Genomic DNA, 128793 nt, shown 5'->3' on the forward strand with positions numbered 1-128793 from the left:
TCTCTCCCTCTCTCCCTTTCCCCAGACTGGCTCTGCTCAACCATGTGAACCACATGGGGGTGGAAGTTGGGAAATTTAGGTAGGAGGGACTGTGATCAGGTTTCTAAGCAAGGGCTCTGGGGCTGAGCCTCAGAGAGCATCACGACCTCAGGGCTCTGTGGAGGAGAGTATCCCTGGCTTCCTCTCAGTTAAGATCTGAGTCAATAAGGCCCCCAAACCCTGGTCTGCTCATCCTTCCAGGCCTTGGTCATCTCCATTTTGTGGTGCTATGAGGCCAGCATGGGGCCGTCAACACACATTCACTACAGGTAATATTCGTTGATTTGAACTCAGTTTGATAAATCCCCAAAAACAGGACTGCCCTGAAATACTCCTTTGCCTCAGGGCCCGTCTGGGGTCTTTTTTGAGGTTCCACTTAATCGTTTTACACTTGGATCTGCTTTGAACTGGTTCACCATTTTGGTTTCTTTTCGGTCAGGGAGAGGCTGGAAGGGAACTTTGGTCTAATTTCCTGATTCAGTGAAAAACTAATACTGGCTTCAGTTCAGAGTCCAGCCAGACACTTCAGTCTTCCTTCCTTTCTTTCCTTTTTTTTTTTTTTTTTTTTTTTTCCTTTTTAGAGCTACACCTGTGGCATATGAAGGTTCCCAGGCTAGGGGTTGAATCAGAGCTGCAGCTGCCGGCCTACACCACAGCCACAGCAACTTGGGATCAGAGCCACATGTAGAACCTACACTGCAGCTTGCGGCAACGCCAGGATCCTTAACCCAGTGATCGAAGCCAGGGATCAAATCAACATCCTCACAGATACCAGTGGGTTTCTTAACCTGCTGATTCACAACGGGGACACCCCCTTCAGTTTGTTTTTGGTTTCAGTTTCCACCTAGGGGACAGCCTCCTGGCATTTACTTTTCAACCAACAAGCTGGTCTCAGAGAAAGTTGAACATGATGCCATTCTAGCCTGCAGGGGTCGACAGGGACAGTAGAAGGCCTGATGCAGTGAAAAAAGCCATCACTGACTGAGCAGGACAGGACGTGTGGTAAGAAGGACCAGTAACAGCTCCACCCCGGTTTAGAGAATGAAACTGAGGCTTAGGAGCTTCATGAACTTGTCCTTTCAGACTTAGTCTGACTCTAAAGCATCTGCTCCTAACCTCTGGGGTTATGTTTCTCTCTCTCTCTCTTTGTTTTTCCTTTTTAGAGCCGCCGGAATACGGACGTTCCCAGGCTAGGGGTTGAATTGGAGCTCTGGCTGCTGGCCTATGCCACAGTCACAGCAACGTGGGATCCTTAAACTACTTTTTTTTTTTTTTGTCTTTTTGCTATTTCTTGGGCTGCTCCCACGGCATATGGAGGTTCCCAGGCTAGGGGTCGAATTGGAGCTGTAGCCACTGGCCTATGCCAGAGCCACAGCAATGCGGGATCCGAGCCGAGTCTGCAACCTACACCACAGCTCACGGCAACGCTGGATCGTTAACCCACTGAGCAAGGGCAGGGACCGAACCCGCAACCTCATGGTTCTTCGTTGGATTCGTTAACCACTGCGCCACGACGGGAACTCCTTTTTTTTTTTTTTTTTTTGGTCTTTTGTCTTTTTTGTTGTTGTTGTTGTTGTTGCTATTTCTTGGGCCGCTCCCGCGGCAGGGAACTCCTTAAACTACTTTTTAAACTTCGAACCCACAACCTCAAGGTTGTTAGTTGAATTCGTTTCCGCTGTGCCACAATGGGAACTCCAGGGGGTTAGGTTTCTTTAACAGAGTGTCCCTGCAAGAATATTTGAGCACCTGGTTATGGACTGGGGGGGGGGGGGAAGAAGCTGCAGGTTTCACTGTATTTTCACACACATGTTGTTTGTTCAAACATTCTGACAAGTGCTATGCCTCGAGGATGTGGGAGATAAACCTAATGTCTGGCCATCTCAGGACTCGGCATTCAACTTAAACCTGGGAAGTGGGCGTGGGGGGGTGAGGGTGGGGTGGGGTAGTAGCTGGGTCATGTTTGAGGGAAATTCAGAAGAGGGAACAAACAAATAACTTTTCAGAGGGGGTGACATTTGCCTCAGGCATTCAAGGGTAGCAAACCCAGAGCCAGCGCCTACCTCCTACCTGGCTCAAGGTATCACAGCCCTTGCCCTCGGGGGCTTCAAACCCTAGTATGGTTTTTCCAGTTTGAGGACGACCTACATCAAAATGTCCCAGGGCTTGCTTTCTTTTTTTTTTTCCTTGTCTTTTTGAGGGCGGCCCCCATCGCATATGGAGGTTCCGGGGCTAGTGGTCTAATTGCAACTGTGGCTGCCGGCCCACACCACATCCACAGCAACACCAGATCTCAACTGCGTCTGCAATCTGCATCGCAGCTCACGGCAATGCCGGATCCTTAACGTGCTGAGCAAGGCCAGGGATCGAACCCTCAACCTCATGGTTCCTGGTTTTCCTGGTCAGATTCATTTCCGCTGCTCCACAACGGCAACTCCTCCCAGGGCTTGTTAAAATGTGAATTCCTCTCTTCCCCATAGGAGGAGACTCAGAGAATTGGGTAAAGCAGGGTTGGATGTAGCACCAGGTGATCCTGATGCACATTCAAGTTTGCCACGTGAATACGGAAAGAAATTACGCCAGGAAAGGAGAACCTCATGGACCATGGCTTGGGAATCCTTCGAAACATTCAGCCACTGGAGGATGCAGTTCCAGACTGTAGGCTTTCGGAAGAAGAGGGGGATCCCCGCCGCGCTTATAACCGGGGGCCTGGAACACTGTAAGGCCTCATATATATTTGCTCGTACGCTGGCTCCCAAGACAGAAGTGACAGGAGAGTCAAAGGGAAAAAACAAGTAAGAAGAGAGAGAGAAAAAAAAAAAAGGTGTTTCTAAGGGGATGACAACTTTCCGAAAAGGGAAAAGGGAGCTCCGCCTAACGGAGTTGAGGAGGCGACCGCTGCGGTCAAGGGCGATGAGTCCTGGGGGCTGCTGCAGGGGGAGGGCGGGAGGCGCCTTCTCGCTTCCCCAGGCCGGCCGAAGGCTGAGGTCACCTGGCAAAGTGCCAGCAGCAGCTGCAAGGACTCGCCAGCGCTTCGGCGGGAGGCGGTGTCAGGCGCTGGTCCCCAGGGGACTTTCCCTCCCGCCCCCTCGGGAGGCGTGGCTCGGAGTCCTGCCGGCCACCCGCCTGAGACTTGGCAATTTTAGGAGCCCTCCAAGGCCACGCCCTCCAGCCTAGGTCCAGCCCCCTAAAGCTGTCGGTCTGCCTCCCCCGCCTAAAGCCAAGCACTCGAGCCCCGGCAGCCCCCTTTCCTCCGAAGAGTCCGGAGAGGCTGGGCTTTTGGCCCCGCCCCAACCGAAGCCCCTCCCCGGGCCCCGCCCCACGACTTGAAGAGGCTTGGGCTGCCGCCGCCTCAGAGTCGCGCGCGGGGCGTGGGGCGGTGCGGAGGAGCCGATCCTAAGGCAAGGTTGACGCCGGGACTGTCCAGGGAGGCGCAGCGTGGCGGGAGCCCGAGCCAGAGCAGCCCCAGAGCTGAAGCAGCCGTCGTCGCCGTCCGCGGAGCCCAGCCGAACCGGCCATGGCGTTGTCGATGCCGCTGAACGGATTGAAGGAGGAGGACAAAGAGCCCATCATCGAGCTCTTCGTCAAGGTGAGCGCTCGCCGCCGTCCCGCCCCGCCGAGTGCTCGGCGCCCGCCTGGCCGCGGGGGGCGGCGTCCCCTGCCGCTCCTCAGCCCCGGCGCCCCCGCAGCGCCCCCGCGCGGCGCCCCTCACCGGGAGGGAGGGAATCTCTGCCCCCGCGCCCCCGGCCCATTGTCTTGGGCCCACCCGCCCCTTCCCGCCACGGAGGCTGTCGAGGGAGCCGGGGTGGGACGGGGACCCCAGAAAGCCAGCGCTGCCGGCCGCCGGCAGCGCCTCCAGCGGCGCGGGCCCCGGCGGACGCAGCACCGTCGTCCCGCGTCCGGGTGGGACAAGCTGCCCCCCTCGGCCCCTGGGACCCTGGCGGGGTTGGGCCCTGTCACCACCACCCTCCCTCCGCCACCGCCCGGGCCCGACCCCACCCTACCCCTGAGCTCTCCAAGTTCACCCCCGGCCAGGGGGGCGAAGCCTGGAGCCCGTGGTGAGCTGATGAACTGAACTTTGAACGCTTTCTAGAAGAGCGTTTCACTCTCGGCTGGTAGGAAACCGTAACTTTAATTTTCGGTTCCATCTGAAAAATTTTTTTCTAAAAAGAGCAGGCAGTCCTGCGCCTACGGAAAAGACCGAGATTCCCAACTGAGGTTTTCCTGCCTTAGGTATTTTACCACCATCTGGTTTTCTTGTTTCTCAAGCGCGAAGTGTTTTGTATGATGCAATATTTTGGCTGCTCCCCTCGGTGTTGTTGCCTCGGGAAAGATCGTGTGTGCCCTTTTGTTTTGAAAGAAAAACTGGTGAGGGAAAGAATTCCGAACTTGCTTGGACTTTAAAGGGTTGATTTTTTTTTCCCCCTTTGTCTCTTCAGTTTTTATATCCTGGAACTACCATATTTGCTGATAATTACCACCCTTAGCCCTTTCCTATTTTTCTTCAACATTTTTCATTTTACCAAAGGAGAGAGAAGTTATGAACATCTGGATCCAACTGGCTCCCTCAAAACTTCTTTAAAATCCTCGAGATTTTTCTGTCTTGGTCCCTTACTTAAGCAGACTCATGCAGAACTAGGCTCTGAATTGGAGAGTTAAGAGAAATCCAGAACAATTTTTTTTCCTTGAATTTTTAAAGGAAAAAAACAAAACATTGAAGGGTGTGTTTGAGACATGGAAAGAAGAAATGGGCTGCAAGTGATGAAAACAGTTTGTTGTAGGATTTTTTTTTTTTTTTCTTTTCAGCTATCAGTTTTAGAAACACTTTAGTTCAGGGAACTGAAACAGCAGACAGGTTTAGAACCCCCAGAATATCTTTGAAGAGTCTCAGTTACTTGGAGTGGCAGAGTCCTTTGACATGCAGAGAATGTAGGAAGGAACCTGAAATAAGAGAAAGGAATAGGAGTGGGAGGCAGCTAGGAGAAGGATGAAGGGTGGGTCAGGGATTAATGTTCAAAAATTTTCACTGAGCCAGTAGTAGGAAGAAGTTTCCATAAATTCAAAACCAGTGTATCTACTAAAACCCTAAAAAACATGATACTTAAAGATGAAACTTTAGAAATATCATTAAATTTGTGGTCATATAAGGGTACTGTCAGTAATGGCTTCTTTTCAGCATTGTGCTGGAGGTCTGGCCAATATAATAAGACAAGAAAAAAAAAATGAAGTATGTGAATTAGAGAGGAAGAGGTCAGTGCTTAATGCCCTGCTTGCTATTAGTTTAACTTTTCCCTTGTGGAACAGTTGGTTAAGGATCTCACATTGTCACTGCAGTGGCTCTGGTCTCTGCTGTGGTGCAGGATCAGTCCCTGACTCAGGAACTTCCGCATGCTGGGGGCATGGCCACAAAAAAAAAAAAAAAAAAAAATTTACTTTTCAATTAGAAGGAGATGGGTGTGGTGCATTGTTTCGAAAAATTGAGTTACTTGCATACCCATTCTCAGTTTTCCATGTGCTGCAGATACTGCTCTAAAAAGAAAAAAGAAAAAACATAAATACATTGCCCTAAGCAATAATACCTTGAGACTATGGATTATATATCTTATCTGCATAAGTATTAAAATAAGAAATGTTTGTGAGCCACTTAAAAGTGTCCTGTTTATCACTTGTAAGCATTTGTCACTGGGCTTGGTGGCAGAGAACCCGGGTCACAGTTCTGTACTCACTGGCTGGCTTAACCTGGGCAAGTGGTTTTCCCTCTCTGAGACTTGTTTTCCTCATTTATAAAATGTTTTCTGCTGCCCTTTGGTTCAGCATAAGCAAAACTTTGTACTGATACAAATCCGGATAGCTGTTTCAGAGGGGTAAAGGGGCCAGGTAAATTGTGGTAAAGAGTATTATTGATTTCCAGAATCTGTGTGGGGAATGCAAATGGGGAAAAATACCCTTGTAAATATAATTATTTTGAAAGCAATGAAGGGGCAAAGACTGCGGTTGTCCAGTGTGGTGTCTTAAACAGTGTTAATTATTCTGCCAAGAGGTATCTGATCTGTAGCAGAAAACTATTATCTACACTTAAAGGGAGTGTGTGTAAGGTGCTGCCTGTTAAGACAGCATTAAATTTCAGAGAGATGAGCTTAGACCTTCCCAGCTAGTGTGATTCGACTCACAGCTACATTTCTTTTCTTGTGAGTATTGTTTTTGGAGTTGTCTGCCCATGAGCCTAGTAACTGCTCATCACCTGTGTAGCAGTAGATCTCCATTTTTGTTTTCGTACCTATGGGGATAGGGCACCCTCCCAATGGTAAAAGAAGCTTACAGAGGTAGTCATACTCAAGAGTGAGGATGCCCTCTTCCCCCACCCTGAGGGGCCTGGTAGATGTACATTTTGATAGACCAGCCCCACTTGGGGACCACTGATTAATAGGGTGAAGTTTAAAACTGCTAGCAGGGTCATAAGGTCTCTTATCTGCTGCCTGAGTTTCTAATCCAATTTGTTCATTTACTAATTGTGCCACACAATAAATCTCTCTGTACCTCATCTGCATAGATGGGATATTAATAGACCAGTCTCATGGGATTAAATTAGTTAATATATGTGGTGTGTGATAAGTTAGAACAGTATCTAGTACACGTAAGTAAATAAAGGCTAGTTGTGTGTTATTTTGCATGTACATATTTGTATGCACATCTCCCCTACCAGATAAACAGTAAGTTCCTTTTGGTAAGATCTATATATTGTTCTGAGTGTCTGGAATATAAGAAAGTACCAAAAGTTGAAATGAGATTGTTTCCCTTCTGAGCATTCTGGTGTCAATGTATGTGTCTGTCATGCTTCGAAATGGAGAATTACTTGCTAGATCCTGATGGTCTGAGTCTCAAGCCTTGGTCCTTCTTTTATTCAACTGCGCCTAGCCTCCAGCCTCCAAAATACCATGTGGTTTTATCTTTCCCCCCACCTCCATTATTTGGTGCTTCTAGTCTTTGCATGAATCTGCCGTATTTTCCACCAATATTTTTTCTTGGTTATGTTCAGAATTTGCAAACCAAGATTTCCGTATTGGTTAAAAGTAAGTGTTGAACAACAAAATGAGAGAAGTTGAAAAAGACTGGATTTTGGATTTTTCTTTTGCTTGTATATGTCTGACTATTATTGATGGTGCTGCCATTCCACCCACACTAGAATCTTTGGTATACTTAGTATTTCTGATCTTGGTTTAGAAGGAGTAACTTTTCAGAGTTTAGTTTTATTGGCTGGAATTTCAACATATTGATGTGCCATTTTGAATTGGGGCACTCGCTGTTGGTAGTTGTCACTAAACTGCTGGAATTCTGGTGCCAAGTGGCTCAACACATAAGAGTAACTGTTTCTTTGAGATATTTGGCGGGGGTTCTGATGTTTGTGGATACTGGAGCCAGACTGCTTGGCTTGATTCTGGCTTCTAGTAGTGTGTCAGGCAAATTTCTTAAATTCTCAGTACCTTAGTTTCTTAGTCTCTAATATCAAGAAAATGATAAAAACAATTTTATAGGGTTGCTGGGGGATTAACTGGTGATCTATGTTTATTAATTAGTGTAGCGTAAGCTTCTGTAATAAATAATCTGCCCCAGAGAGTGGTTCAAACAAGATGGAAGTTTAGGAGTTCCCGTTGTGGTGCAGTGGTTAACGAATCTGACTAGGAGCCATGAGGTTGCAGGTTTGATCCCTGGCCTCACTCAGTGGGTTAAAGATCCGGGGTTGCTGTGAGCTGTGGCGTAGGTCGCAGACTTGGCTCGGATCCCGCATTGTTGTGGCTGTGGCATAGGCCGGCGGCTACAGCTCTGATTAGACCCCTAGCCTGAACCTCCACATGCTGCGGGAGCTGCCCTAGAAAAAGCAAAAAAAAAAAAAGATGGAAGTTTATTTTCTTTCTCACCAAGCAATCCAGGGAGGGTGTTCTAAATATTGGTGGCTTTCCTCCTTAGAGTCATTTAGGGACTAAGGCTCTTTCCAGCTTGTTTTTACACCATCCTCCATAACATTGTCCCCCTCTAAGTTGGCAAAGCTGGTAGCTAAGAAATCCTGGTTGCAGCTGTGGTAGCTGAAGAGTATGAGGGAGGCTCATTGCTCTTAAGGGCCCCAGCCTGGAAGTTTTATCTGTCACTTCCTTTCATAGTCTGCTGGGGAGAACTTAATCATGTGACTTCATCTAATTGGCAGGAATGCTGGGAGATGCGATCTGGCTATATACTACCCTATGTAAAGCCTTAGGAGTAGTGCTTGGCACATAGTAGAGGTTTTTTTTTTTTTTTTTTTCTTTTTTTCATTTTAGGGTTGCACCTGCGGCATATGGAAGTTCCCAGGCTAGGGGTTGAATTGGATCTACAGCTGCCAGCCACAGCCACAGCAACAGCAACATGGGATCTGAGCTGTGTCTGTGATCTACATCACAACTCTCAGAAACACCGGATCCTCAACCCACTGGAGCGAGGCCAGGGGTTGAACCTGCATCTGCATGGATACTAGTTGTATTCATTTCTGCTGTGCTGCAACTGAAACTCCTGACATCTATTTTTGTTGTTGATGATAGTATATTATTCTTAAATGTGGACTTCATTAACAGAAATGATAATAATTCTGTAAATCCTTGAAATTACATTAAAAATTCTGTATGAGCCTTTTTTTTTTGTGATTCTTAAGAAACCATTGTAATAAAATAGTAAATGGTGGTATTCTGATTGTCAAGCATAATTCACATAAGCAAGGTTTAGAAGAAGGGTTTGGGCTAGATGATCATAAAGTCACTTGCATCTAATTATCTATGACTTAAAGCATGCATCGGGATGAACTCAGTGTCTAATACTGAGTTTAGGTACTATGGGAGATAAAAATTATTCAACATTTTCTGTCTTTAGGTTTATAAGTTTTATTGGAAAGACAGTAAGGAAACAACAATACAGAATGGTACATGCTTGAGGAGTCAAGTGTGGTTCACATTAAGTTGGGTCAGGAGGTATGGGGAAAGATGGAAGTAAGTTTTAACTTGACCTTGAAAAGATGGGTGGACTAAGATTGGAATAGCCTTCAAATGGGAATGTTAAGTTTTGGCATCAATTGTAAACTCATGCACAAAACAGTAGATTGTTACTTTTGAAAGAAGAAGGGACCAGGAATCATTCAAACTCATAGTGCCAAGGAGGCAAGTTGTTTAAAAGATGAGAATGAGACTTTTAAAACCTAACTTTGTTTTCCTTATTTTTTGAATTGTTGTCTATCCAAGAGCTTCCCATTGGCATTTGGAAAGGTGCGTATGGATTATACAGAATGGGAAAACTCTCAGCTCTTTGGTCATTATAAAGTGGGAGTTCTTGGAGTTCCCTTGTGGTGGGGCGGGTTAAGGATCCAGAATTGTTACTGCAACGGCTCAGATTGTGGCATGGGTTTGATCCCTTGCCTGGAAACTTCTGCATGCTGTGGGTGCAGCCAAAAAAAAAAAAAAAAAAAGTGGGAGTTCTTTATTTTATTTTATTTTTTTGGTTGAGCTTCTGGCCTGCAGGAGTTCCAGGGTCATGGATCGAAAATGGACCACAGCAGTGACAACACCAGATCCCTAACTGCTAGGCCACCAGAGAACTCCTTTTTTTTTTGTCTTTTCTAGGGCTGCACCCGTGGCATATGGAGGCTCCCAGGCTAGGGGTCGAATTGGAGCTGTAGCCGCTGGTCTATGCCAGAGCCACAGCAATGCCAGATCCGAGCAGTGTCTGCAGTCTACACCACAGCTCACAGCAACACCAGATCCTTAACCCACTGAGCAGGGACAGGGATCGAACCTGCAACCTCATGGTTCCTAGTTGGATTCATTAACCACTGTGCCATGACAGGAACTCCTATGTTGTTTTGAGGGCAGGAGTCAGCCTTCTTTTTAAAAATTTTTATTTTAATTATTTTTTTTCTTCTTTGGACTCCCTGAGGCATATGGAGATCATATCTGAGCTGAACTTGTGATCTATGCCAAAACTGTGGCAACCCCAGATCCTTAACCCACTGTGCTGGGTTGGGGATCAAACTTGCATCCCCACACTCTAGAGATGCCACAGCAGGAACTCCTTTTTAAAAATTGTTTTTATTTTTTATTTTTTAAATTATTTTTATTTTTTTGCTCTTTAGGAATACATCTGTGGCATATGGAAGTTTCCAGGCTAGGGGTTGAATTGGAGCTGCAGCTGCTGGTCTACGCCACAGCCACAGCAACTCGGGATCCAAGCCACGTCTGTGACCTACACCACAGCTCATGGCAATGCCATATCCTTAACCTTAACCCACTGAGCGAGGCCAGGAATTGAACCTGCCTCCTCATGGATCCTAGTCAGGTTTGTTAACTGCTGAGCCACGAAGGGAACTCTTTTTTTTTTAAACACATAGGAAATAAACTTTCTATAGGAAATGATGCTGAGAACTTTGTTCTAATAATTGAGCAAAAACTAACTCAACATTGAGACAGTTACATTGGATGTAATTGGTTTGATGTTTCCAGAGGGGAAATTTCAGGAATTAGAAATGAATGTAAAAATGTGAAGTTAATGGAAAGTCTGTTCTTGATGTGTTTCGTCTGAGCTGATCCTGAATACCTAACAGTGCTACTCTTGGCAAAGGCCAACGTGATAATTTTGGTTAAATGTAAAATTCTGGGAGAAAGAGACCCCAAATGGGAAAGAGACAGGAGGCGGTTTCTGAGACAAGGGAACTGAACACATGAAAAGCCTAACAGTACGGACAATAATAGGAAAGAGGCAATGCGGTGGACCTGGCTATCATTAAAAGTCACAATTGGCTTGGAAGGATGCTTACAGAGATGCCTAGAGGCCAGTAAAAGGATGGTGAGCAAGACTTTCCCACATCCTGTTTCATTGGCTCTGTGGAGTTCTAATGTCTCAGTGTTCTAATGTCTCCTGAATAGGGAATTAGTGAGTCCATAAAAGGGAAATTTGTTAGCCAGGATGGGAAGTGTGATTAAGGCATGGATTAAAACTTTGATCAAGTAGGGGAGTGAGTTAGGATGGGTTTGCCCATTGTAGAGGTTCTTATAGAGAATAGAAAGGGAGTTTCTGAAGGAAAATAACATTAAGGTCATGATTATAAAATGTCCAAGTATGATTTAACAGAACTCTAAATTTAATTCAGGGCATCAGTTTGTGAATTCTCTTGGAAGTTTTAATCCTTTTGTCTTTTTGGAGACTTGACTTTTATCCCTCAGTGCTCAGTACCAAGGAATGGTATAAGGAATATCAAATAGCCTTATTTGGTTTCTTTTGTTTTCCTTTATTTAAAGTATAAATCCGGGAAGCTCTATTAGTCTAACTTTATGAAAGTAACAACTTAATGCAGCTAAATAAGACTGTATTTGAAAGTTGTGCCAAAGATGGACTAGGAATGTTTTATATTTTAACATCAATATTTTGAAGAAGTATAAAATGCTCAACATCACTAATTATTAGAGAAATGCAAATCAGAACTACGATGAGGTACCACCTCACACCAGTCAGAACAGCTGTTATTAATACATCTACAAATGAAAAATGCTGCAGAGTGTGTGGAGAAAAGGCAATCCTCCTACACTGTTGGTGGGAATGTAAATGGTACAACTGCTATGGAAAATAGCATGGAGGCACCTCAGAAAACTAAATAAAGAAGTACCATATGATTTAGCAGTCCAACTCCTGGGCATATATCTGGAGAAAACTTTCATTTAAAAAGATACATGCACCCCTATGTTCATTGCAGCACTGTTCACAGTAGCCAGGACGTGGAAACAACCTAAAGCCCGTTGACAGATGAATGGATTAAGAAGATGTGGTACATATACACAATAGAATACTACTCAGCCATAAAAAAGAACAAAATAATGCCATTTGCAGCAACATGGATGGAACTAGATATTCTCAAACTAAGTGAAGTAAGTTAGACAAATACCATATGATGTCACTTATATGTGGAATCTAATATATGGCACAAGTGAACTTATGCACAGAAAAGAAACTCATGAACATGGAGGACAGACTTGTGCTTGCTAAGATGGAGGAGTAGGGAATGGGATGGACTGGGAGTTTGGGGTTAGTAGATGCAAACTGCATGTGCAAACTGCATATTGCATTTGGGGTGGATAAGCAGTGAGGTCCTGCTATATATATAGCACAGGGAACTATATCTGATCACTTGTGATGGAACATGATGGAAGATAATATGAGAAAAAGAATGTATATATGTGTATAACTGGATCACTTTGCTGTACAGCAGAAATTGACAGAACATTGTAAATCAACTATAATAAAAAATTAAAAAATATTTTGAAGAAGTAGCAATATTAGAACTAGGGCCAGGTATTGATCTCAGAGCATATATTTTGCTTTAAAGATTTTTTGCTTTGCCTAAAACTGAAATAGTGTGGTGACTCTAAGAAATAAGTTTTTTTTTCCTTATTTAATATATAAAACTATTATTCCAACTTGTGAAATAATTCATTTTTATGAAAAGGATTAAATTTTCATTATGGAGTTCCCCTCGTGGCGCAGTGGTTAACGAATCCGACTAGGAACCATGAGGTTGCGGGTTCGGTCCCTGCCCTTGCTTAGTGGGTTAACGATCTGGCGTTGTCATGAACTGTGGTGTAGGTTGCAGACGCGGCTCGGATCCCGCATTGCTGTGGCTCTGGCAAAGGCCCGTGGCTACAGCTCCGATTCAACCCCTAGCCTGGGAACCTCCATATGCCTCAAGAGCGGCCCAAGAAATGGCAAAAAGACAAAAAAAAAAAAAAAAAAAAATTTCATTATGATAGCATTGTAAAAATGTCAATCATCTATAATAATTTAAGTGTTGAATTTTACCACCCCAAAGCATAGCTGTTTATTTGTACCTGTGAGAGAAGATAAAAGGTGAATCTGAACAAACATTGGAGAATACAAAAACAATTAGGTAAAAGATGAGGTAATTAGGAACTTTTAAGAATATGTGAGTTCTATGCATGTTTTCCTCAGTTAACAACCAGTTAGTTGCTTTATTATGGAGGTGGGGACCAGCTGGTAGATTGCTGGAGGGAAACTTCATTAAAAGCTGAAGACAGCCAAATTAGGCTGTTGTGCTAAGCAGGAAAATGGAAGAGTGGTAGCTATGACACTGGACCACGTAGACTAATTGAGAGAAGAAGAAGGTGGTTAGACATAAGAAATGAAATTTTGACCTTGAATGTATTATGCCCAAGACTTAACTGAAAAATTTGCAGATATAAATGTCTGAAGAGTGTGAAATTTTATGTTTGATCTTAGAGGTTACAAAATATTTTAGTTAACACAGGAATTGAAAATTTTAGTTTAAAAATGTTGAAGGCTGGAAGTTCCCATTGTAGCTCAGCGGTAATGAACCTGATCCATGAGGGTGTGGGTTCAACCCCTGGCCTCATTCAGTGGGGTAAGGATCCGCCGTTGCCGTGAGCTGTGGTGTAGGTCGCAGACGTGGCTCGGATCTGGCGCTGCTGTGGCTATGACATAGGCAGGCAGCTGTAGCTCTGATTAGACCCCTAGCCTGGGAACCTCCATATTCCACAGGTGTGGCCCTAAAAAGACAGACAAAAAAAAGAAACAAAGAAAAAAGAAATGAGTGAAATGTTTATGTTCTAACAGATGAAAGGTGGTTAGTGTTACCTCATCTGCCATATATGGTATATTATCAATTTGAAGAAACTTATGTCCTCTCCCTCAATAATTAGTTGTGAGTTATATTCTATCATTTTGTTTAAAATAAAACTGATACATCTTAACATGAATCTTAAACGGATCCTACTTTCTCTAGTTGTTTATTGAATTAAATTAATTATGAATCCCTTGATCTAGCATTCATAGTCTCTCAGATCATGATCACAACTTAAATTTTTATTTTATTTATTAATTAAATGAATTGGCTGCACCTGCAGCATGTAGCCGTTCCCTGGCCAGGTATTGAACCTGTGCTACAGAAATAATCCCAGCCACTGCAGTGACCATGCCAGATCCTTAACCTGCTGTGCTACAAGGGAACTCCCTGTCTTGTATTTTTAATCTTATCCACTACATAAGCTGCAAATATACCTCATGTTCTACTAGATTGGTCCTCAATATACCATGTACTTCTGTGCCTTCACGGAAGAATTTTGCTTTTGTTTCTTTCATTTGAAATATCTTTGGTTTTCCAAGCCTCTCCCCCAGTTCCAGTTTCTGCTTGACAGAATAATATTTGTGCTTTTTTCATTCAATCTAACAAATATTGAGGCACTATTCTAGGAACTTGGATACATCGAAGAACATGGTGGCATTCGAATTCAGTTGGGGCAGGCAAACGATAAACATATGTCTAGTCGTGATAAGTGTTATGAAGATAAATGAAGAGAATGATAGGAAGTGCTATTTTCTTTTCCTTTTTCTTTTTGGTTGCTCCTGTGCCTGCGGAAGTTTTTCAGCCAGGGATTGAACTGATGCCACGGCAGCAACCCAAGCCACAGTAGCGACAATGCTGGATCCTTAACTCTGTGAGCCATCAGGGAACTCCAGAGGTGCTATTTTCAATTTAACATCACATTCTGTTAAATCTGTAGCCTTGCAGAAAGTGGCATATAGGGAGGCCAGGGCAGAAGTAGGGAGACTAAATAGTAGGCTGTTCATTCATGTAAGAAATGATGGTGGCTTGGACTAAGGTGAGAAGTAGTCTAATTCTGGATATATTTCTAAGGTGGAGATTGTAAAATTTCCTGATGGGTTGGCTGTGGAATGTGAGAGAAAGAAAAATCAAAGATGATTCTGAGATTTTTGTTCTGAACAACTAGAATGATCCATTAACTGAGATCCATTAACTAGTCCTTGTAAGGGCTAGCTCCGATGGTGAGATCAGGAATTTAGTTCTTGACATGTTAAATTGGAATATTTTAAGACCCACATGCAACCTATTGTTTAGTGAGAGAGGCTTATGTTAAAGAAATACACAAATACAGTATATAATTACATTAAGGACAAGAACAGGGTGTCTTGAGAAAGAATGACAGGAAGCCCATTAGATGGAAGCTTAATAGGATATTTTTCTGAGAAAATGACTAGTAATTAGAAGAATGAGAGGAAGAGCATTCCAGGCTGGAGGAATTGGCACATATAAAGGCTAGAAGTCTTTAACAAATCTAGAGTGTGTGGCTGGAACCGAGGGAACAAGAATGAGGTGTAGAGTGAGGAGTAGACAGGCCGCATCATGGAGGTTTTTGTCATGTGAGTTTTATCCTTAGTAAAAGGCAGTTTTCAAAGGGAGTGCCAGGAGTTGATTCGCATTTTAGGATGAGTTGTGAAGAGTGGAAACAAGGAACGCCACTTGTAGGGTGTTGTGATGGGATGATGGTGGTGGCTTGGATTAGGATGACGGTGGAGAGAAGAGAATGGGTTTAAGATAAATTTTGGAAGTGGAGTCCACAGGAAGATATGGAGAGAGTTCGGTGTGAGAGAGAAGTGTGAGAAATGATTTGGGTATCTTATTAGAATCATTTGTTGATAGAGTTATCTTTTATGGAGATGGAGGAAGAGCAGACAGTGTTTAGTTTTTGACTTGTTAAGTTTGGGATGACTGAGCTATCAAGTGGAGAAGTCTAGTAGAAAGTTGGATGTACAGAGCTGATACTTAGAAGTCTAGGTGGGGTAGGAAAATTGGAGATGTGTGTGTGTGTGTACATTGTTTATGTAGTATTTGAAGTATGTGAGATCATTCTGTGGATGAGTGAAGGGTAGGAAAAATGCTCAGGACCAAGTTCTGAGGAACTCACAACACTAAGAGGTTGAGTAGAAAAGGAGAACAAGGAGGAGTTGCCGTTGAGCAGTAGCGGGAAGAGGAAAACTATGGGAGTGAGGTACTGAGGAAGCTCGGAGAAGTTTTTAAGGGGAGAGGGACCAGTTGTGTCAAGTTAGATGCGTGTTTACTTTATCAGGCTAGAAGTCATTGGTCACCCTCACGGTAACAGCTTTGGTGGAGTGGCGGTGGGGAAGCCGTAATAGAGTAAGTGGAAGAGCGAATAGGAAGTAAGAGAGTAGAGTCAATGTGTAGAGCCAACTGTGACAGGAAGCTTGGCTACGCAGAAGAGACAGGTTGGTAGCTAGAAGGGGTTACGTGTCAAGAGAAGGCTTAAAAAAATTACCAGCTATCAGAGCTAAAATATAGGAAGGAATTCTTATACCATAATCTTAGAGGGGAAAATATTTCCCATAGAATCATCATAATTCGTAACACAACATTGTAAATCAACTACAATAAAATTAAAAAAAACCCCAAAGAATCATCATAATTTGCCGACTGGAAGACCTTTTTTACTGCAAGGAAAATCTAGTTTATATATGTTTAGAATAGATGCTTAATCTCACTGACTTATTTTTCCGTTGTATTTTCCAAATGCAAGAGAGAGAAATATAAGAGTATTTCATCCTTAATTAAACTAATATTTATGGGTGCTTTCTGTGTGCCAGGCATTGTATTAACTGTATTACATGCATTGACTCATTTGATTTTTCTTCAAGAAAATATTTGCTGAAGGAATATAGAGAACCTTATTTTTTTCCTTCCCTTGAACAGGGTTGATGCCAGAGGAGACTTGCGGGGTGGGGGGCAGGGACGGGGAGGAAAAATAAAAGATCATATGATTGGGGAAAAGCAGACGCCTATTAAACTTGCAGAAATCTTTGTATGGAGAAGCCAGAGAAATAGGCTGAGAGTGTGATGCAAATCACTGGTCTCAGTTCATATTTGTGGTTTAGATTTTTTAATGCCTCAAAATTATTATTATTATTATTTTGTCTTTTTGCCTTTTCTAGGGCTGCTCCTGAAGCATATGGAGGTTCCCAGGCTAGGGGTCAAATCAGAGCTGTAGCCGCTGGCCTACCACAGCCACAGCAACGCCGGATCCTTTAACCCACTGAGTAAGGCCAAGGATCGAACCCGCAACCTCATGGTTCCTAGTCGGATTTGTTAACCACTGCGCCACGATGGGAACTCTTCAAAATTATTTTTACTTTAGATTGAAATGAACAGATTTGCTTTTTTTATTTCTTTGCAAAATAAAAAGAGTTGAAGGGAGAGTCCACAACTGTGTTCTGGCCCCAAGTATGTGGTTTGACAGCTGCTGGGATGAAGAGTTGCAGTCATGATCCCGAGGACTCAGCAGGGACCCCTGTGCTAGATTATAGTACTGGCTCACTGTTGCTGGTAAAGGTTCTTTCTATCCTTCGTAATATTTGAGATTTGAGATCCCAAACTCAGAGCCAGAGGATGATTATTGACTTGCGGTATCATTTGTAGTCTTTATGTAGGCACTGAAAGAGTCTATTTCAGAGTTGAAGAGCATTAGGATTAATATTTCAAGTAGGCAGTTGAGGTGTCATTTGGAAGACTGTTATCTTTGTGTTATGTTGTTTTGTAGTGTAGTGTTTAAAAGCATAGGCTCTGGAGCCATGTAGACTGTTTTTTGTTTTTTGGCCACAGTGTGTATGTGGTATCACAGCTCCAAAGCAGGAATTGAACCTGGGCCGAAGCTGTAAAAGCACCGAATCTAACCGCTAGACCACCAGGAAACTCCCCATGTAGCCTGTTTTAATCCTAGTTCTACCTTTCTACCTTAGTATCTCCACTGCACTAATAGTATCAACCTTTTCGGGTTCTTGTGAAGATTTTTAAAAGAGTTAATATAAGAAAAGCACTTAGTGTCTGATGCAATAATCTTAATTGCTTATTATTCCATGAGCCTTTGGGGAGTCTGAGTTAAGACTGCATTGACCCATGGTTAGTTTATATGTTCCATATATATAATTTCAACCTTTAGGATGTTACTAAGAGAAGCATTGCCAGGCTGCCATTTCAAATAGGTGGGGAAACTTTCCATTCTTTATCAGAAGGGCAGGTTTATTACCAAAAACGTCCAAGATTAGACCTGAATTTATTCCTGAATTAACTTCAGTGACTCATGATCTTGTTGACACTTATTAGGTAACTAAAGGACAGTCAGATTGGACTCTGCCATCTTAGAACATCTGCCTCAGCAGCTCTTTCTGGACTTGTAGCTAAAGCTGCAAGAGTTATTAATCAGAGAGTCCGTTATTCATAAGGGTGCTTTTCTTGTTTTTTCTTTTTCTTTTTCCTCTTCTTTTCCTCCTTCCCTCCATCTCTTTTTCTTCTTCCTTCCTTCCTTTCTTTTTCTTTCTTTTCTTTCTTCTCTCTCTCCCTCCCTCCGGCTTTCTTTTCTTTCAGACCACAAAAGCAGTAAAAGGGGATGATCTGAAACACATAGGGTCTAGTGGTTCTTCAGAAGTACTTTTGAATTATGGATCTTGGCATATATATGTATTTCACTTAGTTCCCTTTGCTACTATATGTCACTTGATTTTTATGGTAAACTTTGGCATGGTTGTAATTAATAGATGTTGGGAGGATCATAAAGTGACTTTAAACTCCTTCATTTTATAGTGTTATAAGAGTCTCAGAACTACTTATTCATATGCAAAATAGAGTACACTGATAAATGAAAATGAATGGTAAGTTTTTGTCAGAATAATAGTCGTAAGGTAATAGGTAGCATTGAGTGCTTACTATGGTTCAGGCACAGTGTGCCAAGCCCTTTACATATGTGAGGTAATTTAATTCTCATATAAACTCTGAAATAGGTATTATCAATACTGTTTTACACATGCGTTTAGGTCATTTCTTGTAGGTAAGTAGTAATACTGGGATTTGTACCAAAGTCTTCAGAGACTCTTAACCACCAAGAGTGGTTTGTTTTGTTTTTGTTTTGTTTATATTCTTTTTCTCTACTTGAAACTTAAATTTTTACTAGCAGAATTTGTTTTCACTCTTTGCTGTTTTCAGTCACAGTAAAAAAGAAAAAAGAAAACATTCAGAGAATGTTTAAGGATTTTTCTAAAACACTAACAACCAGTGATCCTAGCTGGTTGTTATATGAATTTGGTGCTTCCAGCTCTCTTGGTAAATGTGAAAGGAAACTAAATTTTCCATTACCTCACCTCTTTGCATTTTGGGGGGCCTGGTTAATTAGTATTTTTAAAAGTACTTTGAGGGTTTATTTATAAACTTGCTAAGGAACTTGAACATCACATATTTAGGGTTGTTTTCCACTTTAGAAGTGTCAGAGCAGTCCCAAGTTTAACAAAAATCACATACTAAATTGTTAATGTTTTTCTCTGTTCCTTTTTTTTTTTTTAAACCTCTCCCTTCAGAGGAGTCTACACTAATCTTTGCATTGTTGATAGAAAAAAAAAAAAAAAGGCAAGGAAGTTTCTTTTTGTGGAGAGAGGAAATGGCTGTTAGTTCAGGACTTTATCCATATTAGGTATAAACTAAATATAGCTGTGTAATCCAGGAGTGAAGTCACATCTATAAAGTTTCTTAAGCAGAGCTAATGAGATCAACCAGTGCTTTTGGATCTGGGGTCTTCTTTCTTTTTTTAACTTATGGCTCACTTAAAAAGTTACTAAACTGATTAGGCCCATGGTCTGCCTTCTATTGTCCCTTAAAAATGGTCTTAATAAGGAATCTTTTTTTTAAACAAACACAAATTAAAAAAAAATTCGCCTTTGTGTAAAAAGAATAGTTTCTTATTTCTCTTTTTGAGGGGAGGTAATAAACATGTTAGTTTCCTTAGTTTCTTGACCCCATTGTTATTTTCCTATTACTGTTTTTTTTTTTTTTTAAGTTAATTTTACCCTGAAGTATTTTTCACACATGTCTTTACTGTGAGGCTAGACTCTTATTGTCTTATGTAAGAAATATGTTTTAGTTAGCATTTTCTTGGTTTATTTGATATTTAACCATTATGTCAAATCTCAGTGTGGACAAATGGTAATAGGAGTCCTCTGATTGGTTGGTTATTGTAGATATTTTAGGAGAACAGAATGAAGGAATAAATCTCCTGTTTCTGGCCAAAGCAGAGGTTGTTCTCAAATGAGGATTTAAAAAAAAAACAAAACCCAAGGAGTTCTTACTCACAATAAACATTTTCAGCTCTTGTGCTCCTTCTCAGAGCTCTTTGCAAGCATGCCAGAACATGTAGACACTTAGCAATGTACTATGCTGCTGAAGAGAAGAATGATACACCTTTATGGCATATCTTTATTAGAAATATTTTAAAATACAACTAACTCTGTAAAAAAATTTATCTTTTTTCAAAATGATTTTTACTTTTTTCCATTATAGCTGGTTTACAGTGTTCTGTAAACCAGTTTTTTACTGTACAGCAAAGTGACCTAGTCACACATATTCTTCTTTCTCACATTGTCATGCTTCACCATAGGTGCCTAGATGTAGTTCCCAGTGCTAAAGAGCAGGATTTTAAAATTTATCTTAACATATTTCAGGGTTTTGGTTCATGAAACAAGTGCCCTCCAAAGTTCAGTTCAATATCTTCTGAATCCTTTAACTTTATTGCTCCCTCAGCAGAGCTAATCCTTCCTACTATCTGGGTGGAGCACTCTGCATATTCTGCTACTCTTCTGAACCATTTCTCATCATATCTTTGTTCCAGGCTAGAATGTGAATTCCAAGAGATTAAGGATCAGGGACTATTTTCTTCATCTTTTATATCTCACTTGTAACTCATTAATTCAGTAACTATTAATGTTTTGGGGCAAATTGGTATGTATAGTCTGGGGATAGAAGCATGTAAGAGGGTCAAGTCCATTTCTGGTGTTGTATTCTGTATTACCTCACAGCAAAAAACCAGAAATAAAAAATAGCATTCAATTATTGAACTGGAGACTTGTAATTTGGGTTTTATGACTAAGCTGCTCACTAGATAGATAGTCATTGATCTAAACTTAATAATAGATTGGCTTGGAGGTCTAGAATCTTCAAATTATATAACTGGAAGATCGGGTTTAAGTTGTTCTCATCTGTAAAGCAGGCGTGTTTCTTAGAAGTGATGTCCACGCTAGTTGCAATTCATGTTGTGCACTCACAGTAGCCTTAGTCTTGGGTGTTTAGGCCCATACAGAAAGTTGAGACCTGAGATTTCAAAGCTGGACAAATAAATTTTCATAATTAAGAATTCCTGGCATTCCCATTGTGGCACAGTGGTTAACGAATCCGACTAGGAACCATGAAGTTGCGTGTTTGATCCCTGGCCTTGCTCAGTGGGTTAAGGATCCGGCGTTGCTATGAGCTGTGGTATAGGTCACAGACGCGGCTCGGATCCCACGTTGCTGTGGCTGTGGTGTAGGCCGGCGGCTACAGCTCTGATTAGACCCCTAGCCTGGGAAACTCCATATGCCGCGGGAGTGGCCCTAGAAATGGCAAAAAGAAAAAAAAAAAAGAATTCCTGCTGTGGCATGGTAGGTTAAGCATCTGGTGTTGTCATTGCTGAGGCGTGGGTTTGATCCCTGACCTGGGAACTTCCATAGGCTGTGAATGTGGCCAAATTTTTTTTTTCTATAATTAGAAGCAGTTTATTAGAAAACAAATATAAATAGAGCCAATAAAGTTCTCAGTGATAATGAGGGCAGTTTGCTGGAGAAATGAAAAATATTTCAAGAGTAAATTCTTTGACTGGAAAGAATATGTTGTATTTTCCAGATGAACTACCCGAAAGATAAAGGGGAGATTTCGTTGTGTCTAAAATAAAACAGGGAGTTTCCATTGTGGCTTAGTGGAAACGAATCTGACTAGCAATCATGAGGACTCAGGTTCGATCCCTGGCCTTGCTCAGTGTGTTAAGTAGCCTAAGTAGCCGGCATCTCTATGAGCTGTGGTATAGGTCACAGATGCAGCTCAGATCTGGCATTGCTGTGGCTCTGGTGTAGGCTGGCAGCTACAGCTCTGATTTGACCCCTAGACTGGGAACCTCTATGTAACGCAGGTGCGGCCCCAAAAAGACAAAAAAAAAAAAAAAAAAAAATCAAGAAATATTGGGCTTTTCTAGAATGTTCTCTAGCCTCCACAGGAGCGATTGAATATATTTCGTGTGTGTGTGTGTGTGTGTGTGTGTGTGTAAAATGAAAGTTGAATAAAAATTATATGTTTAAAAAATAAAATAAAACAGATACAGAACTGTTCTAAGTTATAATTGTATTGAAGGTAACTGTGCATCAAAATGGTAAGTAAATGATTTCAATAATAAACTTTCGGAGTTCCCCTAGTGGCTCAGGAGAAACAAATCCGATGAGGAACCATGAGGTTGCAGGTTCGATCCCTGGCCTCACTCGGTGGGTTAAGGATCCGGCGTTGCTGTGAGCTGTGGTGTAGGTTGCAGACATGGCTCGAATCTGGCATTGCTGTGGCTCTGGTATAGGCCGGCAGCAGCAGCTCTAATTAGACCCTTAGCTTGGGAACCTCCATATGCTGGGGTTGTGGCCCTCAAAAGACAAAAACAATACAAACAAAAAAACCTTGCTATTTTGTACTATTCAGATATTTGAAATTTATATTTGGCCAGATAAGAATTCTGAATGTTAATTTTTCACAGCTGCAATAGTTGTTGAGTATATAATTTTAAAAGAAACTTATTTTATAATATATTTTAATGAAAAATTTTAAAAGAGATAATTCAAAATAAAATACCAGAAAAATATTCATTCATTCATATTTGTTCTGTGTTAATATTTGATATTAAAATATTCTGTAGCATTTTTATGACTAGTGTTTTACATTGTTTGTTGTCATTATTAATCCTCTGTTCTTAGTCATTTAGAAGTCCAAAATTTAGCAATTAAACAATACTACAGTGTAGTGAGTGCATGAAAAGTTGCTCAACATCACTAATTTTAGAGAAATGCAAATCAAAACCACAAGGAGGTATCAATCACCTCATGCTGGTCATAATGGTGATCATCAAAAAGTCTGCTAATAATAACTCTGGAGGGGGTGTAGAGAAAAAGGGACCCTCCTACACTGTTGGCGGGAGTGTAAATTGGTGGCAGCCACTGTGGAAAACAGTATGGAGGGTCCTTAAAAAATTGAAATTAGAGCTACCATATGATCCAGCAATCCCATTCCTGGGCATATATCTGAAAAAGATGAAAACTAATTCGCAAAGACATGCACCCCAATGTTCATATCAGCACTGTTTATAATAGCCAAGACATGGAAACAAACCAAGTGCCCATCAACAGACAATTGGTTTACGAAGATAGGATGGATATATACATACAGTGGACTGTTATTACTCAGCCACAAAGAATGAAGTTTTGCCATTTGCAGCAACATGAATGGACCTAGAGATTATCATACTAAGTGAAGTAAGTTAGGCAGAGAAAGTCAAATACTATATCACTTTATGAGGAATCTAAAAAATAGTACAAATGAATATATATATGAAACAGAAACAGATTCCCAGAATAGAAGACAAATTTATAGTTACCAAAGGTGAAAAAGAGAAAAGTATAAATTAGGAGTGTGAGATTAGCAGTTACAAACTACTGTACTTAAAATAGATAAGAAGGATTTACTTTATATCACAGGGAACTATATTCAGTATCTTGTAGTAACCTGTAATGTAAAATAATCTGAACAGAGATATGTAACTGAGTCACCTTGTTGTATACCTGAAACCAACACGATATTGTAAATCAGTTATACTTCAGTTAAAAAATACTGCAAAAAATAAATAGCTTAAGATAAAACCCCCAGTGCTGTAATGTATATCTTTATAGCCAGTTTTCTGTGCATAACCATATCACGTAATTGTTTCGAAAGTCCCTCACATATTTCATTTATGTTCTGAATTCTTCATTTTGCTTTTGTTTACCTAAAATGTAATCTCTTAAAAAAAAAAAAAACTTTCTAGAGAATTTAGATTCTTTACAAAGGGAGAAAGTTTTGACTCTACTCCCAAACTCTTGATGGAATTTCTAGTTAAAATAGCTTGGTCTGGGAACTTGATAAAAATAGCTTTCACCCACTAAAGTTAGGTAGTTGCCATAAGCATAGATTCAGGAGGTCGGGAGGAAGAGTATTGTTTTTGAACACTTAATTGTTTCCTTTCTCTCCTAGGACTCTTTCTGAATTTAGTTTATACCTCAGCCTGTATATTTTTAAATTGCCCTTTGGGGAAGTGGGCTGCTGAATTTTTGACTTGCATAAGAATTTCACTCATCCCTCTAACATATTTGTCTTCAGCTGATAAGCAAGGGAACACTCTGGCAGTTAGTGAATTTATCTTTGGTTAGAAGGTGTTAAAAAAAGAATGAGGCTTAGTGTGAAAAAGTTTGAGATACTTTTTTTTTTTTTTTTTGACCATGTTGGCAACACATAGAAGTTCCTGGGCAAGGGGATCGAACCCATGCCACAGCAGCGACCCAAGCTGCTACAGTGACAGTGCTGGAACCTTAGCTTGCTGAGCCACAAGAAAACTCCCTGAGAAACACTTTTCTGTATGTGACCAAAAGTGAGAATAACTGGAGTTCCTGCTGTGGCACAATAGGATTGGCAGTGTCTTGGGAGTGCTGGGATGTAAGTTCTATCTTCCACCCAGCACGATGGGTTGAGGATCCCACATTGCAGCAGCAGCTGTGCGTGGTTTAGGTCACAACTGTGGATCTGATTCCTGGCCTGGGAACTCCATATGCCAAAAAAAAAAAAGCGAAAAAGAAAAGCAAAAACTTAATTGTAAAGGGCACCTGTGTGTTGTTGTTTTTTGTCTTTTTGTCCTTTTAGGGCTGCACCTTCGGCGTATGGAGGTTCCCAGGCTAGGAGTTGAATGGGAGCTGTAGCCACCGGCCTACATCAGAGCCACAGCAATGCAGGATCCGAGCAGCGTTTGTGTCCTACACCACAGTTCACGGCACCGCTGGATCTTTAACCCACTGAGGCTAGGGATCTAACCCGTGTCCTCATGGATACTAGTTGGGTTTGTTAACCACTGAGCCACGACGGGAACTCCTTTTTTAAAAATAATATAATCATGCATCAATATTAATAAATATTAGTGTTCTCTGTTCTTAAAAATAACTCATCTAAATGTTAAACATTCAAATTATACAGTTTTATCTGAGAATGTCTTTTTTTTTTAAGGGCTGCTCCCAAGGCATATGGAAGTTCCCAGGCTAGATGTCTAATCAGAACTACAACTGCTGGCCTACACTGCAGCTGCAGCAATGCAGGATCCAAGCCTCATTTGCGACCTACACCACAGTTCACAGCAACACCATATCCTTAACCCACTGAGTGAGGCCAGGGCTTGAACCTTCATCCTCATGGATGCTAGTCAGATTTGTTTTTGCTGAGCCACAACAGGAATTCCTGAAAATGTCTTGATTTCACTTTTAAAGATATTTTTGCTAGATATAAGATTTTGATGTGATTTTTATTGTTTTTGCTATTGCTTTTATTTCAGTAATTTAAAAGTGTTGTTCCATGTTTGCTGGCCTCCATTATTTCTGAGAATTCAACTGTCATTTAAATCATCATGCCTTTGTATGCTGTGTGTTGTTTTAGGATTTTCTTTTTTCTTTGCTTTTGATATACCCAGGTGTGACTTTCTTTGTATTACTCCTACTTGATGTTAATGAAACTTAATGAATCTGTAAATTTGTCTTAATTTGGGAAAAGTTCAGCTGTTATTTCTTGAAAATCTGTCATTCTCTCCTTCTAAGACTCTAAATATAATAGATCTTTTAATATTTTTACAGGTCTTGGAGGCTCTGTTGATTTTTTTTTTTTTCACTTTTTTTTCCTACCAATTGTAATTTCTTGTGTTTGTCTTCACATTCATAGACTCTTTATTCCACTGTTAAGCCCATTTTGTGGTTTAAAGAAATTTCAGATATTGCATTGTTTAGTTCTGGAATTTACTTTTTGTACTTCTTGTGTCTCTTTCTCTACTGAGGTTTCCTATCTTTATCATGAGCATATTTTCCTTAATATCCTTGAACATGTTATAATAACTACTTTAAAAATCCTTGCCTACAAATTGCAGCATCTGGGTCAGTTTAGTGTCTCCTTGATTGCTTTTCTCGAGAATGGGTCATGTTTTTCTCTTTTGTTTTGTTTTGTTTTTGGCTGCCTGAGTGGAATATAGAGTTCCTGGGCCAGGGATCAGATCTGAGCCACAGTTGTGGCCTGTGCCACATCTGCAGCAATGCCGGATCCCTTAATTCACTGTGCCGGGTTGGGGCTCGAATCTTGCGTCCTAGCACTGCCGAGATGCCGCTGATCCTGTTGTGCCACAGCAGGAACTCCACGTTTTCCTGTATTTCATTTTATTTTGTTTTTCTTTTGAGTTTTTATATTGGAGTTTATTCTGCATTTAACTTTTTTTTTTTTTTTTTTGGTCTTTTTGCCTTTTTCTAGGGCCACTCCTGTGGCATCTGGAGGTTCCCAGTTTAGGGGTCTGATCGGAGCTACAACTGCTGGCCTACACCAGGGCCACAGCAATGCTGGATCCAAGCTGTGTCTGTGATTTACACCACAGCTCCTGGCAATGCCAGATCTTTAACCCGCTGAACAAGGCCAGGGATCGAACTTGCAACCTCGTGGTTCCTAGGCGGATTTGTTAACCACTGAGCCACGACGGGAACTTCCTTCATTTAACTTTTAAAACACTACTGTAGCTGAATATTAAATCAAAACAATAGCAAGTAGTGAGCATATTATGATTATAATCCTTTACTCAATCACTATTGCTGCAAATAAAATGCCAGCAGTGTTATTCACTGGCCCCCTTAAGAGGTCTGACACTGAACATCACCCGAAGATGATGTTCATTATCCTCTTAGGCTTCTCTGTTGTGATGGCCGTCTTTCCTGATTTGGCTCAAAGTCCACTAGTTCTACCTTGTCCATTTCATCAGTCTCTTCTACTTCCTTCCTCTCAGGTAGGAGTATTTCCAGCAAAGAGTTTATCAGGGGAGAGAAAGCCATTCTCAGGAAAGTTCACCTTAAATTCAGTGGTGAGGCGGCCCGTGATAAATTGGCATGCCTTCATTTAGCACACACTTGGTATCTGCATGCTTGACAGTCTGACCTGGATGAGGAGTGATGACCGTGGTTAGGTTGTCAAGAGTAGATACTGGCTTTTGGAAGCCACACAGTGCCTCAAACAGCTGTATACACAGGAAAAGGTCTTCTCCTTGTTGAGTGAAAACAACATGGTCCTTCTAATCTAAAATGATGATAGTATGTCCTGGCTCCAGTCCTGGTTCTTGGTCTCCCTCACCATGGGATGTTATCTTCTGACCATCTTTCATACCTTTTGTCAGTTTGAACTTCTGGAATTTTATTCTCTCCTGAATGATCTTCCTTCCATTGTAGGAAGGGACTATCTGTCTCCCCATGGTCCTGGCACTCCATGCATGCAGATTGAATTTTCTGAACTATTCCAGGTCCTACTTGCTGAAATCTTATTTGCATTCCAGTAATTCTTTTTTTTTTTTTTTTTTTTTTTCTTTTTAAGGCCACACTCGGGGCCTATGGAGGTTCTCAGGCTAGGGGTCATATCGGAGCTGTAGTTGCTGGCCTACATCACAGCCACAGCAATGCCAGATCTAAGCCGTGTCTGTGGCCTATACCACAGCTCACAGCAAACAGGATCCTTAACCCAGTGAGTGAGTCCAGGGATTGAACCTGCATCCTCATGGATACTAGTCAGATTCGTTAACCACTGAGCCACAACAGGAACTCCAATTCCAGTAATTCTTATTTGCATTTGGCAATTAGGGCCACACCTACAGCATATGGAAGTTCCCAGGCTAGGGGTTGGATCAGAGCCCCAGCTGCCGGCCTACACACACTACAGCCAAGGCAGTGCCAGATCCAAACGCATCTGTGACCTACACTACAGCTCATGGCTGAATCCTTAACCCACTGAACGAGGCCAGGGATCAAACCCTAATCCTCGTGGATACTAGTTGGGTTCTTAACCCGCTGAGCCACAACAGGAATTCCTTCCTGTTTTTATAGGGAATAATTTGAATTGTATTCTGGATATTGTGAATGATAAATTGTAGAAACTTTTAGATTTTGTTATGCTCTTATGAAATTGAATTTGTTTCTTTTTTTAAAACTTTAGTTGATTTACAGTGTTCTGTTAGCTTCAGGTATACAGCTGCAGCACAGTGATTCAGTTACACACACACATTCTTTTTCAGATTCTGTTCCCTTATAGGTTATTACAAAATAATGACTTCAGTTCCCTGTGCTTGTTAATCCCAACTTCCTAATTCCCCACCCCCCATGCTGTTTGTTGTTGTTGTTGTTTTCTTAGGCAGGTAGTTTATTCAGCTGAACCTCAGTGAAAAATCATCTCTCCTATGGTGGGTGGCAGCTCAAATTTCAGTTCAGTTCTTTTAGCTGGCCTATCCGTGCATGTGTATGTCAGGGCTATGAATTGGTCATTGGAATTTTAGCTGCCCTGCACATAGTTGAAAGATTAAAAATGGGGGAAATTTGTTCAGTGTATTTCCCTTCCAGGTGTCAGCTCCCACCATCATCTGTCTGCTTTTGTTCATTCTTCAATGTAGTCAAGTGATTGTTTTTGTCTAGATGTTATCGTTGTTATGGAGTCAGAGGGTTGATCTTATGGAAACTGCTTGGCCACACTAAAAGCTTTAAATTGCTTCAAAAAATTAACTTTTATAATTTAAGAATTATAAAATTATTTTTATAGAATTTAGCTTTAGCTTTGTAGAAAAATTGCAAAAATAGTACAGAGTTCTCAATTTTAAATGAAAATATTTCAAAAATATAGTAATGCTTCCTTGACTTCTTAAAATGCTGAATTTAACTGTCAGTTAATGTCGTATTCTGAGTACAAATTTAGTAATGCAGTTATAGCCTCAGGAACTGTTGAGTGTTGAGGTATGTAAGACTATTTTTGCCTTTCTGCTAAATGGCCTCAGTCGTTATTACGCTTTTTGAATCTCCAGTGTGTGTGCATGCATGAATGCCTGTGTGTTGTTGTGTGTGTGTGTTCTATTTCTTCCTTTGTCAACTTAGCTCTACTGATGCATTTCCTTTAATTTTCTATTGCAATGTGTGGCTTGGTAAGCCAGATAAACAAACTTGTTAAAGTTTGTTTGAAATAAGAGTAAATAATTTCTGAGAGAATGTTGAGTTGATGAGTCAGGTTCATGACCTTTAGTAGATGGTCTTAGTGACATATATTAGTGTTGGTTGTTCAGAGGGTTTTTCTCTCGTCAAGTGCTGTCCATTATGATAGCCACTAGCTATATGAGGCCACTGAGGGCTTGTTTGAATTGAGATGTACTCGAAGTATAAAATATACAGCATATTCAAAGATATAAAGAATCTAACAAATGACTTTTTAAAATTACAGTTGATTTACAGTGTTGTGCCAATTTCTATTAAAGTGATTCAGTCATACATAGATGTATGTGTGTGTGTGTGTATACATGTACTTTTTTTTTTTAATGGCCACACCCATTGCATATGGAAGTTCTCAAGGCCAGGGATTGAATCTGAGTGGGAGATGTGACCTGTGCTGCAGCTGTGGCAACACTGGAGCCTTTAACTAACTGTGCTGGACCAGGGATCAAACCTGCATCCTGCCTGCTGCCGCCAATCCCATTTCACCACAGTGGGAGCTCCAGGTAGTAGCTTTTGAGTGACTACTTTGTATTCAGAATTTCCTTGGAATTACTCATATTACTTGAAAAAAATCCTGTTTTTTTGTGTGGGTTTTTATTTTATTTTTTTGCTTTTTAGGGCCACACCTGCAGCATATGGAAATTCCCCAGCTAGGGGTCAAATCAGAGCTACAGCTGCCAGCCTACACCATAGCCACAGCAACACAGGATCTGAACCTCATCTGGGACCTACACCACAGCTCATGGCAACACTGGATCCTTAACCCACTGATCAAGGCCAGGGATCGAACCTGTGTCGTGGGTACTAGTCGGATTCGTTTCTGCTGTACCACAGCAGGAACTCCTATTGTATTTAAATAGTTTAATATTTTGGCAGTGATTAGGGACAAGAATAGGATTATCATGTATAAACATTTGGAACCTTTTCTTTAAAATTTTCTTATATCTAAAAAAACAGAACTGTATGGAGGTGTATAAAATTAATACCCCTATTTCTCCCTTCCCCCAAGTCTGTCCTGAGGTGTAAACAATGATATTTTGGTTTGTAGCCTTCTATACCTGAGGAATATTTTCAAGTTGAGATTACAGGTTTGTGGTTATCTCTTGAAGACATTTTTTTCTTTCTCTCTAGCAAAATATAGGCAGGCACCCCTTCACCTCCATCTTTTTTTATTTTTATTTTTGTCTTTTTAGGGCTGCACCTGCAGCATTTGGAGGTTCCCAGGCTAGGGGTTGAACTGGAGCTATAGCTGCTGGCCTACACCATAGCCACGGCAATGCTGGATGCCTGCCCCACAGCTCATGGCAATGCCAGATCCTTAACCCACTGAGTGAGGCCAGAGATCCAACCCTAGTCCTCATGGATACTAGTTGGGTTCATTAACTGCTGAGCCACGATGGGAACTCCTCTCACCTCCATCTTGAGGCTTTTCTCTACTCAGTCGCTCAAACTGAAAATCTAGGAGCTACTTAATTTCTTTCTTTCTCTGACTTCCCACATCCAAACCATCCACAAGTCTTTTTTTTTTTTTTTTTTTTTTTTTTTTTGCTTTTTAGGGCCATACCTGCAGCATATGGAGGTTCCCCAGGCTAGGGGTCGAATCAGAGCTGTAGCTGCCAGCCTACGCCACAGCCACAGCAACACCAGATCTGAGCTGTGTCTGCGACCTACACCACAGCTCACAGCAGTGCTGGATTCTTATCCTATTGAGTGAGGCCAGGGATTGAACCTGTGTCCTCTTGGATCCTAGTCAGATTCGTTTCTGCTGTGCCATAACGGGAACTTCATTCACAAGTCTTCAGGATTGTATCCTCCCCATTTCAATTTAATTTATGCATTTCTTCCCATCTTCATTGCCTCTACCTAATCCAAGCCACGTTCTACTGGGACTACTGCAGTAGGTCTCCCAGCTTCCATTCTTCATCAGTTCTATGCCCCCAGCCTGTTTTCCATATGGTAGCAAATGTTATTTATTGTCTTAAAATTGAAATTGGAGGAGTTCCTATTTGGGCTCAGTGGGTTAAGACCCCACTGAGGATGTGGGTTTGATCCCTGGCCTTGCTCAGTGGGTTAAGGATCTGGTGTTGCTGCAGCTTTTCACAGATGGGGCTTGGATTCAGTGTTGCTGTGGCTATGGTGTAGGCCTGCAGCTACAGCTCCAACTCAACCCCTAGCCCAAGAACTTCCATATGCCACAGGTGCGGCCATAAAAAAAGAAAAAAGATTGAAATTGAATTTTACCTTCATATACCCCAACCCACCAAACCCCTTCAGTGGTATCCCGTTACCCCATTTATCTGGCATCTCCTCCCCTGTCAGTGTATGTGCACAGGCACACAAGCTCTGTGAAGTCTGGAATACATTCTCTCTTTGGCACATATGTTGTTACTAACAGTTACCACATGCTTTGCAATATTTTGAAAGATTTTCATGTATTAACTCATTTAACCTCATAATAACTCTATGAAGTAGGTATTATTCCTATTTTCTATATAAGGAAACTGAGTTCCAGAAATGTTAAGTGCCCAATATCATGCAGGTGGTTAAGTAGAAGAACCCATATATCAAAGCAGGCTCTCTGCTTTCAGAGTTCTTGCTATTAATCTTTGTGTTAAATGATTTTTTCTCTACACAGTAAGTACTTGGTAAACATTAATTAAGCAAATGAAAAATCCTTCCCTCTGTAAGAATAAGCTTCTTAATTTGGTCAAGAAAGTCTTTCATGATCTGACCCCTGCCAGGACCACTTTCTCTGGTACTGACAGTAATCTAGTCACAGTGGCTTATTGCAAGATTGGCTTCTCATTCTTTAGGTCTTGGAGATATTTTATGACTATCTTATCTAAAGTAGGTGCTCCTTGTCCTCTCTCTTAGTACTTTGCTTCCCTTTAGGCACTTAGTGCAGTTTATAATTTTTAACTTGATATATTTATTATCTGTTTCTTCCTCAAAAATCAAAATTTCATGAGGTCTTATTTGTCTCATTCACAGTTTTGTTTCTCCAGTGCCAACTTTCAGCACTCGGGAGATAGTAGGTCCTCAGTAAATATGTATTGAATGTTGAGTAAATAAATATTTTTAGATTCTAGGCAAGGACCTGTATATATATGGTGGTCTGTGAATGAGGGAAAAGAGCCCATAGCTTGAACTAGTGGCAACTGCTACACAGACTACTGAAATCCTAGAGCAAAGTCTAAATAGCAGCCTATGAAAATAGAATTAATTGTAAACAAACCAGAGCCCTGGTTGTTATATCTCCATTAACTTATATCAAAAGTTTTCTTTTTTCATTCCTTACCACACCTTGGTATTTTCATTCTTCCTGCTAGGCTTAATTGGAGACAAATGGAGATAATTGGCTTGGATTCTTATGATTGTGAATAATAAAAAACTTCACAAATTGTTTTGAACCACTAAGGCAACATATCTAAGGAAACAAGTCTAGTAGGGGGACTGGCTTCCTTGTAATTCTCCTGGCTCTGTCCTCTTTTGGTGTTGGTTGCAGCCTTAGGCTACTGTCAAGTTGGCCACAGCAGCCACAGGTTTCACATTGAAGAGTTTCCTCTTCTGGTGTCTTTGTCTTAAGAGTGAGAAACTTTTCTCAGGTGACTGTCTTGCTGATTAGAACTGGGTCACGTGATTACACTAAGTCACTAGCAAGAGGACTGGAACTATCATGGCTTAGACTCAGTCAGAATTTACCCCTACACTCAGAATAATCATCTTCTGTGTCACTTAGAGGAGGAGGAATGGATTTCTGATCAAAAATACAAATTCTATCAGCAAAACAAGTGAGAGAATGGATCTTGGGCAAACAACTATCAGATTTTGCTATAGTGGCTTTTGTAGTTTGTTAACTCTAGCTCAAGGTGATTTGGAGACCTAATTAAACTTTTTGAGAAAACTTTTTAATCAGACAGGTTTGACTTAATAGTTTTTTTTCTCTACACTGATAACCTTTCCATGTTAACTCAGAAGCTTTCATTGTTAGCAGTAGTAGAAAGCAAATAAATAGTAAGGCATCTGCAAATGAAGTTCTATAGAAAGATTTTTTAAAAAGTATGGCTTCTCAGTGAGTTTATAGTCTAGTTCAAGAGCTACAATGCATACATGGGAATATTTAATAATATAGAGTCATGATTTAAGAAGGCACAAGGCGAGTCATGATTAATTTTTTTAAAATGACATAGAGTTGCTATTCCTTGAGAGTTTGTGAGAGATGAAGAATCTTGGGCCTCACCCCAGATGTGCCAAGTAAGAATCTGCATTTTAACAAGATCCTCTGGTGATACGTGCAAGGTTTGAAAAGCCAGAATAGAAGTTGAGAGGACAGGTAACTGGTTTGGGCTAGAGTGATCTAGAAAGTTCTCTTGGAGGTGAGGTTTGAGCTTGACCTGAGATGCAGCAGGGCATTTCAGATGGAGAGTGATTTTAGTCATGAAAGTATCCAGATTTATGTTGCCTATTGTACAGGATGAATGGAGGAAATGATGGAACAGTAGTTTGGATCCTCAGGAATATTGGTGGGGAAATCATCCCAGGAGAGGAGGAGAGAGAACTTTTGCAAGACCTCATTTTGAAAGTCTACTGTACATGTTTGAAATTAAAAAATTTAAACTATTAGCTACATTATATAGTTGAATCATTTGATCACTCACTGAAAGAAACAGAAACAGCCTTTGAAACTACTGGAATTAAATTAATTGCTCCCATTTGACAGGTTTAACTGTGGAGAGTTGTAGGAGAGCTATTTGACTGAACCTCGACATTTAGCTAAAACAATTGGCTAAATTGTGCATCTTAGCTATTTATTTCTTCCAGCAGCATTCACGTAACTTTGAATCTTAATGACTTTAATAATAACTATAGATTTTAGTAGGTTATTTTAGATAGGTAGGCATGATAAACTTTGGCTATACTTTGTTTCCCCTTTTTTTAAAATTTAAAAATAAAGCGAAGAGATCTGTCTTTGTATAGTTTTAAATGATTTCTCAGTTCACAGTGATTGGGGCTAAAGCAGGAGAACATCAAGTCTCCCGTTATAAGGTGAATCACCAACTCAGAGAAGCCATGGCAAACCCATAAAATTGAAACTCATAAAATCATGATTTATTGAGAGATGTTTATGACAGCTTTGAGAAAATGGTAAACAAGCATTATTTCAGTTGTGATAAAGTTGGGTATATTTTTAGTTTCATTGCGCCCTATACTAAAATTTTCACTTTGTGTGTTCTCAAATTCTTATATTACTCATATTAAACTTCGTAGACTGTGAGTGGTACAAAGGCAGGTACCATATCTTCTCTTGTTCATCATTGGATCTTCACTGTTTAGTGAAGGCCCTCACTTGATGGATGAATGACTAAAAAATAAAAATTTTAATTAGAAATTTTTAATCTGCATAAATGATACAATAAAAGTGATTGAATATAATTAGAAACTGTTTAGAATGGAAAACTAGAGTAAATAACTCGAAAAACTTTATTTGCAAATAACTTCACAAGTATAGACACTTATAAGAATAAGAACAATACAAAGATACCCCTTACCCCAGGTTTGTCTGTTAACATTTTACCCCCTTTACTTTGTTATTTGCTCTTCCTCTGTAAGTTGCATACATTATAGCCCTTTACCACTAAATACTTAAGTGTGCATCCCCTAAGAGTAAGGATATGTCATGTATAACATTATGGTTATCCTCTTCTGTAAGTCATTCTCTACCACATCCCTCAACTTCAGCTTTCCAGAATAGAAAACTGAGACCCAAATAGGTAAGTGACTTAGCCATGGTTATATAGCCTCTCAGTAGAAACTCCAGCCTATTTCGCAAGTCAGGCATTGGTTCTCATCCTTAAATCACAGCAGAGTCTTTTTTTTTTTTTTTTTTTTTTTTTTCTTCTGACAAGTCAAATCATTTAGGAGTATAATATACTAATTACAATTTGTAATTGTTCTTCTAAATCAGGTATAACCATCCTACAATATGTAGGACTTGATCTGTAAAGGACTGTGGGTCACCATAATTGTCCTTGACATTGTATTTGGTGTTAAGATAAGCTTTTAGGAGTTTCTGCTGTGCAACAGGCTCGGCAGGCAGTGTCTTAGGAGCCTGGGACGCAGCTTCAATACCTGGCCCAGCACAGTGGGTTAAGGATCCAGCGTTGCTGGAGCTGTGGCTTCAGTTGTGACCGCAGCTTGGATCTGATCCCTGGCCTGGGAACGCCATATGCTTCGCGGTAGCCAAAAAAGGAAAAAAGATAAGCTTTTAGAAACATTAATATTGTACTGTTTTGCACGAAAAGGCACTTGCCTCTGCTTCTTAGTTTGTGTGGAATAAGAATGTTTTTGAATTTGAATGTCTAGGTTTTAAAGGGTTTTAGGCTAGTTTGGTTTAAGTAACTTGGGTTTTGCTGAGTTTGAGGCAAGATAGTGTGGCATTCCTTTGAAGTGGGAGGAGGCTGCTATTTGTCAAATCTGACCCTAACAAATGGTGACTAGGTCGCTGGCATACAAAGAGCAGAGTCCAAAAGGCATCATGAGGAATTCAAAGTTTAACCATGAGTAAACTTCTTTCCAGTCTTTAATTTTTTATTTTTTGGCATGTTTTTCCTCCCTGTCAGTGTTTCCCAAAATAGGATCTGCCACCAAATGCATGAGACCTAGAATTTCTGTTTGATGTGCTTATAAGAAATTGCAGATTCCTGCACCCTACCACACACATACTAAATCAGTATCTGTAGGTGAGAACTGGTAATCTGTGTTTTAAAACACTGCCTTATGGATTTTTATGTATCCTAAGATTTTGAGAATCCTGCTCTTATGTAGATACATTTAATTTTTGGAGCTTTTCCACACTCATTCTATAACTTGTATTTCACTTAATTTTTTTATATGTTTAGGTTTGAAAAGTTTTTTTTATTTTAAAATTTCCTTTTTAGGGCCATACCTGAGGCATATGGAAGTTCCCAGGCTAGGGGATGAATCAGAGTTGTAGCTGCCGGCCTACGCCACAGCCACAGCAACTTGGGATACAAGCAGCATCTGCGACCTATGCTGCAGCTTGTGGCACTGCCAGATCCTTAACCCCTGAGTGAGGCCAGGGATTGAACCCACATCCTCAAGGATACTAGTCTTAACATACTGAGCCACAGTGGGAACTCCTGAAAGGTTTTTGATTGCTTGCCTTTTTTTGTTGTTGTTGTTGTTGTTAAATGGAAGATTCATGTGTATGGTACAAATATCAAAAAGTATGAAAGGGTATTCAGTGAACAGTTCCCTCCTCATCCCCCTGTTTTAGAGCATTGTGCAATTCTGAGCCCTTTAGTATATTAATTAATTCAGTTTTCTTCCAAACAATCAAGTGAGGTAGGTCATGTTATTGTCCTCATTTTGTAGAAGACATAAACAGGCCCAGAAAGGTTAAATCACTTTTTCAAAGTCACACAGCTAGTAAGTGCTGGAGTAGTCTGGGAGTCTGGTGCTTAATCACCATCCTCTGCTGAGTGAGAGGATATTAGCTAGATTAACACATGTGAAGAGTTTGTTTTGGGAGAGTTTAGAGTTCATCTTCAATATGGTAAATGTTTCATATGAACTCTAACAGCTTACCCTGCAGTTTCATGTTAGCTGGATGTCAAATCCTCATGTAATTTCAAATTAATCAGTTCTCTAAATTGAACAGGCTCTCATTTAGAGAGTAGACTTCCTGAATTGGTGATACTGAACAAGGGAATGGTAGCAACTGAGGTCTTTTCAATGTCCTTTGGCTGTTTTATTTATAGGGACAGAACTTGGGATGGGGTAATTCTTCCACTGTATATCCTTTGACTTTATTTGTAGAATTATTTCTGTGATATGGTTTTGGCCAGGAAACAATGACATATTCTTTGCATGGCCAGGATTTTTGACATCTTCTTAAACAAAAGACATTTTTTGGGAGTTATCTTGTGGTACTGTGGGTTTAGATCTGGCATGGTCAGTGCTGTGGCACGAGTTCAGTCCCTGGCCTGGGAACTTCCACATGCTGCAGGCATGCCTGGAAAAAAAAAAAAAAAAAGAAAAGAAAAGAAAAGATATCTTTGCTTCACTCCATTTAGTGGACCATTTAAACTTTACATAGACCATATTTCTTAAAGCGTTAGGGCATATATATGTCATTTGGAAGAACTTAGTTTGGAAGTTACTTAGATTCTTTCCTCACTCCTATTTTCTGAAGTAATTAAGTAATCTAGGGATTTTAATAACTGAGTGCAGGAACTGAAGAATTGTTGTTAGGCCTTAAATTCTGTCCATGAAGTATCTTTAAAGCCAGGTAACAGTTATTAAACTCTTACCATGTGCCAGGAACTGTGTGCACCCTAACTGATTTGATCCTCATAATATCATGGTGGTAGGAAGTTAAGTTTCAGAGATGTTAAGTAATTTACTGAAGATCACACAGCTAATAAGTAGTGAAGTCAGGATTCAAATCCAGGTATGTCTGATTCTCAATCTTGTTATTTCCTTATTTCTTCTGTACTCTGCAGACCCCATAGAAGGATAACAGCTTATAAACCTTTAGGGCTCTAAACTTTAGTTCCAGCATGTGTTTAGTAAAAACTCTGAGGAAGTAGATAATAGAAGCCCGGTGACTTTGCCCATTTAGTGTGTGTTTTTTGGTGACTTTTAAGTTAATCTAAATCAGAGGAAGCTATTTTGTGAATTTAGACAGCTAATGCAGATAGAATCCCTGCTAAAGGTAAGTGAGGTCTTAAACTTTTGAAGTCCATTCTTTTGGCTGTACATGTTCTCATACATTCCCTAGAAAACGGGTCAAGGAAAGTAAGTTAATGGTCAGGAGCCTATCCTTACCTTCAGATCCCAGCTTCTCTTTCTCTAGCCCTAGTCATAATAACCCCTCACCCCCTGTGCCGTAAACACAAGAAAATAGAGGGGAACCAAGTTAAAACTCTCTTTCTAGAGTGTTTTAAAATCTGACTATTCCTAAAACTGATTAAACTGGGTTTTCTAAGTGAGCAGTTCCTTAACCTTGAATTAGTAAAACATTAAAATGTTTATGACATCTACCACTGACCCTTCTTCTGTAACATAGGAGTTAATCCAGCAGTTTCTCATTAAATACTGGTATTAGGCAATTCAAGAATTACAACAGAGGTCCTGGGATGAGGGTGAGGGGTGGGGAGGCAGGGAGAGGAATAGTGAGTGTGTGAGAAGAAACCTAGATAGCATATTAAACAAAACCAGCCCTTTTATAAGAACAAAACCTTAATCAGTGCTGAGATTTATTGTTTATCTGGAATTGGCAGTTATTTCTGTGTTAGTGGTATTGTTCACATTTTTGCTTTGATTATTTAGGTTTTCTAATTTTTTTGGCTTTCTAATTTTAAGAAAATATTATAGATATGTTTTTGTAATGTATAATCATAATTTAAAAACTATTTATCCCAAATCAAAATTTTGTCTATTATGTATCTATTTATAGTTGTAATCTATGTGTATATATTTTTGAAATGGCTTTATTGAGGTATAATTTATATATTCACTTCACTCATTTAAAGTGTACAATTCAATGGGATTTTTGGTATATACACAGTTATGCAGTCATCACCACAGTCTAATTTTAGAACATTTTTATCACTCCCGGAAGAAACTCTGTACCCTTTAGCAGACATTCCCAACACTTCTTCCCTTCCTCCCACCGCCCCCCCCCCCCGCCCCAGCCCTGGGTAACTGCTAATCTCCTTTCTGTCTCTGTGGTTTTGCCCCCCCCACCTTTTTTTTCTTTTTCTGCCATACCTATGGCATTAGGTCAGGGATCTAATCCGAGCCAGAGCTGAGACCTACACCACAGCTGCGGCAATACTGGATCCTTAACCCACTGTGCCACAACAGGAACTCTGTACTTGCCTATTTTGGATATTTCATGTAAATGGAGTTGTAGAATATGTGTTCTTTTATGACTGGCTCCTTCTACCTAGCATAATTTTTCAAAGTTCATCCAAGTTACAGATGGCATATGTCAGTACTTCATTGCTTTTTATTGTCAAATAATATTCCGTTATATGTATATACCACCTTTTATATATTTTTATTTTGCTTTTTAAATTTAATACTTCTACATTAAATACTTCTGAGAAACTTCCACTTCTGGGAGGATGGAACGGATGGTGTCTGAGTTTTTTTGATTTTTGCTTCATGCATCCCAGACTTGGAGTTCTAGAAGCCAGCAAGGAGTTCCTGTTGTGGTGCAATGGAAACAGAATCCAACTAGTATTCATGAGGATGCAGGTTCTATCCCTGCCCTTGCTCAGTGGGTCAGGGATCTGTTGTTGCTGTGTGCTGTGGTATAGGTTGTAGATGCGGCTCACATCCTGCATTGCTGTGGCTGTGGCGTAGGTCCACAGCTGTAGCTCCAATTGGACCCATTGCCTGGGAATTTCCATATGCTGTGGGTGTGGCCCTAAAACACACACACAAAAAGGAGCCAGCAACGTGGAAATACCAACAGTTGCAGACAACTCCCCCGCCCCCATCAACAACAAAAAACAACCAAAACCCGAAAACGACCAACCAAGACTGATCTCTAGCCAAAAAGCCAGGAAAGGGGCAGCCTAGGCAAGAGTAAAGCTTTCAGACAATAGCTGCTCTACTCCAAACACCACAGGAAAAATCTATGGTGCTACCTCCACCCATGCCAGCAAAGGCCAAATGGGTTAGCTCTGGCTTCTACCCTCTGGTGGTGTGTAGTATCATATTACAGATCCTTTACCGGCGGGCTGTGGAGCCCATCTTCTGAGCTTTTTATTTCATTTATTATATTTTTTAGTTCTTAAATTTCTGGCTCTTTATATCTTGAATTTCTTTGCTGAGGCTATTTTTTTTCCCACTTGTTTTAAGCTGTTCATATTTGCTCATTGAAGTGTTTTTATCCTGACTGCTTAAAAATCTTTGTCAGATAATTTTAACATTTCTTTCATCTTGACATTGACTTCTTCTGATTGCTTTTTTTCATTCAGTTTGATATGGTTCTTAGTATGACAAGTGTTTTCAGTTGAAACCTTAACATTTTCTTATTATTTTATGAAACTCTGGATCTTGTTTAAACCTTGTTTAAACTTCTCTGACACTCAAATTACTTCTCTGACACTGCTCTGGAGGGGAGTCAGACAGGAAAGGGGGAGTGGGAGGGGAGAAGCCAGGTGCAGGTAGAAGTCCAAGTGGAGATAGAAGCCAGGCCCTATTGGCCTTCATTGACACCCAAGGTGAGGAGGCTTCTAATTATTTTGGGGTAGGGGTGAGAGTTCTAGCTCCCCGTGTGAGCTCTACTGACACCCCAGTCAAGGTCTTTTTGGCTGGTTGATGGTGAAAGACTTGACTGCTCTATGCTAGGCCTCCGATGGCTCCCCAGTAAGGAGGGCTTCTCCTTACTGTCTGGAAGGGTTGAAAGGACTGGCTGTCTCTTTGGTCTTCTCTGATACCATCCTGGTGGGAGCATCACAGCCTCCAGAGCATTCATTACATTAGTTTGGGATAAAATCTTGTAAAAAAGTTACATAGTGTGATCACATGGTTAAAAGGACAAAGTGGCGTGTACATAGAAAATAAAAATCTAGAAGAATAAGTGAAATGTTCGAAGGTAGGGGCACTCTGACTTTCTGTAGTGTTTCCATTTTTATTTTAAAAATAATAGAAGGGAAATTCCCTTGGGGCACAGCAGGTTGAGGATCTGGTGTTTCCGCTGCATTGGCTAGGGTCATTGCTGTAGAGTGGGTTCAGTCCCTGGCCTGGGAATTTTTACATGTTGTGAGCATAGCCAAAAAAAAAAAAAAAAAAAAAGAAGAAGAAGAAAGAAAGAAAAAAGAAAAGGTAAAAGACCTGTACTTGGAAAACTATAAACTACTGATGAAAGAAATTGAAGATGATACAAACAAAAATATTACTGTTCTTAGACTGAAAGAATTAATATTGTTAAACTGACCACACTACCCAAGGCAATCTACAGGTTTAATACAGTCGCTATCAAAATTCCACAGAACTATAACAAATAATTAAAAAATTTGTGTGGAGGAGTTCCTGTAGTGGCTCAGTGGTTAACGAATCTGACTAGGAACCATGAGGTTACAGGTTTGATCCCTGGCCTTGCTCAGTGGGTTAGGGTTCCGGCGTTGCCATGAGCTGTGGTGTAGGTTGCAGATGTGGCTTGGATCCCGTGTTGCTGTGGCTCTGGCGTAGGTTGGTGGCTACAGTTTGGATTCGACCCCTAGCCTGGGAACCTCCATGTGTCGCAGGAGTGGTCCAAGAAATGGCAAAAAAAAAAAAAAAAAAAAAAGTGTGGAAGCACAGAAGACCCAAATAGCCAAAACAATCTTAAAAAAGAGCAGAGTGGGAAAAATCATGCTCCCTGACTTCAGACTATGTCACAAGTAGTAATTTAGTACAAAAAGTAATTAAAACAGTATGGTACTGGCACAAAAACAGACACATAGATCAATGTAAGAGAATAGAGAGCACAAAAATAAACCCACACACTTCAAGTCAATTAATCTATGACAAAGGAGACAAAAATAAATAATGGAGAACAGTCAGTGTCTTCAATAAGAGGTGCTGGGAAAACTGGATAGCTATAGGTAAAAGAATGAAATTAGAATGTTTTCTTAATACCATATACAAAAATAAACTAAAATGGGTTAAAGACCTAAGTGTTAGATTGAGTACTGTAAATAGAGGAAAGCATAGGCAGGACACTCTTTGATATAAATCGCAGCAATATTTGTTTGGATCCATCTACTAAGCAAAGGAAATAAAAGCAAAAATAAACAAATGGGAACTTATGAAACCTAAAAGCCTTTGTACAGCAAAGCAAACCAGTGACAAAATGAAAAAACCTGCTGAATGGAAGAAGATATTTGCAGATGATATAACTAATAAGGGGTTAATATCCAAAGTATAAAAACAGCTCATACAACTGAACTCAAAAAGCAAAGTTGAAGGGGTGGACTTGAATCTTTAACATGTCTGGACCAGCTTCTTTGGGGGTACCTGGTATTATCTGTCAGTGGCTTGCTTGCGGTGCATATTTTGGGGACCTTTTGTATAAAGGTGTGAAGAGAGGTGTTGGCTACAAGGCATGGAACATGTTTTAAGGAAAGGTAGATGTTTTGTTATCCTGAAGATTTCAAAGGCACTTATGAGCAGCAGTCATGCACCTTACCAACTGACAGGCAGCTGGATGGATGCTCATGAGATGGATACTCAAGGAATGGATAGAAGAGTAAACAACTTTGAATTTTAATAATTATTTTTATTTAAAAGCAAAAAAAAACTACTTAAAAAAATGGTCAGAAGAACAGAATAGACATGTTTTTGAAGAGGAAATGCAGATGACCAACAGACACATGAAAAGATACTCAAGATCACTAATTACCAGAGAAATGTTAATGAAAACTGCAATGAGAAATCACCTCACACCAGTCAGAATGGCAATCATTAGAAAGGACACAAATAGCAAATGTTGATGAGAATGTGGAGGAAAGGGAGCCCTTGGACACTGTTGGTAGGAATGTACATTGATACATTCTCTGTGGAAAACAGTATGAAGTTTTCACTAAAAACTAAAAGTAGAACTACCATATGACCTAGCAGTTCCACTGAAAAGAAAGAAAAGGACTAATTCAAAAAGATTCATGCCCCCCAATGGTAACAGCAGCAGTATTTTCAATTGCCAAGGTATGGAAGCAGCCCGAGTATCCATCAACAGATGAATGGATAAAGAAGACATGATGTGTATATATAAATACACACACACTATATATATAAATACACACACACACACACGTGCATGCGCACAGTGGAATACTACTCACCCATAAAAATGAATGGAATATTCCCATTTGCACCAACATGGATGGCTTGGAGGGCATTATGCTAAGTGAAATAAGTCAGAGGAAGACAAATCTGTATGATATCGTTTGTATGTGGAGTCTAAACAACAGACTAGTGAATAAAACAAGAAGCACACTCACAGAGTGGGGGAGGGGCAATATAGGAATAAGGATAAAAAAAGGGTTGTTTGGGATTATATGAAATCGTGTGTTAAACTTTTGAAAATTATAAGGCACATAGAATTTAAAGGATATATATTTTTAGGAAAATTCTATCTCATCATTGAGCTCCGGGAAGTCAGTTTCTCCAGTCATTAAGGAGGATTACAAATAATTTATTATAAATATATCTTTTGTTTTTTTGTTCCCTGTAGGAATGTATAAATAAGATATGGGATTTTTATAATGAATATATATTTTTTTAATGTGGCGGAGGTTGTGATTATTTTACTTTGGAGACAGGCACAAGTTTCTGTTTTTTTGTTGCCCTATAAAGAATACTGTCTCACTGGGATTCTCTTGTGGTGCAGCAGGTTAAGGATCTGGCATTGTCACTGCAGCAGCTTGGGTTGATGCTGTGGCACAGGTTTGATCCCTGGCCTGGGAACTTCTACATGCCATGGGCATGCTCCCCTCCCAAAAAAAGAATATTGTCTGATAGAATAAGAAATGACTTACATTTCATAAAACACATGATAGGCTTTGTCTTTGCTTCGAAACAAGGATGTATGTATGTACTCCCTAAGGATTGATTAGATCTGTGCTATCCAGTATGGTAGCCATTAACCACATGTGGCTATTTAAATGTATACTAATTAAAAGTAAATAAAATAAAAAATTCAGTTCAGTTGAACTAGCCACATTTTAAGTACCCATTAGGTTTACATCACAAATGACTATCAGATTGGATGGTGGTAATACAGATAATTTCTGTCATTGCAGAATGTTCTCTTGGACAGCACTATACTAGGCTGGCCATTTTTAAGAAGAGAAAGAGGCAAATGAAAGAGCAAAATAATAAAGACCTGAATTTCCTCCCTTCCTTCCACAATGTAACTTTTTCCTATCTTCTAGTCATCTTGATTAATTAGAAAAAGGCCTATCGTTTTGAGTATCATCACTTTGACCGTGTTTTTTTAATGTTTCTTTCTGTTTCCCAGGCTGGCAGTGATGGTGAGAGCATAGGAAACTGCCCCTTTTCTCAGAGGCTCTTCATGATTCTTTGGCTCAAAGGAGTTGTGTTTAGTGTAACAACTGTTGACCTGAAAAGGTAAGATTTGTTTGCATTTGGGGATCAACTTGAGTATATACTTTACTGTTTTCAGTTTGATCCTCTCCCCTTCCCTCACCTGGCTTTCGTATATTCTCTGAAGAAATGTATTGAAGTTCAGCTGATTATGGACACATTTAACTTGTGTAAGTATTGTGGATAATTCACAATGTCAGTATATTACATGTGGCCACTCAGTCTTTTAGGAACTTATTGTATGTTTACCTTATATTTCAAGACCAGCACAAGGAGCTGTTTTAGTGTGAATGAAGTGAAATCTGTGGTGTTCTAGGATAAACATGGAGCTGTGAAGAACCTCCTAAGCAGATGGCTTCTCAAATGTGCTAGTAAGGGAGTTCCCATCATGGCTCAGTGGTTAATGAATCCGACTAGGAACCATGAGATTGCGGGTTTGATCCCTGGCCTTGCTCAGTGGTTAAGGATCCAGCTTTGCCGTGAGCTGTGGTGTAGGTTGTAGACGAGGCTTGGATCCTGCGTTGCTGTGGCTCTGGCATAGGCTGGTGGCTACAACTCCTATTCGACCCTTAACCTGGGAACCTCCATATGCCATGGGAGCGGCCCAAGAAATGGCAAAAAGACCACCAAAAAAAAAAAAAAAAAGTGCTAGTAAGCACCGGGCTTATGTAATCTGGATCTTTAAAGCCAAGAATGAGATTTTAGGAGGCTGACTACTACTGTGTCTATTTCACTTAACCTTCTTTTCAGGGAATAAGAGAAGCTTTCTATAATACAATTCTAACCATATTTAATTAAATATAATTATAGAATAAGAGCAGTTATCTATGGCCCTCTAATTGTTCTTGCCCATTGAAGGGTTGTTTCTAACTTTTTCTACTTAGACCAGAGTGGAGAGGGCTGAGAAGAGACTTGATAAGCAATAATCATTTTTTGTTCAGGAATTTCTGTTCTCCCTTAGCAAACATGAACATTTGTACTTAAAGAAAAAAAAAAAAAAGATTTAAACAAAGGCTTGAGAACATTTATACCAATAGAAAATCTAGGATTTGGCAGTGGAAAGGTTTTTCTCTTGACACAAATGCCACAACATGATTTGCTGCTTATTTTTTAAGCATATTAGCCTTGAACAATGTCCAAGAAAAAAATATTGACAGGCTATCTATCACTTTATACGTAGGAGTATTCATGTATGTTATCTCTCTGGCATCACAAAGTGAGAATTGTCTGACAGCTGTAATCCCATTCCCATTTCTAGGTTAGCATTCTCTGGGACCCCTGTCAGTTCCTTAAAATTTGTTTTTTACTTCATGGATTTGAGATTTTGTAGACTTAAAATTTATTTATTGAAAATAAGCCATAAAGTCTTCCAGGAACCCTTGTATATGTAGCGGTTAAGCCTTTGGGGGTTGTAAGAATTAAAACTATAGTCTGTTTTGAAGACATACCTAGCTCATAATTGGACAGAGCTATTGTAAGAATGAAATAATTCATGTCGTTATCCTTCTATTACTGTTTTTTTCCTACCCACGTTCACAAAGGGAGTTTCCCAATATAGCTGCTAAAAATAGACCATACTGCTAGGCACACACCCTTACTGTGTCTTAAAATACATAGATTTCTCCTATTCCATTTTTGGCTTGGAGCAAGTGAGTTGACTGCCATGCTTCGGAAAAGCCTTCTTTGAATAGCTCAATATAGTACTTGATTGTAGTACAAACCAGTAATAGCACCATAAATGATGGGAATCTGGTTCAGAAAAGGAAGTGAACTAATAACGGCTGTTTCTAAGTCATCTGTCTGTTTTACTTTTCATTTACAAACTTTTAAAGGCATCATTCCTGGGGGTTGATTGGTATTTGAGGATTTGTATGTGTTTAAGAGTAATATACACTAACTGTAAAAAGTAACACATAGGAAGTAGGATGAAAGATTCAGAGCCTCCTAAATAGAAAATATTACACTCAAAGAAGATGTGTATTTATTTTCTAAAGTTTTATAGAAAAACCAGTGGAGAACACTTGATATTGGAGCCTGTATTCTTTAGCTTTCTTTAAAAAATTTAGGTCTACTGTGTCTGAAAAAAATGCTTTTCTTTTTTTTAAAAAATATATATTTGTTTTTATTAAAGTATAGTTGATTTACAGTGTTGGGCCAATTCCTCCTGTGTAGCAAAGTTAAAAATGCTTCCTAAGATCAATTAAAAGTGTACAAGTAATGCATGTTAATGAGTTCCCTCAATTCCCAACCCTTGGTTATCAGCTTCCCCTTCACAGAGATAACAGCATTTAAGTTTGTTGTTTAGCATCCTTCCAGATTTTTCTATACGTTTACACACTTCTATATAGTCTTAAGTAAGATTTCAAAGAGAAGGTACCCCAAGAGAGTGAATATTGGCTCAAAAAAAGTGTAAAGTTGTCACAGAGGAATAAAACATCCTGTAGTAAAAAGTACCTTTCATTATATGTGTATGTGTATGTATATATATATAAAAATTCCCCCCATTTTATGGCCACACCCGTGGTATATGGAAGATATGGAAGTTCCCCAGGCCAGGGATTGAATCTGAGCCACAGTTGCAACCTACACCACAGCTGCAACAATGCCAGATCCTTTAATCCATAACACCAAGCCAGGGATGCAACCCACACCTGCAGTGACTTAAGTTGCTGCAGTCGGGGTCTTAACCCATTGTGCCACAGTAGGAACTCCTCATAATATATTCTTAACTTTAAAACTTTAAATATGACTTTTTTTTTTAGAAAGCTATAGGGGAGAAAATGCCTACAGTGCTTATTTTCCTGCTTTTCCTGATAATTGCTTAATTCCTTGGTGAAAAGTACTGATTCTAGAACAAACTGACAGAGAGCAATAGAGCTCAACAGAGAGCTTTTAGAAGCCTACTCACTCTGCTTTGAAAAAATTACTGTTACATGACATTTCCTCCATAAGAACAAGCCAGTTTCTAGTTCTGGCACTGTGTGACACACTCGCTTTGAATCTCAATTGGTGTTAATGACTGTGCTGGTGGTATTCATGTGCCCCTGTGAGGCTTGGAACACCTCCCATTGCTAGCCTGCCAGTGCTGCTTTAATGCTTTCGTGGGAGTAATTTCTAAACCTAATTTCTGTTTATGCTACAGTTGTATTATAGAACTTTTATATTGAAAAAAAGTTCCCAAGCTTTAAGAGGAATTTAGGTTTGTATCAACTGCCATTTGAACAAAAGCTTTAGGTAGATATAACTGAAAACATTTTAATATTATCCCCTGTCATCAAAAGAGGAATAGCCATGGCATAGTAGAAAGTGTTAGGGGTTCTGTGTGGAGAGAGCCCTGTCCCTGATTTTCCTGGTATCTTGGACCAGCTGCCTCATCTTCTTAGAGGTCAGTTATCTCATTTTTAAATTCAGGAAGAAAGAAGGGAAAAATAAACTGACATTTCTTTAGTGTCTGCTATGTGCTAAACACTGTTCAGGGTACTTTTTACTACCATTTTCAAACCTGTTATTGAATAGAATTCATTATTTCATTACACTGGTGTTGTAGGGTCTTTCTGGCTGGCAGGTTTGTGGCAGTAGTCAAGATCTTTTTTTGAAGACTTCCACTGTCTTCCTTATGCTCAGAAGTTCCTAAATCAGAGATTGGCAGCATTAGAGCACAGATAAGCCTGAGGGTAGGCTGGAGGAAGAGAAAGAAGAAAGCCTGAGAACAATAATGACAGAGAGAGAGGCAGGCAGGCAGACAGACAGACAGACACACACACTGATACACTAACTTGTATATAGCTTGAGTGTGGCCATATTTTGTCACACAGTTGTTAGGATAAACTTTTCTGGTTTTGAGAAATGAGAGTAGAAATTACCAAGAAATTAGCTTTTTAAGGTAAAAACAGTGATATCTGCTATACTACCAGTGAATAAAATCTCTCTTCTGTGGTATTCTCTGAGAAAATAAATCAATTGGAGATGACCACTTTATTTATTTACTTACTTATTTATTTTTGCTTTTTAGGGCCATACCTGCGGCATATGGAAGTTCCCAGACTAGGGCTCTAATCAGAGCTGCAGCTGCCAGCCTATACCACAGCCACAGCAACACTGGATCCAAGCCACATCTGCCACCTACACCACAGCTCACAGTAACACCGGATCCTTAACCCACTGAGCAAGGCCAGGGATGGAACAACATCTTCATGGATACTAGTCAGGTTCATTACTGCTGAGCCACAATGGGAACTCTGGAGATGACCACTTTTAAAAGTCTGGGCAATGTTTGCTTTCCTTTCCCATTCCCACCTTAAACATTGACACTCTCTCATTCTTTGTAGTGTCACCAATGATTTCCTTCTGTTTCAGAATACAACATAACCATTCGTAACGTATTGTGTGAGTCAGACCAGGTATAAGTTGCCATAATAATGACATAAAGCTTTGGAAGATTGATAGTTTAAATGTTAAAAATTTGGTAATAGTTTAAAATGTTACAATGGGACTATAAAACTGATGGTTCTGTATATTGTAAAAGGAGTTATAAACTCTGAACAAAATCTGATGATTTCCAAATAGATTCTTCAGATAATTTTCTTTCATTATCATGTCTCTGTGGTTCCACCCTTCTGAAAATAGTCTTCAGCAAGTTGAAAGATCAGTTTGAGTTTCAGGTACATCTTCAGTAAACAGAAGCATGAATAACACAGAATAAATGGAGTGGAACAGGCCAGCTTTTTAGAGAAATCATTCATTTCCTGCTGCCGATCAGTCAGGAAAGTACAGACTGTTCTTCCCCTTTATCAAGTTGACTTGGGCTACATGAAGCCCTGTTAAAACAGTCCTACAGTTCAAGAGTGTGTCTCATGAATGCATTCTAAATCAAATGTACATCGTGTGTGTGTGTGTGTGTGTGTGTGTGTGTGTGTGTGTGTGTGAGAGAGAGAGAGAGAGTGAGAGAGAGACAGAATTTCACTGCCACATGTCTCTATGTTCTTTTTCAAGATAATTTCAAACATGAAAAAGCCTCTTGAGGCCATATTTTCATGGGTGCTATTTTCTTTTAAAACAATTGCTCCAGAAGTTGACGTTAGAGTAGACAGATTAGCAGCATACCACATTTAATCAAAATAAATAAAATCCTTTAATTAGTTGAACTGGGACACACAGTCAGATTAATAACTAGGATCTTGGTGTCTGGTTTGTTGTCAACAATTCAGTCATTCAATTAGTGACTTAGTCACAATATAGCAGATCTAATGAAGAATAATTAATAGGAGTAAAGTGATCTGAAACAAAAGATTTGTTAACTTTTTTTTTCTCATTTGCCATATAGTGTTCAGCATTCTCTTAATTTGTATGAATTTTATGTCTTGAAAATCAGCACCTTTATTTTTTTATTTTTTTATTTTTTTATTTTTTTTATTTTTTTGTCTTTTGTTGTTGTTGTTGTTGTTATTGTTGCTATTTCTTGGGCCGCTCCCACGGCATATGGAGGTTCCCAGGCTAGGGGTTTAATCGGAGCTGTAGCCACCGGCCTATGCCAGAGCCACAGCAACTCGGGATCCGAGCCGTGTCTGCAACCTACACCACAGCTCACGGCAATGCCGGATCGTTAACCCACTGAGCAAGGGCAGGTATCGAACCCGCAACCTCATGGTTCCTAGTCGGATTCGTTAACCACTGCGCCACGACGGGAACTCCAAAAATCAGCACCTTTAAAAGAGAACTCAATTAACAGATAAGTCTACATACTTAGTATTTTTTTTTTTCTCTTTAGTGAGTTAACTAGTTACAGTAGGTTATTTTTAAGAACCAGCTCCAGTGTCCTTTGGCTGTGCTGTGCTCATTTTATACCAAGCAGCTGGAACTGAGCCATCAGCCTCAGGGCCTCCGATTGTTTGGGCTGAATTAAATTTTAATTGAAGTTAAGCCACTTAAGTTGCTTAACGTATTAACTCCTATAAGATGCCTCCTTTTCATTCCCTTTTTTCCCCTTTCTTTGTTCTTATTTTAGCTTTTTATATATTTCCTTTTCTTCATCTAGAAATAAAATAGGAAATAATTTTTCATCTAAGTAGAAGACTATTATATAAAAAAGACTACTCTGATAAGTAATGGTGAAAGTGAAAAAAAAAACCAAAAACCAAACATTGAAGAATATTCATGCTCTTATCTCAAGGCATCAATTCTATGCATTTTGCTTTTCCTGGGTATCACTTAAGAGAGATATTTGAATGAGTTTAAATGAATTATTGGCTGGTTATTGAAGGCTTTTTATGAAATAAACCAAAAATGCTCTGAAAATTTTAGCTATTTCCTGTTGGTTTAGTTTCATTTATCTCACACTGCAGTTCCTGAAATGTTAAGTTTCTGTTAAGCGTCTATAAAAATGAGCCTTTGTGGGTCAGACAAAACACCTGAGGCCTTAGAGTGCCAGGTGAGGACTTGAAGGATCTTAGATTCTCTCTGGTTGCTGACTTGATAATAGCTTCTGAGTGACTCATTTCAGTGCTTACAACTTGTCTGTTTATTTGAAGTTTACTAATCTGTTTAGAAGCATTAAAATTTCTTCTCAAATCTGTTATCACTTAGAGTAAGCACCTAACATGATTGTCCTTCAACAGTTAATCCTGGAAAATAGTCTCATCACCTTAACAACTACAACAACAACAACAAATCTGTATAGCCTTTTAGCAAAAACAAGATGGACTATTCCTCAATCATTAATATTAAGGAAAACTGGTAATCATATGCCTGGTTTCACTTATATGCCTCTATATTAATCAGGTTTCTTATTACTAGTTAATGCTAGATAATCAATTTTGAACCATCAGACTCGAGTTAAAAACTGTCAATTTCATCACTTGTATAAAGTTTAGTTCACTTTCACACTATTTGATATGATCTTTACAGGCAAAGCAGGTCTTATAAATCCATAGTAGAGATGAGAAAATCTAGACCCAAAGAGGTTGTGATTTACTTAGTCATGTAGCTGGTGAATGGCAGAACTATTCAGTTTGGGACTTTTTATTCAGTCTTTGGTTCTTTATTCTCTGTCATGAAGTTCCCTTGTGGCACAATGGGTTAAGAATCTGGCTACTGCAGTGGCCTGGGTTGCTGCTGTGATATGGGTTTGAGCCCTAGCCCAGGAATTTCCACATACTGAAATTGTGGGGAAAAAAAAATTTATTATTCATAATTCATAATTTATTATAGAAGTAATAGCTGTTATTTATTTTGCTGCCCTCCCCTATGGAGTATTACTTATATCTTTTTTTTTTTTTTTTTTAAAGTGCCATACCTACTGCATATGGAAGTTCCCAAGCTAGAGGTCGAATTGGAGCTGCAGCTGCCAGCCTACACCATAGCCACAGCAACGCTGGATCTGCCACCTACACTGCAGCTTGTGGCAACACTGGATCCTTAACCCACTGAGTGAGGCCAGGGATCAAACCTGCATCCTCATGGATCCTATTCAGATTCTTAACTTGCCAAACTACAATGGGAACTCCCTCCCTATGGGTTATTTTAAAGCATTGATCTCTTTCTTCTCCTTTACCTAACTCCACCCTGTTCATAAAAAAAATTATTATACTTAGGCATTAATGGACTATTTAGTAGTTATAAAAATGTTGGTGGATATGTTTTTTATAACTTTGGAATGAGAAGTGTTTTCCAGGTGACCACAATTGTGTATGACAAGATTAAGGGACATTCTTATCACTGGCATTGATGGGAGATATGTGTGTTCACTTTCCCTTATATTTTATACAATTTTTTTAGCCCTGCTTACTGTGAAGAGATACTGTTTTTCTTCCTTTGTGCTACCTTTTAAAATGTTAGGGTTTGAAAATAAATATGTAAGCCCTAAACTATTAGGGTTTCTAGACTCTTGATTATGTACAAGGTCTTCTTGAGTTGAGGAAGAAATAAATTATAAGTGGGAACAAATGTGAGTCAGAGTGAGAATGTGAGTGGGTGACTTGAAGACATGCTAGACCATTTAGTGATCAAAGAGCAAGTAGGATGATGAGTAAGAAGGAATAATGAAGATAAACCAATGAAATGAAAAATAGAATAGGATTAATTCTAATTTGGAGTTGAGTACTTATAAAAGAACCTTACAAGCGTACCTCACTATTTAAATAAATGTAGGTCTGGAGTTCCTGTTGTGGATCAACAGGTTAGGGACTGATGTTGTCTCTGCAAGGATGTAGGTTTGATCCCTGGCCTCAGTTAGTGGGTTAAGGATCTGGTGTTGCTACAAGCTATGGTCACAGATGAGGCTTGGATCTGGTCTTGCTGTGGTTGTGATATAGGCTGTAGCTGCAGCTCTGATTTGACCCCTGGCCTGGGAATGGGAACTTCCATGCCACAAGTGCAGCTGTAAAAAAAAAAAAAAAGGCGGGGGGAGGGAGTCTGGAAGACTCAACTTTGGTATATTTTTGTGTGTGTGTGTGTCTTTTAGGGCTGCACCTAAGGCATATGGAGGTTCCCAAGCTAGGGGTTGAATCAGAGCTGCAGCTACCAGCCTACACCACAGCTCAAGGCAGCGCTGGATCCTTAACCCACTGAGCAAGGCCAGGGATTGAACCTGTGTCCTCATGGATACTATTTGGGTTCGTTAACCACTGAGCCACAACAGAAACTCCAAGTTTGATGTATTATGCTCAACTTGTCTGACCAAAGAATGCTCAGTAAAAGAATCAGAGTTGGAAATCAAGTCGTATTTTGACTTTTAAAAGTTCCCTTTTGGAGCTTAGGTTAGATTAAGCCGATAGTCTTATTTTTCTTTGGTTTGGGAAGGAGGCTCTAGAACTTGGGTAGAGGGAGGCTCCAAGAGTTAGATAATTTGGACTGATTGGATAATCAGTAAGTCTTTGTATATTTGATTGGAATGTAGTAATAGATGAGGCATTCTCCAACCTAAACTGAGAAAGGGAGGGAAGGGGAGAAGGTAGCGTAGGTAGTGTGGTGGTGGTGGCGGCAGAGAGAGTGAAGGAAAAGGAGAAAGAGAATTGATAGAATAAGACCAGGGGAAATTGATAAGCTGGGCTGAGTATAGATTTTAGGGTACACTCTATTTAAAAAATACCATTTAATGATAAAGTATTTCTCCATGGTACACTTAAAGTTATCCTTTATTTTATTCAAATTGCGGTAAGGAGGAAGGAAGGAAGGGCTGTAATGGGGGGGGATGTTCTTTGAAACAATATGTTATCATACTTTTTTAAGTTTAAGTTCATCTTTTTAATTATTAAAGTTTTCAAACATATACAAAAAGGAATAAATTTCCCCATAACTTCAATTCTGTTATCAAGATTTTTGTCCCTGGAGTTCCTGTTGTGGCTCAGCAGTAAATGAACCCGACTAGGATTGTTGAGGATGTGGGTTCGACCCCTGGCCTCACTCAGTGGGTTAAGGATCCGGCGTTGGTTTGAGCTGTGGTGTAGGTCTCAGACATGGCTTGGATCCCAAGTGGCTGTAGTGTAGTTTGGCAGCTGTAGCTCTGATTAGACCCTTAGCCTAGGAACTTCCATATGCTGTGGGTGTGGCCCTAAAAGACAAAAAGACCAAAAAAATAAAAATTAAAAAAAGCAAAAAAAAAAAAAAAAAAAAGATTTTTGTCCCCATTTGCTTTGTCTCTTTTTTTCCTTTTCTTTTTCTGAAATGTTTTAATGCAAATCCCAGGAATCCTGTCATTTCACCTGTACTTACTTCTGTGTACATTCCCAAACAATAATGACATTTTCTTACTTAACCTCAATGAATAATGAGGTTAATAATTAAATTATTAATCTATTTTCCCCATTTATCTCCAAAATACCTTATCTTTGGCTGGTTTGTTCAAATTAAGATTCAAACATAATCTGCTCTATTCGGTATGTCTTTTAAATTTTTCTTAATCTACAACAATCCCTTCCAACCCACATTTGTGCCTTTTTGTCCCCATGCCACTGACTGATAGAAATGAATAAGTTGAACTGTGTATTGTCCAAAATGTTGGATTTGGCTGATTGCTTCCTTGTGGTATCATTTAATTTTGTCTTGTAACTTCTCATGTTTCCTGTAAATGAAATTTTGGTCCTAGGATCCACTTAAACTTACTGAGGACCTCAGAGAGCTTTTTATTATTAATTTTACTATATTATAAATTAAAACTGAGAAATTTAAAATATTTACTAACTCATTTATATAGAATAATTATGAACTTATGTATCACAAAATTTTCTAAAAATTGAAAATAACTGTATTTTCCAAAAAAAATTGGAAGAGTGGCATTGTTTTACATTTTAACACATCTCTAATGTCTGCCTTAATAGAAGACACTCTCTCCCATCTGCTTCTGTATACATTACCCTGTGACATCACTCACCAAGTAGCCTATAGAAAACATTATCCAGAATGAGAGAATGAGTGAAAAAGGTAAATGCTGTCTTAGTCTTATGTGAATGGTTTTGACCTTATGGGCCAGCTAATAAAAAAGTTCCCTAGATCACCCTTTGAGAGACAACTGCCCTTGGAGGCTTGATTTTAGAGTCAGGTTCAATTTTTTGGTAAGAATGCTTCAGAGGTGGTGATGTAGGCTTCATATTTTATCATTAGGGTGCACACCATATCTGGTCATGTTATTGATTCTAGGATTCATTGGTGGACTTAGGTGAACCTACGTTTTCCTTTTTAATACGGTCACATACCAGTTTGACCATCTTTATTAGTGTTCTGTGTAGCTTCAGTTTTTCCTAATTAATAGGAAAATATCTTCATTATTTAATTTTTAATTTCTCTGATGATTGTACTTTTGGACATTTTCCCATGTGCTCACTCACCTATTGCTCATCAGTTTGTTTTGACTTATAGCTATTTGATTTTTTGATGACTTTTTAAAGGAATTTGGACAAAATCCTTATCTAGTAAGTATTTGAAATCTTTGTTATACTGTCGTATTTTGTTCATTTTATGTTGCCCTTTACCTTCGCTTATACTTTCTTTTATATATTGAAACTGAGGTAATTTTGATATTAGCCAAATCTGGTGATCTTTTTCATTAAGTCTAGACTTAGAGGAAAATGGAAAAGAGGAGCATCTGAATTTGGAATCATATGGAAAAGGACTCAGAGGCTCTTCCCCCTTTTTAGAAAAACACTTTTTTTTTTGGTTGCACCACAGCAACCAGAGCCATAGCAGTGACAATGCCAGGTCCTTAACTCGCTGAGCCACCAGGGAATCCCTTTATTTTTGTTTTTACTTTTTTAAATGAAGGCCTAGCAAAATAGAGAAATTTTAGTTTGCCCATCTTTACACAATGAGTTGGTGCCAGAGTTGAGACTAGAGATTGACTTTGCCATGTTTTCTTCCCCTCATTCTACCACTGTTTCTGATAAGTACCTCAATTAAATTTGGAATGAGAATGAAGGACTTAAAATCAAAGACTTAATTTTTGTATTATAAATTATGTGCTTTGCGGAGGTTTGCTTCTTATTAGAGTACTATTGTGGTTGTTATACTTAGTGGAAAAATACTGTTTCTTATTTATTTTTATATACTTGAAAACTTAGAACCACTTTGAAAATGTAGAGTATTGTTGCTTTCTCAGAGTAAAAAATGACCTGTTTTTGACCACTGTTTTGCCTAACAGGAAGCCTGCTGACCTGCAGAACTTGGCTCCAGGGACCCACCCACCATTTATAACTTTCAACAATGAGGTCAAAACGGATGTAAATAAGATTGAAGAATTTCTTGAAGAAGTCTTGTGCCCTCCGAAGTGAGTATCAAAGTAAATATGTGTGGAAATACTGCTCTCTCTTTAAAGCTTTGTCTTATCTAGTCCTTGGAGACATTAGTCCTGATTTTACTTAAGTTATAGTTTCATAGCGTTAAGTTGGAATGACTAGAACTTCTCTTCAGTGATTGTAATGCTACACAAATGTCAGAATTGGCCTCTGGCTAAGCTACTAAGCCACACTGAGAAAGGTAGGAATCTGATTAAGCTATGGAGTACCTGGTATAAGTAGGTTTGGGACATGTGAGATAGGTCAGGAAAGACTGGTTATTTCAAGTCCCAAAATGAGAGAGAAGTTTAGGGAGAAGAAGAGATGGGGAAAGAAAGACAGGTTCAGACTGAACCCAGCTAGGATGTCCAAGCAAGTGTGTGTGGTACAGAAGGCTGGGAGATTTCCTATTAGGCCATTTTATTTTATTTTATTTTATTTCATTTTATTTTATTTTTTTGTCTTTTTAGGGCTGCACCCACAGCACATGGAGGTTCCCAGGCTAGGCACCAAATTGGAGCTACAGCTGCCAGCCTACACCACAGCTACAGTAACCCCTATCAGGCCATTTTATTTTATTTTTTTGCTTTTTACAGCCGCACCCGCATCATATGGAGCTTCCCAGGCTAGGGGTCCAATTAGAGCTGCAGCTGCCAGCCTACAGCACATCTCATGGCAATACCAGATTCTTAACCCACTGAGTGAGGCCAGGGATTGAACCCACAACCTCATCATTTCTAGTCAGATTTGTTTCTGCTGTGCCACAACGGGAACTCCTATTAGGCCATTTTAAAGGTAACTTTCTGAAGCTACTACCGTCCAAAGAAATTAACTTTTTAGATGGTGATACTGGGATTCTGTGGGTTTTTTTGTTTTTTGTTTTGTCTTTTTGCCATCTCTAGGGCCGCTCCCTCTGCATATGGAGGTTCCCAGGCCAGGGGTCCAATCCGAGCTGTAGCCATCGGCCTACACCAGAGCCACAGCAATGCCAGATCCAAGCTGCGTCTGCAACCTACACCACAGCCTACAGCAACGCCGGATCCCCAACCCACTGAGCAAGGCCAGGAACCGAACCCGCAACCTCATGGTTCCCAGTCGGATCCGTCAACCACTGAGCCATGACGGGAACTCCTCTTTCCTTCTTTATTTTGTTTTATTTTATTTTATTTTTTATTTTATTTTATTTTATTTTTTTTTGTCTTTTTGCTATTTCTTTGGGCCGCTCCTGCGGCATATGGAGGTTCCCAGGCTAGGGGTCGAACCGCTGCGCCACGACGGGAACTCCTTATTTTATTTTTTGGCTGCACCTGTGGCATGCAGAAGTTCCTGGGCCAGGGACTGAACCCATGCCACAGCAGTGACCTGAGCCATAGCATCGACAGCGCTAGATCCTTAACCTGCTAAGCCACCAGGGACTTCAAGATTTCGTTTTCTAAAAGTTTATTCTGTCTTTCTTCCTGTCTTTATAAGAGTGTCACATCTCTTTTAAGATAAACTGCTTCCCAAGAGTCCTAACCTTCCTTCCATCCTCAGTAAAATTTCTGTAGATGGGTATTATAAAACTACATCTTGACTTTTCCTCCAGGCTGTTAGAATACTAATAAATCAGGAGTTCCCATCGTGGTGCAGGTTAACGAATCCGACTAGGAACCATGAGGTTGCGGGTTCGGTCCCTGCCCTTGCTCAGTGGGTTAACGATCCGGCGTTGCCGTGAGCTGTGGTGTAGGTTGCAGACGCGGCTCGGATCCCGTGTTGCTGTGGCTCTGGCGTAGGCCGGTGGCTACAGCTCCGATTCGACCCCTAGCCTGGGAACCTCCATATGCTGCAGGAGCGGCCCAAAGAAATAGCAAAAAGACAAAAAAAAAAAAAAAGAATGCTAATAAATCAAAACTGAGAAGCTTGTAGGAGTTCTCTGATGGCCTAGGGGTTAAGGACTTGGCTTCATTACTGTTGTGGCTCAGGTTTGATCCCTGGTCCAGGAGCTTCTGCATGCCTGAGGTGTGGCCAAAAAAATTTTTTTCTTAAAAAAACCCCTGGAGATCCTTATAAAGTAAAAATTGAAGCTTTATACACTTCAGTAAGGAACTATTACAAACATGCATTCAGCTTAGAGATAACTTTTGAGAGATTGTTGCATCATAGAACCTATTGGATCTCTTTTTATTCTTTATTTATATATGTATATTTACACTTTTTGAAACCTTTCAGCTCCAAGGAAAGTTCTGTATTTGCCAGCTTATTCTCAGACACTAATGAAGGTGGTCTTCCTCTCATAAATGTAGATCATTGTATTAGTGTTGAATTGTAGAGAAACAGTTTGAGTGACATTCATTCTCTATGAAGGAAACTCTATGTTTCAGCATTGTCTGCAACGTTAATTGTGTAATTCTCCCAAAGATATTTACATTTTTGAAATCAGTGTGCTGATAACATATACCATTTCAGTAAAATGGGCATTTTCTTATATTCTGTTCTAGCTGCCTTCTTTAACAATAGCAGCAATAAGAATGACAACAAAAAATTTTTATTAGGGAGTTCCCGTTGTGGTGCATCAGAAACAAATCCTACAGTATATATGAGGATGCGGGTTCGATCCCTGGCTTCGATCAGTGGGTTAAGGATCCAGCATTGCTGTGAGCTGTGGTGTAGGTCTCAGATGCAGCTCGGATCCTGTGTGGCTGTGGCTATGGCTGTGGCAGGCAGCTGTAGCTCTGATTCGACCTCTAGCCTGGAAACCTCCATATGCCTTGAGTGCGGCCCTAAAAGGCAAAAAAAAAAAAAAAAAAAAAGGAAAAAAATTATTCTTCCCTGTTATTTTTCTCAGATGGAATAAACATTAAGAGAAATATAGCATTAATGTCAAAATATTCTATTTTTTTGGCATCCAGTACATTGTAAGACGTTATAGATTTTTGAAGTGAACATTGAAAATATTTTCACTTTGCTTTTTATATATAGATAATTGGAATTCTTGTTGCGGCGCAGCGGTAACGAATCTGACTAGGAACCATGAGGTTGCGGGTTCGATCCCTGGCTCACTTAGTGGGTTAAGGATCCAGCATTGCCGTGAGCTGTGGTGTAGGTTGCAGACGTGGCTTGGATCTGGAGTTACTGTGGCTGTGGCCGGCAGCTGCAGCTCTGATTATACCCCTAGCCTGAAAACCTCCATATGCCGCAGATGCGGCCCTAAAAAGCAAAAAAAAAAAAAGAAGAAGAAAAGAAAAAGAAAAAAAGAAAAATTCAGCTTCATTTCAGTTTGGCATATTCATAACGATATTCTAACCAGAGATGGTCTTTTCTTTCAGTTTAAAGAATTTAATTTAAAACTTGGAGATCTTTCTGTTTATAAAGAGTTCATGGAGTTTCCATTGTGGCTCAGTGATTTAAGAACCTGACTAGTGTCCATGAGGATGCAGGTTTGATCCCTGGCCTTGCTTAGTGGGTTAAAGATCCGGCCTGTGATGTAGGTCTCAGATGTATCTCAGATTTGGCGTGACTGTGGCTGTGGCATAGGCTGGCAGCTGCAGGTCTGATTTGATCTCTAGCCAGGGAACTTCCATATGTCACAGGTGTGGCCCTAAAGAGAAAAGAAAAAAAAGTTCATTATCTGTTAAATTCTCTCTATGGTTAATATTTTTTTGCTTTTTTTAGGGCTGCACCCACGGCATATGGAAGTTCCCAGGCTAGGGGTGAATCGGAGCTGTAGCTGCAGGCCTATACATACCACAGCCACAGCAAGGCAGGATCCAAGCCACATCTGTGACCTACACCACAGCTTGCAGCAGTGCTAGATCCTTAACCCAGTGAGTGAGGCCAGGGATCGAGCCTGCATCCTCACAGACCCTATGTTAGGTTCTTAACTCTCTGAGCCACAATGGTAACTCCAGAGTATGGTTGATTTACAATGTTGTGTCAATTTCTGCTGTACCGCAAAGTGACCCAGTCATCTATATATGTATATACATACATACATATATACATGTCCTGCATACACACATACATATATACATGTCATAAATATACATGTCATATACGTACATATACATTTTTCTCATATTATGTTCTATCATGTTCTATCATAAGAGATTGGATATAGTTCCCTGTGCTATATAAGGTAGGCATTTTCCTTGTTTTTATGTTGAAGTTTATATTCTGAAGAGTTTCTAAATAAAGGTTTGAAATTTTACTTTGTTTAGAAGGGAGTATTTTTGGTGTTTCTAATGCTTCAGGCTGTTACTAATGTTCACGTGCTAATTATGTGCCATGCACTGTGCATTGTGGATTATTTTGTGGATTATCTCAATCCTCTCCAAGACTATTACAAAACTGAAGATGAGTAGTCCAAATAATTTGTCTAAGGTTTCACAGTTAATGGTGGCAGAGCTGACATACTTACTGTCAAAGTCAGCTCTAGATGATTTCAAAAACCTATATTTCCTCTATTTTTTTCCTTCTATATCTCATTCAGTCGAGTTTGACTTTTAGAAAAGGTGAAATGTGAGTCTTTAATTGGGATTGTGTTTTAGCACAAAATTGAAGGCTAGCTCAAGCTTAGCGGAAGGCTAGGAGAGGAAGCAAAGGTGGTTTGTTTTACTGTGATAACCAAGTGGTACTAAAGGTGGCTGTCCAGGTGAATTTAATGAACCCTTTTTAAAAAGTAGGTGAGATTTAAATTCTGATGAGTTTTTATTTATATAAGCATGTTTGGATTGGGAGTGCCTTGTCCTTAGTGGGCTCTGTAATGTGAAATGCTGATCAAACAGCATACTTTCTCTCATGCAGAACTGCATCTGAAGGATGAGGGTGAGGAAGCAGTGTTTTTAGGGCCACCACGTGCCTTCTTTTTCCAGGGCAGTCAGAGACTATCTGCCTTTTCTCTGTAGGATAAGGAGGCCTTCAGCTCCTTAGCTATTGCTGATCCTCCTCTCACTGAGTGTAAGCCTTTTTGTTTCCAGATAGGATGAAGAGAAAAGGCAGAATAACTGTACAAGCTGGTGGACTAGAATCTAGCATTTCTACTACCCTGTTTTTGGCATTTGATAATACTGAGAACAGAGGGTTTTTTATGTGAGCATTTCCAAGGGTTTTTTAATGTGAGCATTTCTGATTTAATCACAACTAATATAAATACAGGCAACTGTCTATTCTATAATTGTTTAAAGGCAAAAGTTGAAATCAAAGAACTTTTGCTGGTTTAGGTAACTAACTATAGGTTCTAAAGAGGAAACTTTATCTTCTCTTCTGGGGTTATTTTTTTTTTTAGTTCCCTTTGCTTGAATGAAGGAGCAACTTTGCCCCCAAAAAAGCTTTCAAAAAACTTGAAAATTGGATTTTTAACTGAAGCAGGCCTGTATATTTGGCTAACTTACTGATAAAGGGATAGAAGGATAGAGGAAGCTAGGTGATTTTGAAGAAGAGCTCTATAAACTGTAATTAAGCCTTTTTTAAAAAAAGAGAAATATAGACCATGAAAGTTGAATTTACAGGGATATTTTAATAGACTCTATAAGTACCCTTTATTCTTATGTTAACGCAAGAAAGGAGAAAATGTCTGGGGTCTTTTCTAAAGGATGGAAATATTCTTAGCTAGTCTACCATTAATCATAGTCTGCAATATGATACAGAATGTAATAAAAGACTGATTTGAGTCTAAATACTCGGGGTGTGCATGTCTATTTTATTGTTGACACAGAGCCTTTTATTCATTATTTACCTTCCTTTTGTTAAATATTAAAATGAATGCTCATAATAATTGAAAAGTGTTGCTTTATCAAGCAGTTTGCTAAAACTAACAATAAGGAATGTATTATTAAAATCCAGTGTTGGGGGGAATGCAAAAAAAGTTGACAACTGATTTTGGACCTACTGTTTTAGCATTTGATTTATCTTTTAGAATCTGATCTGTAATAAAACAAAAACAAAAACAACACTGCACTCTTAGGACGAGAGATCTTAAGTTTTAGTTTGATGATACTTTTTAACCAGTCCTGTGATTTGGGGACCAAGTTATGTAAGCTTTCTAGAATATAACTTTCTTTTAGGCAAAATGAAAGATTGAGTGGTCTCTTGTAACTGTAGTATTAAATCCATTAAATTAATAGTACAAATTTAATTGTTTGTCCTGGAGAAGAGTAGGGCATGTTTAACCTGCTTTAGAGAACAGTATGTGTGTGTGTGTGTGTTCAAGAATTGTAATAGGATCTATTTCCATATGAATAAAGGATCTGCTGATTGCAAGTCCTTCATTTTTACCTGTTCATTAAAATAGATCTCTAGTAACTATGCTTCTATGTGTTCATCTTTGCAAGCTTAGCACTTAGTTCAATTCCTGACACACAATTGGTACTCAATAATTAGAGTAAATGAATATATGTATGAATAGTGGGTATATAAATGACCTGTAATTCAAGTCTACCTTCCTGTAAGTTATTTTGAAAATTATGTTTACTTCATTAGAAAAAGTAGGTAATGCTAATTATTGGTTGGGGAAACGAAGAGTAAATTTGGAAACTTGGCTAGAGGGAGTCGTAGATGTATTGAAGAGGCACTTTTGTTCCTTGCACTATTTTTTGTTTGGAGTGAGTGAATGGAGGTACTGTATTGTAAGTGGTGGAAACATTTAAACTAGAGGCTGGTTGTTTTTATAGTCAAGGGAAATTCAGGGATGTTGAAGCGCGAGTTAACTGTTTCAGCTCAGGCAGGAAAAGAGAGCAAGAGGGAGGGAGAAGATAAGGTTTTCTATAGTTAGGAAAAAATACATATTATATAAGTATTCAGTAGATATTACCAGTATAGTAGAAGATATATATTTCCTTTTCTTTTTTAAAAACATTTATTTTCGTGGTCAGAAGAAAATTCAGAGCCTACCTCCTGCTATATACCCTATTGCATTTCCAGCTCCTGGGAGTTTGTTCTCTTCCTGGGTCCTCCCCTTCCCAATATAAAATATTGCTGGGTCAGGAATATTTGAGAATTGGCCTGTCATGTCAACATCCAGCATTTCAGATTTCATCTCAGATTCTGTAGCTGAAAGTAGAAATATTTTCAGTTTTGAAAGCATGAGAAACCTTTGCATTTCACAGACCTATAGTTCTTGGTTTCAAAGCATTGCCTTGATATTTGCTAACTTATTATAGTGCTCAGTTTAAACTTTTACCCTTTGGGTAGCACTGCATATTCAATTAGTGTGTTGTTTGCTTTTCTTTGTCTTGTTTTATACTCCACGAAGATTCATCTCTTGAGCTAAGCACCCCCCCCCCCCATCCTCTTACTTTGGGGAAGCCTCTGTCACCTTAGGGCGTGTTTCTCAAGCGAGTGTTCACTTGCCACTTTGCTTCCTCATAAGCCTTAGGATAAACTTTATGGATGAACTCTTTTCACTAGCCAACAACCCAGCCCCTGATGTATCTTTTCTTGAATTTAAAATGGAGTACATAAAACGTATGAATATAAAAAACTCACCTGAAACTATAGCTTGCAACTGAACTAAATTTTTTCTCAAAATACTTCACTTTTATTTTATTAATTTAAAGTGGCAAGACAGCATCTTAAAATGACTCAATCTAAATAACTAGTTCATTGTAACATGTCCCCAAGCCCATTTTCCATGGAAATTTTGCAGGACCTTTGAGCTGATCAGTCTTCCTCAAAAAGGTGCTGAGGGTCTGAATTCCTGTAGACCTGCCTCCCTGGAGCTGATATAAGCTCTGCTGAAAGGAAAAGTAAAGAATTGGGCTTTTTCACATAAATTTTCCAGTTGAGGAAGAAATAAACAATGAGTATGTGTGTTTGAAATTTAAGTATATAAAATACATCTTTGTATGTATTTAAAAAAGCTGTGATATGACTGCCTCTCCTCAAAGTAGAAAGACTTTGTAACAACACAGCAGAGCACATATTAGCAAAATTCCTGACATCTTGCTTTTCTGTTGCTCAGTATCACCCTTACAATATTTAATATATGGGAGGTTTTGGAAAATCTGGAGTGTAGGATTGAAGTGAATGATTGGCCTCCTGTTTTTGTCCTTAACCTACTGTGAATGATCAAGATGCTTGGCCAGCCTAGACTCTCTTCCTACTGTCAAGGTTCTGTGGTACCGGGCTGGCTTAGTGCCTGGCATACCAAAGATCTGTCTAGTTGGCATTCCTATTTTGAGAAAACTCTACAGTTGAAATGTGGCTAGTGCAACTGGGGAAGTGAATTTTTAACTTCATCATGATTAATTTAAATTCATATTAGATAGCCATAGTCATTAATGGCTACCATATTAGACAGTTCAGATATATGATATTTCCATCATCACAGGAAGTTCTTCTTAAAGTAGAGTTCTTGTAAGAGTTTATTGGCTTGGCACAAATATCTGAACCAGTAAACTATTTTCCCAGCATTCTGATTTATAAAGAGGGGGTAGAGTCAGATGGCCTTTGGTTGCCAAGAATATTAATATGTGAACAAAAACACTGTGCAGAACATTGTTTGCTAAGGAAAAAACATATCTTAAAAACATTGTAGAAAATAGATGCTGTTGTTTCTTAGAATAATAACTGTTAAAAGATGTCTAGTAACTGCTAGCACAGTGGTTTGATTGAGAGAATTTATATCTTTGGAGGAGCTGTAATCTGTTAATTGCATTTTTCTTTTAGGTACTTAAAGCTTTCACCAAAACACCCAGAGTCAAATACTGCTGGAATGGACATCTTTGCCAAATTCTCTGCATATATCAAGAACTCAAGGCCGGAGGCTAATGAAGGTAAAAAGACTGATTGAATTAGCACTGTAGAACTCCCCCCTTCCCCCCCAAAACAACCCCAAAGACAAAACAAAAATAAAGACCCAAAAAATCCTATTATGACAGTGATTATAAATGAATACTTTGGAGTCCATACATTCCCGTTAAGTATTAAAAACCAACATTCACAGTTGGTCAGAGATTGGTGATAAACCAGGGTAAGTTCTTAATTGGTTTTTTTCTATGTCTCTTGCTAGTGAGACTGTGCCTCACATATAGTGAGTGTGTTATGTTTATTGAGTGAATTTGTTCTCATATTCCTCTGAGAAGTTACCGTGGAGGGAGCTATACCAAAAATTAACAGTGCCTCAGAGACAGTGGATGGAGTGATTGTGGTGGTTTGGAATAGATTGATTGATAAAGCTTAATTTAAGCTGTTACTAAGTCTTTTTTTGTTTATTGTTGAGTGCCAGCAACTAAAATCAGCTGGGTAGATTTTTGTGCTAAATGCCCTTATGAGCAATTTTTGGAGTTGCTCTAAGAAAGTATTTAGATTCACCAGCCTTCCAAATTTCTCTGTATTTTAAAACTAGGATGTTAGTTTCAGGTCATATTTTCATGGTGAGAATTATTTAGGTAGTACAGATGCGACTTCCTTCTTTTATTTAGTAAAGGACACTATCTTATTATTTCATTTGCCAAACTTACGTAAAAAGAAGCCTCTTTGAAAGAGATCCCATTTAATGAACCCTGTCTTAACTACATCATTCAGTCATTTCCCCTTTTCTTTTCTTTGGAGTATTAAGCATTGTTCTTTCTGGGGAAACCTATAGAGAGAGCATTAATTTTTAACTAAAATAATAATAATAACCAAAGATCCAACTCCTAAAGACGCTTTAACCCATCATATCAACCCATCATAGTTTTAAACTGTTTGGTAGCTTGGGTGGAGTTCTTTCGGGTAGAGTTTATGGCAGCAAATGATGAACAAGAATACCGAAGGGGGGGAACTATCAGTGCTGGTTAAGCAGGAGTAAACATCTTTTGCAAAACTGAAACATTTTCGGATTTCTTTATTTCACTTCAGTGGGAAGATTTCTAAGCTATCCAGGCTTTTATTTTTTATTATTATTTAAAATTGCAGCACTTTGTAATTTAGTATTGAATTTCAGTGGATTCTGGAATGATATTTACTGCATGAAATAGTTTTTCTATAGTGAAGGGAAAAAGGGAAAGAACCTTAGTGCCGAGGCCTGTCTTACGTCTTTTGAATGTGTTTCAGTAGCTGCTTTGATTTAGGAGCAATTTTCCTTAGTAATTGGGTTTTTTTTTTTTTTTTTCTTAGTAATGTTTCTGTCTGAGCATTTTATACACTCAGTAAAAAAACATTTACATTGGAGCCCCTCCTATCCTCAGACACTATCTCTGCAGTACTTCCCTCCTTCATGGAGGTGACTTCTTTTTACACCCAGATACTGTTGCTGTGGTGTTCTTTGAACTCTCTTAGTTAAAGTCATAATATGTGTGTCTCTTGGAAACTATGGTTGAATTGCTTTTGCCACTTGGTAGGGAGGAGAGGGAAATAATATGTGTTTGCTTTTAAAAAAACACACAAATTTCTTCGAGGAATAGGATGAAGTGGGGGAAGAGAGGAGAAGGTGACTCATTTAAGTATAATTTGTATTCTGTTTTTTTCCTATCAGTTTGCTACTGTCTTAAGTAGCCACCTACACTTACTATCCTTAGAATGCTGTAACCAATAAGAACAAACAACATAATGGATTACATAGGCTTTATATTAAATTACCTATTTGTAAATAAGAATTCCAGTTGCCAAGCAACTTCCCCCCACAGTGGCCTGTCACTGCCTTGAGATTTTTAAAAAATTTTAAGATTTTAATTTTTTCTATTATAATTGATTTACATGCCTTGAGACTTTAGAAAATAGTATTCCAAATCACTTTGGCACTTAATGGGTCTCCCTTATGTATATTTGTTGTAGAATCTGTTTAGTGCAATTAAATGCCATAAATAATAAGCCTTAGTTTATCCACCTCCTTATTCTCTCAAACAATAAACAGCTTACGTATAGATGGATTTGTCATTTTACGTGGTAAATCAGCCTTTGATTAGTTTTACCAACCTGTTAAATATTTTACAAAGTCTAATATGCTTGGACAATTCAAAGACCTTTAAAGGCCTAATTCTAAGTAAGGGATTAGATGCCTAGATGCTACAGCGTTGGCTGGTGAAAGTGAAACAGAAGGGCAATGCTTAGTTAGATTAGGGTACAGAGTAAACAAATAAGATTTAAAGAATAAAAAAAAGGAAACACTGACATAAAATATGTAATCCTTTTGTTAACATGTCCAAGGTGATTGGGAGTACCAGTTTGTTTTCATTTGAAGCATGAAAAGAGAAATTAATGGGTAATTCCTTTTATGGGGATAGATTAGGTATAACCTCTCCCAGATCTTGTTCAAGTTTTTTTTTCAGTTGTGATTTCATTAATCTATATAATTTATTAAGTTCCCAAATGTAACTAATAGATAACTTATTAGTCTTTTAATATTCTTAAGAGATCAGTGAATTTAGCAGTGATGAAATCTGCTGCCATTATATGCTCTAAGGCACATATCATAATGTTCAAATTCCTATTTTTAAAAGAAAGCAAGGAATCTTTAGGTTCTGATTAGTTCCTTTTTATTCAGTATTTATTCTGCCTCCCTACTTGCCTCCCTCTCTCTAGCCCTCTCTACCTGTCTGGGAAAGTGTTAGAGTCAGAGGATGGTTGTTTATGTTGTAGCAATGAAACTGCTTTGAGTATTTAATCTTCTTTAAATACTCATTACCTCTCCCTGTTTTCCACTGGTATGTTACCTGGCCTTGAAAAAATTATTTGTAGGAGTTCCCTTTGTGATGCAGTGGAGACAAATCCAGCTAGGAACCATGAGGTTGCGGTTGGATCCCTAACTTCACTCATTGGGTTAAGGATCCCGCATTGCCATGGGCTGTGGTATAGGTCATAGACGTGGCTTGGATCTGATGTTGCTGTGGCTGTGGTGTAGGCCAGCAGCTGTAGTTCCAGTTGGACCCCTAGCCTGGGAACCTCCCTATGCCGAGGGTGTGACCCTAAAAAGCAAATAAATAAATAAGAATTAAAAAAATAAAAAATTGTTTGTATAAGATTACTCCTTTATTAAAACTAGCAGTAGCTGGAGTTCCCTTTGTGGCTCAGTGGTTAACAAACTGGACTAGGATCCATGAGGATGTGAGTTTGATCAGTGGGTTAAGGATCCAGCGTTGCCGTGAGCTGTGGTGTAGGTTGCAAACTCAACTTGGATCCCGAGTTGCTGTTGCAGTGGTGTAGGCCAGCAGCTGTAGCTCTGATTTAACCTCTAGCCTGGGAACTTCCATATGCCATGGGTGCAGCCCTAAAAAAACAAAATAAAACAAAACAAAAAACCCTAGCAGTAGCTTTAAAATCTACTTTTATCCATATAAATGCTCAAATTTTTTTCTTCGTTATAAATTTTGTTGTTTTTCTACAATAGATATAGACTTGTTACATTTAATGCTTTCTGCCTTGAGTTTACTCATTCAAATTATATAAATAGTAATGAGTGCATATTTAAAAAGTTAAAATAATGCAGAAATAAATTTAATAAAATTTCAGTGCCCTTTCTCAGTCACATTGTATAACCTGTCCTCCAGCCGCTACTATGTATCCTTATGCTATATTTAAATATGTATTTATGTGAACGTGTGTGTATCTCTCTATCTACAGATGTATAGTTAGAGCAGGTCAGATTTCACATATTTGGTAGAAATCTTTCCATCAAAAGATCTACCTCAATTTTTAGAAATGCTGCTTGATATTCCATAATAGAGATTTTTAGTTAGCTATTCCCTGTTGATAGACATCTAGATTGTCTCATGTTTTTATGCTGCTAGTGAATGTCCTTGTGTTAGATTTCCAATAGGTCAAAGTGTTTTGTTCTCCAAAAGGTTATAGTAGTATATAGTCCTATTAATGTGAAAGAATTCATTTACTCACACTTCAGTAAGTTTGTGTGCGTGTATGTGTGTTAATCTTTTCATTTTCATATTTATGCAAAATTGATTGTATAGCCTCTATTACACTTGGAAATTTTTTTTGAGAGCTTTTGAAACACTTTCTTAGAGATAACAGTATTACCACAGCAGGGGTTTTAGAGAATAGTAGTGTTACTTTTTAATTACAGAAGACAAGGAACTTAAACAAAAAACAAAAAACAAAGACCCTACTTTCTGATGGCTGCTGCTGCCTTCTAGTGGTTGATACTTTCTTTATCAAATTTTATTTTCAAATTCCTTTGTCATGGTTTCTCTTCAAAACTTTATCTTTATTAAATGATGCTCTTTAGTACTTCTTGTTACCTGTTTTTCTTTGTTTTGTTGTCCATTCCTTATGTTGATTCATAAAAATTGTATCAAATTAACTCTGCATTCTTCATTTTCATTAATACACTCTTTAGATTAGGACATTTTTAACTATGACAAGTCATTAACATTCTAATCAAGTGCAGCAATTCAGCTTCAGTTACTTTGCTAAGTCCAATATAATGGAACAGTATTGTAATGTTTTTAATTTTACTCCATGCCTTATATCTAGGATCGTAAGTGTTGTATGTTACTAAGCTTGTATATTTAGGATTTTTTATTTTTCTACTGGATACATTTGAGAATTAATTCAGGAAAAAGGAGTAATTTAGATCAGGTCAGATTTCGTAAGCTTGCTCAGACTTGTCATACCACTTAAGTATGACATCATTTCAGTGCCTGAATTCGGGCAGTGTAATCTTCCTTACAGGCCTCGATCCTGTTCATTGTAATCTGATCAAAGAACAAGTCCTTATTGAAGTATGTATTTATTCTGTATTCACTGCTTTTGACAGGAAGCATATGGAATCTTTAAAAGTTTGTTTTTCTACAGTCCTAAGATTCTCCTGTCTCTCCTTTCTCCTCTTTTTCTTTTTAAGTGCAACCATGAAAAGTTTTCCATCATGTCCTGGAATCCTTACTAACCTAGCTATTTCTCACATTGCATTTTCTTATTATAAATTTTACTTTTCAGTTGACTGTATGCATTATTAATAGTTTTTTGTATGTAACTAATAAAAGGTTATACTTACTGCCTTTGTATTTTTGATTTTTTTACCTTTAAATGGCTTGGTTTCCTGTCACTTCTCCAGTTGTAATTGAGCCCCCCTAACAGTTCAACTTTGTTTTAGTGGGTTCCATTGCCTTGCTTCTTAACTATTTTCTCTAAGAAATAAATTAGCTTGATCTTGGCTGTGGCTAGAGGGACTTTTTATTAATAAAATAGGAAGTTCTTGGTCTTAATCTTGTTATCTATCACTTGATATAACACTTTCCAATTTCTTTGATATTTACCTAAGTGAAAAATTATTACTTTTTAATTTTTTATTTTTTTGCTTTTTAGGGCCGCACTCACGGCACATGGAGGTTCCCAGGCTAGGGGTCGAACCAGAGCCACAGCTGCCGGTCTACGCCACAGCCATAGCAATGCAGGATCCGAGTCACATCTGTGACCTACACCACAGCTCACAGCAGTGCCAGATCCCTGACCCACTGAGCAAGGCCAGGGATCAAACCTGCATCTTTATTAATACTGGTTGGATTTGTTTCCTCTACACAACGGCAACTCCTTCTTTACATGTTTTAAATGGCTATGTTCTATAGCAATGTGCCCTGCCTGCCTTACTCTCAGCTTCCCAAAAAGACATGAGTCAAGTACAAATATCCTTACTTATCTGACTTTAAAAGTGCCTGTTCTCTATTTTCACCTAATTTCCTTTTGAACTTCCTTTATAGTTTAAAGAAATTCAAAACTTTTATACTTAATTATTAGCCTTTCTCAGTCTAGGCTAGATGTTGGCCAAGAGTTCAATATGTGCTTAGATAAAGTGCCATGAATTTTAGGGGATATATAGAAGAAGCACAAGACACAGATTTTATTTACCTTCGGAGAACCTATGGTATGCTTTGGGAGCAAGAATAATGCATTCATTTAATAACAAGACTTTGAAAGAAGAATTTCATGACTTAGTAGATATTAGTTTAATATCAACCAGCCCTGAGTTTAAAAATCTAAAACTAGTCCTGTGTTCTTCAAAAAAAAAAAAAATCTAATGTAATAGAAAGTGCTCATCTCAAGGACTGAACACAACTAATACATTTTATGAAAGCATTTAAAAACTACAAGGTATTCAGTTATCAGATACTTTAAAATAACTTGTATATATTAAAAAGCAAAAGAACAAAGTAAAAATTTCAGCAGAGAACTGGACATAATAAAAAATAATCAAATGGAAGTTTAGAATTTTTTTTTTTTTTTTTTAATGGCCCTACCCATAGCACATGGAGGTTCCCAGGCTAGGGGTCAAATCGGAGCTACAGCTGCCAGCCTACACCATAGCCACAGCAACTCGGGATCTGAGCTGTGTCTGTGACCTACAACACCATAGCTCACAACACTAGATCCTTAACCCACTGAGGGAAGCCAGGGATCGAACCTGCCTCCTTATGGATGCTAGTCAGATTCGTTTCCACTGAGCGACGACGGGAACTCTTAGAATTTTAAAATGTATTATCTGAAATTAATAAACTCAATGATGAGTTTAACAGCTTAGATAATGAGAAAAAAATAGAAAACGAAGAAGGAAATATCTCATGGAAGTACACAGAGACAGAGACCAAAAAAAGGAGGAAAAAGAAACACCACAAAAAAGAGTGTAATGTGCATAGGGCACACTGAAAAAAGTTTGGCTTATGTGTAACAAGAATCCAAGAAGAAGAGGAGAATATGGAGTTGAAACTATAGTTAGATAATAGCCAGAAATTCTTCAAACTGCTGAGAGATAACAACCATGGAGTCAAGCATTACAAAACCCACAGAGGACAAATAAAACTACATCTGTATACGTCATAGTCAGATTGCTGAATACCAGAGATAGAATCTTAAATGTGGAATAATCGAAAACCCTTCAAGATAAAAGCAGTAAGACTGAGCACTGATTCCTTTACACAAACATTGGAATCCAGAAAATTAACATTATGAGATCTTCAGAGTTTAAAAGAAAATGAATTAGAATTCTGTAACCAGCAAAATGCCTTACAAAAGTGAAAGCAAGTACATCCAAATATCTTATTTTCGCCTTAAGATGTGACATTTATATTTACAGCCCCAGATCCTTATGCCTGCTATCCAGTCAGCTTTTTCTTCCTGCCTCTTCTGTGAGCCTCTAAAATTCATCCTTCAACTTACAGTTTCAGGTAGTCATAACAGGTCACATTCTAAGAAGTCAGATCTCCTTTCTTTGATGTTGAGAATGAGACAAAATCTTTTCTCTATTTCGGTATCTATAAAATAGAATGACACCTACCCTTTCTGTGTGCAGTGGTTGCCCTGAGAATCACCATATGTTCACCAAGTTTTTTAGTTGAAGAGTACCATAAGAATGTAATGATTAATAGTTTGTTATTTATGAATTTTAAATAGTGAAGGCAAAAAAATAGACATTTTCAAACAAAACCTGAACATTCATCTTAGGAAGCTCACACTAAACAAAATATGAATAGTAGTTTTTCAGGCAGAAGGAAAATGATTTCAGAGGAACACCCAGAGATGTAGGAAGGAAGGAAAAGCAAAAAGTGGTATAAATATATTGTAAAATATAAATGAATATTATATGAAAAAGCAGTGCCTTGTGGAATTTAAAAATATGTCAAATTAATACATAGGACCATAATAGCATGCAAGACAATGGAGTTAGGGTGTTCTAAGTCCCTTGCATTATCCCGGAAGTGGTAAAAGTTAAACTTTAATAAAAGTCAAGGAAACAAAATATACAAAAGAATGTATAATATACCAATAGAATGGGAAATGAGTACTGAATTTTTAAAAACTTGATCTAAAAGCAAGAAAGAAGAACACAGAACAGGTGGACAAATAAAAAAAAATGTATGATGGCACATCTAAATGAAAGTTTGTTGTAATTACATTAAGTGTCAATGATTCAGATATTCCAAGTAGAAAAAAAAGTTTGCTCACTGGATTGAAAATATTTTGCTTATGTGTAAGAAGAAATATACACACACAGACCCCTACATATGAAATACACAGATAGATAGACTGATTGACCCAGGAAAGTTGAAAGTAAAATAGTGTAAATACTAACCAATGAAAGTTGGCAAAGCTACACCAATAGTGGACAAGGTAGACTTTGAGGGAAGAAGCATTACTAGAGATTATGAGGCATGTTTCAAACTGATTCAAAAGATTAACCTGCCAAGAAGATAAAATAATTGTTAATGTGTATTACTGAAAACTAGCCTCAAAATATATGAACCAAATTGATTGAACTAAAAGAGAAATAAACTATCCTACAGTCTTGGTGAGAGAGTTTAACTTACTCCCTTGGAAACTGTTAGAATATGCCAAAAAGGAAAATTCAGTGAGAATATGGAATAACACAATGAACAGATTTAATCTCATTGACACTGTGCCTAACTGCAGAATATACATTTATTTTTCAAATGCACATGGAACACAAAATTGCCTGTAAAGGTGGGCCATAAAGCAAATCTGAAAAATTTTCCAAAAAAAATGGAAACGGAGGAGTTCCTGTTGTAGCTCAGAAGGTTAAGAACACTACTAGTATCCACGAGGATGTGGGCTCAATCCCTGGCTTCCCTCAGTGGGTTAAGGATCTAGTGCTGCCATGAGCTGTGGTATAGGGTGGTAGTCACAGCTCCAATTCAACCCCTAGCCTGGGAACTTCCTTATGCTGCAAGTGTGCTTCCCCCCCCGCCCCCCGCAAAGAAATGGAAATCAGGAAATCATACGTGATATTTTCCCTGACTACAAAGAAAAATGTTAGGAGTTCCTGTTTTGGCTCATTGGTTAACGAACCTGACTTGTATTCATGAGGACGTGGGTTCCATTCCTGGCCTCGCTCAGTGAGTTAAGGGTCAGGCATTGCCGTGAGCTGTGGTGTAGGCTGGCAGCTATAGCCCTAGCCTGGGAACCTCCATATGCCTTGGATGTGGCCCTAAAATAGACAAAAAAAACAAAAAAGAAAAAAGAAAGAAAACAGGTTAGATATCAGTAACAAAAGTACAATTAGGAAATTTCCATGTGTTTAGAAATTAAGCAGTGCATTTCTTAATAAATTGTGGTTGGAGAAGTATAAGATGATTTAGACAACATGTTTAAATTTATGTGATATTGCTAAAGCTGTGTATAGAGGGAAATTTATAGGTCTAAATAAAAATATTAGGGAAAAAAAGGGGGTTAAAAATTGGTAACCTTAAAGTATCCATCTCAAGGGTTTAGTTAGAAAATGATCAGGAAATTAAACCCACGAAGGTAGAAGGAAGGAAATACAGAAGAACAGAATGTCGTGAAATACAAAATGAACATGAAGGATCAGCAAAACTAAAAGTTAGTTCTTTGAAAAGTCTGATAAAAATTGATATATCCTTTACAAGAAAAATCAAGAAAAATGAGAGAAGGCAGCAGTAACCAATATTGGGCATAAAAGGGGATTACTACAGATCTTACATTTAAATGATTTTTAGGAAATATTATGAAAAATTTTATGCTCCTAAGTTTGAAAATACTATTGAATAAATTTGCAGAAAGTACTTGCAACAAAATTGTTACAAGAAGGGATTTAAAATGTGAATAGTCTTCTATCTATAATTAAAAACCATTTCACAAAAACGCTCCAGATCCAGATAGCTTCACTGATGGACTCCTCTAAGCATTTGGGAATAAAATAACATCAGTCTTGCATATACCCTACCAGGGAACGGGAAAGAGGAAATACTTCCCAACTTGCTTTCTGAGGTCAAACCACACAAAAGAACATCAAAAGAAAGAACATTTTGGGCCAGTCTCTCTCAAACGTATATGTGAAACTCTAAAACAAAATATATCCAATCTAGCAATAAGAAAAAAGATAAGGAACCACAACAAAGTTGGGTTTAATTCAGGAATGAGAGATTATTGAAGTGTTTGAAATTTGAGGGGGTTGTTTGTTTTGCTTTTCAGGGCCACAGCCTTTTTAGGGCCATTTCCTGCGGCATATGGAAGTTCCCAGGCTAGGGGTCAAATTGGAACTGCAGCTGCTGGCCTACACCACAGCCATAGCAACTTGGGATCTGAGCTGTGTCTGTGGCCTACACTACAGCTCACAGCAACACCGGATACTTAACCCACTGAGCAAGGTCAGGGATCAAACTCACATCCTCAGGGATATTAGTCAGATTACTCAGATTCATTAATGCTGAGCCACAGTGGGAACTCCCTGGAATTCTTTTTTTTGGCCATACTCATGGCATGGCATGAAAAAGTTCTTGGACCAAGTTTCAAACCCATGCCGCAGCTGTGACCTGAGCCACTCCAGTGACAATGCCAGATCCTTAACCCACTGAGCCACATGGGAACTTCCTTGGAAATCTGTTTATTTTTTATTTTTAGGGTCTCACCCTCAGCATTGGAGGTTCCTGGGCTGGGGTTGAATTGGAGCTGTAGCCGCCGACCTATGCCAGGGCCACAGCCACTCGGGATCGGAGCCATGTCTGTGACCTACACCACAGTTCATGGCAACACTAGATCCTTAACCCACTGAGCAAGGCCAGGGATTGAACCCAGGTCCTAACAGATGCTAGTCTGGTTCATTAGCCACTGAGCCATGATAGGACCTCCTCGAAATCTGTTTAAATGTTGCAATAATAGAATAAAGGAGAAAAATTATATGATAATTTCAATAGATATAGTAGAAAAAAGTACTTGATAAAATTCTATACTTATGATTAGAATGATGGTTATTATTTATTTATTTATTTAGTCTTTTTGCTTTTTAGGGCTGAACCTGTGGCATATGGAGCTTCCCAGGCTATGGGTCGAATTGGAGCTGTAGGTGGCCGGCCTACGCTATAGCCACAGCAACGCCATATCCGAAACATGTCTGCGACCTACACCACAGCTCATGGCTGCACTGGATCCTTTAACCTACTGAGCGAGGCCAGGGATGGAACCTGCGTCCTCATGGATACTAGTGAGATTTGTTTCTCTTGAGCCACAGTGGAAACACCAATGGTTATTATCTTTAAAAAGTTTTTACAAACTAGATAGAGGGAGGAATTTCCTTAATCTGACAGAGAATCTACCAAAAAAAGCTATAGAAAGCATCATACTTAATGGGAAGTAGTGGAACTAGAAGGATGCTCACTGTCATTACTTCTGTTTACAGGATTGTGCTGGAGGTCTTGGCCAGTACAATAGGCAAGAAAAAGAGTTGAAAGATGTGAGACTTGTAAAAGAAGGAATAAATCTGTCATTATTCTTAATATAATTTTGTAAAAAATACAAACTAATCTACAGATAAACCAGAAGGAAAAAAAGTTGACTAAGCAAGGTTGTTGCATATGAGGGTATATTAAACATCAGTTGTATTTGCTCATGCTAGCAACAAACAATAGAAGATGTGATGAAAATATTTATACCACTAAAAATGTCAGATATTTAGGAATAAATCTAACAAAAGATGGGCACAGCCTCCACAATGAAAACATAAAACATTGAAAGAAATTTTTTTTCTTTTTTGCTTTTTAAGGCCTTACCTGGGGCATGTGGAAGTTCCCATGTGAGGGCTTGAATTGGAGCTGCAGCTGCTGGCCTACACCACAGCTCACAGCAATGCTGGATCCTTAACCCACTGAGTGAGGCCAGGGATCAAATCTGCATCCTCATGGATGCTAGGTGGGTTTGTAACCTGCTGAGCCACAGTGGAACTCCAAAAGAAATTTTTAAAAAGAAATAAAAGGTATTTATAGATTGAGAGACCTGAGATCATAAAAATGCTGGTTCTCCCATTGGGATAAAGTTCAATCTGTAGATCATTTGAAAGTCTAACAGGTTTTGTTTGTGTGTGTGTAAATTAACGTGGTAAGTCTGAAATGTGTTAGGGAAATGTAAGAAGCCAAGAATAGTCCACATGATCTTGAAGAAAGACGTGTTTAAAACTTATTAGGATTTATTAAAAAGGTACAATAGTTAAAACAGTGTGGTACTTACAGAGGGATAACCAGGACAGTGAAACTGTATGGAGTCAAGAAAATATCTATCTCACACCATATACAGAAATCAATTCTAAGTGGGTAGTAGGTATAACTATGAATGGTAAATAATGTTATCTTCTAGAATATGATGGAAAATATAATTTGGGGTAGATAAGATTTCTTAAGCTGGACACAAAGTACTGATCATAAAAGAAAAAAAATTAATAAATTGGACTACATTAGGTAGTTAATTTATGTTCATCAAAAGTTACCAGTAAGGGAGTAAAAAGGAAGAAGGTATGTATAATACCCATAACCATAAGGATTTGTATCCATAGTGTGTTAAAAAACTCTTCAAATCAATAAAGAGTCCAGTAGAAAAATGAGCAAATAGCACTTTGCAAAAAGAAGATGTCCAAGTAATCAATAAATATGAAAAGATGTTATACCTAATTTGTCATCCCCCAGAAATGGTTTAAATTAGAGAAACTAACAATTCCAAGTGTTGTTGAAGATGTGCAGTAACTGGAATGTCCATACTCTGCTGTTTGTTGTGCTGATCTTGGAAAATTAATCACTTTCTACTAAACTTGAACACATGCATACCCTATTACCCACAATATCATTTAAAAAACTTGAAAAAAGAAATTTTTTTGAAAAAAAAATTTTGATTGAGGGTAAAATTGACATACATTTTAGCAGTTTCAGGTGTACAACATAATATTTGATATTTTTATATGATGCGATCACCACAGTAAATGTACTTAATCAACATAAATACAAAAATCTTTTTCTTTTTTGCTTCCTAGGGCTGCACCCATGGCATTTGGAGGTTCCCAGACTAGGGGGTTGAAATTGGAGCTGTAGCTACCGGCCTGCACCACAGCAACACAGCATCCTTAACCCACTGAGCAAGGGTAGGGATTGAACTTGCGTTCTCATGGATGCTACTCAGATTCGTTAACTGCTGAGCCATGACGGGAACTAAAAATTTTTTTCTTGTGATGAGAACTTTTAGTATTTACTCAGCAACTTTCAAATATACAATACTGTCGTATTAACTGTAGTTGTCTTGCTGTGTGTATTACATCCCCATGACTTATTTATTTTACAACTGGAATTTTATGAATTTCGACTTTATCCATTTCGCTCCCTACCCCACCCCCTGCTGCCTCTGGCAGTCACAAATTTGTTCTCTGTATCTATGAGATTTTTTTTAAAGGGTCTACATGAGATCATATGGTATTTATCTTTCTTTCTTTGACTTATTTCTCTTAGCATAATGCCCTCAAGGTCCATCCACGTTGTTGCAAATGACAAGATTCATTCTTTTTTTGGTAGCTTAATATTCCATTGTACATATGTGTTGATGTGTGTGTATATATATATATATATATATTTAACACATTTTCTTTATTCATTTGTCAATGGACACTTAGGTGGTTTCCATATTGGATGAATACTCAGAAGTGGAATTGCTGGATCATGTGGTAGTTCTATTTTTAATTTTTTTGAAGGACCTCCATACTGTTTTCCATAGTGGCTGCACCGGTTTACATCCCCATCAACAGTGGGTTACATTTTCTCCACATCCTTGCCAACACTTGTTATTTTTTGTCTTTCTGATAATGACTCTTCTAACAGGTGTGAGATATCTCGCCCATAGCTCCAGTTTTGGTTGGAATATGAATAGATGTACACCAAAAGATCTTCATAAAAATGTTGGATAATTAGTCATAAGCCCCAAAGAGCAAACAACACAAACTTCATTAGTAGTAGAATGGATACATATTATATGATCATATAATGAAATGCCAAGTAACAATGAAATTGTATCATCTGCTTCACAGACCACCAGCAGCGATGTTCCTCAGGGTTCTCTCCTGAGCCCTCTGTTTCTCCTTCATTTCCATGGCTTTGGCGTTTATTTAACGTTCTCAGAATTCACACATATATTGCCCCGGCCCGTCTATTCTGGACTAGAACTGATGTCCTCGGACATCTCTGCTCAGGTGTTTTACAGACACCTTGTTAAGGTGAACTCATCTCCACATCCCCTGCATCTGCCTCTCCTCCAGGGAGGTACTTGTCTCAGCATCTGGGAATCTTTTGTCGATCAGCTTCTCTATACGACTTCCATTCCCCCAAATATAAACTCTTGAGAGTAGAGACCTGTTATGTTTTATTAAATGGTGGATTTAACGATGCTTAGAACAAAACTTGGCATGTAGTAGGGCCTAAATCTATGTTTTGTTCAATAAGTCTATCCTTTTTCTATATTCAATTGGTTTCCAATTTCTGTCGGTTTTTAGCTCCTAAAATCTTCTAAAATCCTTTTTATGCCTGCAGCCGCCTACTTAGCCAAGACTCCCATCTACTGTCTGGACTGCTTTGAAGGGACCAAGGGAAGAGTGGGTGGGAGCAGTTTGGAAGAAGAGGACATTTATGTTGCTGATGAAATATCTGATATACAATATGTAAAACTTTTTTGTCTTATTCTGTAATGGATCCAGCTTTATTCAAACTGACAACTAATATGGAGTGTCACCTCATGAGATTTAACTTTCTTTTATGGCCAGGTGCTGTAATCATCAGAGTAAACTCATCTATTCTGAGAGTGGGAGGTGATGATGGATTGAGAAGATAAAGGAAGGATAAGATGGGATAAAGGAAGATCTATCTCTTATTCCATATTCCTTTCTAAGGGTACCCCCACCCCCACCCCCTTTGCTGAGGTTCACTAACCTTGACTTTCCAGATATACAAGGGTGGCTTCATCTCTGGTACTTCTTTCTGAATCAAAACAAGTACTGCATCTTAATCTATTTTGCCAAAGAGGCCTCCACTTCAGTATTTTAAATTGAGCTCTCTAATCTGAGCTCTGTGTTTCCATGTTGTTATACTTTGGCTTCTTGTGTATTATAAGGCAGTGTAGAAACTCCAGGCTTCTCTTCTTGGATCACCTGGATTGGAGTTTCTTAACACATTTCATGGTAATCCAAATATTTTTATGGGAGCAGGACTTAAAATTGAGAGTGGGAATCTCTCTGTGTCAGCAAGATTTTCTTCCCCAGGTCTGAAATAATAGGTTCGCCTTTTCTCACACATTTTTTTTTTTTTCAAGTTTAAACATCAGCTGTGTTGGGCCATAATATGTTCATCTATAGGGCATTTAGTTATTAACAAATTTTTTTATGGATACTGCTATTTGAAGATTGTTTTTATATTTACCTAAAATTTTATCTATAAAAGAATAAAATAAAATTTTATCTATAAATGTGTCTTACCTCTCTCCCCCATGTAAATAAGCTCAGGAGAGCAGGAACCTTTTCTGTTTTGCTCACCAGTGCTTAGTGTCAGACAAGCATTTACCGAACACTTATTGGCTGAAGGAGTAATGCTTCTACTTTGGGACTTGGGTGGTTTTCTTTATAAGTATTTACATCTTTCTTTCAGCATTGGAGAGGGGTCTCTTGAAAACACTGCAGAAGCTGGATGAATATCTGAATTCTCCCCTCCCTGATGAAATTGATGAGAATAGTATGGAGGACATTAAGTTTTCCACACGGAAATTTCTGGATGGCAATGAAATGACACTAGCTGATTGCAACCTGCTACCCAAACTTCATATCGTCAAGGTAGGCCTGCGGTGTGGGGGTCACACTGTTCTGATACCTCGTATCTCTTTATAAGATCGTACTTTCTCTGTGCATGAAACTTTGCTAATCTTCTGACACACACTGTTTAGACCTCCCACCCCCAAATAGTGTAACTTAATGCTATCTAGGCAATAGTTGCTATCTAGGTTAATTAAGTGGAAAACTGGGTCTTAAAATTGAGGCATATGAGAAATAGAAATATTATATATATATTTTTTTCTGTGACTGCATAAAAATTCAAAGATGTACCAGGGAACTTTGAATTGTTTGCTACTCTGATTTATATCATCTAACTTTGTCCTGTGCTCACTGGCTTTTTCTATTCAAGGCAGAAAATATTTATTGAGCATTTCTTGTATGAAACACTGTGCTAAATAGGATAGTTGTGCAATAGAGGTCAAGAAAAACATAGATCTAAACTAGTGTGCATGTTTTAAAGTATCCAGTGATTACACTTGGCTCCTTCTCTGGATGGACAAGGCAGACATTTGCAGTCACTGTCACACTTCTGAATCTCTGGTGTAGTTTACAGTCCTTATTATTTAAAAGTCTCGTTAGAGAGTTCTTGCTGTGGTGCATTTGGTTAAGAATCCAGCTGCAGCAGCTGGGATTCCTGCAGAGGTGCAGGTTCTATCTCCGGTCTGGTGCGGTGGATTAAAGGATCCTGTGTTGTTGCAGCTGCAGCTTGGATTCAGTCCCTGGCCTGAGAACTTCCATATGCCACAGGTGCATAATTAAAAAAAAAAAAAAAAAAAAAAAAAAAGGTCTTTTTAGAATGAAGTTGACAGACTTTTTTCAAGTGGAAGCAGTTCTCAGAGATTCACAGAATTATTTTGCCTTAAAATCAGAGATTTGTCTGGCTTATAAGACATGGAATATAAATGTTAACCTTTGATCTCTTTTTATTTCAGGTGGTGGCCAAAAAATATCGCAACTTTGATATTCCAAAAGGAATGACTGGCATCTGGAGATACTTAACCAATGCTTATAGTAGGGATGAATTTACCAATACCTGCCCCAGCGATAAGGAGGTTGAAATAGCATATAGTGATGTAGCCAAAAGACTTACCAAATAAAATAGCACTTATGAGAGCAATGTCTCCACATCTTCCCCGACTAAGAAAATGCTTTTCCTAACAGACTGCTCCTCTTCTTATAAAGTAGAAATTTTATTTTGCACGAACATGCAGTTATTCCAGATTAGGCTAAGGGGGATAGACAAGGTATAGTAGCTGTCTTTAAATGTATACTCCTAAGCAGTATTATTTAAAATTCTTTTACCCTGCCTACCTCCCCTACCCTGGGTCCCCCTCTCCTCTAATTTGGGGACACTCCGTCACAAACTTTTCACTTTAAAGGTAGTTTGGCATCTCTCCAGAGCCCTCACCACTGTGTCCATTTGCTGGTATAGATGGCAGAACTTTTGGGGTGCACTGTTTAACTATTAAAATAGTAGCCATGACCTCATCAGTCAGGCCCAAACTGGTGCATAATGCACGGTACAAGAAATATTTATGTATTTTTGAAATTTTATAATATTTAGTAAGAGTATATGAAAGGATTGCTACTGTATCAAAATATTCTGTTTCAATTTTGTCTATCCTGGATATGTGCGAGGGGATGTTACCACCAGAGAGAGCATCTACAGAAAGTCACTACAGATTTTGCTATTTTTCTTTGGATAGGATTTTTACTTTTGCCTAAAAGCATTTGTCTTTCATACCAGTTAGAACATCTGACACTATGTGGAAGCTAAAAGTTTAGAAGGAGGGAAGATATTTTCAAGATCTTCCTCAAGTATTTTATCCACATAAGAGAAACCAACGGGCACCTGATATTCTCTGTCTAAATGTGTTACTGGCTAAATGTATATTGCCCAGTGCCATTCATTTGGAACATTATTGCTTTCTTCTCTTATTTTAAAAAAAGCTCCCTTTTTTAGGTAAGCATAGGCCTTGCTGTATGTAGATCTTTTGAGCAACACTACATAAAATGATATTTAGTTGACTTAGCTACAGCAGTACAGTGATTAGTAGTGTAAAAATTAATCTAAGGAATGTAGCGTGGGTTTGTCAAAATATCAAGTAGAATTTTGTTTCTAAAGCATATTTAATGTGGGTAATCTAAAGAATGCAGTATCTATCCTATATTAAAAACAAGATAAAACACAGAGTACCATTCACCCCCATTTACTATTAGACTGGGTAGACTTTAGTCCTTTTGGACTAAATTATAGTTGTTATGGTAACTACACATGTTTACTGAGTTTTGTCTAATCCCAATCATTGCACTTCCTTCAATTAAATTTTTCTACAGCCACATTGAGGAATAGCACTCTGCATGTTTATTTCTTAAATTGCAGTCCTAAACCAGGAATTGTGTTTTAACAAGGATGAACTTAGTGAAAATAAAATGAAAGTTTGCTATGTATTCATTAAAAAAAAAGACTTTCTAAGTACTATTCCAAAGACTGGTTGTGGCTATAATAATGTTTTGGTGATTTTTTTGACACCTAACTCGTTTAAGAAATGCTATTTCTCACAGGCTGTTTTTGGAAATTTTAAGTATATTGCTTTAAAATGGTAATATTTTCTTCCCTTTGATATGCTAACATTTAGTAAGCACTGGCTTTATGGGAACAGCCAGATTTTTATAAGCATTCTGCATTTTCAAGAAACCTGTCAGTAATTAGCTTGGTATAGAAAGATAAGAAAAGCTTCATATTGTATCCATTTGGCTCAGGGAGATTTCTTTGCTTTACCTTTCTTTAGAACTCCTGTTGCTGATCAAAATTGGGTACCACCTTTTTGTAATAAAATATTGGGTGGTGATTTATCTGGTTTCAGGAAGAAGGATTATCCAGTTTATCTGAGAAATTCTATAGCAGTAGCTTCTGTGGATGAAAATGTCACATCTGCACCAGTACACAGCCATCCATCCTCATTTTTCACTTGTAAAATAGTGGTTAACTTGGCATTCAGATGATATTGAACCTTGCCTCATAGCTTAAAGTACGAAAAAGATTCAAGAGAAAGGGGGCTGTCTGTTCTTTCAAGTGAACAGAGAACTAAGGGGTGCAAAGTAGAGGGCTGACGAGGCAAGAGCTACAGTCCTCCAAATAGAGGGATGAAAAAACACATTCTGAAACTTGATGGTGAAGTATTTTCACTTTGGATATTTATTCTCTTTACTTTTTTTTTTTTTTTTTTTTTTAATTTATCCCATGATTACACTTGGCTGTCTCTCTGGATATCCAAGGAACATAAGGTCTATCTTTATAATTCTGACGAAGGCTGAATCTTATACATTATCAGGGAAGTTAGATGAGATTGAGATTGGCAAATGGACAAAAACTAGTAAGAAAAAGTGATCCTAGAAAATGCTTTTTTTTTTTTTACCCCATCTTATATTTGTGGAAAGATCATAGTTTAAAATCTTGGGAAATTTGAGCTATGAAAGTTTTCATGGCAGTTCATATAGTGTATGGGTTGACATAATAGAAATCATCTGATACTATTTCTGTAACTACTGAGTCATTCCCCCTTCATTAAACTTCTTTTGTTCCATTTGAATAGGGAATTAACATCTGAATGGAAGATCCTACTAATTTCCAAGGGATTCTGAGAAATTTTTGTGTTCAACAGTTGGCGAGTTCTTTACTCTTTCAGTTTAGGTAACATCTTTTTTTTTTTTAATGTAGGTGCAGATTTTCTGTTACTTCTGTGTTTTAGGGGGGGCAGGATTATTGACTTTTGTGGTAAAATTCATGTAAATTTTATTTCTTGGTGACTTTGGCTTATACAACTTATCTTTAAACCCTTGAGCAATCTGTATACAATGAAGAGGTTTTTGACATTTATTCTTATACTAAGTTGATTGACTCTAGAATTTAGACGTATTTACTTCTGTCAAGTTTTGAATCTCTGCAGAGTTGCATGTAGATAGCTTTTATTTCTGTGCATTTAAAGTATCCATTTAGAAAATATCTGCAAGCTAAAAATGAGAAGAAATAGAAATGTATTTTTTATGAACATTTTGATACACATTTCATCAAGTTTATTGGTAATGAATTTCTTACACTGGTTATAATCAGTATTTGATTCAAAGAGAGGAAGCATTCATTATTGACATACTATATGGGCTTTTTTTATTCCATCCTTTACAATTTACCAAGGTTGGGGCTGTCAAAATTGTATTTTTATCATGGAAAAAAATTTCAACTCCCAGATCATAATGTTAAACAGAATTGGAGTATTTTCTTTAGAACTACTTGAAATGGCAAATGAAAGCTTATTATAGAATGCATGTATTTTCTTTTCTCTCTCTGGAACCAGTATATTGCTGGCAGCTATTGTATTAAAAAAATAAAGTATATTTTCACTATCATAAAAGGTTCTTTTTTCCCCCCTCATGATAATAAATAACAGCTCCAGGTAAAGTGTTTTATTTGAGACTACTTTTTTTTCTCCCATGAGTGGGTGATGCAGCACATTTAATAGATTAAAGAAGAAAGACCAAATGATCATCTCAATAGGTGCATGAAATAATTTGATAAAAACTTTCATGATATCCATTCTTAGTGAAACAGAACCAGAAATTAAATTTTTTTAACCCTATAAAGACATCTGCCAATAACTTGCAGCAAATTCCATATATAAATATGAAACAGAAGCCCTGCCATTAAAGTCAGGAATAAGACAGGATTGCCTTCTATCACAGCTATTATTCAACCACTTTCCATAGCTACTTTATTAGAGGCATTGTAAGCCAATGCAATAAAATCAGAAAAAAGAAAAGGGGGGGAATGGAAAAGAACTGATGAAATAACTTCTCTTTTGCAGATGATGCACATATATAAAAGAAATCCAGAATTAGGTTGTTTTAATCTACTCTTAGAAGTAATAAAATTCAGCTGCTTATTAGATACAAGATTGAGGAACAAAAATCAATACAGTTATTATACACTAATATTAACTACATTAAAAATTAATAAGCATTGATTTCATCTGGAAGAAAACTGGGTAACTGAGAAAAATGGATGGGAAATTGTCAATGTACATGTTTTCAAACTTGCAGAAATTTATACCATAAACATATTACCTATTCTAAAAAATAAAAATGCTTTAACAGATAAGCTCTAAGATATTTCAGATCAAATCTAATAAAGGATATTCAGTTCCTTTATGGAGAAAAGTACCAAATATCAAAAGACCTAATAGAAACCTGCTTAATGTATAGGTATACCATGTTCATGGATGGAGAACTTAAAAGCATAAGAATTTCAATTCTGTCAAGTAATTCATAAATACAATATAGTTTCCCAATAAAGTCGCAAGAGGATTTTTTGGGAACCAGAAAAATGGATTTAAAACATTTATATGGAAGAATTATGCTCCCCAAATAGTCAACATATATCTGGAGGGAGGAAGGAAAGACAGAAAACTTGCCTGACAAGATGTAAAGACTTGGAGTTCCTGTCGTGGCTCAGTGGTTAACGAATCCGATAGGAACCATGAGGTTGCAAGTTCCATCCCTGGCCTCGCAAAGTGGGTTAAGGATCCAGCGTTGCCGTGAGCTGTGGTGTAGGTCAAAGATGCAGCTTGGATCCTGCATTGCTGTGGCTGTGACGTAGACTTGTGGCTACAGGTCCAATTAGACCCCTAGCCTGGGAATCTCCATATGCCGTGGGTGCGGCCCTAAAAAGACAAATGAAGACTTAAAAGCCCATATAATTGATGGGTAGGATATGGTAGGTCACAGCAACACAACACTCCTGCAAATACTGGAAAATAAAACTGGGGTAGGACACACACACATTTTGTTTCTTTTTGGTTGCACCCACAGCTTGTGGACGTTCCCTGGCCAGAGACTGAACCTGCACTGCAGCAGTGACCCAAACCACAGCAGTGACAATGCTGAGTCTTTAACCCACTGAGCCACAGAGCAACTCCCCTGAATAATATTTTTAAACATCATAAAACTGGGAGCAATAAATAATTGAATTGGGATGTTAGAGGAGGAAGCTTTCCTGAGGTGAACTGATGGTCCTCCCATTTTCTCCCCTGGGGCATTTGCTGATTCTGGGCCTGAAACAGAACTGGATTTGGTTTATGCAGAGGGGCTCTACTGGGTAAAAGAAAATTATAAGCCTCTTGGTGAAAGGGCACATGGGAAACCTGAGACACCTGAAATAAGTGACTGGTTTTCTCACAAGGCATTTGCTGAATTCTAGAGCTCTGCATGCCATGCTAGAAGCTAAGCCCAGGGCTTTCTAAAGGCAGTGAAATCTCCCACAATGACAATGTTTAAGAGGCAAAATTTCATTAGAGGGAAGGGCTTACCTGAAATGCATAGAAAGTTGCAGCTTAGTTGCCTGTCACTGGGAGTGGGAGTGGCAGTTGATTGCAGACTGGCATGAGGGATCTTTTTGTGGTGGTGGAACTTTTTTTTTCTTTTCTACCTTTTGCCTTTTTAGGGCCACACCTGAGGCATATGGAGGTTCCCAGGCTAGGGGTCTAATCAGAGCTGTAGCCGCAGGTCTACATCACAGCCACAGCAACGCGGGATCTGAGCTGCATCTGCAACCTACATCTCAGCTCACTGCAACGCCAGACCCTTAACCCACTGAACAAGGCCAGGGAACGAACCCGCAACCTCATGGTTCCTAGTCAGTCGGATTCGTTAACCACTGAGCCACGATGAGAACTCCATCATGGCATCGTAGTAACCCCAAAATGGAAACAACCCAAATACCCATCAACCAATGAATGGATAAACCAATATATCCTATAATGGAATATTATTTGGCCATTAAAAAGCATTGGCACAAGCTACAACACAAACCTTGAAAACATTACACTCAGTAAAAGAACACACAGAAGGCCACGTACTCTATGATTCCATTTATATGAAATGTCCAGCATAGAGAAATCTATAGAGACAGACAATAGTTTGATTAGTGGTTCACAAAAACAGGAGAGAGAATTGGGAGTGATTGCTGGTGGTACAGGTCTCTTTTTTTCTTTTTTTTTGTCTTTTCGCCATTTCTTGGGCCGCTCCCAAGGCATATGGAGGTTCCCAGGCTGGGGTCTAATCGGAGCTGTAGCCGCCGGCCTATGCCAGAGCTACCACCCACAGCAATGCGGGATCTGAGCCGTGTCTGCAAATTTTATCTCAGTTTTCAAAAATTGCAGAGTTCCTGAAGTTCCTGTCATGGTGCATCGGAAACGAATCCAACTAGGAACCATGAGGTTTCGGGTTTGATCCCTGGCCTCTCTCAGTGGGTTAAGTGGGATCCTGCGTTGCTGTGAGCTGTGGTGCAGACCACAGATGTGGCTTCCATCCGGTGTTGCTGTGACTGCAGTGTAGGCCAGCAGCTGTAGCTCTGATTAGACCCCTAGCCTGGGAACCTCTATGTGCAGCGAGTGAGGCCCTAAAAAGAAAAAAAAAAAAAAAAAAAAAAAATTGCAGAGTTCTCTTTTGCAGCTGGTTAAGGATTCAGCATTTTCACTGCAGTGGCTTGGGTCACAGCTGTGGTGCGTGTTTGATCCCTGGCCCAGGAACTGCATGCCACAGGTGTGGCCAAAAAAAAAAAAAAAAAAAGCTTATTAATAAAAACTTTAAAAAACTGCAAGGGGCAATTATGCCTGGTTGAAGTTTTGGATAATCAGTCTATTGACAGGTTGATTGGCAAAATTAGTAATGTCGATTTTCTTTATGTTTGAATAAAAGTTCAATTTAAATGTCATCTAGAGAGTTCCTTGATGGCCCAACAGGTTAAGGATTTGGCATTGTCACTGCTGTGATGCATGTTCAGTCCCTGGCCCAGGAACTTCCATATACCGTGGGTGCAGCCAAAAAAAAAGTCATCCAAAATATATTCTTAAAAGGGAAAAAGGAAAAAAGAAAAAAAAAAAAGAATTGTGCTAATAGTGGCTGCTCAACTTTATGAATTTAATAATAGTAATAAAAATTTTTCATCTAAAATGGATGAATTCTACAGTTTATAAATTATACCTCAATAAAGCTGTTTGAAAAAAAAATAAAACACAAATCTGAGGTTAAGAATTCATTGTATGGGTTTAATATCAGAGCACACAGCCAAAGACATGATCAGCACTTGAAGATAGACTGATAGAAAAAATTCAAAATTAAGCAAAGAGAGTAAAAAGAATGCACAAACAACAACAAAAACAAGAAGCGTATAAGAGACATGTGGAACACAATCTAAAGATAGACATGTAATCGAAGTCCCGGACATAAAAGGGAATGCGGCAGAAGCAATATTCGATGACATAATGGCTGAGCATTTTCCAAAATTGTTGACGACATCAACCCACAGATTCATAAAACTCAGCAAACACATTATGGAATAAAAGAGAAAAAAAAAAAAAACAAGCAAAAACCAGAAACACTACACCTAAGAATATTATGGTCAAATTGCTGAACACCAAGGACAAAGAAAATCCTAATGACAGGGAGGGACATAATCTTTGAAGGAGCGATGACTGCTTTTCAGCAGAAACTTTGAAAGCCAGAGTCTTTAAAGTACTGAGAAAGATTTGCCAACTTAGAATTGTCTACTTAGTGAAAACATCGTCAACAATGAAGGCAAAATAAAGGCATGTTCAGGCAGATGCAAGCTGAGAATTTGGCACCAGCAGACGTGGGTATGAGAAAACACTTAAGGAAGTGCTTTAGCCCGAAGGACTTCAGCAGATGGTAGTACGAAACCGGAAGGAAGAATGAAGGATAATGGAAAGGGTAAATAGTAGGCAAAGATAAAAGAACATTGACCGTTTAAACAATATATTGAAGACATACAATGTGGAATACATAACAGTATATATAAATGCATATACATACACGCATAGTATATAATGTATACTATATATACCATATTATATATACCGTATGCTATACACACTATATAGTATCCAGTATATACTGTATATACTGTATAGGTGGAAAGGTGGAAGGAAGGGAAGCAGAGTTCTGTACTTGTATGATCCTTATATTATTTGGCAAATGGTAAAAGTACTAGTTTCAGAAAATGATAGTAGATCATAGATAAATATTGTAATCTGTAGGGTCACTGCTAAGCTAATTATGAGAATAACTTAAAAATCTAAGATTCAAGGGTAAAATGGAATTTAAAAAAATCAAATCCAAAAGAAAGGATAAGAGGACTAAAGGAACAAGGGACAGGACCAGTTGGAAAAATAGCAAAAGGTTAGCTGTAGGAGTTCCCATCCTGGCTCAGTGGTTAATGAACCCAGCTAGGATCCATGAGGATACAGGTTCAATCGCTGGCCTCACTCAGTGGGTTAAGGATTCGGCGTTGCCGTGAACTGTGGTGTAGGTCGCAGACATGGCTCAGATCTGGCATTGCTGTGGCTGTGGTGTAGGCTAGGGGCTATAGCTCTGATTCGACCCCTAGCCTGGGAACCTCCATGTGCCATGGGTGTGGCCCTAGAAAAGACAAAAAAAAAGTTAGTTATAAACCCTACACCATATTACATGAAATGTAAGTGGGCTAAACCAATTACAAGGAAGTGTTAAACTGTATTTAAAACAATTACAAGACAAACATATTTATAAGAAACAAACTTTATGAGGATAAAAAGTTGAAATTAAGGGATGAAACAGTCAAATAATTGACCACAAACAAAAGAAAGTAGGTATAACCATTTATCATACAAAGCAGGCTTCGAGGCAAGAGGTATTACTACAGACAAAGAAGGCATCTTATAGGACATTTATAATGTCCTTTTATGATGATGGAAAGTTTATTCACTAGGAAGACATAATAGTCTTTTTTTTTTTTTTTTTTTTTTTTTTTTTTTTTTTTTTTTTTTTTTTTTTTTTTTTTTTTTTTTTTTGTCTTTTGTCTTTGTTGTTATTGTTGCTATTTCTTGGGCCGCTCCCGCGGCATATGGAGGTTCCCAGGCTAGGGGTTGAATCGGAGCTGTAGCCGCTGGCCTACGCCAGAGGCACAGCAACGCGGGATCCGAGCCGCGTCTGCAACCTACACCACAGCTCACGGCAACGCCGGATCGTTAACCCACTGAGCAAGGGCAGGGATCGAACCCGCAACCTCATGGTTCCTAGTCGGATTCGTTAACCACTGCGCCACGACGGGAACTCCGGCATAATAGTCTTAAATTTACATGAACCTAATAACAGTCTTGGATACATACAGCAAATGTTAACGAAGCTAAAAGGAGAAGAAAGTATGCCATCATAATTGGAGTTTTTAACATAGCTCTCCACTAACTGATACACGAGCAGGGACTGTCCCCTCCCCACAAACTCAGTAAGGAATAGCAGATTTCAATAACACAATTAACCACTTCGACCTAATACTGGAACACTATATCCAACAACTGCCCAACGCACATTCTTTTCAAGCATGTGGAGCTTTTAGCAAAGTAATCCAACATGTTTAACCATAAAGCAAGGCCTCCACAAAGTTCAAAGAAATGAAATTGTACTGAGTATGTTCTCTGCAGTGGAACTGAAATAGAAATTAATAATTTCTATTATTGATATAGATTGATAATATTCTATTATTGCTGAAAGACAGCAAGAAAACTCTCCAGAATAAGGAAACAGTTGTAGCAAGTGCAGCAAGCCTATATACCCTACACTGAAATTTAAAATTTTAATTTAACAAACATATGTGCAGTGAGCCAGAATTATTCTAAATACTTTGCATATGTTAACTGGGTCTTCCTAACAATCCTGTGAGATAGAGACTGCTTCCCACTTTATGGATGAGGAAACTGAGGCACAGGGATGTTAAGAAACTTGCTCAAGGCCACACAGCTAGTAAGTGACAGCCAGAATTAAGAGCCCAGAGGAGCCCGTAGCCATAAGTGGATCGTGCCCTGCAATCTTTAGAAGTGCTTCTGTCCTTTTTTCTCATTAGGATGGACTTGGCTCCTTGACCCAGGACAGCAAAGATAAATGAGTTGGTTGCCAGGTAAGCAGAGCCCAGCTAGAGTCAATCTATTCTTGTATTTCTTCCCTGGGGCAGGCCTCTTGCAAGGAACCGAAGGTAGAGGATCCAGGCCCAGACAAGGCCCGCATCTCCCAGGAGACTTACCTCCCCAGGGGCTCTACCACCTGCTGAGGAGGCAGTGGCCGCGCCAGAGTCCCTGAAGCCTTGGCCGACTTTCCTTGCCTCGCGTGGTCTTCCTAAAATGACCAGCAGGAGGCGCAGGCTCCTTTCCATTCGGCCCCGCGGCTGCAAGCAGGGACGTGACAGCTGCAGGACCTCATCGGTTTGCGGAGCCGGCAGCTCGGTTCAGCCGCGTGGAGGGCTTCCTTCCTCTTTATCAGATCTGTCACGGCTGCCGCGCTGTGAAGGCACCTCCGGCCCCTTCCCTCCTTCCTGTGTCGAACGGACGCTCCCCGCGCCGCCGCTCACCTACAGCGCGGAGCCTGCCGCCCCGCCGGAGGCCCGGCCGGCCCTGTCGCACCCTTTGCGGGGGGCAGGGCCGTGCTTTGAGGTCGGGTCGCCGGGAGCTTTGGCTGCCCCCGGCCGGGAGCCCCGAGCCTGGTTCTTGCAGCCCTTTCGCACTTCTGCACGCGCTGGGCTCTCACTGGCCCGCGGGGCGGCTGGAGGAAGCGCCTCGGAAGCCAAACTGACAGGTCTGGTGGCGGTTGGGACGAGGAGGGAGGGGTGCCGCCGCGGTTAGCGCCCGGGCTCCTCCCCGCTTCGCCCCTGCGCCGCCGGCAGCGCGTGCCACTACCGCGCCAGGGGCTCAGAGCCGCGGGTCGCAGTTCCCGCAGGTGCCGCACGCGGAGCCCAGCTGATTGCCGCTGGGAGAGCTGATGCAGTCCAAAGACGAGACCCTCCCTCATGCCCCTCGGAGGGGGGCTCCTCGTCCAGAGCTGAATGTGACTGTCTCTAGGAGGAGGGTCCTGGTCTGCAGACTGCCCTGGAGGGAGCAGTGGCCTCAAGAGAGGCGAGCTGCCCTTGGAGCGGCCTTTGGGAGGATAAAAAAGAAATCCAGTGACACCTTTCTGATCCTATTTCTTATTTTATATATTTCAGTTTCTTCTAGTGTTCTCTCTTTCTCTCGTTTCCTCAGCCAAAGAAGAACAAAGGATCTTCGGTGTTCCCTGGTGGCCTAGTGGTTAAGCCGGCATTGTCATTTGCTGTGGCTCTGGTCACTACTGTGGTCTGGGCTGGGTTCCTGGTCTGAGAACTTCCACATGCTCCAGGTGTGGGGCCAAAAAAAATGCATAAATGATGTTCATTAAACACGATGTGCCAGTTACAGTACTGAGTTTATATACCTATAGGTATAAATATGTTTTTAAAATATGTAACCGTTTCAAGTCTTTCATCTTGTCAACACTCCATTGGAGTTAGAGATGGTTATTAACCCTCTTTTAAAGGTAAGGAGCTTCAAGCATAGAGAGATTCAAGCTCACACAGCTAGGAATGGATCAAGGCCATCTGGCTCCAGAGCTTAACCATCAGAGCGCTGGGTACCATGCTGTCACCTTTCCTTTGTTGGGAGGGGCTCAAACTGGCGACTCAGGAAGGCTGATTTCATGGCCCAGCTGTGAAGCAGCAGCCTGGAGCTCCCCAAGTGCACTTTTCTAGTGGGGTGGTCAGAAGTTCCTGGGCTGTACCGTGTTTGGCTCCAGCCTGCCAAGCGCCAGGCATGTCGGGACAATGCCAGTGAGCTAAAGGCTCTAATACCATGCACCAAGCACACCTGTGCTCCATTTTTGTTTGTAAGGGCGGGTCCTGTTTGGTGAGAGGGGACTCTGGGGGCCGGGGGAGCACAAGGGTCTTTTCCGCCACCTGGGCTCTGAGATGTAACTCTCTGTTGTCTGCAGAGGTCACTGTAGGCCAGTGAAATCTGACTGTGGCTGACCAGGAGGTTTCCCCACCGAGGAAGTGGCAGGAGAAGAAAAGCTCAGTGATAGCTCCCTTCCCCTTCCTTCATCAGAAACAGTGTCATTTCAACGATGTCCTCTCATTTTCTGGAATAGTTTCCCCAAATCTCTACAGGTGCTCTAGGAATCCCATGGCCCTTGCCAGAAACTTAAGGTTACCTGATTTTATTTTTATTTGTCTTTTAGGGCCACACCCACGGCACATGGAGGTTCCCAGGCTAGGGGTTGAATCAGAACAGCAGCTGCCAACCTACACCACAGCCACAGCAATATAGGGTCTGAGCCTCATCTGTAGCCTACACCACAGCTCATGGCAATGCCGGATCCTTAACCCATGGAGCAAGGCCAGCTATCGAACCTGGTTCCTGATGGATACCAGTCAGATTCGTTTCCGCTGAGGCACAGCGGAACTCCCTAATTTAATTGTTTTAAAAATTGATGTTAAAGACAAAAATGTAAGTGAACTGGAGCCCAACTGGTGCACGATACTGGTTTGACTATCAATAGAGGATTTTTTTTTTTCTTAAAGAAAAATTCTGCCATGTTCTAAAGATACCTTTCACCGTGGTGGTCCAAAAAAACTTTCATTATTAGAGGCTTTTTAGAAGGCCCAGTGACAGCGAGCTAGAAGTACTCCAGCACCTTTGGCTCATCAGTGAATGAACTAAGGGTGAGAGACTTGCCCAAGGTCCTGTAGGTGGTTAATTGCAGCATGGGGACCCCAGGACAGTGCTCTCAGGACGAGACAGCGGATTTGGCTGTCACGATGGCTACCATGTAGGGGCACAGTTGTTACCCCTTCTTGATCCCCTTGTCCTTGGCTTGCAGGGAGGTCCTTGATGTAATAAGGCATGGGTTTAACAAATAGTCCTTGGCATCCAGAATCTTGATCTCATGTTAAAACACACTTAACTGTATGAGATGCTCCATTCATTAAAAAATAACACTCTGGAGCTCCTTCTGGGCACAAGGCACTGGCTGGATGTGAATAAATGGAGACACGTGATTTTTGCCTTCTGGGAGCTTCCAGGATCACAAGGGAGAAGGACATAAACACGAATCACCAGGCAATAAAAGCAGAAAGTGAGAAACCATTCACAAGAGACTTCAAAGCACTATTCATTCACTTACTCACGGATGATGTTTATCAAGCCTACCTTGTGCCGATTCATAAAGGGCACAATTGCTTTTCACTTGGAAACTGACAGAGTATCAAGGAGAACAACTTTTTTTTTTTTTTTACAGGTTTTTAACTCTTTTTTGCTTTTTAGGGCCGCATGTGTGGCATATGGAGGTTCCCAGGCTAGAGGTCAAATTAGAGCTGTAGCTGCTGGCCTACACCACAAGCACAACAACGCCAGATGTGAGCCACATCTTCCACCTACACCACAGCTCATGGCAATGCCAGATCCTTAACCCACTGAATGAGGCCAGGGATCAAACCTGTGTCCTCATGGATGCTAGTCAGATTTGTGATTTGTTTTCACTGAGCCACGACGGGAACTCCTCTCTAAGAAGTTTTGAGCTTGCTTCCCATTGGGAACCTATTACAGCGTAAGCATTTCCTCACAGTCCCTCATTCTTTTTTTTGTTGTTTGTTTGTTTTTTTAGGGCCTCACCCGAGGCATATGGAAGTTCCAAGTCTAGGGATCAAATCGAAGCTGCAACTGCCAGCCGACACCACAGTCACAGCAACACCAGATCCTTAACCCACCGAGAGAGTCCAGGAATCGAACCTGTGTCCTCACGGGTACTAGTCGGGTTTGCGACTGCTGAGCCACAACGGGAATTCCAGGGAACCCTTGACTCTCATAAGGCCTTTACCCAATGCCTTTGGTCACATGGATGCATTGGTAATTGACTCACCCGCTCCCCAACTATAGGGCATTTAGGTTCTTTCCAGGTTTTCATTATTACATGTTGTCATTGCAGCGAGCATCTCTGTACTTACAAATATTTTTGGCCATATTTCAACTTATATGTTTTGGAGAAAAAAATCAGACACCTGAATAATTTAGTGAATATCACTAAATAATCTGCTGAAACGTTTCAAAGAAATGGTAAAAAAAAAAAGACGTAAACAAAAATTAGGAGTTTTTTGTTTTTTGTTTTTTTTTTTTTTTTGGCTTTTGATAAACATCACCAAGTGGCTGGCCAGAAATACCTCTCTATATTTCTGTCACCTGTGCACAAACGCCATCCCTCTGTGCCTCAGCTAGCAAGGAGCAGTATCCTCGACAGCATCATGTAGCTTCCTGCTGGTTATATTTCTTTGCCCTTTAGAGAGATTTTCCTCCTCCCTGGTGTTTATTGGCCACTTATATTTGCTTTTTATTATGTCCTGTGCCTTCTTCTCCACAAGCATCTCTGTCTCTGTGTTAACTTGATTTGTGTGGGTTCTTTAGAAAGTAAGGGTTCTAACCATCTCTCTGTGGTATTTGTTACAAACATGTTTTTTTTTTTGTTTTTTTATTTTTTGTTTTTTGTTTTTTTCCCAGTTGTTTGTCTTTTAATTTTGCTTGAATTTTTGGATGACCTTGGAATTTTTTGTTCTTATGGAGTGTGGGTCCGTAAGATTTGAAGCTTAGAAAGCCCTTCTCCATGGAAAGATCAGTTGGTGAATGGAGTTCCATGCAGCGTGAAGAAATGGAACCCTATTGAATGCAGTGGATTTTATGCAGCATGATTGAATGCATTGGATTACATGCAGCGTGATAGAATGCAGTTGATTCCATACAGCTTTGTAAAATGAATCCAGATTGGGGCCAGATCAGGGACACCTTCGAAGGCTGTACTTGGGGTTATAGGTGGGGGATCCACTGACTGTTTTGGAGCTAGGGGATGGCCTCTGGGAGAAGCTTGCCAAACAGAGTCTGTGTCTTCGAGACGATACTATTGGAATAGGTGATTGATTGATGGATTGATTGATTGATTTTAGGGTTGCATCTTTGGCATAGGGAGGTTCCAGGCTAGGGGTCAAATCAGAGCTGCAGCTGCCGGCCACAGCCATAGCCCCACCAGATCCGAGCCACATCTGTGACCGACACCTCAGCTCTCAGCAACACCCAATCCTTAACCCACTGAACGAGGCCAGGGATCGCACACTACATCCTCATGGAGACTAGTTGGGTTCTTAACCTGCTGAGCCACAACAGGAACTCCTGGAATGGGTGATTTCTACCGAGAACCACGTGGAACCTATTCTGGGAAGCTATTATGGGAAAGCTAACGTGTATAGCTCAGTGAAACGAGCATTCTCTCCACCATCTTCGGGGGCTGCAGCCGTTTTGGGTTTTGAGGGTGATGTTTCTGCTCCGATTCTGTTACTATCAGCACTGGGAGGCCTCCTCCAGACCCACGCATTTCCTTACTCCCTAGAAAATTGGTCCTTATTGCTCCGTTTGCCCGCCACAGCGCCGACACCTCCCCTCTGCTTGGCACGACTTCCTTCCCAGCCCAGCCGGCCCGCCAACTTCGAGAGCAGGCCTCCAGTCCCCTGCCTTCATGAAAATGGCAATTTCAATAACTGGTTCTGTAGAGAAACCGCATTTGAACAATTTGTGAAATCTCTGCGAAGGAGTCATTCTGGGTGGCCAAATTTTGGGGGAATCAAAAGCTTGCTCCTTAGAGAACTGTATTTTAGTTTCTGGTTAGACGCCCTGTGAAAATGCATTATGCCTCTCAGCCCTTTATTCATCTCTTTGACAAGACACCATACTACATTCCTAAATGAAATACTGAAAGATTCTTAAATTACCCAGACTCCCTGCCTCCCCACACAAACATTTCATTTTTCTCCATCCTGCCTTCCATGTGTGTGCATGTTACGAGGCTGCAAATCACCGTACAGGCTCTCCTGAGGTTCTGCCTTTTACATGGACCAGAGCCTGATCGTAGGTGTCTAGATTTCAAACAGTGCCTATAAAATGATCATTTTAAGACACGTCGTATTAAAATACAGCCTGCATACAGACTAGAGCACAAATCATAAGTGTAGCGCTTGCTGCATTTTTGCAAACAAAACACACCCATGCTGGAAACTATCCAGCCCCCAGATGAAGAAATAGAACGTTGGCAGCACCTGGAGGCCCCTCCTGACTGGTCCCTGTCACTAACCTCCCCCCGAAACGAGAACCGCTATGCTGGTAGGCTAGGTTAACCTTGCGTGTTTCGGGCTTTGGCGTCAATAAAATCACCGATTGTCCTCTTGGGTATCTGGCCTCTTTGCCTTGACATCGTGTTTGTGAAATTTACCCATATTGTGTTCATGGCAGTATTGCACTCACTCTCTATGTTCACTGCTGTGTGCTATTCCCTAGGGTCTATTGCTTCGGAACAAATGACCCCAGCACCTAGCGACTTCAAACCATGGCATTTATTATCTCTCAGAGTTTCTAGGGGTTAAGAACATCAGGTGCAGCTTCGCTGGGCTGTTCTGCCTCAGGGTCTGTCGTGCGGTTGCCTGTGAGATGTCCAGGACGGCCGCAGTCATCTGAAGGCTTGAGCGGGGCTGGAGGATATCCATTCCCACGATGGCACACTGGCATGGCTGTTGGCAGGGGGTCTCAGTGCCTCTCCACCGCTTAGGTTTCCTAGGTTTCCTTACACCATAGTGGCTGGTTTCCCCCAGAGTGAGTGATCGAGAGACCAAGGCAGAAGCTGCAACTTCTTCTAGGACCGCTCCGTGGAAGTCACACATGGTCACTTCTACGCACCCTGTTGGTTACCAAGCCAGCTCTGTTTGGTGATGAGAGGGAATTTCAGGAGGCGTGACTACCCAGAGATGCGGCTCATGGGGGGCCCCTTGGAGGCTATTTATCACATATGGATAAACTGTCTATCCATCGTCAAAGGTCACTTTTTTATATTTCTTTTTTTTTCTTTTTATGGCCACACCTGAGGCATATGGAAGTTCCCTGGCCAGACGCAGCCTCGGAGCTGCAGCTATAGACCTATGTCACAGCCACAGCCATAGCCACACCTGATCTGAGCTGCATCTTCCACCAAAAGCACAGGTTGTGGCAACACTGAATCTTTACCCACTGATTAAGGCCAGGGATTGAGCCTGCATCCTCATGGACACTATGTTGTGTTTTTAACCTGCTGCACCACAACGGGAACTCCAAAAGTTCACTTTTTTAAGCATCTCCTATCACACTGTTATAAGTTATTTGCCATCACAGTTAATACTGACACAAACATCTTTACGCATGTTGCTTTCCATTTTTCTTTTCTTTCTTTCTCTCTTTCTTTCTCTCTTTCTCTCTCTCTCTCTTTCTTTCTCTTTCTCTCTCTCTCTTTCTTTCTTTTCCTGGTCTTTTTAGGGGCCATAGCGGCGGCATATGGAAGTTCCCAGGCAAGGGGTATAATCAGAGCTACAGCTGCCGAGTTACACCACAGCCACAGCAACGTGGGATCCGAGCCACGTCTGTGACCTACACCACAGCTCACAGCAATGCCGCATCCTTAACCCACTGCATGAGGCCAGGGATGGAACCCACATCCTCATGGATACTAGTCGGGTTTGTAACCCAATGAGCCACAACGGGAACTCCCAACTTTCTATTTTTCTGCTGAAGTAGATCTTAAAAATATACCCCTGGGAATGGAATTCTTGATGACTCTTGCTCCACTGTCACCTATTGCTTCCCAAAGGACTGTGGCGATTTCAGGGCTACAGCAGCCAGAGGGTAGATGGAGTCCACTGCAGCTTTCTCTACAGGAGGCATTAACACCACCAGACAAAACACTGAACACAGAACTAAAATGACCCTCTGTCATCAAGAAAATGGCAAACAATAGACACCAGCCACTATTCTGGGCTATGGTACCGCAGTGCCTAGAGGGGCGTCTGCATGGAAAGGAACTGATGACTCTTCCCTAAGAAGCCCCAGAATCATAGGTACTCTGGATGTTTTAAAATCAAACTGGCTTTGCAATTGCATTTTCTGCCGCCTGGTGGAGAGGCAGCACGGTGAGTAAATAGAAAGAGCAAGTTGCTTTCACCCTCAGTGTTCCCACCTGTAAAATGGGGCTCATGGCGCCAAACTCCCAGGGTCGTTTAAAGAGAAAAGAGATAATGGATGGATGTAGCATTCCTAGTGCCATGCTTGCCACAGAGCAGGCACCCAACACATGTTGGGCGTCCCTATCTCCCTCCCCTATTTCCTCTTTCTGCTTAAACCAGGGTCATACATTTTACTCTCACTGGCTGAAAGACTTCCTGTGATAAGCCTTGGTTTCTCCTGGAGGGAAAAATAAAAAAACCCTAAGAGTTTTTTCCCCCCTAATTATAACAGTGATGTGTGTTCACTGAATAAAGAATTGGAAACTGTGGGAAAGTACAAAGAAGGAAATAAAAATTACCCGCAATTTCACGCCCCACATCTGCCACTGTGGGTGTGTCTCCTTGGGCATGCTGGGCCACTTCTTATTCTCAGAATTCTAAGGCGTGGCTCTGGGCCAGTGTGACACCTTTGTCCATGCGTCATGATGCTGTGATGGGGTGAGCGCTGGCACTATCGGTCCCACCGTTACAGGGTACCCCAGGCTGCCCCACTTTTTGCTACGTGTGGGAAGCAGATAGGTTTTCAAGACTGGTCCTCACTGCCTGTGAGAGCAAAACCAGGAACCCCACGGGGGAACAGGACTGCCTCAGTCTTCCCCTTTCCCCATAAGGCCCTGATCAAACTCACCCAGACCCAAGCACTGCCTGTCTCCCGGCCTCAGCCTCATCTGTCAAATGGGCAGCTGCGCTTTGATTTGCAGGACTAACCGTGTCTGGCCCCGGAGGTGTCTTTGTAGCTTGTACACATACATACCTCTTTTATTTCTCTGGGGCCTCTCCGTCTCCTTCTTAGAAAAGAATAGGATGGGCGTTCCCATCGTGGTTCAGTGGAAATGCATCTGACTAGTATCCATGAGGATGCAGGTTCGATCCCTGGCCTCACTCAGTGGGTTAAGGATCTGGTGTTGCCGTGAGCTGTGGTGTAGGTCAGCAGCTGCAGCTCTGATTCAACCCCTAGCTTGGGGAACCTCCACATGCCGTGGAGGCGGCCCTAAAAAAAAAAAATGAAAAGAAAAGAATACAATGACCCTTCTCCAGTCTCAGATCATGACAGTACTTGGTCTGTCTTGGTTGCTCTAAAAGTCCTCCTCTTGGGAAGAGCCCCACAGACAGCTCTGCGAGGATTAAATGAAACAACGTGTGGACAGGCCTCCTAGGGCACATAACAGAGTTGTGATGGCACCATCAGTAGAGAGGGGCTGCCCAGGTTCTAATCCCAGGTCTGCCATTAATTGGCTGAGTGACCTTGGGTAAGTTACTAGAGCTCTGTGCCTCACTCATCTCTAAACTGGGGAAGATGAGGACAATAGTGTGTGTGTGTGTGTGTGTGTGTGTGTGTGTGTATACCTACCATTAGATGTAATGGCTGTTGGGCCTTTGCCCAAGTCTGTCTTAGGTATCTATATTATATCTCCATCCCTCTAACTCTAGCCCTTTATTTTGGCTGGAACATTTCTTTTTTTTTTTTTTTTCTTTTTCTTTCTTTCTTTTTTCTTCTTCTTCTTCTTTTTTTTTTTTTTTTCATTTTAGGTCTGCACCTGTGGCATATAGAAGTTCCCAGGCTGGGGGTCTAATCGGTGCTGTAGCTGCTGGCTACACCACAGCCACAGCAACAAGGAATCCTAGCCGCATCTGCAACCTACACCACAGCTCACAGCAACACCAGATCCTTAACCCACTGAGCGTGGCCAGGGATTGAACCCGCTTCCTCATGGATGCGAGTCAGATTGTTTCCGCTGCATCATGATGGGAACTCTGGCTGGAACATTTCAAAGTGAGTTGTAAACTTCCTGGCATAATCCTCCTAAATAACGCATCTCTTAGGACGACAGACATTCTCCTGCAAAACCCAATACCTAAGGAAATTAACAAGCATTTCCTCATATCATCCAATAATAAATTGATTTTCAAATTTCCCAAGTTCATAGAGCTGTATGGATCCAGAGGCTCACCGTTCTCGCCTCTTCCTTTCCAGGCCGGCACGGGCAACCCCACCAATGAGAGCAGCTCTGTCAGGTAGAGACACCAGGGTTTCCGCAGCCTGCGTCAGCTGTGGAGGTGGGGGCATGGGGTGGGGTTGGGACAGGCATTTTCTTGCCAGGGAACCCCTGGGAGCAAGACATTGGCCACCGCCTTATCAGAGTGGCTGAGCTGGGGCCAGATGGCTGTCTTTGGCAAACACTGATCCTGGTCCTCGGACCCTCAGTGCCCAGGACTCCACAAACCCGTCATGGCCTGTGTGGTGCTTTTGGGGATATTAGAAAACGTGCCACTGTGGGCACAGCTTACATGCCAGTGCACTCAGCTTAGTGGGGCCAGGCTGGATTTCAGCAATAGCACTTTGTGCAGTGCTCGGGCTAGGCAACCACCCATGGCAGCTGCCCTGGCTGGGAGGGGCAGTGTGGTCAGCAGGGCAGGGCAGAGAGAGATTCCAGCCTGATGGTGACCAAGGTAGTGGTTGACAGCGGCTCTCTGCTACACAGCCACAGCAGTGACAACAGTGGCATTTAACAAACATCCCTCTGTGCCCAGCCCTGCACTGAGTGCTGGCCTGAATGCGCTCCTGACTTCTTCATGACTGGGTGGGATGGGTGCCAGTATTATCCTCCTTTTAGGGAGGAGAACACAGGCTCAGAGAGGTCCAGTTATTTGCTCCAGGTTGCACTGCTCATAAGGGGCTGAATTGGGACTCTGCCCTGCATCCACTGGCTCCTGGGATTGTGCCTTAAGAATTATGCCCCCCTGGAGTTCCCATCATGGCGCAGCGGAAATGAATCCAACTAGGAACCATGAGGTTGTGGGTTCGATCCCTGGCCTTGCTCAGTGGGATAAGGATCTGGCGTTGCTGTGGCTGTGGTGTAGGCCAGCAGGTGTAGCTCCGATTCGACCCCTAGCCTGGGAACCTCCATATGCTGCAGGTGCGGCCCTAAAAAAAAAAAAAAAAAAAAAAGCCTAAAGAATTATGCCCCCTGTGGCATGTGTTAGGAGCCTGGGAGCCCAATTCAGGGTATTGGGGTTTCCCTTAAGTAGGTCTGCAGCAGAGTCTGAGCAGTCAGACTTCTGATGAGCCCCCATCCGACCGGGGGGATCTTCGTGTTCTCCCTACCCCCACCCCAAGAGCACTAGGAACCACTGGGTGGAAGAGCGTGTGGAAACTTGGGCCCCAGCCGTCTCTTGGCCACTGTCGGTGGCTGTTTGCTGACTTGTAGGTCCCCAAAGCAGAAGTCCCACCACTGGGGGCCATAAAGGGCTCAGTCTGATGGCTGACCCCTGCCCTGGGGCAGCAGACATGGGACACAGCTGGCAGGAAGGAGGTGAGGTTGGGAGTGGCCCACAAAGGCACCCACCTATCCTGATGACGCTGCCAGCAGTGTGGCCCCTGATAGCCTGGGGAACGTGGCCCCTGGGCTCCCCAGAAAATGGCATGATGTCACTGCCTCCCATCACCTTGGCCATGACACAGCTGGGGCCTGGGGAGCCCTGGTGGGACGGTGGGGGCTGTGGTGTGAGTTCCAGAAGCCTCCAGCTCGCATTCTCTAGAGCAGCAGGTAGGCACGGAATGGGGGCAGGTTCTGAGACCCTGACTCCACCCCCCAGCCACGTACACAATGGACAATTTGTCGCACTCCGGCCCAGAAGTTCTTCCCTCCTGGCAGAACCCTTTGTTAACTCTGACGAAATCACGGGGCCGTTTGGACGGGTCCCCAGGCGCGCTGGGGTGCAGCCCCGAGTAACCTCACTGTGCACACACCCGTCTGCGATGGGCCAGACGACCTGTTCTCCAGAAGAAACATCTCGCTGCGGCATCAGAACCCGGTGCTGTTTCTCAATTGTCAGAGAAGGTCGTGTTTCGTGTAGTTGGGTCTAAGAGAAATCAGGCGGGGCTTAAAGGACATCAGGCAGCGGACCAGAAAGACACTTGCACTGGGACACCTTCTGCTTTGTCTTGGAGGGAGAGGCGATAGATATTCCTGGCTGTTGCCTGAGCTATGGAGGCTCTGGGCGAGGAGGGGAGGCAGGGTACGTTCTAGGTAGGGCCGATGGGCGGTGGGCGGGCGAGCCCTAGATCTGTGGGGCGGTGGGACCCCAAGATTCCCAGAGAGGAAGCTGAGGCTTGGAGGAGTCAGGGCTGAGCCCAGGGTCACACGGTTTGAGGCAAAGCTTCTGTGCACAACTGAGCGGGCCCTGGGCATCCTTCTAGGCCACCTGCTGTCCCTCCTCCTGGTGACAGAGCCTGTTTTCCCCACCTCCCCTGGTCCACACACAGAGGCACGTGCTCAGACCCCAGCTTGGGGGACCCCGATAGTCCCTCGTCTCGTCCATCTCCAGTTTTCATCTCTGACCTGCAGTGACTCGGGCCTCACACCAGCTCCCTCAATTGTGCGACGCCTACCGTGCAGCAGGTCTTCCTCCGGCCGGGCCTGGTCTCTGCTGGGATGTGGCTTGGCAGTCGCTCCCTGACCACTCCAGCCTCGGCTTCCTGGGCCCTCTTCTTCCATCCCCCACCTCCCCACACAGGCTCTCCCAGGTCCCTGCTAATGACAACATGACAGAAAAAATAATACCTCCCTGGGGAGTTCCCACTGTGGCTCAGCGGTAACAAAGCTGAGTAGTATCCACAAGGAGGCACGTTCAGACCCCTGGCCTTGCTCAGCGGGTTAAGGATCCAGCATTGTGGTGAGCTGTGGTGTAGGTCACAGACGAGGCTCGGATCTGGTGTGGCTGTGGCTGTGGCGTAGGCTGGAAGCTGTAGCTCTGATTCAACCCCTAGCCTGGGAACCTCCAAGTGGGTGCGGCCCTAAAAATAAAAAAGCAAAAAAAAGAAAAGAAAGAAAAATAATACTTCTTTTATACCAAGACCATACCAGGCCCTGCACTAAGAGCTTACAAGCCTCATCTGGCCCTCATCCAACCCCGTGTCAGGGAAAAACCCTCTCTCCCTGCAGCCGGGGTGGGTGGGGGTGGGGGCAGGCACTGGCAAGTCTAGGAGCACAAAGGACCTTTGGATGGTTTTGGATGGTTTTGATGGCTGGTCAAGATGTTTCCCCCAAGAGGAAAAGAAACCAAGGTGGGGTGTTTGTGTTAATGAGTGTGCGAGTGTGAGGGAGAGACGTGCCCTGGGCCAGGCCCACCTCCTATGCCCGAGGGAAGGGCACGGGGGACGAGGAAGTGGGACCCAGGGCACCGTGCAGGTGACCATGACCCTGAAAGTTTTTTTTTTTTTAATTATTTTATTTTATTTTATTAGGGCCGTACCCATGGCATATGGAGGTTCCCAGGCTAGGGGTCCAATTGGAGCTGTAGCTGCCGGCCTACACCACAGCCACAGCCAGATCCTTAACCCACTGAGCGAGGCCAGGGATCGAACCCACAACCTCATGGTTCCTGGTTGGATTCGGTAACCACTGAACCATGATGGGAACTCCCCTGGAAGGTTCTAAAAAAGGGACTCAGCTTGAGATGTTTCCAGAGCTCTAACCCTGCAGGTGTGTTTTCTCCCTGACCCCGTTTTTTCCTGAAGCAGATCTGTGTGTGTGTGTGTGTGTGTGTGTGTGTGTGTGTGTGTGTGTGTGGCACACGTGCACTTGTATCCACCTTGATCTGATTTCTTCCATCTCCCCGGACCCCCGCCAGCGCCTAGACTTTCCGGAGTCGTCCTTGTTAGCGGCTGCTCGATTCATCGTGGGAGGGGGTTTCTTGCTGCTCGTAAAACACCGCCTGACGATGTTTTCTTTCCCCCCATTTCGCTCTCTCGGCTCCTCCGTTTGGCAGCCCCGTTTCTCCCCTGCGTTTGGCCAGATCCATAAAATAAATACATCCACAGCACAAGAGGAAATGACCTTGGGGTTTGGGGCCTTTTTAATGGGGCCTGAGCGCTGCTGACAGCTCCTCGCTTCCCGGCTTTACCAGCTCAGCATCGGAGGCTTTGCCTGGAGCCCCGCATTTCGAGGCGGCCTCCAAAGCCCTCCAGTCACCCTTTCTCACCTGGCTTTACCTGCTGGACTTCTGTTGTGACTTCTGCTGGCTTTGAGTTTGCTTTATTTTTTCCTTTTTCGGGCCACCCCGGCAGCATACGGAAGTTCCCCGGCTAGGGGATCGAATCTGAGCTATAGCTGTCGCTGTTCGCCACAGCCACAGCCACACCAGACCTGAGCTGTGTCTGTGACCTACACCACTGCTCAGGGCAATGCTGGATCTTTAATCCACTGAGAAAGGCCAGGGATCGAACCGTGACCTCATGGATACCAGTCAGGATTGTTACTGCTGAACCACAATGGGAATTTTTTGTTTGTTTGTTTGTTTCTTTTTTTTTTTTTTTATTATTTTCCCACTGTACAGCAAGGGGGTCAGGTCATCCTTAGATGTATACATTGCAGTTACAGTTTTTTCCCCCACCCTTTCTTCTGTTGCGACTTTTTTTCATTTTTAAGTGACAAAAGTAATGTGTGTTTGTCTTTAAGGCTGTAAACAGTGCAGACAGGACGGTCACCTGCTCTCCTGTCCAAATCACTGGCCCTGTCTGGAGCAGCTATAGTGTTCTCATCCCCTGTCTGGAGTGGAAGTTGCTGAGGCTCCTGTTGGCATCTCACCCAGCAGGAGGCCTCCTATGACGGGTCTCCAGCAAAGGTCGAATGACTGAATGAATGAATGGAGATGAGTGGAATGGTTTGTCCCCAGGTGGGTAGTTCATCCCAGGTGGCCCATCTTCAACCATCCTCCTTTGGACCTTGTGTGTGACCTTGGGCAGGTGCCACTTACTTTCTGGAACGTCAGCTTTTCTGCGAAATGAGGATACTTCCCATTCAGCTCCCATCACGGGCCTGTGAAGGTCAAGGTCGAAGGCAGGAGGGAAGAATTCCATGAAAGATGAAGCACGAGGACGTCTCTGAGATCAGGTATTGATGGGAAAGCTAAGTTCGGGCAGAGCCACACAGGGTGGTGATGCTCATTATGTTAACTCCCCCCTCCCATCTTTCCAGAGGAGGAGGAAAAAAAATTCTAGAAATTACTCACCAAACCAACAGTAGTTGCTAGGAGCTCTTTAGCTTTATTTGCAGTCTTTTAATATTTTTGTCATAGGAATGTCCTGAGGTTCTACTTTTATAATGAACATATTTTAATATAAGTGTATATGGGAGTTCCCGTTGTGGCGCAGTGGTTAATGAATCCAACTAGTAACCATGAGGTTGCAGGTTCGATCCCTGGCCTTGCTCAGTGGGTTAAGGATCTGGCGTTGCTGTGAGCTGTGGTGTAGGCTGGTGGCTGTAACTCCGATTGGACCCCTAGCCTGGGAACTTCCATATGCCTCGGGAGCGGCCCTAGAAATGGCAAAAAGACATATGAATAAAGAATGTTATATGAATAAAGAGTATATGAATAAAGAATGTTAACTGTAGTCTCCATTGATTAAACTCCGGCTCCGTAGTAAGCTATAGGATTATTAAGATGCCCATTTTACAGATGAGGAAACTGAAGTTCGGAGGGGTGGGCGACAAACCCAGGCTCACGAGGGCAGGAAAGGCTGACCCCTGAGGGAGACTCATTCCCTCCACGGACGGGGATCCCAGCAGCTGTGGGATGTGGGCAGGCCAGGATTCAGAGCGGGTTCTTGCACGAAGGGAGAAAGAGCCCAAAGAACGTGTTACCAGGGGCAGAATTTATGACACTGTGTCAAACAGCAAGGGGTTTGGTGTCAGAAACACAGGCTTGTGTCCCAGATCTGCCACTTCCCGATTTGGTGACCTCACTTCTTGGGGCCTCAGTTTGCCCATCTCCGAAAGGGGTGAGAAACCACATACCTGTCTGCCAGGCTTGTGCGGACGGAGCGAACTGTGGACATGAGCACGCGTGTAAACTGTAGAGGGCTGCTTATTTGTTCTTGGAACGAGCATTTGTAATGCACCTGCTCTCACAGCAGACGAGGGCCTGGTCCCCAGAGCTGATCCGCAAGGGTTGGAGCCAGACAATCAACCAGGAAACCAGGGCAAGTGTTCAGGCTGGTGACGGGGGTGACAAGTAGAGGGCTGGTGTCTGGGATGCAGCCACCTCGGAGGCCGGGCCCTGAGCCGCTGACCAAAGCCACTTTGGGGAGGTGACCAGAGGCCGGAGGTCAGTGTGTGAAGCTCTTTAGGGGAAGTGTCCCAGGCAGAGGGAAGCCAAGGAAGAGCTGACGTGGCCGAGGGACGAGGAAGACCAGGGCGGTGAGAGCCGAGGAGGGTGGGAGGCAGGGCTGGAGTCGGAAGGACTCCTGAGGACAGTAGTGGCTTTCCCAGGGCAGCTGACATGACTCCTCACCCCTCTCTGGCGAGGGCTCGGCGGGTACAGCCTGTGCACAGGTCAGGAGGTGGGCATGTGTCTGAGGACAGGAGTCCTTTCCTTGAAGCAGAGAGAGGCTTCCCCACTCAGGGGGACACGGGAGGACCCTCACGGGGCCAGGGGAGGAGGGAGGAGGAGAGGCACCTACCCGGAGCTCCTGGTCCTTGGAGCGGCTCCAATGGGAAGATGAGAGGCCAGGCAAGATTAAAGGGCAGAAGCGGTGCCTGAGGACAAAGCAGGGATGGGGGGGAAAGGGGGGATGGAACAAGAGGAACCTGATGTCCCTGGATGTGGGGAGAAGTGGGTAGGCCCAGAGGGAGTTCCAGAGGAGGTTCTAGGGGGTGGCCAGAGGGGACCCCAGGGAGGGGAGCCCGGAGGGGGCCCGTGAGGCTCTGGAACCCATCTCCAAGGCAGGTGTCCAGGTGCCCAAGGCAAGGTAACCGGAGGTCCCACACCCTCAAAGCCCCCAATGCCCATCCACTGATCATGATCCTTAGCAAGAAGGGTCTTTCTAGAAATGCCATTCTCTCCCCAGTGCATCTGGTTTAATCGTGGGGCTGTGGGTGGGTCGTTTCAGGAAGGTGGTTGGTGGCACCCACAACCCTGCGGGGGTGAGTCTGACAATGTCACTCCGGCTCGTTTGGAGGAGGGCAGGGCAGGAGCGCCCCGCCCCCAGCTTTGCTGTGAGGCTTGAGGCTCTAGTGTTCGTGCAGCCCACCACTCGGCACTTGGCCCCGTGGGGGCTGTCCCAGACCTGGGTCCTCCAGTCATAGGATTACTTACAGACCCTCAAGGTGGAAGGGAGGTTAAAGAATGCACCCCTCCGCCTGTGACTGATTCTGCTGGGCAGTGCCAAACTCAGCTTGATCTCCTCTGATGACAGGACGCTCACTCCCTACCCTTCAGGGCAGCTCATTCTGTCCTCGGCAGGTCTGTTGGCAGGTCTGATATGGAGCCCAGCTTTATATCCTGGGGATCTCTTCCTATGGGTTCCAGTCCTTTCTCTCAGGACTGCACGGAGCACAGGGCGCATCTAATCCTAGTACAAGGGACAGCCGTCCGGGTCTGGTCTCTGATCCCTCCAGCCATCTTCCATCGAGATACTCCACGCCCCCCACTCTTCTTACCTCCCACCTCTCACCCTCCTTGTTTGTCCAGATCCTTCTTCCATGCAGGGCTGAGCCTGAGACTCTGGGTGCAGAATGCAGAGAAGATCCAGGGGCCTCTGGCAGCCTCCTTAATATGGGGTGGGCTTACCTGATGCCATGATTTTGTGAGTGTTCTCTCTCTCTTTCTTTTGCTCTCTCACCCTTTCCTTTCTCTGGGCATTCTAAAAGAAAGGCACAGCTGTCTGAGGCCCAGAGATGGGGCTTCTAGGCCACCTTCTTTCTTAGCCAGAGGAGGGTCAGGCTGAGCCAGCCATGTGCCCAGAGGGGACTTGGAAAACCATGGGGATTTTTAACTGAAAGCACATTTTCTTCGGCTCATCTTTAAATGACAGAAAATAAAACAAGCTCACTGTAAAAATGAGAAGTAATTCAGATGTGTACGGAGTAAAAAGCAAAGCCCTTTTTCATGGCTCCCCCTCCCAGATCTTAACCTCTGTGGACAGACTGGTGAGTTTCCTTTAAGGCATTTTTCTTTCCACGTGGAAATAAATCTTTTTCCTTCCCTAAGGGAACACTACACATGGTGACTATTCATTTATCAGGGTCAGGTTTCCACATATAGTGCAGCCTCAGTCTTAGTTTTTAAGTGAATTTTTTTTTTTTCTTTTTAGGGCTGCACCCGTGGCATATGGAGGTTCCCAGGCTAGAGGTCCAATCGGAGTTACAGCTGCTGGCCTACACCCTGGCCACAGCCATGCAGGATCCGAGGTGGGTCTGTGACCTACACCACAGCTCACGGCAACGCCAGATCCTTAACCCACTGAGCGAGGCCAGGGATCGAACCTGCGTCTTCATGGATAACTAGTCGGATTCGTTTCCGCTGCGCCATGATGGGAACTCCCTTAAAATGAAATTTGAAAAACAAATTTATTAACAGTTCCTAGAACAACGCCGTGTGGCAGCCCTGTAAACAGCATAAAGAGTTTACCGGGAAGAACAGAGAGTTATTTTCCATCGCACCTCCCACACTGACCCCTGCTCTGAGTTCTCTGTGTCCCCAAACACACAGGGGAGGGCAGGTCACACGTCACACCGCACTTGGGGCACAAGGTGTAGGCGGGCCACGCTTTGTCACCAGCCTGCTGATGTCACTTAGGTTATCTTTATTTTTTTTTCTTTTTAGGGCCACATTTCCGGCATATGGAAGTTCCCGGGCTAGGGGTCCCGTCGGAGCTGGAGACGCTGGCCTGTGCCACAGCCACAGCCACGCGGGATCCAAGCTGCATCTGTGACCTACACCACAGCTCACAGCAACTTCAGATCCTTAACCCACTGAACAAGGCCAGAGATCGAACGCGCATCCCCAGGGATATTAGTTGGGTTCTTCTTAGCCTGCTGAGCCACAACAGGAACTGCTTCATCTAAGTTATCTTTAGCTTTTCACTTTTTTTTTTCTTTTTTGGCTGCCCTGTGGCATGGTGGTGTTTCCGGGCCAGGCATTAGATCCAAGCCGCAGTTGTGACCTAAACCACAGCTGCAGCAACACTGGATCCCTAACCCACTGAGCCCGGCTGGGCATGGAACTTGAGTCCCAGCGCTGCAGAGACGCCACTGACCCATTGCCCCACAGTGAGAACTCCATAGCTTTTCACTTTTAAACCAGGCTGCAGTGACCCCTTTGCACTGATATCCTTAGGCCCACGTAGGAAAGCTTCCCAAGGGTGGCCTGGCCGGGTCACAGGAGCACGTGGTCACAGTCAAGGTGCCGGCAGAACCCAGGCCCTGATTCCTGGGAGGTGGCCAGGGACAGTATAACACAGGAGGGGAGAGGGCAGCAGGCCAGGAGCCAGGAGGCCTGGGTTCTGAGCCTGTCACTTCCCCTCTCTGGGCCTGTTTCTTCCCCCTCAAATGGACGGACTGGCCCAGAGGGCCCTGGTGGCCTTTCCAGGCTTCCGACAGCCACCAGCCCATAAAACCGGGTGAGGGCTTGTCCCCCGCGCCCCACAGCTCTTCCCCGCCGTCTGGAATGGCACTCTCTGCTCTGATGACCCTGAAAGTCTGTTTTACTCTTCAGATGTTTGGGAGATGGTTCCGTTTCTATTCTAGGACCTGTCCGGGTGGAGCTGGCCTGTCCGTTGCCGCATCAGAGGGAAGGTGGCACTGGGATGGGAGGGGACGCCTGGGTGAGAGTCCCAGGCTTACAAAGGACCTTCCTCTCAGCCTCTCTCTGTGACTTGTCAGGACAAGGCTTGTCATGTGACTTCAGGAAGGACTTGTGTCATTTCGGACCCAATTAAGAAACAGACACACTCTAGGTATTTCAGGGAGAAGAACCTAGAACAGGGAGCTGGTTACACAGGCTGTGTGTGGGAGAGCCAAGAGGCCAGAGGGGGCGTGATGAGTCAACCCAGAGATGGCCCACTGTGGGAAAGTGCCACCACCTGGGGGCGGGGGCACAGGGGAGGTGGTGGATCCCAGGCTGGCTGGTGCCAGCTGGAACCTTCCTGGGTGGGGCACAGAGGACATGCAACTGCAGCCAGTGACCCCACCTGAGGCAGAATGTTCTCTCTTCACGCCCCGCTCCTCAGTTTTCCTTGGTGCCTCCGTGGGGGCAAACTCAGCTGGAAACAGGCTGGCAATGGAGCCTGGGCAATGCAGCCCTCAGGCTTCAGCCCCTGCAACCCAGGCAGGAATGTATGTGAGGTTGGGGGCCCAGGACTGGCCCGTGACTATTTGTGCTTAAATGCTCTGGGTGTTGGGGAGCTCACCCTCTAACTCTAGAGGTGGCCATCACAGTCCATTTCACTGCCTGCTGAGTATGAGTGTTGGCTCAGAGTAAGGAAGAAAAGTTTGTCACTCCCACCCTGGAGACGAGGGTTTGTCTTGGAGCAGGAGTGGTTTGTGTAAGTCAGTTGCCTCACGCCTGCTGGCTTTTCTCATACTGTCAGAGCTGCCAGGAAAGCTCTTCCCACCCTCCGGTGCTCAGCTGACTTTCACCCAGCTGGTGAGATTCAGCTCTTCCAGGAAGCTGCCCAGCACCCACATGCTGGGGGATGGTGGCCTTGTGCCTGTCCGGGGCACCTTGCGCCTCCTTCTCTGTTGAGCCCTCATGGCATCACATCATAGGTGCATTTTCCTGTTTGTCCACCCGATCCATCCCGGGCCCAGAGCTCGAGGGACTCAACTTTGGACCCCCCCGCCTCCACTGCTAACCTACTAAACGCTTCGTATCCAGAAGGTAATTCGCCCAACAACCTGAACTGAGGTACCGTTAGGCCCGTTTCTCAGCTGGAGACTCTGAGGTTCAGAGAGGAGGGGGTCCAGACCTCCTCTGTGGGGGCAGAGCTGGGATTTGAACCCACTTCTCCGGCCGTGAAGGCCGTGTTCCGTAAGTATGGGGTTGGCCTGCCTGGCTTTGCCACAGAACAGCTGGGCAGAGGCGTGGAAATGCATGGGACGCCCCACTGGGAACACTTTCAGTTCAGCTCTGGTGCCTCGTCCCCCTCCTTCCGTCCAAGCCCTGTGACGTCAGCCCCTTGCAGACAAGGAGGCCGTTCCCATGGCCACTTCTCCATTCTGAAATGACCAAGAGGCCAGGCTGCGACGGCAGGTCTAACCACAGATTGACAGATGTTTCCATGTGTGGAAGTGGGGTTTGAGGCTTGACGTGTGTTTTCACGGTTCCCTTTTCACTCGCTCCCTTGGGTGATCTGTCTAGTCGTGGTCTTGATGCTCTGATGTGTTTCATGTCTATTGCACACACGCCTTAGGCCTTTCTTAATTATCCCTTTCCTTTGCAGAGTACTTTCTAGTTGGCATAGCACTTGTTCACGCATCAGCTCAGTGGATCTTCCCAGCGAACCTGGAACCTGGGCCCATTGGCTAGGAGGCTCAGAGATGCCAAGGAGTGACAATAACCATGACTTGCTGCCCTTGACCGAGCACTTTTAAGCCTCACTAAAGGCACAGTGGGATGTTGAACCACCCGAGCAAGCATCTCCTTTAATCTTCTGCAGCGTTATGAAGTAGAATTGACTATCGTTCCTATTTTAGAAGCAGAGCTACAGAAGCCCGAAAAGGATAATGGACTTGCCCGAGGTCACACAGCAGCAAATTTAGACCTAGAACCCACTTCTTGAATCCTGGTGCAGTGTTCTGACCAGCTCTCGGAAACTGAAAAAAAAAAAAAAAATTGCTGTATTTCAATAGACCTACAGCATCATTGAACATAGATATACCACGACTTTCTATACCCTAGGAGATAAAAATGCCATCCGTTTAACTAAGATGTAGTCATTTATCACTTAGAATTTCAAAATTTCCTACTAAGTAAAAGAGCTCAGACTTAGATGCATATCATATAGATATACAAGCATATATGTCTATATCATGCATAGATATCACTCTTGTGCATTCATGAAAGGAAATTTATATGAAAATAAATGTATGTGAAATGAAACCAAATATATTTACATGAAAATAAACTTCTTCACATTTAAAACGGACTCTGACTCCACACACCCAAGGCCCGTGCTTTTTCACACACACTGTCCTCCGTGTGGGCCAGCTTGGGTGACACAGGCCTCATTCTCCTGTTTTTAAACATTTTATTGAACTAAAGCTTACATATAATAAACTGCACAAAGGATATGTTCACGTCTGTGATCAGTGGTGGGCTGTTGTTACATACCTAGGTATTTTGCAAAATGGTTTTTAAACTGTTAGTCACTTAAAATCAGCCCCGGTGGGAATATTTACACCATGGAAATGGGCAAATGCTACAATTCGGGGCTTCCCCCCTCCCCCGTCCTCAGAGATTGTTGTTGTTGCTTTGTCCTTTCTACGGCAGTACCTGCGGCATTTGGAAATTCCCGGGCCAAGGGTTGAATCGGAACTGAAGCTTAGGTCCACACCATAGCCACGGCCACATGAGATCTGAGTTGCATCTGTGACCTACACCACAGCTTGTGGCAGCTCTGTATCCTTAACCCACTGAGCAAGGCCAGGGATCAAACCTGCATCCTCATGGATGCTACATCAGGTTCTTAACACACTGAGCCACAGAGGGAACTCCCAGAGACTGGTTTACCAGCACCTCACTGATTGTAACCACCATCAGGATTGGGAGAGAGATTTCCAGGATGCTAGCAGGCCCCTCCTTGCTCTCCCTAACCTCCCCCAAGGAACTTCGCTGAAGCTGCAGCATTTCTTACAAGAATCCCCAGATGACTGAGAGCCCTTGCACTGGCTTTGCCTTTGGGGGCTCTTCCCACATTTGACTCCCACGTGAAGAATGCAGCTGAGCGTGTCCTTTTCACTGCCTTCCCCACCCTGTACCCACAATGGGTTGCTTCCTAGAGTTAAAAGAATACTCCTCTATTGTCTCCAGGGTTTTCTTCCAAGCCACAGAAACCCATACCAGAGTGATGCTTGGCTTGGCCAGGCACCGGCAACTCCATCCAGAGGGCTCCTGGCCAGCAGATATTGGGAGACACAGCCCGATTTTAGAGCTATTAAAATGTGGAAAATGGTGCCTCTTAGAATTGCCAAGATGCAGTGTATTATTATTCTTTTGAACCTCTTCCTTTGCTGAAGCCGTTTCCTTTGAGAAGCAGTTTCTCTTGACGATGAAGCCACATAAAGCAGATGTGCCTCCACTTCCTCGTGGCCAGCAGTCTCATTGGTCATCCTGTCTCTAGACAGGTGGTGTCTGCCCACGTCTCCAGGGCCAGCCAGGTGGCCCTGACCTGGAAAGAGAAGGAAACTGTGGCTCTGACACCAGGCTGCTTCTGGACAGTCTTTTTTGGGTGCAGATGAGGGCAGGGCTTGTGCCCTCAGGGGACGGTTCAAGGCCGTCTTTATGGGGGTCTCACCTCAGACACCGCCCTGTGATGACTGCTTCAGGGTCAGTGTTGTCTTCCCAACCTGGCTGTGACCTTCTGTAGCTTCGTGTGCCCTCAAAGCCTGGCACACCCCTGACATGGAGCAAGTGCCCGGGAAATGTTTGAATGGATGAGCACATGACAGGTGGGGCTGGAGAGATGTCATTCTGCAGCCTGCCTGACTCCCTGCCCTTGAGAAAGTCACTCATCTGTGAAATTGACAGGAGCATCTTAGGATAGCATGCAAAGTGCCTTCGCACAGGCTCTGAGGGGCTGATTGAGAGCATCGTTATGGGACCCCTTTGGGGACCTCAGGACCACTCTTTCCTTCTGCTCTACCCCAATCCTGCCTGCCGGGGCCAAGGCCTTGGGTCTCTGGCAGGTGGGGCAGGGCGTGGCAGGGAGGACCAGGCTGAGACCTGCTCTGCTCTGGGGCTGGAGTCTGGGGTGGCAGGAAGCGGCATGCAGGGTGAGGTGGATCCAGAGCAATGGGTTTAGAGACAATCTCAGAATGGCAAGGAGAGTGAAGTGAGTTTGCTGAAAATGGAGTGAGCAAGTTGGAGTGTTGGGGTCAGGAATGAACCTAGCATGTGCTTCAGGAACTGTGGGAAATTCAGAGGGAAGTGTGCTTGCTCCTAGCTGGTGAAGAGCCTTGAACCTGGACCAGAATGTCTGGGCTTGGAGTTCTCACTGTGGGTCAGTGGGTTAAGAATCCGACTAGTATTCATGAGGATGTGGGTTTGATCCCTGGCCTCACTCTGTGGGTTAAAGGACCTCGCATGGCCATGAGCTGCGGTGTAGATTGCAGACACGGCTCAGATCTGGAGTTGCTATAGCTGTGTGTGGGTTGCAGATAAAGCTGGGATCCCATGTTGCCGTGGCTGTGATGTAGGCTGGCAGCTGCAGCTCTGATTTGATCCCTAGCCTGGGAACTTCCATATGGCATGGGTACAGCCCTAAAAAAAATAAAAGATTCTATGGGTTCAAGTCCCAGCCCTGCCACCTCCAGTCCTCGTGACTCTGGGTGGTTACTGCCTTCCCCGGGTTTGTTTCCTTACCTGGAAAACCAAGATAATAACCCTGGTTCTGAAAACCTCCTAGTTGGAGTAATTAAAATGTACTTACTTGATGGAGTCCTTGCTCAGAGGCCAGACTCAGAGCACTTAATGTGAATTAATTCAGCGCTTCTCAAAGTGTGGTCCAGGGATCAGCAGCATCAGCATCACTTGGGAGCTTGTTAGAAATGCACATTCTTGGGGCCCTGCTAAATCTGCAACCATGGGAATGTGGCCAGCAGTATGTATTCTAACAACCTCTCCAGGAGATTCTGCTGAAACCTAAAATTTGAGAATCATGACATTAGCTCATTAGTCTCCTCATTGGTTCTGTGAGGTAGGGGATGTTATCATGAAAAGTAAAAGCCTAAGTCATTCTGGAAGGTCCACAGTTCTTCCAAACTCAAAAACAAGTTTTTCAAAAATAAGAAAGACATACGATTCATATATCATATAATTAACCCCTTTACAGACTGTACAAGTCATGGTTTTTAGTATACTCTCACAGTCATGCAGCCATTACTACTAATTCCAGAATATTTTCGTTGCCCCCCCCCCAAGAATGATGTACCTTTTAGCAGTCACTCCCCCTAGCCCTTGGCAGCTAGCAATCTATTCTGTTTCTATGAATTTGTCTATTCTGGATATTTCATATGAATGGAATCGTATGATATGTGCGCTTTTTGTTTCACTTAGCATGTTTTCAAGCTTCTTCTACGTCGTGCTTCATTCCTCTTTATGGCCAAATTATACTCCGTCGTGTCGATACAACACATTTGGTTTATCCTTCTATCCACCAACGGATGTTTGGATCATTTTGGGGTTTTTTTTGTTAATTTCATTGTATGCTAAACGTACAACTCAGTGGAATTTAGTTCATTGACACTGTTGTACAACTCTCACCTCTATCTAGTTCCAAAACATTTCGTCACCCCACAAGGGGACCCTCTACCCACTAAGTAGTCATGCCTCATTCCCCCCTCCCCTGAGCCCTGGCAACCCCTCATCTGCTTTCTGCCCCCATGGATTTAACCATTCTGGGTATTTCATATAAAGGAATCATATCATATGTAATTGTCTGTGTCTGACTTGTTTGACTTGGCGTGATGTTTTCAGGGCTCATCCAAGCTGTAGTGTGTATCAGTTCTTTTTTTCTTTTTATGGCTGAAAGATAGCTTGTTGCATAGATACACCACATTTTGCTTACCCTTTCACCCACTGATGGACATTTGGGTTGTTTCCACCGTTTGGCTAATGTGAATAATGCTGCTATGAATATTCATGTACGAGTGCTTTTTTGAATACCTATGTTCAGTTCTTTGGGGTATACATCTAGGAGTGGAATTGCTGGATCAGATGGTAACCCCGTGTATACCTTTTTGAGGAAATGCCACTCTGTTTTTCCAAAGTGGCTGCCCCACTCTACATTCTCACCAGCAATGTATGAGAGTTCCAGTCTCTTCATATCCTTGTCAGCATTTGCCATTTTCTTTCCTTTTTTTAAACTTCACAGCCATTCCAGTGGAGGTCAAGTGGTATTTCATCGTGGTTTTGATTTGCTTTTCTCTAAGGTTAGTGATGTTGAGCATCTTTCATTTGCTTTTTGGCCACCTAGATGTCCGCTTTGAAGGATGTCTTGTTTTCTTTCTTTCTGACCACACCTGCAGTATATGGAAGTTCCCGGGCCAGGGATCGAATGTGAGCCACAGCTGTGACCTATGCTGTAGCTGTGGCATCATGGGATCATTTAACCCATTGTGCCAGGCTGGAGATTGAACCGGCGCCTCTACAGAGGCAAGCCACATCATTAACCCACAGTGCCACGGCAGGAACTCCTTTTTTTTTTTTTTTTTTTTTTTTTTTTAAGTGAGGCAATTTTTTACTTAAAGAGAGAAGAGGGAGAAGATGGGTATGCAGGGGTGGTGGAAAGGGAAAGAGAAAGATAGAGACAGAGAGAAAGAGCAAAAGAGGAAGAGGAACTCCTCGAAGGATGTCTTTTATAGTCCTTTGTCCATTTCTTTTTTTCTTTTTTTTTCTTTTTATGGTCACATCCATGGCATATGGAGTTTTCCAGGCTAGGGGTTGAATCAGAGCTGTAGCCACTGGCCTATGCCACAGCCACAGCAATGAGGGATCCGAGCCACATCTGCAACCTATACCACAGCTCACGGCAATGCTGGATCCTTAACCCACTGAGCGAGGTTGGGGATCAAACTTGCATTCTCATGAATACCAGTCAGATTCTGAGCCACGACAGGAACTCCTCTTTGTCCTTTTCTGAAGTTGCTTGTCTGTCTTTCTGTTGTTGAGTTTTAGGAGTTCTTTATATATTCTGGCTATTACCCCCTTATCAGATAGGTGATTTGCCAATATTTACTGTCATTCTATGGGTTGCCTTTTTACTCCAATGGTAGTGTCTTTGATGTACCACATATTTTATTTTGACGAAGTCTAATTTATCTATTTTTTCTTTTGTTGCTTGTGCTTTGGTGTCCTGCATCTAAGAAGTCATTGCTAAATTCAAAGTCCTGAAGATTTAACTCCTATAAACTTCAGTGCTTACCTTTAGGTCTTTGATCCATTTGGAGTTGGGTTTTGGATATGATGTGAGGTATGGGTCCACATTTTTTTACTTATGGATAGCCAATTGTTTCAGGACCATTTGTAGAAAGAGGCAATATTTTAAAGAAAAATGTTAAGCAGAATCCTAATGTAGCTGCTATGTGCTAGATATGGCAAGAAGTGGGGAGGTAGCTCTTGAGCAAGTGAAGTTTGGGAGATGTTGTTTCCAGTGGATTTTTGCTCCTTGAAGATTTCCTCTGGCCTGGGGGATGCTCTTTTAGTAAGAGATGCCAGGACTGGGGCAATATGGCTGCTGATCTTTCACTGAGAGGGACAACCTGGCAAGATCCCAGCCGGGCTTCTCCTTTACTCTTCCTAGGCCTGTGTTCACAGACAAGTGGTTTCCAGAAGCTTGCCCACCTGGTGCCCATCTGCTTCCTCCTCACCCCCTAAGTGAGCCTTGGTCCACTGGCCAGGCCAAGCACCTCTCCCACCTGGTCAAGTGTGGTTCCAAAAACAATCTTAGGAGCATTTGGCAGTGCTTTCCAGCCGGGACTAATGGTGCTTCTGTCCACGACCCTGACCCAGGTTCCTGTGGGGTGGGCGGCCTCTCCTCACGTCCTGGAAGGTGATGGAAGGGTGTGGTTTTTCTTCTTCTCCTCTTGCTTTGGAAATAAGCCTTTATCCAAGTCTCTCTGGCCAGATGATGCCAGTGCAGGCTTGCTGGCCTCCTGGTCCAAGCCAGGTACTTCCGTGTGCTGGCTCTCCTGCTCATCACCCACATGGGTCCAGGTGTATTCGTCTGCTGGTGTAGCTGTAACAAAGGGCCACAAACGGGGCAGCTTAAAACAACAAAACAACAGAAATGTATTTTCTCACAGATCTGAAAACTAGAAGTTTGAAATCAAGATGTGGGGAGAGTTGGTACCTAGAGGCTCTCGGGGAGGATCTGTTCTAGGCATCTCTCCTAGCTTCGGTGGCCTCTGGCTATCCTCATCAGTATCCCTTGACTTGCAGATGCGTCGCTCCAATTTCTGCCTTGTTCTTTGCCGGACCTTCTCCCTGTGTCTCTGTCGCAGTGTCTTTTGTCCTCTTATTTTATGTATTTTATTTTTGGCTGTGCCCGTGGCATGCAGAGTTTCCTGGGCCAGGGATCAAACCTGTGCCAGGGCAGCAACCTCAGCTGCTGCAATGATGCCGGGTCCTTAACCCACTGCACCACCAGGGAACTCCCCTTTCCCCCCCATCAGTCGTATTGGACTAAAAGCCCACCCCACTCATGATGATCTTACGACATCACCTTAAGTAATGACATCCGCAGTGATCCTATTTCCAAATAAGGTCTCATTCTGAGGTTCCAGGAAGGACGAGAATACTGGAAGGGACACTATGCAACCCAAAGCACAAAACAAGGAGCGATAGCTTCTGGGAAGCTGCCATGGCGACAGAGGCTGTAGCTGACATTCTGTTTCTGGGAGCCCCTTCTGTGCACCTTTGCTTCTAATAGCCTGCACCCACGGCTCTCTTCAGAGATCTCCCCTTGAGCTACTAGAGGTGCTTTGCCCCCCTGCCTCCCGGCCCTCCCACATACAGAAGTGCCTGGGCATTTGTCTCCCCTGGGTGGCCGTGGCGTGGTAATGACTGGCTGGCCCTCATGCAGGAGTATGAAAGCCCGGCTCACTTGCCTCCAGTTGGTAATAAGCTCTGAGGTGGAGCTGACACCCCAGAGTCCCCCCACATGTCAAGGTCAAGCCGACTAGTTCACTTTCAATGTGCAGTTTCCTCCAACTCTGTCTGTGGTTTGTCCCTGGGAGCACTTCCTTAAGAAACTGCTTTCACACGAATCCTCTTCTCAATGTCTACTCTGGGCAGCCCAACCCGAGACAGGTATCCATACCTTGAGCCTGCTGTGGCCAGGACTGGTGCAAGAACCCAGCCCGGGGGAGCCACGGAGGGACTCGCATCACAGGGTCCCATGATTCAGTGATTTGTGGCCAGTGGTTGTTTCATAGCTGAAGTCTCCCTTTGGCAGCACTGAGGCATCTCCCAAACATCCTGCTTCAGCTGGTTTTCCCAACCACGCCATGTGAGAGCTTCCGATCTTGCCTTTTCAGGCTGCTGACCAACCAGCCCAGGAGTTAGTGCTGACACATAGCCCTTCACCTCCATTTGAAGGGGATACCCAGATCTACCACTCGTAGTCCTGTGTGCCCACCCATGACCCAGGCCTGAGTCCTTGGCTTACCTCTCTGACAGTTGACGTTAGGGAACTGTGACTATGAGACCATGGGAGTGTGTAGAGGGCTAGGTACAGATGCCATAGACGTGGGTGACATGGGGCTTGGCAACCTATTCATGGAATCTGCTTGGATCCTCTGGGCCTGTTCAGTCCCAATTCTAAATATATCATTTCCACTCCATTGTGAATTGCTGCTGTGCCTTTCTCATGCTATGCCTTGGTGGATTTGATAATACCTAGCTCACAATGGAAGCTCAGGTGCTATAGTTGCTTGGTGCCTCATGGTCAGGCACTCAGTCTCTATTAGGATCCAGTAGAAAGCCAGAAATTTATTAAAAACCAAACCAAACCAAAGCAGTTCTCTGCTGTAGAAGACCCTAGGTGTCTGCACTAACTCCCTTCTATTGGGGATTGCCAAAGACTCTCCCCAGTATCCTTATATAGCACTATGGAACATTCTTGATCACATGGCTTAAATAACAGGGCAGCTTACATTGCAGCTTGAACCTCCCCAGAGTTATCTCTTTCTTTGTCTCATAAGTGATGGCTTTTTATAACAAATGTTGATGAAGATGTGAAGACACTGGAATCCTTGTACATTATTGGTGGGAATGTAAAAACCACCATTGTGAAAAACAGTATGGCAGCCAAAACAATCTGAGAAAGAACAGAGCTGGAGGCATCAGGCTCCCTGACTTCAGACTATACCACAAAGCTACAGTAATCCAAACAGTATGGTACTGGTGCAGAAACAGACACATAGATCAATGGAAGAGGATAGACAACCCAGAAATAAACCTACATACTTAAGTCAACTAATCTATAATAAAGGAGGCAAGGATGAACAATGGAGAAAAATAGGCTCTTCAATAAGTGGTGCTGGAAAAACTGGATGGTTATAGAAAAAAGAATGAAATTAGGACATTCTTTTAGCACCATCTACAAAAATAAACTCAAAATGGATTAAAGACCTAAATGTAAGACTAGAAATCATAAAACTCCTTGAAGAAAATACATACAGAACACTCTATGACATAAATTGCAGCAATATTTTTGTGGCTCTGTCCCTTAAGGGAAAGGAAACAAAAGCAAAAATAAATAAATGGTAGCTAGCTAAACCAAAAAACATTTGGAGAGTAAAGGAAACCATTGACAAAATGAAAATACAGCCTACTGAATGGAAGAAGATACTTGCAAATGATAGGACTGATAAGGGGTTAAGATCCAAAATATATAAATAGTACATACAACTCAACATCAAAAAACCAAACCCAATTGAAAAATGGGCAGAAGATCTGAACAGACATTTTTCCAAAGAAGACATGCAAATAGCCAACAAGAACATAAAAATGCTCAATATCACTAATCATCAGGGAAATGCAAATCAAAACCACCATGAGATATCACCTTACACCTGTCAGAATGGCTACAATCAAAGAGACCGCAAATAACAAATGCTGGTGAGGATGTGGAGAAAGGGGAACTCTTGGACACTGTTGGTGGGAATGTAAATTGGTGTAGCCACAGTATGACGGTTCCTTAAAAAACTAAAAATACAACTACCATATTACCTGGTAATTCCATTTTTGGGGGTATATCTGGAGAAAATGAAAACACTAATTCAGGAGTTCTTGCTGTGGCGCAGTGGAAATGAATCTGGCTGGGAACCATGAGATTTCGGGTTCGATCCCTGGCCTCGCTCAGTGGATTAAGGATCCGGTGTTGCCATGAGCTGTGGTATAGGTCGCAGACACGGCTTAGATCCCGTGTTGCTGTGGCTGTGGTGTAGGCTGGCAGCTGTAGCTCCGATTTGACCCCTAGCCTGGGAACCTCCATATACTGTGGGTGCGGCCCAAAACAAACAAACAAACAAACAAAAAAAACCCGCTAATTCAAAAAGATATGTGCATTTCAGTGTTCATAGCAGCATTATTTACAATAGCCAAGATATAGAAGCAACATAGTACAAAATTTTGTCATTTACAACCACATGAATGGACCTGGAAGGGATTATGATTAGTGAAATATGCCAGCTACAAGAATATATTATACAGTAGAGGGAATATAGCCAATATTTTATAATAACTTTAAATGGAGTCTAATCTATAAAAAATTTGAATCACTGTTATACACATGAAACTAATATAATATTGTAAATCAGCTAAAAAATTACAACCCCTCCCACAGTATGCGGGCTTCTCAAAGAGTTAAAAATAGAATTACTGGAGAAGGTGCCTTTAGAGCATGAGTTCCCCTTCGCTATTCTCTGGCCATTGAATAAAAGCCTGTCTTGCTTGCACAAAACAAAAACAAATAAACAAGAATTACTATGGGATCCAGCAATTCCATTTCACTTCTGAGTATGTACTCAAAAGAGTAAAGAGTGGGATTCTGAAGACATATCTTACACTTATATTTATAGCAGCATTATTCATAATAGCTTGAAACACAGAAGCAACACAAGCATCCATGGACAGATGAATAGATAAGCAAACTGGGGTACAGCCATACAATGCAACAATAGTCAACCTTAAAAATGAAGGCAATTTTGGAGTTCCCATCATGGCTCAGTGGTTAACGAACCCAACGGATCTATCCCTGGCCTTGCTCAGTGGGTTAAGGATCTGGTGTTGCTGTGGCTGTGGCACAGGCCGGCCGCTACAGCTCTGATTCGACTCCTAGCCTGGGAACCTCCATATGCCACGTGTGCAGCTCTAAAAAGACAAAAAAAAAAAAAAAAAGAAGGGAATTTTGGCATATGCTGCAACCTGGATGAACCTTGAGGACATTTTGCTACGTGAAATCCGTTAGTGGTGAAAAGATGAAAACTACATGGTTCCACTTACATGACTCAGACTGACTGCCCCCAAGGACAAAAGGCCGGCTGCCTGGGGGGCAGCTTTGTGGTGAAGTTCAGGCTCAGAAGCTCCCTACCCCCCAGGAGAGCAGAAGGAGGCCAGTCTCCAGCCCAAAGGCCTCATGGATTAGCTTTCTTCCCCTGCTCTCTCCTACTACTGTCACTCCACTTCGGAAAGCCCACCCCACAAAGACCCCTACCTCTGGGACTTCTAGCGAACCTGAGCTAAGACAGCCCCTGGCGGGAGGATCGTGATGGGGATTGGCCAGGGCTGGAAGGGGTTCTGTGGCCCCTGCCACACGAAGGCAAACTGCTTCAGCCCCTCTCTGTTGTCGGACATCACGAAGAGGGTCTGTCAGATCAGCAGCTGCCTGCCAGGTTCCAGACGCATCTGACCTGCTCCAGTGAAGACACCATCCATACCGCGAGAGTCAGCTGCACCTGGTGGGGCTCCTGGCAGCCTGCACGCACTTCCTCAGAGGGCGCTCCCGTGACCCCCTTCTCTTTTTTTCATTTTTTATTGAAGTATAGTTGATTTAATGTTGTGCTAATTTCTGCTGTACAGCAAAGTGATTCAGGGGTTCATATAGATACATGCATTCTGTATAACATCTTCTCCATTATGATTTATTTCAGGATATAGTTCCCTGTGCTATCAGTAGGACCTTGCTGTTTACCCATCATATGTAATAGTTTCCATCTACTAACACCAAATCCCAGTCTGTCTTTCCCCTATCCCCCAGTCCTTGGCAACCACAGTCTACTTTTTTTTTTTTTCTTTTTTAGTGCCACACCTGTGGCATATGGAAGTTTCCTGGCTAGGGGTCGAATCAGAGCTACAGCTTCCAGCCTACACCACAGCTACAGCAACGAGGGATCCTAGCTGCATCTGTGACTGACACCACTGCTCACAGCAATGCCAGATCCTTAACTCACTGAGCAGGACCAGAGATTGAACCTGCATCCTCATGGATACTAGTAGGGTTTTTTTCCCGATGAGCCACAATGGGAACTCCCCACAGTCTGTTCTTTATGTCTGGGAGTCTGTTTCTGTTTCATAGATAGTTTTGTCTGACCACCTCTTTTTTTTTTTTTTTTTTTTTTTTTGTCTTTTTTCAATTTCTTGGGCCGCTCTTGTGGCATATGGAGGTTCCCAGGCTAGGGGTCTAATCAGAGCTACAGCCCTGCCAGCCTACACCAGAGCCACAGCAACACGGGATCCAAGCCGAGTCCACGACCTACACCACAGCTCATGACAACGCCAGATCCTTAACCCACTGAGCAAGGGCTGGGATCAAAACCGCAACCTCATGGTTCCTATTCGGATTCATTAACCACTGAGCCACATCTTCTAATGCTGTCTTTCAATGCCCAAACTTCCTCCATCACATTCTCCCATTTTCTTTTCTTTTCTTTTTTAATTAATTCATTTTTGGCTGTGCCCACGGCATGTAGAAGTTCCCTGGCCAGAGACTGAACCCACATCCCAGCAGCAATCTGAGCCACAGCAGTGACAATGCCAGATCCTTAACCACTAGGCCACCAGGCAACTCCCTGCATGTTATTTTTTTATAGCCCTTATTCCTTTCTGAAGTCATGTAATGCATTTATTTGCTTGGTTATAGTCTTTCTCTTCTAAGAGGGCATAAGCTCCAAGGGGCTGAGGATTTTGACTTATTCAAGCTGCATCCAAGCCCCCAACACTACAGTCGGTGCTTTATCAACATGCATCAAATGAGTGAAAGACTGGGCCCATGTTTTTACCCTTGACATCGACAGAGGGAGGGAAGAGCGTTTTCTGCAGGGATTTTAAAGTGGAGGCCGTTTCTGGGGTCTCAGGGGTTGGAGAAAGCTGGTCAAGGTGGGCTGTCTTCCAGGTGGTGAAAATCCCCTTGGCCCGTCGAGCCCCTCACTGGCCAGTCTTCTTGTTGGGTCTGGCGCAGACCTCAAGGAAACATAACATTTTTAATAAAACCTCAGAGTCAATAAAGCCAAATGGTCTCGGGTGCCTCTCCTGCCGGCCCCAGCTGTTGACTTTAGAAGTCAAGAGGTTGGGGTGTTGCCCAATTGCCATGTAGTTTTGGGGGGGCTATAAGCTAGAAGGGCCTGGCCCATATTATATGAAACAAAACAAAACAAAACTCACCGGTCCTGGAAATATCCCACCGCCAGGCCGACTCAAAAGTCCATTCAGAGCGACAGAACCGCTCATATGCGCTGCTAATGAAAACCAAATTTCTCAGCCCCCTGAGTGTTTTCAGGGGGCTACAACTGCAAGAGGCAGCTGTGGGGCCCTTGGCCACCCCTTCTGCCACCGAGAGGGCCCTACTGTGTTTGAGCTCTTTTATGATAATAAGGGCCACGTACTTTTCTAATTTCAGATGTCGACAATTCATTTATTTTTATTTTTTGCTTTTTAGGCATATGGAGGTTCCCAGGCTAGGGATCGAATCAGAGCTACAGCTGCCAGCCTACACCACAGCCACATCAGATCCGAGCCGTGTCTTCAGCCTATACCAGAGCTCACGGCAACGCCAGATCCTTAACCCACTGAGAGAGGCCAGGGATCAAACCCTCAATCTCATGGTTTCTAGTCGGATTTTTTTCCCATTGTACCACGATAGGAACTCCCAGACATCAGCAATTTAGAACTGAGTCATTTTCATGCGGGAAAACAGGGCACTTTTTTGAGGTAGGGAAGGCTGCCACCCTGGCTGATAGTCCCACTGTGGGCCTGTGCAGGGAGTCCTGCCACCAAGAGGCTCAGGTTACCCCAGGGAGGTCTCACTTACAGGGTGTCCCCTTCAGAGCCCAGGACAGGCTGCGGGGGGGGGTCACCCAAAGGTCCAGAGACAGTGATTTCTGTTTTTTGATTTCAAGCTTCTGTGAAATCTTAGACTCACAACTCAGAAAGGCAGAAGCATCGCTCTCAGAAGCAGAGAAACAGCCTTAACGCCTGTGTCCATGCTGCTTCTGCTTTTCTTTTTTTAAAAAAGGACGTTTTCTCATGGCCTTTTCTTTTCTTTTCCCCTTGATGGTCAGTCTTTATGGTAAGGATGAGTCTTGGGACACAAACCCAGGTGTGCCAGAAGGAGCACTTTTTTCCTTAAGTCAACGTAATTTTTAGTGATGGGAAATTCAAGCTCAACTTTTTAAGATTTTGTTCTACCCTTGTTGGAAGCGGGAGAGAGGAGTGCCTGTTGTGGCTCAGTGGAAAGGAATCTGGCATCTATCCATGAGGTTGCAGGTTCGATCCCTGGCCTACTTCAGTGGGTTAAGGATCTGGCATTGCCGTGAGCTGTGGTGTAGGTTGCAGACATGGCTCGAATCCTGTTTTGCTGTGGCATCCGCCGGCAGCTGCAGCTCTGATTTGACCCCTAGCCTGGGAACCTCCATTTGTCGCAGGTGCAACCCTTAAAAATAAATAAATAAATAAATAAATGAACAAACTGGGAGGGAATTCCTTCCTCAGTTTTCTCATCTGTAAAATGGACATAATGATAGTATAGACCTCTAGGAGCTGAGTTAAAATGGCAAGATATTTATAATAGTACCTGGCATGCAGTGTTAGCTAATATTATTATTACTGTTGTTATTATTATCCCAAAGATAAATGCACAGAGAAGGCAGAAAATCCAGTATGTGTTACCAGGGAAGGCTACCTGGAAGAGGTGTGACAATAAATGAATTAGTCCAAGCCTGATTTTGACCTCCTCTGCTTGGGTATTTATCAAGGTTTAGAAATTTAATAAACTATACATACCATTAATAAATGTGCTCACTTTAGAAAAATTGAAAAAACACTGAAAAATATAAAGAAGAGAACAGAAAACAGCTATAACCACATCCTTCCAGTGATTTCACCATAGATTTATTTCTATTTTTTAATGACATTGACATACTATATATATATATATTACATTACATATATTATATATATAATTGCATATATTACATATTATTATGTATGTTATTACATTGTAATATATACTATATATATTACATTATATGACATTAATTGATATTATATATATATTAATTGATATACTCTATAGTGTTACCTGGCTAGAAAAATATTTATTTCTAGAAAAATATTTATATTTTCATAGAAAATAAAGATCTGGAGGAGGGGAAACACCCACACATATTAACAATGTTTATTTTTGGAGAGGTGGGATTATGGGTAATTTTTCTTATGCTCTTTTTGGTAATCTGTTATCTACGTTTCCTCTCATGACCATGTATTATTTAGTGTTATTCTATTTCTTTTCTTCTTTTATTTTTTAATTTTATTTATTTATTTTTTTAAGGGCTGCACCTCTGGCATAAGGGAGTTCTGGGCTAGGGGTTGAATTAGAGCAGCAGCTGCTGGCCTACGCCACAGCCACAGCAACTCAGGGGCTGCATCTGTGACCTATGCCGAAGCTTGCAGCAACGCCGGACCTTTAACCCAATGAATGAGGCCAGGGATCAAACCCGCATCCTGATGGATAATAGTCAGGTTTCTAGCCCACTGAGCCACAGCAGGAACTCCTAATTTATTTTTTATTTTATTTTATTTATTTATTTATTTTTGGTCTTTCTGTCTTTTTAGAGCCGCACCCATGGCATACGGAGGTTCCCAGGCTAGGGGTCTAATCAGAGCTGTAGCCGCTGGTCTACACCACAGCCACAGCAACGCCAGATCCGAGCCACATCTGCACCTATACCACAGCTCACAGCAACACCAGATCCTTGATCCACTGAGCAAGGCCAGGGATTGAACCCGAAACCTCATGGTTCCTAGTCAGATTTATTTCCACGGTGCCACGATGGGAACTCCAATTTATTTTATTTTTTAAACAGTGCTTACCTTTTGTTTCTCCAGCTGCTGGTCACGACCAAATAAATTGATATTTTTCTTTTTTTTTCTTTTTTTTAAATTATTGGTGTATAGTTGACTTCAAAAGTTGTGTTAGTTTCAGGTGCACAGCAAAATAAATCAATTATGCATATACATGCATCCATTCTTTTCAGATTTTTCCCATATAGGTTATTACACAGTGTTGAGTGGATTGCCCTGTGCTGTACAGTAGGTCCTTGTTACCCACCTATTTTATAGACAGTGGTGTGTATATATCAATCCTAATCCCCTAATTTATCCCTTCCGCCTCACCATTTCCCCTTTAGCGACCATAAATTTGGTTTCAAAATCTTTGAGTCTCTTTTTGTTTTGTAAGTTCCTTTGAAATGTTTTTTTTTGGTTAGATTCCCCATAGTAGTGATCTCACATGT

At 41.7% G+C, this 128793-nt stretch overlaps 1 protein-coding gene, 3 long non-coding RNA genes and 1 pseudogene across 4 annotated transcripts; 3 read left to right on the forward strand and 2 right to left on the reverse strand.

Annotated features, from left to right (window-relative positions):
* Positions 1 to 3391: 3391 nt before the first annotated feature.
* Positions 3392 to 84905, forward strand: CLIC4 (chloride intracellular channel 4). The gene is made up of 6 exons (XM_021095589.2): positions 3392 to 3625; positions 44147 to 44256; positions 55862 to 55987; positions 64638 to 64744; positions 80312 to 80493; positions 81426 to 84905. The coding sequence occupies exons 1-6, from the start codon at positions 3554 to 3556 to the stop codon at positions 81588 to 81590; spliced, it is 762 nt and encodes a 253-aa protein (XP_020951248.1). The 5' UTR covers positions 3392 to 3553; the 3' UTR covers positions 81591 to 84905.
* On the reverse strand, positions 8363 to 12834 carry LOC146402607 (uncharacterized). The gene is made up of 2 exons (XR_014807321.1): positions 10294 to 12834; positions 8363 to 9784 (listed from the first exon to the last, which is right to left on the reverse strand). It is a non-coding gene; the product is annotated as an uncharacterized LOC146402607 (long non-coding RNA).
* Positions 26725 to 27411, reverse strand: LOC102162829 (dnaJ homolog subfamily A member 1 pseudogene; annotated as a pseudogene).
* LOC146402608 (uncharacterized) lies at positions 30625 to 34482 on the forward strand. The gene is made up of 2 exons (XR_014807322.1): positions 30625 to 30715; positions 31227 to 34482. It is a non-coding gene; the product is annotated as an uncharacterized LOC146402608 (long non-coding RNA).
* Positions 84906 to 107751: 22846 nt separating the features above from the next.
* On the forward strand, positions 107752 to 113425 carry LOC146402609 (uncharacterized). Its single transcript, XR_014805127.1, has 2 exons — positions 107752 to 107835; positions 112725 to 113425. It is a non-coding gene; the product is annotated as an uncharacterized LOC146402609 (long non-coding RNA).
* Positions 113426 to 128793: the final 15368 nt, after the last annotated feature.

Source organism: Sus scrofa, chromosome 6, assembly GCF_054392235.1.
Source record: "Sus scrofa isolate SSC_HxYL_T2T_F1_AM1 chromosome 6, Sscrofa_HxYL_maternal_Yorkshire_Landrace_v2.0, whole genome shotgun sequence".
Taxonomy (NCBI): Eukaryota; Metazoa; Chordata; class Mammalia; order Artiodactyla; family Suidae; genus Sus; species Sus scrofa.

What these genes read in the sequence shown, in the direction of transcription:
- CLIC4 (XM_021095589.2), top strand. Translation starts at nt 3,554, where the DNA reads ATGGCGTTGTCGATGCCGCTGAACGGATTGAAGGAGGAGGACAAAGAG. An exon ending in GAAGTCTTGTGCCCTCCGAA is followed by an intron (nt 55,988 to 64,637) that starts GTGAGTATCAAA and finishes TTTTTCTTTTAG; the next exon opens with GTACTTAAAGCTTTCACCAA. An exon ending in AAGGCCGGAGGCTAATGAAG is followed by an intron (nt 64,745 to 80,311) that starts GTAAAAAGACTG and finishes TCTTTCTTTCAG; the next exon opens with CATTGGAGAGGGGTCTCTTG.